The following is a 144,179-nucleotide window of genomic DNA, read 5'->3' as shown; positions in this document are numbered from 1 at the left end:
TTGGAAATGTTTGAATTGAAAATTAATTAGAAGTTTAATAGAGGTGTGAGTATTAAACCCTAAATTAATTACTAATTTTTATATTAAAAAATATATAATAAACATGTAAATTCATTATCACATTAATGCTAGGGACTTGAATCAAAATTTGAGAACTAATAAGGTCTTACTCAATGAACAGTAAGAATTAGGGACCGGATACTAATTTTTCCTTTAAACTATTACTTCTCTTTTTCTACAACTGATGTGGGATTCAACAAGGCATTGATGTCTTTATATAGAGATGCAAGATCGAAGTTTGTTACAGTATGATCCTATCACTGATTACAATGAAATTCAAATTACAAACATATAAACTGAATGAATGGAGTTTCCACGATGGAGATAGAGTATAAGAGGATATAGGACTGTGTTGTTTCTCCATCTGAGGAAGAGTTCTTAAGTCATCCAAAGTGTGGTTTTGACTTGGTGAGCGGCCGGGAAGCATGGAATTCAAGTTGCTCATGGTGGATAGCTGACTTGGAGAACTATTTGGCTTGGATTGCTGAGTTGGATGACATGTAGGATCATTATGCATGGTTATGTTTATCACTACCTACACGAAGAATGGGAGCAACGTGTGCTGCATAAAGAAATCAAATCCAGCAACGTTATGTTGGATTCAAATTCAATGCCAAACTTGGGGATTTTGGATTAGCTCGACTTGTGGACCATATTGAAAACAATCACAAATGACGATTTTGGTTAGAACCATGGGCCTCATGGCTCCAGATTATCTCATCACGGGAAATGCTAGCAAGGAATCATATGTCTATAGCTTCGGAGTTGTTGCTTTGTAGATTTCTTGAGAGAGAAAACCCATTAGCAAAGTCAATATGATGGAGTGGGTTTGAGAGCTTTATGTAGAAGAGAAAGTTATTGAAGTAGCTGACCAAAAACTCTGGAGATTTTGATGAGAAACAAATGGAGTGCCTGATGATTGTTTGTTTGTGGTGTGCTCATCCAGATTACAATATGATGCCTTCAATGCAACAAGCAATTCAAGTGCTGAACCTTGATGTTCCATTGCCGAATCTCCCATCAAACATGCCGGTGGCCACCTATTTCGCTCCTCCGAGTTCGCTCTCAAACTTGTCTTGTGATACTTCTGGTTCTCAAGGAGGTCAAACTTTAAGACATCACCTTGCTCTTTCCCTGTTCTTCACCAATTAGTACGAGTTTTCACTTAAAGGTTTTCTGTTCATATATTATGATGGATTTGTGAATAGTTTAAATTTGAAGTTCAATTGATTTTCTTGTATGTTTTCCTTTAAGAATAGATTTGTATATGTTACATATTTTTGGGACAGTCCCGTTCTCATGGACCCTATGGTCTATGATTATTGTTGTCACTTAATTATCATTCAATCTTAATCCAATGGTGGAGGAAAAAGTTAAAAAATGAATGAACATTTATTCTTCTCCACTATTCGATTAAGTTCAAACAGTAAGGGACCACACTTTCCCTTGATCATAAGGTCAGAAGAACGGGAGTGATTTTTTGGATAGTGCAAAAACATCTGTCGTGCTCTTCATGAATCATGATTCTATCTCTATCCCTCAGATATGTGCATTCTTTAAATTCCCTATACTAAATGTGATAAGTGGTAATGTGTGTGCTTAGAGTTGTAATGTACCATATTCAAGTGTTAGTGCTGAGAATAGTGATAGCGTCCTTCTTGTTGTGGTGTTGTACTAATCCGGAGATCCAATCTAAAAGAGTAATTTATATATTTTTTTAAACAAACGATATTATCTACACCAAGGAAAACGAACAATTTATTAGAGTTGAATGATGTGAAAGTGTGTTTGCACTCAATGCAGTGATGCACTGAAGAAAAATCGCACGTATGTGGACTGATTTTACAAACAAAGAAAAGTATCATGCAACATCACACGGTGACAGGTCCGTGGTCCTTCCCTCTTTTCCTTAATCTACTCCTCCATTTCAGTTTTTAACTTTCCAATACAACTTGATCTCTCCTTCTCCTTGCTGCTATCTCTATTACATGGTTGTTGGGTTCTCTGCTTCAACAGGTGACTCTATTGCTCTGTTTAAGACCTTCTCATGGAATTTTAATTGCACCTCATTAGTTGATCCCCATGAGATCGACATTTCAATGGACAACACAACATCAGTGGTTCTAGTTCCACTGCCAAGCCTAATTGCTAGTACTTGTAAGCCTAAGTCAGGAAATGATCAAAGGATAGACTAGTAATTGGCTTGAGGATTGGTGGATGTGCTGTATTGCTTGGTGGGTTGGCTTGGGTTTGGTTCGTCTTGTGGAAAAAGAGGGAAACAACTGGAAGGATGAGGATCCTATGATTCATGAGTTTATTGATGATGAATTCAAAAAAGGGGACTGGCCTGAGGAAGTTTTCATAGAGCGAATTGGGCTCCACCAACGAGTAATTTTTTCGAGAAAAAGACGCTTGGAGAGAGAGGGTTTGGCGGGGTTAACAAAGGATTTATACCAGAATTGGAGCCATACACACACACACACACACACGTTGTTGTAAGAGGATATCAAGGGGTTCCGCGCAAGGACGAAGGATTATGCAAACAATAAGGGGGCGTTTGTTACACCGGACTGTCTTGTAGTTGACTAGTTGCAGGGACTAAGCTGAACTGGCTTAGACTAGACTAAGCTGGACTAGTTTAGTGAAGCGTTTGTTGCAGTGTCGGACTAAGAATCAGGTAATTAACAAACTATACTATTATATTATTTAATACATATTATAATATATTTTTTTATTATTGATTTAACATTTTTCTTTTTTTCTTTTCTTAAAAACTCTACTCTCTCTGGAAACTTCTCACTTCTCCTCATTGGCTTTGTCCCAATCCCTCATTATCACCTCTTTCTCCCTCTCTGTCTCTATATCTCTCTTTGTCCCCAAACTTGTTTTCTCCATCAAAATTGTTTGCAGAGATGGCTGGAGCAAAGGATTGTCATTGTAAGTCTACAACAATGTTTCATAACTCTGTTACTGCACTGTCAATCATTTCACGAATTCAATAACAAGCTAGCAACGAAAGATGTTATATTTCTCTATTCAATTAGCCAGATTCGAAGTGAGAACTTTATGCCAAGCTATTAGAACTTTGTTCATCTGTGTTATATGGGTAGCAGTTATTAATTTTTTTTTTCTTTCAATTTTGGTGGTTGGAGTTTGAGATTAGGCGATGGGTGTGTCCACGCGGTTGTGAGTTGCAGTTGTCCCCCTGGCTCGGGCCACGGACGAGCAAGCGTCGCCGACTGCATGGCCACGGTGACGGTGCCGTAGAAGAAAGAATGGAAAGCCCAGGGAATGGAAGTCGGGATTTAGCAAGGGGAAGCTCGGGGTCTTGCTGTCGGCCTCGTCTTCATTTTAGTCCCACTTAATACCTTGCAAAAGCTCGGGACTCATTAACGAGGTTTAGCGAAGCGGAGACCGCCTCCTAGTTGAGGCGAGTCTCATGTACTTTAGTCCAGGCCCTTACCAAACGTAGGATTATAATTCTACTTAAGCCAATCCAAGCCAGTCCCACTTAAGGAGGTGTAACAAACGCCCCCTAAGGGTACAAGGAAGAAGGGGGCGACATGAAACCTAACCCCTTTAAAACTAAACCTAAAAGTCTAAATCTACAAAATAGATTAAGCAACATCACAAGGTTAAGAGAAAAAAATCAAGAAAGTGAGTCAAACTTGTATGTTGATATGCAAATTAATTTGAGAAACGGTAGCCAGGAAAGCCAGCATAGTCTGAAACAAGGCAGCACGAGCCGCCAACGGAGGAGAACCATGCCATAATTAAGTTAGAGAAGACGAGCCCATGTTAGCAAAATTGTCCGCAACAACATTTCCTTCGCAATATATGTGAGAGGCGTAGAAAGCCATCTTCCGAATGCGGTCCAAACAAATAGACCATTGCATACGAAGAGGTCAATGAGGACCAAAATCAATCGATTGGAGAGAAAAAAAAACACTAAAAGAGTCACTTTTCCAACCTAAGGCAAAGCCAATAATAATTGCTGATAATTCTGCAAAGAAAGAGTTGCGATAACCAATTCCTTGGCAGAAGCCACCAAGAAATTGACCATGGTAAACCCTAAAAACTCATCCACTAGCAGCAGGACCGAGATTTCCTTTGGACAAACTATCTGTATTAAGTTTAATCCAAAGAAACCAAGGAGCAGACCAAAAGGAAGAATAGTTGGTGCCTTGCAAGGGATAGGCTGGATCCCTCAAGAAGAAATGATACGAGTGTCAAAACCTTGAGAATAACTAGGAATAAACTTCCCACCATGAACGATCCCAGAATCGATGGACATGCAAAGACGACGAAAATAGATTGGACGACCCTAAAAATAAACTTATTTCGAGCTTTCCAAATAGCCAAAATAGTAGAAAGATCCGCAAAAATCCAGAGATTGTACAACTGTTGGGAAAAGTGCTTACATACTTAGGCATCCCAAAAAGCAACCAGAGAATTTGAAAAAGACAATGAGGACCAAATTGGCATGCTAACAACCTCCAAAGTTGTCTAGGTATCCGATAACCGAAAAAAAGATGAATAGTAAACTCCTCATAATTATGACATAAACAACAAATGGATGTATGTGACATTATTTCTATGACTAGTTGTCGTATTCGTGTGAAATATTGGCGTCTGTAATAGGATATAAAGTTTCAAAAGGATCTAGGCATTGGTCGGATGGCAACCAGGGGCTTAGGCTTTTTTTTTTTTTTTTAATTTATTATATAACCTATAAATAAATGTTTACTTAAGCTTAAAAATAATACACAATTGTACTAGGATACAAAAATTGTAAAATAGAACACCATGTAGATTGTATTAGGACATATGCATATGGTCTAATATAATTGGATAAGATGTTTGGTTTCTACCCATGCATCTCAGGTTCGAAACTCTCTCATTCCTAAATTATTGTAATAGTTTCGAACGCTTCCCTCTCTCCTTAATAATAATATTTTTTTTAAAAATGACATATTGAAAACATGGTGAACAAGTATTTAATGAGTGTTCATACCAGTATTAAACAAGGTTCTAAAAAACGCTAGGCGCTAGTCGGGCGGCGGGCTAGCGCCTAGCACCTAGGCGGCTAGGCGGGCGCCTAGGCGGCCTAGGTGGATTTAGATAAATTTCTTGCATATCTTGTAAATAGGTGCAGATTGACACTTATAAAAAATTAGATTTATTATATATTATATGACTAAATATTTACTTATTTTATGTATATAATATGATAGTCTAAGAAAAAAACCATATTTAAATAATTCACATAACATTTATATATAACATATATGTATAGATATATATTTATTTATATCCCAACTTTTTAAAAGATGACAAGACCATGCAATGCCAGTTGGTGGCTTCAAAAACCGGTTCCACTCCACCTCTCTCACATTCCCTAACAACAAAAGCATGCAGTGCGCCAGTGGGTGGTATCAAAATTTAAAACCGGGTTCCACTCCCCAAGGTGGAGCTCAGATTAAAACCACATTTGACCCATTGGAAAGTGAAAATACCATGCCCATTCAACCCTTTCGTTTCTTCTTCTTCATTAGCCCTTTTCAGAAGCTCAAAACTAAATCTACAAGACTGCAACTCACGCTGCCGAGGTTCTCTCTCTCTCTCTCTCTCTCTCTCTCTCTCTATTCGTACTCTCTCTTCCCTCATCTGCTCATAGACGGCAAGCTTCAGAAGCTCGCTGAGGCTCTACTTCTACGTACAACATCAATAGTTGCATATTTGTTACGAGAGTTGCAGCGATTTTGGGATTTGCAGCCGCCTTGACTGCCGCCTAACACCGCCTAGAATGCCTAACGAGCGCCTAGGCGGCCGCCTAAATCCTCCCCGCCTTGAGTGAACGTTTTGGCAGAAATCGAGTCGGGGCACCGCCGCCCAGTGCCTAGGCGGCCGCCTAGGCCGATTTTTAGAACACTGGTATTTAACAAGTCTCTTATGATTTTTTGAAAAATAAAATGCAAAATAAGTTATCTATTTTCTGTTTAAGTGAGAGTCGCCACCTAGACGGGTTTAGGCAGGCTAGGTTGGCGCCTAGATAGGTCTAGGCTCTTTCTTAATTTTCAAATGCCTAGAAATTAATCGAGACAGTGACCAACCTGCTAGCACCTAGGTAGGGTCTAGGCAGTGCTAAGCGATAATTTTTAGAACAGTGGGATATATATATCATACTAAAAGCAAAATTACAATTTATAAGAAGCTAATACGCTCAATTTCTTCATACTTCCAAATGTAGCTTGTATAGATGTTTCTAACATCATTCATATATCGGTCTAACCAAAAATGTTCTCTTGGGATCAATGGTGGAGCCACCGACAAGGCTTAGGTGGGTTGTAGTCCAGGGATGTTTTTTGTAAATTCATGCTTTAATTGCCTTTTTTTTTTTGAATGGAAGACGATATCATTAACTTAGGAAAATTACAAAGTGTCTTGGATAAGGAGGTCCAAAATAACACTAGGAGGCTCCTCAACCCAAACTACCCTTATCTCAATGGACAATGCTACCTTTGCCAAATAATGAGCAATACTATTATTATTCCTAGAAACAGAAATAAACTTAGAAGCAGTAAACAAATCTGCACTATGAAGGACATTCCCCTCTAACAAATCCATGGCCGACTCAATTTTAATACATGTTATTATTTAATGTATACTTAGTGCATGAAAGGTAATAAATAATACCTTTTATGCTAAAAATAAAATGAGTTTTCTCTCTATTCCCCATCCTTTTATCCTATTCTTAAAGAAAAAGACATTTTACCCTATGCAATCTAGTTATTGTACTACTTACTCAAGAAAATCAGCTTTTTGTAATTTACCCTTTATAATCAACCATTAAACCCCTAACTCCATCTGATCAAAAAAAAAAAAAAACACTAACTCCATAATTTTCTTACTTTCCGTTGAGATTTTTCATTGAATGTCTTTGAATTTGTTGATTAATTACTTATATGGTCCTTGAATTTGTTGATTAGATTATGATTTTGAAAAAAGCTTATATTTCATTGCTGTTGTTTTTCATTCGGGGAGAAGATCGAACTTCATAATTGACGACGAGCTTGGAGACATTCGCCATTGAATGTATTTTAATCAAGTTCTGCGGACTGATGATGATGGGCAATTTGCTGTTAGGTGTTGGTACTTCCGCGCGCATGCATGGATCTGTTCTTTAGTTTTTGACTTTGTTAATTTACAAGTTTAACAAGAAGAAAAGCCATTTACATCGATATTTCCTTCTCAGAAAATCGTTTCCTTTTGGATTGAAAATAAAACACGACAAATAATTTTTCGTATCATAAATTCTGCCAGCGAAAACATTATCCATCTATTAAACTAAAAAAATGACTCTCTATCTTGGCTTAAACCCTCTTAAATTCGGATCATCTGCTTGGTCCTCCTTCTTCAATACTATCCTAATATACTCTCTCTCTCTCTCTCTCTCTCTCTCTCCACGGCAACCTCAGGTGTTGCCTTTGCTTTGCATTAGATCGTCTCATGGGATTTTAACTCCACTTATCTACATGATTATGAAACTAATACAAACGCAACTTCTAATAGGATACTAATGTTCGTTGCACTGGGTGCTGATGGGGGTTTTGTGTTGGTTGGTGCGTTTGGTTTTTTGTTGGTTCATCTTGAGGAAGAGGTGGTGACACGCCTCGACCCCGATATTCCCCGAATACCAGGATAGACACGTGTTAGCCGACACCCGAGGGTGACGAAAGCCATTAATTGATACAAAAGCTAAGAATAAGAAATAAATAAGAGTTAGAAATTTAAAATACAATGAATTAAAATTTTAGGAACGTGCTCAGAGCATACAACTAACTAGAGTTCTAAAAGAATTAATATAAAATTGAATAAATAAAAGGATGTGGGTCCTACACCGAGAGGACTTGAATATGCCAATGCGAAAGCGTTGACGTTGGGATCGTATGCCTCGATTCTAAATCCTGAAAGGGGGCGCAAAACAAGGGTGAGTGGACCAAGTTCATATATATACATAATAATAAAACAGTTATCAATGTACTAACCCCCATGTTTATAAATAATGAAAACTAATAGCATAATAAATGATAGGTTTTCTGAAACTCTAGCATGCCATAAAATATCTCGACAGGTATAACGCGAAAAAACATCACAAAAGATACATCGCGTAAATCATCTCGTAAATCGTCTCGTAAGCGCGGTGTGCTGCTAGTAAGATCACTGAATAAATATAACTCCCGGCCTAATGCCTACTCCGTGGTCTCTACGCCCGTAGCCAGAGATTACCAACTCCCGGCCCAATGCCTGCTCTGTGTCCCTCAGCCCGTAGCTAGGGATTATTTCTCCCAGCCTATCTGCCAACACCAGATCCTCGCCCCAGGCAGCATAGTGTCCACTAGGTACGCACAAATAGTTACGCCTCTAAAAAATAACCACTTCATAGTATAAAGTCATTCATCGTCTATACTATAAAGAGGGGTTTTCTAAAACATGTTCTAGCATCCTATCGTCATCCATCAGATAGTCTACCAGTTCATGATTTTTATAGAAAATACGATATATCAAAATATAGTTCAATATAGACTAACAATTAATTTCTCACAAAAAATGAGACGATAATCAATATTTAAGTAAAACTGCTTAACATAAAAATCAATTCAAAAACTCGTAAGGCATGCTATTCATTTATGCAATTAAACAATAAAATCATGTAATTTTAGAAGGGGTCCACTCACAGTACTTAGCCGCCAAAAGCTACGCCACTAGCGAAGACGAAAACGTCACAATAATTGTCCCTAAGTACAAAAATGTACAATAAATAAAACTATATAATAGAAATTGAATTTGGGAAAACGGATATTGGAAACGGATTCAGAACGTCAAATTACCTAAGAAGGGTCCAGGACAAAAACCTGAAAAGTCAACCCTAAAGTCAACGTTGACCGGGGGTCAACGGTCAAACTAGGTCAAATGAGTTTTAGGATTGAATCCGGATTAGGGTTTAGGTTATATAGGATTAGGATCTATTGGGTTTTGGGTTTAGGGTCCTAAGGTTTTTGGTTAAAAAAGGTTAGGGTGAAAAGGGGTGGTTTGGGCTTAGGCCCAAACCCACACACAACACACACACACACACACACACCCACACACACACTCACGGCCCAAAGGCCTCACAACCAAAAGGGTTGGGCTCGGCAGGGAAGACCCAAAGGCCTTTGGTTTGGTGGGTTGCCGAACCCAAGGATGAAGAAGACCGGAATTCGGCCGGAAATCCACACCCACTTTAAACGGCCATAACTTTGTCAAAACAAAACGAAATCAAGTGATTCAAAAACTAAAGTTGTATCCCTCGAAGAGACGAAGAGAATGGTACCTCACATGACGTCTAACTAGCTGTTGTTTGACCGGAAAATACCTCGAAAGCTGTCGGACTCACAGGAAACTGGGTAAGATTCAAATGCGTATAACTTCTTCAATAATCAACGAAATTAGGTGAAACAAAAAGGAAAGTTGTATTACTCAGGGAGACGAAGAGATTGATACCTTACACGCCAGCTAACTCGCCGTGGTTTGGCCGAAATGGCCTGGAAAGGGGCGGTGCTCGCCGGAGGCTCCTGGGATTTCGTCGTCCTTTCTACAACGGGAGAGAGAAAACTGCAGAGGTTGTGATGGTAATGTCCTCAGCAGATGGCGTGGCTGAGTGTTGCTGGGGAAAAAGGAGTTGCAGCGAGGGAGAGAGATGAGGTCCGAGAGAGAGACACAGGAGAGTGAGTTGCGGGAGAGGTGAAGGAGAAAAGAGAACTGAGAGAGGAGAGTGGGAGACCGGAAAACACAAAAATAAAACAAGGTGGGCCCCAAGGCTCACCAATTAAGGACTAAAACTATTTTTAAAATATAAAAGGGGGTTGGGGGTGTTTCAGGTGGAAAAGAGGTGAAATCATTGATGAACGTCCTATGGCAAACATGGATTGGAATGACAATGATTTTGAAAGGCAAACTGGCCCAAGGAAGTTTTCCGATAACAAGTTGGCTCGTACGACGAGTAACTTTGCGGAGAGAGAAAAGCTTGGAGAGGGAGGATTTGGTGGGGTTTATAAAGGCTTCATAAAAGACTTGAACTCATATGTGGCGGTTAAGAGGATATTTAAGCGATCTAGACAAGGGCCGAATGAGTACGCATCAGAAGTAACGGTCATAAGTCGACTTAAGCATGGGAACCCTATTGCAACTCATTGGTTGGTGCCACGAAAAGAGAGCTTCTACTTGTTTACGATTTCATGCCAAACGGCAGTTTAGATTTCCATCTTTTCAGGGCTAAAGCCTTGTTGGTTTGGGAGGTAAGATACAAAATTGTGCAAGGTTTAGCGTGTGGTTTGTTCTATCTACACCAAGGATGGGAACAATGTGTGCTTTGATGAGTAGATTTTATATTATATATTTTACCCTAATCTTAGTATATTTTGGTTAATATTTTGGAAGAATTTTGATACTTTGAATTGTATTTTCAATATAGGACTTTCGACTTCCTCGGGAGCAAAACAGGACCAAATGGACGAATTTTGGAGTAATTCCAGTTGGAGGACGTTTGTGAGTCACTTAGCTTGATAGTATAAAAATTTGGGATTTTTCCACCAGGCGGTTATTTTCTGGCGATAAAATAAAGAAGCAGTGCGCAGTACTGGAAAATGACGTTTTTGGGCTTAAATTGCATTTTTGGAGCCTAAGATGACCTCAGATGGGTTCGTGGCCTTCTGGAGAAGTGTTCAGAATATTCCAAACATTAAATCCAGCTATATTGGGCCAGTTTTGGAGCAGCTTATGGGTCCAAAACGTGGCTGTTCAGATTTTAGGCGAATTTTGCCATTTAATTTAGGGTTATGTTTCCTATTTTTAGGGGGATTATTAATTTTAGTTTCCTAGGGTTTGTGTGGAGGCTTAGCAGATATATTGCTTGGCCGTCTACCATATTTTATACACACTTTATTTTATGCAATTTTGGAGATAGAGAGAAGTGCTAGGGTTTTGGAGATTTTCTACTTGAAGGTGTTTTCAATCCTTTTCTTAAGAATATTTTCTATGATTTCAATTATGAGTATGCGGAACTAATTTCTTTTGCTAGGGCGAAGCCTTGAGCCTTAGCATGAATATGTGATTTTTATTTAATTGCTTATGATTGATTGCATGCATACTTTGAATTGTTAATCACCGGGATAAAAACTATCTAATTGTCTTAATGCCTGATCACCATTAGGATCTTTAGAAAAGTGATTTGATGCAATTTTGGTCGGAAGGTTCCCTGAAATTGACGTTGGCTTCTTGTGATTAATAATTGTAATTTCACTTAGGATGAATACCACGTCTTAAGGATTGCATGGTTTTTCAAAGGATTTTCATAAAGCATAATGAGTCTTTCATGTTCAGATTTGATCCGAACGTCCGGACGGGTTGCATGTTAGATATACGTTCTATGTTGGAGGTTCCAAGTAGAATATGAATTAGGAAAATCTAACCTTCAAAGTGGCATGTGTAGATCACAAATAATTGGTAAAAGTTCATAGGATTGCTAGGTTATGGTGGAACCCTAGTGCTTTCTTAATTTGATTTCTCCCAAAACTGTTTTATTTTCCTTCTAGTTTTCAATATTGCAAATTGTTTATTTTAATTAATTAATTTCGTTTTTATTTTAAGTAGGTTATAAAATCAATCACCTCAATTTCTACTTTACAATAACTAATTGGAATTTGGTTTGTTTTGAATTATTTAATAATCCCTGTGGAGAATGACCTTGCGAGATCCGTTTATACTACAACAACCTTGTGATTCTTGCAAGTATAATAGGAGTTTTTAGCTCGTTCACATGAGTAGTAAAATTCCTATCATGCTTCATAGGGATATCAAATCCAGCAATGTTATGTTGGATGCTAATTTCACAGCAAAACTTCGAGACTTTGGTCTAGCTCAACTTGCGAACCACGGAAAGCAATCGAAAACAACTACTCTAGTTGGAACTATGGGCTACATGGCTCTGGAATATGTAACCACAGGCAAGGCTAGCAAGGAATTTGATGTTTACAGCTTTGGAGTTGTTGCTTTGGAGGTAGCTTGCGGGAGACAACCCATCGATTTTTCTAAGTTTGAAAGTACTGAAACCAGCATGGTGGAGTGGGTGTGGGAGCTTTATGGAGAAGGGAAAGTCCTTGAAGCAGCTGATCCGAAACTATGCGGAGGTTTTGATGCGAAGCAAATGGAGTGCTTGTTGGGTTGTGGTGTGCTCACCCAAATTACAATATGAGGCCATCGATACTGCAAGCGATTCAAGTGCTTAACGTTGAAGTTCCATTGCCCATTCTCCCACCAATAATGCCAATGCCAATGGCACCATATTTTGCGCCTTAGTTGAATGTCTCTCATGTTGTCCTGTGATAGTACTGCTGGTTTGGTTTAACTATTTTGCTCCTCAATTTAATGTGTCTCAATATTGCAAAAATTCGAGCTCCGGGCCTTAATTGTGAAAAGCAATTGAATGGTGGTTCATATTAGCTTCAAAACTGGCGTTCTAATTTGTCTAATTTAGGTAATCTCATGATTGCAATTCATTGTATATTTACTACCACATGCCAAAGCCAAAACTACGATGCTATTTGGGTTTCCGTCCAAATATTCAGATTATATGAGGGTTATATTTTATCAAGTTTGGTCACTGAAATTTGACCTTTCAACAAAAAAGATCCTGGAAATAGAAAACCTGTCCATTTGGTCCCTGAAATGGGTATTGCAAACCAATTTGGTTCCCGTGGTTTCCCATTCAATATTCTTGAGAAGATTGCAGAAATGACAATTTTACAAATTTCAAGAGCTAAAATGATTAAAATCAAATAATGATGACATATTAATCAAATATTGACAACACTATTGAAGTACTGATTAAATGTAGACGATATACAGACAAAATCTGGAAAAATGATCTCTTAGCAATTAGAAAATGTAGTTTCATCTTTTCAGGGTAACGGGCTGAAAGAAAAAACTCAAGAAAATCGAAAGTCCCTTTTTAAGAAGTTTCCAAGATCAAAAGTCCCCTTTTAAGAAGTTTCTAAGATGTAGTTTCATCCCTTCCGGGTAACGGGCTGAACGCGTTGAAACTTGCAACTAGCACGACATGACAAAGTTGATGACCCCAAGTGCTGGTTTCGGAACACTTTCACTCACTACAGTCGGTCAACCAGGTCTTCAAGTCCTTTCCCATCAAACTTCTCTATATATTTCCTAAAGAGATATCACATAGTTAATAGATTTTACAGCTGTATTTTTTGGTTTAACAGTCTTGTAACTAATCTCTATGTTAAGAGATTAAATTAAGTATAATTAGTTACTAAGCCTAATTAGACAAATGTATATAAACTGAGTTGTATTTCTTTCTCATTAAGAAAAGATATAATAAAAGATCTTCTTTTCTTATATGGTATCACCGCCTTTCTGCTTTACCGCTTCTCGATCCTTCGATCTCAGTTTTTTGGCCACCGCCACCGCCACCGCCAACACCTCCGCCTCTTAATCTTCTTCGTTCTTTGCGCTTCAGCCATGGCATATTCGACTTCTTCTCCTATACAACCTGATTTTGTTCCTTCTCATCCTGCAAATTCTTTCCCCAATTTTGCATCGATGAACCCTAATTCTTCTAATTCTTCTTCGATCTCGTCAATTTCTTCCATAACTGTTCAGAATATTAGCTGCATGGTCCCTACAAAGCTCAAGCGTGATAATTACCTCGTCTGGAAAGCTCTATTTGCTTCGATTTTCTGACGATACAAACTGACTGGCATCGTTGATGACTCTGAAGTTTGCCCGCCGTCTTATGTTCTTGATGCATCTGGTCACAATATTCCGAATCCGGCATTCGAGATTTGGTATGAAAAAGATAAGAATATCTTGATCTGGTTGAATTATACGCTTTCTGAAGATATAATTCCATTCACCGTTGGTGTCACATCGGCTCGAGATCTATGGCTGAATCTTGAGCATCGATTTGGTAGAGTCTCTGCCGCTCACATCCATCAACTTTGTTCTCGTCTTCACTCTGTTCACAAAGGCGATCTCTCTATCTCTGATTATTTGCAGAAGATTAAAGGCCTTGTTGATTCGTTAATGGCTGCTGGAGCTCCTGTATCTGATCATGATTTGATTGCTGTTACTCTCAATGGATTGCCTGATGAGTATGAGTCTTTCATTGACTCTATCATGCTCCGCCTTTCGACCACAACATTAGATGAACTTCATGGATTGCTGCTCAACAAGGAGGTTTTTATGCTTCGCAAGAAAAAAGGTGTAAATTCTTCTGCTTCTGAGCCTTTTCAAGCTTTTGCTGCGCAGTCTCAACCTCCACTTCCTCCTACACCACAGTTCTACAATTTTCCTCAAGCCTATGCGGCTCATCAATCATTCTCCAATCCTCCACCAAAGTTCTCTAACAATAATCGTGGTCGCGGTTCTTTCCAACGTCGTGGTAATGCTCATAAGAATTTCAACGCTTATCGTGGCCACTTTTCCAATTCTGGAGGTCCTCATGGCAATTACAGGAACAACTATGTCAATCGCAATACTTCTGGTGGTAATCGCAATAGTTTTGGTGGCCGAACTCCTTGTCAAATCTGCAACTCCTTTGATCACGAAGCTCTGGATTGTTATGAGAGAATGAACCCTGCTTTTGCTGGAAGAATTCCTCCTGCAAAGTTAGCTGCTATGTGTGCTCACACTGGTTCTAAACAGTCTCCTACTACTTGGTTGATGGACTCGAGTGCCACCTCTCATATAACTAATGACATTTCTGCTATCCAATCTCCACATCCGTACTCTGGCGAAGACAAGGTGTATATTGGTGATGGACAAGGTATGGCAATCCATCACACTGGTAATTCTACAGTTTCAACACCCCTTGCTAATTTCAGATTGAGTAACATTCTTCATGTTCCACTGATGAAATTTAATTTTCTCTCTGCTTATCAATTCTTGAAAGATAACCATTGTTCTTTGACCCTTGATTCTAATGGTTCTGAAATCAAGGATCGTTCTTCGGGGAGGACGCTTTTTCGCGGTCCAGTTAAAGAAGGTTTCTATCCCTTTCAAGGTCTCTCCAATGTTTCTGCTCCTCATTCTGCGCTCTTCAGTACCAAAGAATCGTTGCAAACATGGCATAAAAGACTTGGTCATCCATCTTCTGCTATGTTTCGGAGAATATTAAATAAGCATAGTCTTGCTCACAGTGGTGACAAACTTGTATCTTTCTTTTGCACCGATTGTGCTATAGGCAAGAATCACAAGTTGTCTTTTTCTTCTAGCACAAGTACTGTTTCTACTAGTTTAGAATTGCTCCATTGTGATGTTTGGGGTCCATCCCCCATCTCTTCTGTCAGTGGCTACAAGTTCTACTTGTTAATTGTGGATGAGTTTACAAAATATACCTGGTTGTTTCCCATGAAATATAAATCTGAGGTGTTCTCTCTTTTTGTCTCCTTCAAAGCTTATGTTGAAAATATGACTGGAAATAAAATCAAAGTCTTGAGATCCGATTCAAGGGGTGAATTTACCAGCTCGAAGTTCAATTCATTTCTATCTCGCTATGGTATTTTTCATCAGTATAGCTGCCCTCATACACCGGAACAAAATGGATGTGTAGAACGAAAGCACCGGCATCTCACAGAGACTGCAAGGACTCTCTTGGCTTCTTCTCGTGTTCCCTATCAGTTATGGGTTGAAGCTTTTTCCACTGCCCTGTATCTCATCAATCGACTACCAATCTCTCAACTGGACAGATCTCCTTGGGAACTTCTATTTCGTAAATCTCCTGATTATTCAAGATTAAAGGTCTTTGGCTGCAGCTGCTATCCTTGGCTTAAACCGTATACTTCTTCTAAATTGGATGGCAAAAGCACTCATTGTGTTTTTCTTGGTTACAGTCTTCAGTATAAGGGGTATCGGTGCTTAGATATTCAAACTCAGCGCCTTTATATTTCATGACATGTGTTGTTTAATGAAGGACATTTTCCTTTTCATGATGCATAGCATATTCAGCCTTCTTCAATGCCACAAGGTTCGGATTCTCCTTCTCCACCCTTCACTCTTCCATTTCCCATTTCTTCCCATGCTCCAGCATCATCTACAGCGTCACCAGTCCCTTCTTCATCCCCTGTTTCCTCTCTGCCGTCTTCCTCTCAACCTTTTCCTCCACCTTCATCTTTACATTTGCCATCCAGTTCTTCCTCTCCACCTCAACCCCATATTCCTACCAACTCTCATCCTATGATTACCCGATCCAAAGCAAGTATTTTTAAACCTAAAGCCCTCTCCGCAACCAAACATCCAATTGCTATGGAAAACTTTGTGCCTACTACTTTTCTGCAAGCATCCAAACATGCTCACTGGAATCAAGCTATGTTAGAAGAATTTCAAGCTCTTCAAAGCATAGGTACTTGGACTCTTGTACCCTCTTCTCCTCATCAAAACATTGTTGGTTGTAAATGGGTATTTCGCATTAAGCGCAAACCCGATGGCACAGTTGATCGATACAAGGCCCGTCTTGTTGCCAAAGGGTTTCACCAACAAGAGGGCATTGACTTCAAAGAGACCTTCAGTCCTGTTGCTAAACCCATGACTATTCGCATCTTATTGACTCTTGTTGTTCAACATGATTGGTTCCTAAATCAGCTTGATATTAGCAATGCTTTTTTGCATGGATCACTGAAAGAGGAGGTGTTTATGCAACAACCTCCTGGTTTTGTTGATATTTCTCAACCTTCCTCTGTATGCAAGCTCCACAGGTCTCTTTATGGCTTAAAACAAGCCCCTCGGGCCTGGTATGACAAACTTGGTCATGCACTGCTTTCACTTGGTTTTACAAATTCCAAATCCGATTGTTCGCTGTTTGTGAATACCTTTCCTCATCTTGTGATTGTATTAGTATATGTGGATGATATCATTGTCAGCGGCCCACATACTTCTTCTTGTCAAGCTTTCATTCACAAGCTCAGTTCCATGTTCCCTGTTAAAGATCTCGGGCCTCTCCACTATTTCCTTGGACTTGAAGTTCATCGCTCCTCTGAAGGCATTTTCTTGTCCCAAGGCAAATATGCTATGGATCTGCTTCTTAAGACTAAAATGGAGGGCTGTAAACCTTGTGCCACTCCACTTGGCACTACCAAATTAGATCATCTCGGCAATCTGTTGTCTGACCCCAAGGAGTACAGGTCCATAGTTGGTGCTCTCCAATATCTCACCTAGACCCGGCCAGATATTTCTTTTGCTGTCAACCAAGTGTGTCAATTCCTTCATTGCCCCCGAGATACTCACTTCCAAGCAGTCAAACGTATTCTACGGTTTCTCAAATGTACTATTGATCACGGTATCTGGTTTAAAAAAGGTTCTCTGCACCTTACTGCTTTCTCGGATGCTGATTGGGCCGGCTGTGTTTTTTATAGAAGATCAACATCCGGTTATTGTGTTTACTTGGGGTTCAAACCTCATCAGTTGGAGTGCTAAAAAGCAGCCAACGGTTGCCCGATCTTCAACTGAGGCTGAATACCGATCTCTTGCTCTTACTGCTGCCGAAATCACATGGATTTGTAAGATTTTCAAAGATCTTACTTTTCCCCTCTCTCACCCTCCTACCTTATGGTGTGATAATCTGTCTGCCATTTCTTTAGCTTCCAATCCTGTGTTTCATGCTCGTACGAAACATATTGAGATTGATTATCACTATATCAGGGAGCTTGTTCTTGCAGATCTTATCACAGTTTTGTATGTCAACACTGAGCATCAGATTGCTGATATTTATACAAAGTTGATAGGATTTTTACTACTCATGTGAATGGGCTTAAATCTCCTATTTTACTTGCAAGAATCACAAGGTTATTGTAGTATAAACGGATCTCGCAAGGTCGTCTCCACAGGGATTATTAAATAATTCGAACTAATCAGATTCCATTTAATTATTGTAAAGTAGAAATTGAAGTGATTGATTTTATAACCTAATTATAATAAAAACGAAATTAATGAATTAAAATAAACAATCTGCAATATTAGGACTAGAGAGAAGAAAACAGTTCTGAGAAAATCAAATTAAGAAAACACTAGGGTTCCACCATCACCTAGCAATCCTATGAATTTTTACCCATTACTTATGATCTATACATGCCACTTTGAAGGTTAGATTTTCCTAATTCATATTCTACTTGGAACCTCCAACATAGAACGTATATCTAACATGCAACCCGTCCGGACGTTCGGATCAAATATGAACAAAAAAGACTCATTATGCTTTATGAAAATCCTTTGAAAAACCATGCATGATATTCATCCTAAGCGAAATTACAATTATTAATCACAAGAAGCCAGCGTCAATTTCAGGGAACTTTCCAACCAAAATTGCATCAAGTTACTTTTCTAAAGATCCTAATCGTGATCAGGCATTAAAACAATTAGATAGTTTTTATCCCGGTGATTAACAATTCAAAGTACGCATGCAATCAATCATAAGCAATTAAATAAAAATCACATATTCATGCTAAGGCTCAAGGCTTCGCCCTAGCAAAAGAAATTAGTTCCGCATATTCATAATTAAAATCATAGAAAATATTACTAAGAAAATGATTGAAAACACCTTCAAGTAGAAAATCTCCAAAACCCTAGCAATTCTCTCTGTATCCAAAATTGCATAAAAGAAAAAGAAAAAAAAACTCCTCAAACTGTAGACGGCTAAGCAATATATTTGCCAAGCCACCACACAAGCCCTAGGAAACATAACCCTAAATTAAATGATAAAATTCGTCTAAAATCTGAACAGCCACGTTTTGGACCCATAAGCTGCTCCAAAACTGGCCCAATATAGCTGGATTTAATGTTTGGAATATTCTGAACACTTTTCCAGAAGGCCACGAACCCATCCCAGGTCATTTTGGGCTCCAAAAACGCAATGTAAGCCCAAAAACGTCACTTTCCAGCATTGCGCATTGCTTCTTTATTTCATCGCCAGAAAATAACCGCTTGGTGAAAAAATCCCAAATTTTGATACGATCCAGCTAAGTGACTCAAGAACGTCCTCCAACTAGAATTACTCCAAAATTCGTCAATTTGATCATGTTTTGCTCCAGAGGAAGTCGAAAGTCCTATATTGAAAATACAATTCAAAGTATCAAAATTCTTCCAATATATTAACCAAAATATACTAAGATTAGGGTAAAATATATAATATAAAATCTACTCATCAAACCATGTCTTCTCAACCAAACCATGTTGCTCCCAAACTCACGGATCTGCAAATGTTTAGGTAGAAACCGTAACCCTTTTTATTGATTGACTATGATCTGATACTTGAATAATAACCACTACTGTGATTGAAAAATAACACTCAAATCCAGCGTACAACTGAGAGGCAACAACCTTGAGCTTCCGGTCCAGTGGTCCCTGAAGGCAGCAAAAACGACAAATGTCTCGGCCTCTGCAAATCACGAAGGTAAAGATCTCGTTCTTCTGCAGTTGGTAGACTCAACATTTACATGTTCACGACAGTTCTTTATAATGCCATATTTAACCTGTATGTATTCCCAAAATAACTCTATACGAACAGAACACATACAAGCACTTCAAGCACTTGGATCTCTAAACGGGTAATAACTGCGGATTAAAACACATGGGCTCCCAGAAAAGAATGAAGTAAGCCCTAGATCCGACCTGAGAACATACATGTAGGCCATGTGAACTAGAACCGTTTAGAGGACATACTGAAGAACCTATCCCAGACTTGAATAATGACATACTATTCAACTTCAATGCCTGAGTAATAAAACTGCTGAAAAATAGTCTGGGTGCTAACTCATGAATCTGGTTAATTCTGTATAGATGCTCGTTCTATGTCCTGCATGTACTCATAGTGGTGCTCTTTGTGTAGGGGTATACGGATCCATAATAGAGCTGAGGGAAAAGAAGTAAACACACAAGCTCAATGGACGAAATCAGCAGAGGCCGCATGACCCAGATCGGTGCATCTGAGAGGTAAAATTCGAATCCTTGCAAGTGTAGTTGTTGTAGATCTGGTAATAATAACTGTACTCAGTTCTGTGGTGTATGGATCTGTCATTTAATTGTGCTTCTTCTCCATGCATCGCAAAACTGAGCTGCAGAAAATTAACTGCTCAAAATTATGTCTCTGCTGGATCTGCAACAATCTCCCCCAAACTTGCATCTGTGAATGACTGTTTATGTTGACTGCTTTAAATTTCCAGTATAGTGTAGATGTGGTTGATGTGAACGTTAGACTTGCTGCTGGGTGCAGGATTCCAGCATAGGACGCGCTTTATTTTCCACGTTCGCAACCTGCAATTAACCAATATGCGTTAAAAAAATTAAATAAATAAATAAAATAAAAATAAACTGGGTAAATAAAATCAGCCTGCAATTTTCCATTTTTGAATTTTCGTTGTTTTATTTATTTATTTTTATATGAATTTTTTATTTTATTTTATGTATGTTTTTTTTATATTAAAGAGAAAATCAAACGAAAATTAAAATTAGGAAAGAGTTTAGAAAAATTGGGTTGCCTCCCAATTAGCGCTTTATTTTAAGTCTGTAGCTAGACGTTGCGGAAGTCCGGTGGCTAGATCACTGGTGCTTTCAGAGTTGATGACTCGCCTACACCAAATTTCTCTATGCATGATTTTAGTTGATGTTTGGTAACCTTGAATGAGAAATTTGTGCCCTCACCCTTGATGTCCACATTACCCTTCTGAAAAACTTTAGTAACTATAAAAGGACCTTTCCATCGAGACTTTTGTTTCCCTGGAGATGATTTGAAATAAGAACTTAACAACCACACTTTTTTACCAGGCTGTATTTTTGCACAAATTGGACTGCTTCGTAATTTTTCATGTTTTTTCATAGTGTTAATTGGCTGGTCTTCATGTAGCACCCTTTGCTGGTGTGGTTTAGGACTTGTACAATCATGAGTTAAATTCGGGGGCTTTATGGACAGATGGTCAGTTGATGATCTGTTCATAAACTGGGCACTTGGTAAACCTTCCAATGCATTAAGACGCATGCATTCTTGCTTGTCACCTGAATGTATGCTTGCTTCAAACAACTTGAAAACAACAGTTTGATCTTCAACCCGAAATGTGAGTGTTCCAGCTTCAACGTCAATAAGAGTCCGGGCTGTTGCTAGAAATGGGCGGCCCAAAATAATGGGCGTTGTCAAATCCTCATCCATGTCCAACACCATAAAATCAGCTGGTAAATATAAATTGTCAACCTTCACAATAACATCTTCAATGACTCCTCTAGGGTAGGTAATTGAACGGTCAGCCAATTGAATAATACTGGAGGTTGGCTTTAGCTCACCTTCACCTAAACGTTTGAAAACAGAATAAGGCATTAAGTTTACACTAGCACCTAAATCAATTAAAGCACTACTAAAATCACAATTTCCAATGGTGTAAGAGATAGTAAAACTCCCTGGATCTTTTTTCTTTGGAGGCAATTTATGCAATAAGACCGCAGTGCACTGTTCTGTTAGAATCACTTTTTCGGATTCCACAAGCTTCTTTTTCTTTGTACAAACGTCCTTAAAAAACTTAGCATAAGATGGAATGTTCTTGATTGCATCAATTAATGGAAGATTAATTTGAACTTTAGCCAAATTTTTCATAAAATCTATCAACTGTTGATCTTTAGCTTTAAGCTTCAACCTTTCTGGATAAGGCATAGGAGGCTCATAAACACGTTCTGTAGTTTTTGTGGTAGCTTCTGCAGTATTTTCGGATCTGTCTTGGGACTGTCCAGAATCTGCAGAATTTTCAGAATCTGCAAAATTTGCAGATTTAGTTTGAGGCAGTTCTGCTGCCTGTGAATTTCCAACAGAATCTTCATGTCTGCTGTTGTAACTTTTGCCAGACCGTAAAGTCTGTATAGCATTGCATTCTTCTCGTCCTTCTGGATTAGGTACTGTTTGAATAGGAAATGTACTCGGTGCCCTTTCTGAAACCTGCAAAGCAATCTGCCCAATTTGTTTTTCCATATTTTTCATTGATGCATGCAGATTTTGGATTTCTTGACTGGTAGTATTTGCTAATTTTTCAATTGCAACCTCCCAAGCAGCCTTTGGTGCAGCAGGTTGCTGTACCTGCTGTTGAAATTGAGGCCTAGTGTGTTGTTCTTTGTCCCACCTTAGATTAGGATGATCTCTCCAACCTGGGTTGTAGAAATTAGAATACGGGTCATATCGAGGACGCTGGAAATTGTTAAATGTATTAACCTGCTCTGCTGTAAAATCTGGAGAAACATCTCTATGTGGGCAGCTCATAAAATCGTGAGTTATCATGTTGCAAATGCTGCAGGCAGCTTGTAAGGGCTGTTGTACAGCAACCTGTGAACCTGGTATTCTCTGTAATAACATGTCAAATTTTGCATCAAGCCTTTTCTCCATTTTTTCAATTTGTGCTGTAACATATGGAGAGACAGTAGACATCTCAAAAGCTGACCTATGAATATATGCATTTGATCATATTCAACCCTCTGAAAAATATATGTATTTGATCAGTAGTGTTAATACCCGAATGCGGACATTTTCTAATCAACTCTTTGAAACGCTCCCATGCCTCATGAAACTCTTCATTTGGTTTTTGGGCAAAAGATAAAATCTGAGTTCTCATGTCAAGGGTCTTAGAAGCGATAATACTTGTTTAAAAAATTTTCACTAAGTTGGGCCCAAGTACTAATGCTTCCAGATGGGAGTGTGAGGAGCCATCTCCTTGTTTGATCTTTTAGTGTGTATGGAAATAAACGCAGCTTAATATATTCGGCTGAAAATCCCCTCACCAAAATGTTTTTGCACCCTATTAAAAATTCTGTAATGTGCATGTTAGGATCATCAGATGGCAACCCATGAAACGTAGGTAGAATATTCAACATGTGCTGTTTTATTTCAAATGCAGTCCCTTCCTCTACTGCCAGATATTTAATGCAACTGGGTATATTTGTGGTATGGGCAGTCAGTGAATCACCCAGGGGTAGATCTGCCTCTGGAATTACAAATGCCATTTTTTCTTTGTTGTGCAGGTCCCCAGTAAAGACTGTTTGCAGAAACGTCTCCTGCAGAGGACGAACCCGTTGCAAATTTTGCTCTCTGTGCCTCCTTAAATTCTGCTCAAGTTCTGGATCAAATGGAATCAATTTCTGCACTGTTGAACAGGTGCTAACCATGCACAGATTTCTGAAATCTGCACTGCTGTACTGTTGTAATCTGTAAAAATAAAATAAAACGAAAATTAAATTTAAATTTTTTTTTATATTTTTATATGTATAAACAGCAATAACTAATTGAAAATCTGATTCGTAGGGGTTATTTTAAATAATCCCCGGCAACGACGCCATTTTCTTGATAGGATTTTTACTACTCATGTGAATGGGCTTAAATCTCCTATTTTACTTGCAAGAATCACAAGGTTATTGTAGTATAAACGGATCTCGCAAGGTCGTCTCCACAGGGATTATTAAATAATTCGAACTAATCAGATTCCATTTAATTATTGTAAAGTAGAAATTGAAGTGATTGATTTTATAACCTAATTATAATAAAAACGAAATTAATGAATTAAAATAAACAATCTGCAATATTAGGACTAGAGAGAAGAAAACAGTTCTGAGAAAATCAAATTAAGAAAACACTAGGGTTCCACCATCACCTAGCAATCCTATGAATTTTTACCCATTACTTATGATCTATACATGCCACTTTGAAGGTTAGATTTTCCTAATTCATATTCTACTTGGAACCTCCAACATAGAACGTATATCTAATATGCAACCCGTCCGGACGTTCGGATCAAATATGAACATAAAAGACTCATTATGCTTTATGAAAATCCTTTGAAAAACCATGCAATCCTTAAGACGTGATATTCATCTTAAGCAAAATTACAATTATTAATCACAAGAAGCCAGCGTCAATTTCAGGGAACCTTCCGACCAAAATTGCATCAAATTACTTTTCTAAAGATCCTAATCGTGATCAGGCATTAAAACAATTAGATAGTTTTTATCCCGGTGATTAACAATTCAAAGTACGCATGCAATCAATCATAAGCAATTAAATAAAAATCACATATTCATGCTAAGGCTCAAGGCTTCGCCCTAACAAAAGAAATTAGTTCCGCATATTCATAATTAAAATCATAGAAAATATTACTAAGAAAATGATTGAAAACACCTTCAAGTAGAAAATCTCCAAAACCCTAGCAATTCTCTCCGTCTCCAAAATTGCATAAAAGAAAAAAAAAACCTCCTCAAACTGTAGACGGCTAAGCAATATATTTGCCAAGCCACCACACAAACCCTAGGAAACATAATCCTAAATTAAATGATAAAATTCGTCTAAAATCTGAACAGCCACGTTTTGGACCCATAAGCTGCTCCAAAACTGGCCCAATATAGCTGGATTTAATGTTTGGAATATTCTGAACACTTTTCCAGAAGGCCACGAACCCATCCGAGGTCATTTTGGGCTCCAAAAACGCAATTTAAGCCCAAAAACGTCACTTTCCAGCATTGCGCACTGCTTCTTTATTTCATCGCCAGAAAATAACCGCTTGGTGAAAAAATCACAAATTTTGATACGATCAAGCTAAGTGACTCACGAACGTCCTCCAACTAGAATTACTCCAAAATTCGTCCATTTGATTCTGTTTTGCTCCAGAGGAAGTCGAAAGTCCTATATTGAAAATACAATTCAAAGTATCAAAATTCTTCCAATATATTAACCAAAATATACTAAGATTAGGGTAAAATATATAATATAAAATCTACTCATCAAAAGTCTCTGCCTAAGTCACGGTTTCATTTTCTCCGGTCCAAGCTTTCTCTGGGTGCTCCACCGATTAGCTTGAGGGGGTGTAAAGAGATATCACATAGTTGATAGATTTTACAGCTGTATTTTTTGGTTTTACAGTCTTGTAACTAATCTCTATGTTAAGAGATTAAATTAAGTATAATTAGTTACTAAGCCTAATTAGACAAATGTATATAAACTGAGTTGTATTTCTTTCTCATTAAGAAAAGATATAATAAAAGATCTTCTTTTCTTATATTTCCAACTGGAAATTTCAATCTGCAATCATCTGCTTCTCTATTAGACGACAGTTTTTCCAGCCCGCTCACTTGTCTCGTGATGAATTGGTGACAAGAGAGCATCTCTCGTCTCATCAGCGCCGGTGTTTTTCTTTCCCACCAAAACAAAAAATGGCTGCCCATGATTTGGCTATCATCCTCTCACCGAAGCTTGATCATCACTTCCTTGCTATTCTCCTGCTGCTGTTAATCCATTGTGCAGCTCCCTTATCTTTCGAATTTCCCACTTTCCGACAAAGTGATCACACCAACAGTACGGAAGAGTTGAAAAAATTAGTTACCGAGGGAGATGCTGTTATCCGCAACCAATCCATTTGCCTCACTGAAGGCAGCCTGGGTGGGGAAACAAATAAAGCTAATGGAAGTGTTGGCCGTGCTACCTACAGAGAACCCTTCCTGCTCTGGGACAATAATACACTTTCTGATTTCAGCACAAGTTTCACGTTCATGATTGATACGAAAAACAGTACCACCCCCTCCTATGTCGAGGGGCTGGCCTTCTTCTTAGCGCCAAATGGATCCTTACTCAACCGAGCACTTGGAGTAGTTAGCAGTATGGGCCTCCCTGTTAACAGCTCCGTGGAAAATGTTACTGAGCCAAGAAATGAGTACCCGTTTGTGGCAGTGGAGTTTGATATCCACAGGCCAACTGTGGAGGATCCAGACGGCGGTCGTGCGGGGATTGACATCAACTCTGTCGAGTCTAATATTACCAGGCCCTGGAATAGTGGATTCTGGAAGGAAAACTTAGTCGTGCTTGGATTCGTTATAATTCAAGCTTGAAAAATCTTAGTGTTTCCTTCACCACTTATGCCAATGATACCCACGAGCAAGTAGTTGGTTCTCTCATTTACATGGTTGATCTGAATAAATACTTGCCGGATTGGGTCATCGTTGGCTTTTCTGCTTGAACAGGAGCTTCTTCTGCTCTGCACATCACCTCGTGGAATTTCACTTCTACTCTGATTGATGATGAATCTCTAGCTCTTTCGGGCGAACAAAAAAAGCAAGAATCTCCAGTTCCGACGCCAGGCCGTAGTTCTAAAGCCAAGTCAAGAAAACGCAAGAAATCTCTGGCGGTGATTATCGGTAGTACTACTGGTGGTGGTGGATTCATCTTGATTTGTGTCGTAGGTTTGGGTGTGTTCAACTCGTGCAAGAAAAGAATAGTGAGAGAAAGGACTGATACAAAGCTTATGAGTCCTCATGACTCAGTTGACCAGTTACAAAAGGTGATTGGCGGCCCCAGGCAGTTTTCGTACAGCGAATTGGCTTCCGCGACAGGACATTTTAGTAAGAGAAAGAAGCTTGAAGACGGAAAGTTTGGGGTGGTTTACAAGGGCTACCTAAAAGACTTGGACTGCTACGCTGTTGTTGAGAAGATATCATTAGGACCTGAAACGGGGATCAAGGAAGTTGTATCAGAAGTGAGGATCATCAGTCGACTTAGGCATCGGAATCTGATGCAACTCATCGGTTGGTGCCACAAAGAAAGACAACTCCTACTGGCTTTCGAGTTCATGCCCAACGGTAGGTTAGATGCTCATTTATTCGAAGAAGAAAGCTCGTTAGTTTGGGGGGTACGATACAAAATTGCTTAAGGCTTCGCCTCCGGGTTGCTCTATCTACAACAAGAATTGGAACATTTTGTGCTGCATAGGGATGTCAAATCCAGGAACGTTATGTTGGATTCAAATTTCAACCCTAAACTAGGGGGGTTTGGGTCAGCAAAGCTTCTGGACCACGAAGAAGGAATAGACACTACTATCGCCGGAACCCTTGGCTACATCGCTCCTGAAGTCATTACAGGCTGTAAATATTCCAAGAAAACAGATGTCTACAGCTATGGGGTTGTTGCTTTGGAAATAGCCTGCGGGAGAAAACGCATAGACAGTGAGGCAGAAATAAGCGAAATCGATATGGTGAAATGGGTATGGGAGCTTTATGAAGAAGGGAAAGTCACAGAAGCAGCTGACCCAAAATTGTGTGGGATTTTTGATGAGCAGCAGATGGAGTGCTTGATGATTGTCGGATTGTGGTGTGCTCATCCGTGTGACAGTTCAAGACCTTCAATTCAAGAAGCAATTCGAGTGCTTAACTTCGAACTTCCATTGCCAGATCTCCCACCAAAGAAGCCAATTTTTCCATCATCTCCTTCAATGTCACCTCCTCCTTCAATGTCGCTCTCGAGGTTGACTAGTACCAATGCTTCTGAATCTCGCCTGTACGCAATCTTTCTCGCAGTCAGCTTTGGATTGAGGCTGCGCACCGCCATGATGAATAGAAAAAAGAGAGGAGATGAAGCGAGAGAGAATGGAGGATGGATTAGGGAGTCGGGTTTCTGATTCTTCATTTTTCCGATGTTTACGGCTATCTTTTTTCTAGCGTTTCAATTGCTACGCTAGGAATTCTCCGATTATATATGTGTTGACCCTAAAAACTACCAAAGCCTACGTGGCGCGCAGGCCGAGTAATTAATAAGCTAACTACGTCCTTCGGTGAATGCGGGGCGTGCCAACTCGTCGGCCGAGCTCGACCGAGGAGTAAATTTGTTGATGTTGCGTTGGGTCGCGCTACTGACTTCTGCGTCTTGCGATTGCGGCCGAGAAAGGAATACGTCTCGGCCTCCTGGGCTCTCGAACCTGAAGACAAGGTTACTATTCTTACGAAGTTCAATATCAAATTCGGCTTTCAATGTGCCGAATGTAATAACTGTAACACCCCACTTTGCCGAGAAGGCTAATGAGATGACCTCGACCAATAAGGATTTAGAAACCCTTCTCGACCGAGACTTGGATAGGTAATCAATCGTTCTCGCCGCAGTGCCGTTGATGCCAACGGAAGATACTGCGAGACCGACTGACTCTACGGTGACAAAGCTATCTATGCCGACTTAAGATATCACCGGTTGCTTCCACAGTGCTGTTGATGCCAATGGAAGATGTGTCAGCGAAAAAGAAAATGAAAAAGATCTCAAGTTGTGAGAATTTGCGCAAGGCAATTTTGTGTTGATTTGCAGGGGAAGACCCTTTCTGTCGCAGAATAGCTTGTATTTATAGTATTTTGTACTTGCTTGGCACGAACTGCAACTCTGACTCCTTCAAAATTGATCTGTGTGAAATGCCAAAGCCTATCCTCCAGCTTTTGTGACTTTTCAAACCTAATAAAAGTTAGGCTTTATCATATCTCATAAAAAGCCTAGCCCACCTAAACTTCTTATCATCAAAACCCCATCTGACACCATCCATCACCATGTAAAAAGACCTAGTCTACCTAGGTTCCTTATCCCATCATTATCCAAGACCATGACTTTAAAACCATCAAATCCCCAAGTTTTTTCAATCTGCACGTTCATTGCTAAACATCCAAATTAATTTGAACTGTATCTCTTACTTTAGGATATAATTTGCATCCTATCCATCCCGTTTAAAAATATGTCAAGATAATTCAAATTAAAAGATAATTATGATAAAAACCATAATATTATCTTTTAACAAAAATATCTTCACTTTTCCATCCGACGGCTGAGAACTATGTTTACTCTACGGTCTTGATTACACGGGCCGATGGTGTAAATTTGGGTCCAATGAGTGTAAGTTATTAGTGAAAATTTGATTTGATCAAACAAGTTTTAGCTTGGGGCTCCCTAGAGTACCAATCCCATGATCATTTTGTAAGCAAATTTACAAGCACTGTGTTTTCAGACAACTGCATTTATAGACAACAACAGCATCAAGTAGCAGTGTAGCTTTCTAACATCCACCGGTGTTTGAACGGCTTGATTGAGACCGTCAAAATCTAGACACGCAAATTCAGCCGTCCAATGTACCCATATACAGGTACATTGTAGATTTTTCGAGCAGTTATTTCACAAAAACACACAAGAATAATCCACACAAACTTGCACAATATCTTTTGCAGATAACAATACAGAAGAACCGAAATCAGAAAACCAAAAACCTGCACTCAGGATTCAAGAGGACTAATCTGATGAGCGAGTTCTCCTCTTTGTTTCTTGCGCAAGACGAACACATCGGCCTCTTCGTACGCATAATCTGGGTGCAAATCCTCATGAGGAACTTTCTCGATCGAAAAAACTCTCTCACACATTTCCCAGAACAGTTGGTGTGCTTCCGGGGACCTCACTTGGTACCCAAGCAAAACAACCCCGTCGTCCTTAACAAGCGCCTCCATGGTGGACACGAGCGGGCCCACAGTCTCCTCGATGTAGACAACGTCGGTCGCCACCACGATGTCGTACGGCGGACTCAGGGACTTGGCCTGATCGGCCGCCTTGTTCCAGTGCACGATGGCGTGCTTGATCGTTTTCCCCAGGACCGGCTTGTTGCGCTTGAGGTTGTGCTTCAGCGCGGGCATGACCGCGGGAATATCGGTGAGGACGAGGTCGGTCAGGCCGAGGAGGTACAGGCCCATGCCGGCAGCCCCGCATCCGGCGCCGAGCTCGACGGCGCGCTTGCCGTGGAAGTCGAGGAGGGCGGAGTAGGGGTTGTTGGGGTTGGGTGGGGCCCAGCGCTCGGCGAACTTGACGAGGACTAAGGAGCAGGGCCAGACGGAGGTGCCGACGTGGAAGGAGCCGTTGTCTTGTTGGAGGGAAATGAGAGCGTCGCGGACCGGCAGCTCTATCACTGGTGAGTCGGTGAACTTCATGCCTCTTTTTTTTCGTTTTTTTGTTTTTTTTTACTCCCTACTCCCTCCTAAACCGAGGCTTTTTCTTTGTTTTGTGTTTTTGTTTGTTGCCTTTTGTTTTTTTACATAGGATAGGATATTTGGATTCGACCGAAGGATCTCGGAGTGTAAAGTAAAAATTCTCACAAATAAAGCTACAAACCACTTACCACAAAATAATTTTTTTGATTATTTATTGGAAAATCTTATTTGAACTCATATAAAGAGGTTGCATGAGTAATAAAAAAAATTTCGAGTCAAATAAAATTTTCCTTCTATATTATATATTGTGGACAACTTTGCACTTATAAACATCGAACGGGGTTACTATCATATCAATATTTAACACGTTTAATAACTGTGTCATGTTTAGGTTTGGAAAAATCGCCCAACTAATAATTGTGTTGTACTTAAGTTAGCCCTAATCATGCTCGTGTGGACACTTACTCAACATGCATACATGAATTACCACCGCTAGATCCTCCACATATAAATGTGAGGTCTTTCAATAGTGTGTTAAGTAATTTAAAATGAAGGAAAAATACGGTTTGTTAGATAAAATTGAAACGAAAAGGCGAATAATCAATTGGCTAAACAATTAATGATTAAAACCTTTTTAACATGGATAATTCTTGAAAGAGAACTTCAAAATTAAAACGAGAACTGAACGTTTTCGATCATCAAATTACGCACTTTTCAGTAAGGACATTCTTACCATAGAAACATTTCTAAATGGGGTATTATCATATTTGATTAAATTACACCAACTCACTTACCAAAGTGATGGAACTGAAAAGAAGTTATTGAACAAGATATACAATGTAGTACGAAGAACTAATGCTGTAAGTGTTGGCTGAAGACTCAGTATGACCTTCAGAGCCAGCACTACTATCACTAGGTACAACATTGAGAATAATACTGGCGAAGGTAAAATATATGGCCACCGGCATCTCGGATGGGAAAATGGGCAACGGAACTTCGAAGTTAAGCACTTGAATCGCTTGTTGTAATGAAGGTCTAAAATTATAATCAGGATGCGCACACCATAACCCAACAATCATCAGGCACTCTATTTGTTTCTCATCGAAATCTCCACACAATTTCGGGTCAGCTGCTTCAATGACTTTCCCTTCTCTAAAAAGCTCCCAATTACCCACTCAACCATTTCAATTATGCTACTTTCTAAACTTGGATCAATGGGTTTTCTCCCGCGAACCATTTACCAAGCAACAACTCCGAACATGTAGACGTCTGATTGCCTGCCAGCCTTTTCTGTCATAACATACTCCACAGCCATTTAGCCCCCTGGTTCCAGCCACAATTGTTGTTTGTGGCTCTTTTTGGTGATCCACAAGTCGAGCTAATCCAGAACCCCCAAGTTTCGCATAACATTGCTAGATTTGATACCCCTGTGTAGGACACATTTATCCCACACTTGATGTAAATAGCGCAACCCGCAGGCCAAGCCTTTGAGCAATTTAGTATCTTGCCTCCCAGCTGGTTAACAATTTTCAGCTTTGGATAGATGAGAATCTTAGATGCCGTTGGGCATGAACTCGTAAACAAGTAGGAGCTCTCTATTTTGGTGGCAGCACCAACCATTGAGCTGCACTAGATTTTGGTGCCTATGTCAGTCTGATGACCCTTGCTTCTTATGTATACGCCTTTAGACCTTGTTTAGATCTCTCTGATGCCCTATTAACAGCGACACGTGACTCCATGTCTTCTATAAATCCTCGATAAGCCCCACCAAATCCTCCCTCACCAAGCCTTTCCACCTCATCAAATTAAGTTACTTGTCGCGCAAGCCAACTCTTTGTAAGAAAACTTCTTGGGGCCAGTCCCTTTCTCTAATTTCTCGTCAACCAAGTCATGAATTGTAGGATGTTCATCACTACGTTCTCCCGTTGCCCTTTTCTTCCATAAGATGAACCAAACGAAAACTATCCTTGAAGCCAAAATAATACCAGTACACACCCCAACCGCTAGTCCTATACTGTCATTTGCTGATTGGGGATCAGAACTGGGGTGTGATGTGTCAACTAATGAAGAATTAAAACTCCACGAGTTGATCTTGTGTAGAACAAACTTATCAGCATAGATCAGCGGCAGCAGAGAACCTGATAATCACCCAATCTGGAAGGTATTGATCCAGTTCAACTATTTCATGTAGATAATTCAGTAATTACTTGGATACCGTTGACATAGCTAGTGATAGCACGCTAAGATTTATTCAATGAAAAACGTGAAATATGTCGGGAAATCAGCAAGAGTTTTCCAGTTGCAGTTCCGCAAAGAAGGAAGGGTTCTCTGCAAATTGTTCGTGGTATGTGGCACGACTGACCAACGCTCCCGTCCTTAATGTTTGCTGTGATTTCGGTGAGTCGGATGAATTGGACGTTGGTATAAGCATCTCGCTCAAGAGATATAATTCTGTTGACGCCAATAGGAAAGTTGGAGAAATTATAGGTTAACAGAGTGGCAGAATGCGTTAACGCAAAGATGACAAGGAGGAATGGAAGCTACACATCACCCTTCCCCTCTCCTCGCCTTCGGCTTTGTGTCATCCCCAATCCTCTTTCCTTCCAATGCCTTCCACCTCGTCTCCACTGGCCCCCTCTTCATCACCGAAGTTGACGTCGTTTTTCCCGGCCTCTTCTACTCCCGCCACGATCGTGTACTGTCGGGTGGCCTTCAATTGGCAAATGTGATTCGGAAAACATATTTTCAAAAGCTGATATCAAAAACAATTTACCAAACCCTTCACAGCTTTACCCGAAAGATGGTTGAGAGGAGTTTTTTTTTTTTTTTTTTTTTTTTTTAACATACAATGACCTATTTACACCAATAGAGGTTTGAGGTAATCCACACAATGAGCCCCTTAACAATATGGTATCAAACTCACACCCACGGGAGTTAAACTAAAGATCTTTCATTTAGAAATGAAAATAAATATCATTGGTAGCTTCTCTATAGTATATATTGAAGAAGCAAGCAGCCACGTTTCTATTCATAGGAAGAGTGGGTTACCTTAGCTACTTAGCTTGAGTGTGGGATGTACTATTTTGGTTGGTGCGTGGCGTTTGATTAGGTTTATCTGGCGGAAGCTGAAGAAAAGAGGATGTGATGAAGATCGATCTTATAGTTAATAACGACTTCCTAACAAGTTTACACGATAATAACCTGTTAATAACGGCTCCTTAACTAGTTTACACGAAGGTGGCACGCGAGTAACCCGTTTCGACATATTAAGAAAAAAAATTATTCTGATGATTTTAATTTTTTAAACTACTAAAAAACTTACTATAATGTAACAACTCGTCCCAAAATTTACAGAACAAAAAGATATTTTTGTAATTTCACTAAGTTTAAGAATATTTTTCTTTTAAAATTGTTTTTGGATCTTAATGGGTGGGTCCACCCCTAATTTTTGTCCCCTGGGCCCAACACCTCTCTCTCCCTCACCTCCCCCAAGTTCTCTCTCTCACAGTTCACTCCCTTTCTCTTTCGCACCAACTTCCTTCAGCCATCTCTTCCCCGAGGACCAACACAGACACCAACTTTCTCCCTCTCGGATCCCCTCCACCTCCCTCGTTCCTCTTCTCCCTCTGCAACTGGGACTGTAACACCATGAAAGCCGGTGCAAAATCAAGGGAAAATCCGACGAATCTCCACCATTTCCGAGTAGGTGAGCCTCGGAGCCCCTTTCTCTTTGTCTGAAAATTATATACTCGTTTTTAGTGAAGGTTTGACTTGACTCACGTCGGGGAGACGTCCCCAACTTTCCGGCGAGATTGCCGTGAATTCTAGGTTACTCATCGACCGTTTCCTGGCCACGGCTGGCCACGAAATAGGTACAACATCCTTCCTCTCCTTCGTAGCTTCATTTTGGTCTATGGCTTGATGTGTAATTGTGGAGTTTTGGGTTGACCGGAGCTTGGAAGCTCCGATGTTCTTCTCTGTGAAAATGGCCAACCCGGCCTGAAATGGGTCTACCCGACCTGATAGCTCCGACCCATTTGAGTAACCAGCCCAATTTGTTCGGCCATGGAACCTAGCCCATTTAGGCAGCCCAACCCCATAACCATTTAACCCAAAAACCTAGATGAAAACACGGGCCTTTGGCCCACTGAACAAAACCCAAGGTATGACCTAGATCCAAAACACGGGCCCAAGCCGGTTACCTAACCTGGCCTAGAAACCTTTTAAACCTAAACCCAAGCTTTGGCCCAAACCCATATTTGAACCCAACCCCAAATGCTAACCCTAACTCAAGTCCAAAACCCAAAACCCTAAACCCTAAACGGATCAAACTCGTTTGACCCAGACCCGTTTGACCGACCCGTTGACCATTAACTTCCAGTCAACGCTAACCGTTGACTTTGACCATTGACCGTTGACCCGTCAAAGTTAACTTTTTGTTGACTTTTTTTGGGTTTCGGTCGAGACCCTTTCTAGACTAATTACCACATTCTAGATCTATTTCCAACGTCCGTTTTCCCAAATTCAATCGTTATGATAGTGTTTTATTAATTGGTACCTTTATGTGCTTAGGTGCAATTGTGTATGGTATTTTCGTCATCTCTTGTTTGCACGGCTTTTCGCCAATGGTGTAAGGTGAGTGGACCCCTTCCAATATGCATATTTTTACTATTAGAAATGCATACATGAAAACATGATTTAATGGTAATGTTTTATGAGTAAATTGGATTTACGCTTATGATATTCATGCTTTATCGATTTTATGTTCTTCGTAGTATATATGATTGATGACTATATACTATGAATATGATATGATGTTTTATCTACTTAACTCCGATTAAGAGATATATATATATATATATTAGAAATATTAAGTTAATGTCTTTATGTTCTTACTTAGTGGTTATACATTGTTTTGCCTACGGGTGATTGATACTTATGTGCCTACGGGTGGGAGATATTTATATTGGTTACGGTCGGGTGTGTGGTTGGTGCCTACAGGCGAGAGATATTTATATTGGCTACGACCAGACGTGTGGTTGGTGCCTACGGGCGGGAGATATTTATTTTGGCTTCAGCCGAGCATAGGTTGGTCGGCCGGAAGATAGTTATATTGGCTTCGGTCGGGAGATGTAGTGCCTACGGGCAAATGATACTGCTTACGGGCAAATGATTTGCCTACGGGCACGTGATGTAGAACCTTCAAATGAATGAAAAAGTGTTCTATATGCCTTCGGGCGAATGAAATATTATATATATGTATATGCCTTATATATATATCACTACTAAACACACTATATATGATATATGTTTTATGAAGATTTTATGGCATGCTAGGGTTTTCGGAAAACCTATTACATGTTATACTATTGAGTTTGCATAAAACTTTGGGGGTTAGTATGTTAAAGATTAAATTTTTTTCGTATTACTTATATATCAACTTGGTCCACTCATATTTTGTTTTGCGCCCCCTTAGGACTTAGAATCGAGTTGTACAATCCCGACGTCAAGGCACTCCCGCATCGGCAATCTTCGAGTCCTCTCAGTGTAGGACCCATCCTTTTGTTCATTCAATTTTATATTATTTTTTTTAGTGTTTCAGATTGATTGTATGCTCTGAACACGTTCCATAAATGCATATTCATCATAATTAAATTTACAAGTTTTATTTATTTCGGTTAATTGTTCTTAGTTCTCATGCATCCTAATATGGCTTTGTCAGATTCGGGTGTCGACCAGCACGTGCCTACCCTGGTGTTTGGTGAATATCATGGTCGGGCATGTCAATAAAATACAAGAGCCATAGTGTATATGTATATATTGTATATTAAATATGTATTATTGTATTATTATTCTATATAAATTTTAAAAAATATTTATTTATATATTTTTAAAGTTTACTAAAGGCAAAGAGTGTGATTAAAAAAATTATAAAACACATTAAAAATAAAATTATCAAGTAATTTAAAAATACCAAACACATTAAAAATTATAATAATTAATTTACAAGTGCAAAAAATGTGAAGAAATATGCAAACGCTCGTGATCTCATCCTTTGCACTTTGAAGATGAGTACATCGTCGTTTGAATTTTTAAAACCAATCAAACCATCATGAAACACAACTCCCTTCATTTTGCATATCTTTGAACATTTGGTATTTTGTAATAATGTACTAATGCTTTTTATGTGACAAGCGCGGTATGCATATACTGATTTAGTATTATATTTTCCATTTTTTTGGATGAAATTATGTTTTTCATTTTCATTATTTATTGGTTTAAAATATATTTCTTTAATGGGTAACGGGTTGGATCATATTACCTAATAATATTAACGGGTTGATTTCAGGTTGGGTCATATGACCCGTTTACTTTAATGGATGTTACACGACATGACTCGTTAAGATATTGGGTATGTCACGAAAATGATGCGAACACGAAAAACACGATATGAATGCCAAGTCTAACGACGACGGTGCCATACGATTATTGAAATTTACTTTTTTATTTAATTATTAAGTCGTTCAAATTTACTTCATAAAAAATAGAGTACTTTAGATTTTGGCCGTTACAATTCATGATTCATAAATAAAAACCTATTTACATATAAACGTCCAATAAAAGCAAAAATTTAAAATCTGCAGCCACATCGGAACACTATTGACCTACTAATACAATTTATTTACACCCATGCCACTTTCCCAAATCCCTAAATTTATTCCAAATTAAAAGTTGTAGAAAAAGTGAAATAAAATATATAAACTATTGTATTGCATTAATTGTATCCATATCATACCAAAAATTTACCTTTTTTGTGATATATATATTTTGCATTAATTGGGAAGTAAATTAATTTGTTCCAATTATTATAAAAAATTATACTAAATCCGTATTATATATTTTGAATGAAATAACACTTCTCTAAATTGTAGGTAAATTATTTTTCATGTATTGTTACATATATTAGGCATGTTTTATTGTTGTAGAAATATAGGTATGACATAATATTTTTCAATATAATACATCAAATTATATTTCTTCTTGTTATGGGTAAATTATTCTCCATGTATTAGTGAAAAAAAGATATTATATTACACACGGGGTATAATTTTTTGTAGGTAAATTATTGGAAATAATTTGTAGATAGGTAAATTAATTTGTCCCCATTATATTAAAATATATATACTACACCTAGATTATATATATATATATATATTTTTTTTTTTTCCTTTTTGAGAAATCCTAGATTATATATTTTGAATCAAATAACATTTTTGTATTCATGGTAGATTTTTCATGTATTATTACATATATTAGCCTATTAGGGACATTTTTTGGTAAAAATATATAAAGTAATATGTATATGATTGTTTGTAGGTAAAAGATAAAATCAAAAGCATGATCCAATTCCTAAGTTTATGCAATATTTTGTTGTTGGTATACAATATTTTGCATCATTGGAAATGAACATTTCAAATAGTAGGTAGGTAAATTAATATGGTCTAATTACACACACACACACACACACACACACACACATATATATATATATATATATATATACACATTTTGAATCAAATAACATTTTTGTACATGGTAGGTAAATTACTTTTTTTTTATGTATTGTTACATATATTAGGTTTTTTTTTTTGGTAAAAATATATATATATGAACTCATAATGCTAGATACATAGAATTAAGCCAACAATTATCATATCTGATATTAATATGCAATGAATTTTTTAACATTAATGTCTTATTTTTCTTTTTGCAAAATCATTAACTCTCTCCTTACAATTTGCATAAAATTAATTGTGGACATCAAATATGCAATAGGGGTATTTTAGACATCTAAAAAATGTAAAATGTGTAAAGTAATATGTAATTAATGAATTCACTTAGGTGGATCCTAGTCACTGGATTCTTTTTTAGTAAAAAAATTATGTCGGGTTTTATATGGAAAATTTTGAATTTGAAGGGTTAAAGTCATATTTTCAGTAAAAAATAAGACATAAGATGTTCAAATTTAACGCTTATTAGAAACTTCTGAATCTAAATTGAAAGTGTGGCTTTAATTCTACGCATCATTCGTATAGAGGTGTTTTAGACAATGTTCTAAAACGCGGTCTAGGCGGCGGTGCTCCGCCGCGATTAACTCAAAATCGTTCACAAAATCGGCAAGGACATTAAGCGGTGTAAGGCGGCCGCCTGGGCGAGTTGGGCAGGCTCGGCGGGCTCGACGGACGCTGGGTGGCCTAGAAAAGAAATTTATGTCGCGAGACTCACAGCCTTCCGAGTCTCGCCGTCTGAGAGAAGAGAAGTCGAATATGGTGTGTGTGTGTGTGTGTGTGTGTGAGAGAGAGAGAGAGAGAGAGAGAGAGAGAGAGAGGTAGATGAGATTTGTGCATTTGCAGGGATGGGTGATGGTGACGGGTTGTAGAAGGTTTGTAGAGATGGGTGCGGCGGCAAGTTGTAGAAGATGAGTCTAATTGCAGAGAGCTGCAAGTTAGGGTTTTAACTTTTAAGCAATTTGCAACTTTTTGCTTCCTTTAAACAGTTTGGGAAGGATTAAATAAAAAAAGAATGAAAGGCCAACGTTTTGTTTCATTGAGAGGCCCAATAATATGGGCTTACAAAATAATATAATTTTTGAACTTTACATGTATCCTCATATTTAACATGTATACCTATATATATTCTTTTTTTTTTAATAACATAGTATCAATGTTTATTTATATATAGTATGTCGTAAATTTGATTAATTTATAAGTGATTTGAATTGTGAACTTGTTGTACATGTGTCATCCTATAATGCTCCTCATTATTGTTATATGGCATATATACTTAATGTGTTTTAAATTTTAGACTTATTGGATACTCTTTTTGCATTTATCATTCTTTTATTATCTTATCTATGAATTTGATACAAATATAATTTTTTGTAGGTGTCAATCTGCATTTATTTACAAGATATACAAGAAATTTACCTAAATTCGCCTAGGCCGCCTAGGCGCCCGCCTAGACCCCGCCTAGCCGTCTAGGCGCTAGGCGCTAGCCCGCCGCCCGACTAGCGCCTAGCGTTTTTTAGAACCTTGGTTTTAGATGTCAAATTTGATTCCCACTGTGACTCGCCCGCTTATTCTTTATAGCAGTTGTGCTGTACTACCATCAATACCACACAAAAGAAAAACCGCAATAAATTTACAAGAAAATCAAGACCATGTCACCAAGCTCTCTCTTGAATCTATACGCATTGTTATAATTAATTTGAAGATGACAACAATTAAATGAGAGAAAGAAAGGTGAAGATGAATTTGTAGGGACAGTACGTTGAATATTCAAACACGGTATGACGGATCTTACTAATCAACATTGATGTTGTTTTCAACTTAATCAAATGTGCGATAATAAAAAATTTAACTTCATGAGGTTTCCGAAAGAACAATGATTGGCTCCTCCTCCTCAATTCAGCTAGTGGTTTAATCACATAATTTTATGTTTATGATCAGAGTCGTTCATATAATGATTGGGAGTTTTAACGAAAAGCCCACGGTACTGTTCACTTTAACGAAAAACCACATTTTTACACTAAAAAGTCAAACTTGCTACTATTCATTTTACCCTTTATTTTGTCCTTATCGTTAAAACTCAAAGTTTTCAAGCCATTTTCATTAGTTTTCCTATGATTTTGTAAAGCTCATCTCTACAAAAAAAAAATTAATTAAAACGAAGGTTGTTTAGTCAATCAGTTGTAGCAAATAGATAAACAGTTCGTAATTCTTTTACCTAATCCATCCATCTGTTTTTATACAGTTCAATAATAAACAATCTCATATATAATTAATTTTTTTATAGAAATGATCTGTAACGGTTCCAAAGTTATTGCTTCAACACAGTAGATGTACCAAGAAAACAAGTCTAACCAAAACGTCAATTCCTCATTTCCACTAGGCTCTGATCAAGTCCTCCTCCAAACAGAATTATCTTCATTTGAATCGGTAAAAGGACTGCTGATTAAAGCACTTTAAAAGATTGAACTGATCTTCACCCGAGAAACATAGTTCTGATTAAAGCACTTTCAGAATTATCTTAGTGTTCACAATTTGATCTGCAAAGCTACCCAAAAACAAAATTTGTTAGAAATGGTTGTCTCACCAAAGCAGCTCCAATTCCTTCTTCTTCTGTCGTTTCAATTATTTTCTTGTGTATCTCCATTATCTTTCAACTTCTCCACCTTTCCAAATGGCATCAAAAACTTATCTCTCTCGAGAGACGCTTACATCGATGGCAAGTATCTTCGACTTACCAAAAGCGCTGTTGACGACGTACAGAACCAAAGTGTAGGTCGAGCCACCTACAGCCAACCCTTCCTCCTCCGAGACAAGGTCTCGGGAAAGCTTGCCGATTTCACAACAAACTTCACATTTGTCATCGATTCCAGAGGCAAGACACCCTATGCAGACGGATTCGCCTTCTTTTTGGCGCCAAATGGATCCTTACTCAACAAGACAATAGGCAGAGGCGGCAGTCTAGGACTCCCCGTGGACACTTCTCCCGACGTGTCAAAAATTCAGTACCCTTTTTGGGCGGTGGAACTTGATATCTACCGGAATAATGTGACATCTGTGGAAGATCCTGCCGGAGATCATGTCGGAGTAGACATCAACTCTGTGAAGTCTAAGATGACCGAATCGTGGAATGGTAGTATTACAAACGGACGAGTCAATAGTGTTGGGATTAGTTATGATTCTGCATCAAAGCATGTTGGTATTGTTTTCACAAGTTATGTGAAAGATGTTCAAGTTATGAAGTATATGGATTGCAGGGTTGATTTGAATGAAATCTGTTGACTTATATTAGGATTCCTATAATTGTGGGATTCCTACTGTAATTGGTTTCCTAGTTTAGGATGTAATTATTCTTCCCTTATTCTTTCCCATATCTGTATAGGGTTGTATATATACCTTGTTTTGATATGAAAATAAAATATCATTGAAAAGCATTCTTTCTTCTTGGCACCAGAGCCGAGTTAGAAAAAAAGGAAAACACCAAACCCTAACTGGGTTTGGATTTGCCCGTGACTGTTCAATTGCAGCGAGCAAGAAATTGTTGCTGCCCGTGTCTCTATTCAATTGCAGCGAGCAAGAAATTGTTGCTGCCCGTGTCTTTATTCAATTACAGCGAGCAAGGAATTGTTGCTGTCCCTGTTCTGTCACTTTGTCCCGCTGCCCAGTTTCTGTTGTCAGTCAATTACTGGGTCCAGATTCCAATCAACACTGCTGCAGATTTTAGGTGATATCGACAGGAAGACTGATGACTGAAGAAAAGGGGACCGGTTCTCAACTTATTCCCGCTGCTGCCCCAATTATGGTGCAGTCAGAGAATTCAAGCTTTAATATTGGTATGGTTTTGGATGAAAAGAACTATGATTTATGGGCTCCTCTCATTCAAATCCATATTGCTGGAAGGAAGAAGATGGGATATCTTCGTGGGTCTATCAAGGCACCTAACGAAGACGATCCTAAATATGATGATTGGTTCTCTGAAGATCAAAAGATTAAGAGTTGGCTTTTATCTTCAATGAAGCCAGAGATTATGAAACGGTACATTCGGTTGTCTACTTCGAAGGAAATTTGGGACTCTCTTAAAGCAGCCTACTTTGATGAGAATGATGAAGCTAGAATTTATTCGTTGAATCAGAAGGCATCACGGCTTCGTCAGAATGGCCGGCCTTTGGCTACCTATTTCGGGGAGCTAACTGAGATTTTCCAAGAATTGGATCACTTTAATAAAGTATCCATGGAGTGTGAAAACGATGTCAAAGCGTTTCAAAAATCCACTGAGAGACAACGAGTCTATGGGTTTCTTGGTGGTCTTGATGATGGGTTTGATCAGGTTCGTGGAGAAGTGCTGAGGAAGGATCCCCCGCTTGGCCTTCAAGCTTCTTATGCATATGTTCGTCGAGAAGCTGATCGAAAGGAAGCAATGAAGACGGAGGCTGACAAGAGTGAACCTGCTGCCATGGCAGCAAAGGCCCGTGGACCATCTTCTTGGTCGAACCGAGACGGATCAGAAAACAAGTCAGGACAAAATCGTCATAGCCAGACAAGCCGGGATCGTCCCCAAGGTAAGTGCCCACACTGTGGCATGACAGGACACTCAAAGAGTCGTTGTTTTGAGTTGATTGGATATCCCGAGAATTGGGATAAGACACGTGATCCTCGGTGCAACAAATCTCGAGCCTCCATTGTCGAAACCAAGAATGATTTGGATCAGATAGCGGACAAGGCATCTGCCATGATAGCTGCGGCAGGAAGTGATGGTAAGGCACTCAGTACTTCTACCTCTGTTATGAATAATACATGGATAATTGATTCCGGAGCTACTGAACATATGACTTGTGATTCTAGACAGGTTCCATCACTAAAAACATCCACACAAACCGAGGTCAATGTTGCTAATGGTAATGCCGTCCCTGTTATTGGGGAAGGCGTTGTTTCCCTTTCTGATACCATGAAACTTGACACTGTTCTTGTGGTTCCCTCTCTAAATTATAATTTGTTGTCTGTTGCTCAAATAACCCTTGCCTTACATTGTTTGGTTATTTTTTGGCCATATTTTTGTGTTTTTAAGGACATCCGGACGCGGAAGACGATTGGTTATGGTATTAGAAGAGGGAAACTTTATTACTTGGAGTTGACCACCAGTAGTTCTAGCTTGCTGACTCAAGCTCTTTCCGTTGATGATTCTCAAGGGGTTACTAATAAAGTGTCAGACATCTGGATGTGGCACCGGCGACTTGGGCATGCTTCCTTTGGTTATCTGCATAAGTTATTTCCTAGTTTGTTTGTCAAGACTGATGTTTCTCAGTTTAAGTGTGATGTTTGTGAAATGGCTAAGAGCCATCGAACCTCTTTTCCTCCCAGTTTAAATAAAAGTACTGTTCCTTTTATGATTGTGCATTCTGATGTATGGGGACCGTCAAAAGTAGCCACTCTTGGTGGTGCTCATTGGTTTGTTACTTTTATTGATGATTGTACCCGCATGACTTGGGTTATTTTGTTAAAGTCAAAGAGTGAAGTTAGTTCGGCCTTTCAACGGTTTCATAAAATGATTGCTGTACAATACAACAAGAATATCCAGGTTCTTCGCAGTGACAATGGGGGAGAATATGTTAATATGGAACTTCGTTCATTCTTAGAGTTGCACGGTATTGTTCATCAGACCACGTGTCCGTATACTCCTCAATAGAATGGGGTTGCAGAAAGGAAAAATCGACACTTGTTAGAAATGGTTCGTGCTTCCCTCCTTGCGGCACATCTGCCGCTCCATTATTGGGGAGAGGCACTTACGGCTGCAACCTATCTTATTAATCGCCTTCCATCTCGGACTCTTGACTTCCATACGCCATTTCAGGCTCTCACATCTCAGACTAGCAGCCCCCCGACTCCCAATCTTCCCCCACGGGTCATCGGATGTGTTGCGTTTGTTCACCTCCATCCACCTCAACGGAAGACTAAACTTGAACCTAGAGCTTTTCGTTGTGTTTTTTGGGGTATGCTACTACTCAGAAAGGGTATCGTTGTTATCATCCTTCGAGTAAAAAGATGTTTATTACTCAGGATGTGAGTTTTCACGAGAATGAAATGTTCTTTGGTTCCTCCCCGTCCTCACTTCAGGGGGAGTACTGCAATGATGAAGTTCTGACTTGCGATGATAGGGACGTGTTGAGCTTGGAGTACACGGCTTCTGGGGAAGGGCAGCAGCCCACGGCACCTAGGGAAGGGCAGCAGCCCGTGTTTTCTGGGTTTAGTCCTACCGAGCAGCCTACTGAGGAGCAGCCAACACGTCAGGAAGAGGAGCAGCCCACGGGTCTCACGGGTATTGAGTTGGAAGATGAGATGCAGCCGCCCAATTGCAGTGAAACAGAGCAGCAATTACAGCATGTGTCACGAGATACTACTTCTCATAACCAATCGTCTTCTACACCGGATGCACCTCCACTTCGTCGCCTTCCAGAGCGTATTAATAGAGGTATTCCCAAACCCACTTATGAGGCAGATCCTGAGTGTAAACACAAGTATTCCATGAGTGAGCCAAACTCTGATTCCAGAGTGAGATACCCATTAAACCATTATGTGTCTACCTGTCACCTGTCAGAATCAAATAAGTCATTTGTATATCAATTATCTACTGTATCTATTCCTAACAGTGTGCAGGAGGCTTTAGCAGATTCCCGCTGGAAAGATGCAATGAACGAAGAATTGAGATCGTTGAAGAAGAATGCTACCTGGGACATAATAGACTTGCCAGCCGGAAAGAAAACAGTGGGATGCAAATGGGTTTATACAGTAAAATATAAAGCCGACGGAACGGTAGATCGCTTTAAAGCAAGATTGGTGGCAAAGGGGTATACACAGAAATATGGCATTGATTACACTGATACATTCGCACCAGTGGCAAAGATCAATACAGTTCGTGTTCTACTGTCTTTAGCAGCAAATCTGGATTGGCCTTTGCAACAGTTCGACGTAAAAAATGCTTTCCTCCATGGAGATCTGACTGAGGAGATTTACATGGATCTTCCACCAGGGTGCAGTGATTCGGACAGACGGAAACAAAAGGTATGTAGGCTCAAGAAATCACTGTATGGATTAAAGCAGTCTCCTCGAGCCTGGTTTGGTAGATTTACCAAGTCCATGAGGGCATTTGGGTATATACAGAGTAATTGGGATCACACGTTGTTCCTGAAACACCAGAACGGAAAGGTTACGGCTCTAATCGTGTATGTGGATGATATGGTGGTTACTGGTGATGATCCTATTGAGCAAGCAGCCTTGAAAAGTTATTTGTCCACAGAGTTTGAAATGAAAGATCTTGGTCCTTTGAAATATTTTCTTGGGATTGAAGTATCAAGATGCAAGTCCGGGATATTTCTATCACAAAGGAAGTATGTTCTTGACCTGTTGGAAGAAACCGGTATGACAGCATGTAAGCCGGTGTCTACTCCTTTGGCCGAAGGAATGAAGTTGGGTATAGATCAGAACCAAGTACCGGTTGATAAAGGGAGGTATCAAAGGTTAGTAGGAAGATTAATGTACTTGGCTCACACTAGGCCTGATCTTGCTCATGCCTTAAGTATGATTAGTCAATATATGCACAATCCAGGAGAACAACATATGAGTGCAGTTATGAGAATATTGAGTTACTTAAAGGGAAGCCCTGGTAAAGGAATTTTATTTCGGAAAAATGAGCATTTCAGAATTGAGTGCTATACGGATGCTGATTGGGCAGGGTCGACGGATGATAGATGCTCGACATCTGGGTATTTCACCTTTGTTGGGGGAAATCTAGTAACGTGGAGAAGCAAGAAGCAGAATGTCGTATCAAGGTCAAGCGCATAAGCCGAATTTAGAGGCATGGCACTCGGTATTTGTGAACTCTTGTGGCTTAAGTTTCTGTTGCAAGATGTGGGGGTTAAACAAGATCTACCTATGAAGTTATTCTGTGACAATAAAGCGGCACGGGATATTGCTCATAATCCTGTGCAACATGATCGGACCAAGCATGTAGAGGTTGATCGGTTCTTTATTAAAGAGAAGCTAGATAGTAAAGTAATTGAGGTTCCTCCCATAGGAACGGACGACCAAGTAGCAGATATTCTCACGAAGGCGGTTTCTAGTAACAAGTTCTCCAGATTTCTAGACAAGTTGGGCATGTGCAACATCTATGCACCAACTTGAGGGGGAGTGTTGACTTATATTAGGATTCCTATAATTGTGGGATTCCTACTGTAATTGGTTTCCTAGTTTAGGATGTAATTATTCTTCCCTTATTCTTTCCCATATCTGTATAGGGTTGTATATATACCTTGTTTTGATATGAAAATAAAATATCATTGAAAAGCATTCTTTCTTCTAAATCCTCCAGGGTTGGGTCGTTGTTGGGTTCTCCGCCGCAACAGGTTCTCTGACTGCTGTGGACAAGATCCAATCATGGAGTTTTAATTCGTTTCAACTGCGTGAAGAGAATGAAACGAAGAACACGCCAGTGGTTCCTGAGCCGAGCCCCATTGTTGATCCCAAGTCAGGAAATGGGGTCAACGTAGGACTAATTGTTGGTTTGGGTGCTGGTGGGATTGCTTTCTTGGTTGGTGGGTTGGGTTTGGTTTGGTTTTTGATTTGGAAGAAGAGGGCAGGTAGTTCAAAAGATGGAATGGTTAATGACTGGATCGATGAGGAGTTCCAAAAGGGAACAGGCCCCAAGAAGTTTTCATACACAACATTGGCTAGATCAACAAGTAATTTTGATGAAAGAGAGAAGCTTGGAGAGGGAGGATTTGGTGGAGTTTATCGAGGCTTCATAAAAGACTTGAACGCGCATGTTGCTGTTAAGAGGGTATCAAGCAGGTCTAGACAGGGGATGAAGGAGTATGCAGCAGAAGTAAGGATCATCAGCCGGCTAAGGCATCGGAATCTGGTGCAACTCATTGGTTGGTGCCATGAAAAAAGAGAACTCTTACTTGTGTATGAGTTCATGTCCAACGGCAGCTTGGATTCCCATTTGTTCAAAGGGAAAACCTTGTTAGATTGGGAGGCAAGAAACAAAATTGTTCAAGGCTTGGCATCTGGGTTGTTGTATCTACACGAAGAATGGGAACAATGTGTGCTGCACAGGGATATCAAATCCAGCAATATCATGTTGGACTCAAATTTAAACGCAAAACTTGGGGATTTCGGGTTAGCTCGGCTTGTTGACCATGGAAAACAATCACAAACAACAGTTCTGGCCGGAACTATGGGCTACATGGCTCCTGAATGTCTTACCACAGGAAAGGCTAGCAAGGAAACAGATGTCTACAGCTTTGGAGTTGTTGCCTTGGAGATAGCTTGTGGGCGAAAACCCATTGATCCCAATTCGGAAAGTAGTGAAAGGAATATGGCGGAGTGGGTTTGGGAGCTTTATGGACAAGGGAAAGTCATTGAAGCAGCTGACCCTAAATTGTGTGGAGAGTTTGATGAGAAACGAATGGAGTGTTTGTTGGTTGTTGGGTTGTGGTGTGTTCATCCGGATTACACGATCAGGCCTTCGATACAACAAGCGATTCAAGTGCTTAATTTTGAAGTTCCATTACCTAGTCTCCCGTCGAAGATGCCGGTGGCTAGCTACTCTTCACCTCCGGTAACATTGTCAATTTTGTCTGCTGATACTACAGATTTGGAAAGAGGTGAAACTGATTCTTCAGGCTATCGTTACAACACCAACTCCTCACAGTTCACCCAATCTTCTGCATCAAATTCTTCTTCATTAGCACACTTTAGTACACACAATAAATTTTAATTAATAATCCTGTTCTACGTATATACAAATATTTTTTAGTTTTTTGTATTTGATTATATTGTATATGCACTGGAACTAGATAAACTAGAAGTAGAGAGCGGACTAGCTCGAGTCTATTGTCCAAGCTGACTATTTTTGAAATAAATAAAAAAAATAGAACAAAAAGATTAGCAGAAAATCCAGCTTTCAATTCTGAATTCTGAATGCTAATTGCTAACCATTTCCATGTTTCAAGCACTTCAATGAGTTTATTCATCTTCCATATTGTACAAATTTTCTATCCAAAATGTATTTGCCCGGACTATTCATTAACTTTGGCCCTATCAACAGTGGTGTAGCTAGAATTTTCAAATAATGAGGTCATAATATCAATCAAAAAGCTTCATTGGGTCATTTCATAAAGCACCTAGTAGGCACCTGCGAATTCCTACTAACATATACCGAAATTTTATGTCAACATATGTCGACGACTACTATTACTTGTACAGGCTTGTCGAGGGTGGATGTAGGATACTTTGGAGCAATGTTGAAGACTTTCAAGGCTTTTCAACTAAAACATTTCATACAAGAAGAGATAAAAGGAAAACAAATATGATAGAAGAAAATAGAAGTAGGATGAGGACGTAGTAATTTAGTTTGTTTTAGTTGTTTGTTGCAGTCAAATACAATATACAAGCAAATATAAATAGAGTTTTTGAAGTTATTGGGGTCAAGGACAATCAATGACCCCATACTGGCTCTGTCATTGCCGGTCAACCAATGGCAGATCCAGAAATATTCTTCATAGGATATGATGTAGAAGCTCTCAAATATATTTTTTTGTGCAAACAATACTGGAGGAGGGTAGGTCCAAACTTCGAAACTCGTGTGCAAAATTGAATCCAATTAAACCCTAAACTTCTTGTAACTAAAAGAGGTTTTGGAGTATTAGTTAAGTAAACTTAATTAAAGGGAACGACTGCAGTCTTTTTCATTAGCATCATTATTTTTGTTTAAGATGAAAGAAGCACTCAAATAAGGATTAAGCTTTCAAATTAATGTTTGAGTTTAATGCCTTCAAACTAATAGTTGTCCTTGAATCAACCTCCTCTTTGAGGCATTGAATCGAACCAGTTGCAGACTTTCTCCAAGTTGAAAGAAAAGATCAATTCAACTGAGCAATTAAATGGGAGAAGAAGAGGGTGATGAAGTAGGCGCGACAGCCTGCCCTGGCCCATGTATGCGTCCGGCACTGCCGTCAACCACACAAACAAAACAAAGCAATAAATATCAAATGTGAAATGTACGAGATACATAATACAGTCACCATATCACCTTCAAGATATTGCGGTAGGGATGATAATTTAAACTGTTAAACTCGATAACTGTCCGAATGGAACGGATTTGGATACAAAAACTTGGGTATATTTTGAATGGAACAGATTTGATTATTTGGTTATGGTTTTTGATATGGTTATAATAATCCCTGATTCCTAATTGAATAATATATAATTTATATATAATATAATAGTATTATAATATATATATATATGTGTGTGTATATATATGTGTGTGTGTGTGTGTCCATTATTCATATGTGTATACATCCATTATTTATCGAATCCATTACCTTGAGAATACAAAAGTTGCATTGTGAGAGTTGCATTATATGAGGAAATTCAAAAGTTTTGAATCAAAATCAATGAGAATTCAATGGTGCTAAAGATATTACAAATCAGCCAACATCATCAATGTTTTAAATTCAATACTTTAATTTTTATACTCTACAAAATCAGTTCATTGAATCATTTTACACATCAAATGTGTAACGACGAAATTAATATGTCCTAACTTATAATGCATCAACTGAACGAATATATTTTTTGTTTGATGAAGATGGATATAACTGTTAGCCAGCGAGAAATCTGTTACCCAGCGGGTATGGTTATGAATAATCTCCGATGGTTAATTTGTGGTTATAGATATGATTGATTTTCGTGGTTATGGAGATGTATATAGCATTTTCGTCTCCAAACCAAACTGTTGCTATCTCTAAATTGCGGTCTCCACTCTTATTCATGTTTTTGTTTTAAAGTGGTTTGGATATGTGAAACGAAAACCTACAGTTGCTTTGGTTAGAAAATATGATTATGAAATAAAGACCCAGGGCAAAATGGGTAAAGAAAAACCTACAAATATTAATGGGAGAGAGATTCTATGAAAAGACATGAACTACTTGAAACTAACAAAACTTGGGGCAAAACTTAGTGCAGTAGTGAGCATTTTAAGATTCATACAACATGTTACACTTAGTGAGATAAGGCTTTATTGTTGTTGTTGTAACAAAGGATAGGAAAATTTACATTAAATTTATCTAAATTATGGGGGAGGGGAAGGTTTGAACTTAGGATATAATAGGTTAAAGAGGAATGCTCAATCCATCACGACAACCCACCTTAACAATATGAGAAAATCTTATTAATATGAAACAAGAGAAGTGGCACCTAGTCAAGCTGACATAAACTTTACCCTTCAAAACAATCTCCTCTCCCAGCCCATCTGATAAGTAGCGTTTTCTCGAACCTTGATTCACCCCTTTTTTTTATTGATATATCGTGTTTTATTCTTCGAGGTCGTACACACATACACATACACATACACATACACACACAAAGATTGCTAGCTTGCAATTGTCATACAAACTTTTAATTTGGTTCAAACACCTCTGAACTTTCAATTGGTGCAGATGTCCCCCCGACTGTTAGTTTTGTCCATTTTTTCCGTCAAATTGAAGGTTATTTTTGTCAGAATATGCTGCAGATGATATTTTTGCAATTGTCATATGAACTTTTAAATTTTTAATGTGGCTTTATGTGCTTACTGTATTTATATATGCCAATGGCACGGATGAGTCGAACAAAAACCAGAACTACTGTTATTATCAAATATATACAGAGAATATGGATGAGCAGCCATTCTGCACAACAAAAATGAATCCTCGATCAGTTAAAGATCAGCTCGAAAACGGTTGAACAAATATACCAACAACAACAACAACAACAAAGCCTTTTCCCACTAAGTGGGGTCGGCTATATGAATCCTAGAACGCCATTGCGCTCGGTTTTGTGTCATGTCCTCCGTTAGATCCAAGTACTCTAAGTCTTTTCTTAGAGTCTCTTCCAAAGTTTTCCTAGGTCTTCCTCTACCCCTTCGGCCCTGAACCTCTGTCCCGTAGTCACATCTTCGAACCGGAGCGTCAGTCGGCCTTCTTTGCACATGTCCAAATCACCGAAGCCGATTTTCTCTCATCTTTCCTACAATTTCGGCTACTCCTACTTTACCTCGGATATCCTCATTCCCAATCTTATCCTTTCTCGTATGCCCACACATCCCACGAAGCATCCTCATCTCCGCTACACCCATTTTGTGTACGTGTTGATGCTTCACCGCCCAACATTCTGTGCCATACAACATCGCTGGCCTTATTGTCGTCCTATAAAATTTTCCCTTGAGCTTCAGTGACCTACGACGGTCACACAACACGCCGGATGCATTCTTACACTTCATCCATCCAGCTCGTATTCTATGGTTGAGATCTCCATCTAATTCTCCGTTCTCTTGCAAGATAGATCCTAGGTAGCGAAAACGGTCGCTTTTTGTGATCTTCGCTAGATTGCTCCGGTCATTGGTGTGGATAAGTATATAAATGGATAGAGATAGGAAAGCAAACACAAGATGTACGTGGTTCACCCAGATTGGCTACGTCCACGGAATATAAGAGTTCTCATTAATTGTGAAGGGTTTACACAAGTACATAGGTTCAAGCTCTCCTTTAGTGAGTACAAGTGAATGATTTAGTACAAATGACATTAGGAAATATTGTGGGAGAATGATCTCGTAATCACGAAACTTCTAAGTATCGGAGTGTGGTGTCGTCTTGACTTGCCTTATCTGTCTCATAGGTAGATGTGGCATCTTCTCTGGAAGTAATCTTCCTCCATCCATGGGTGGTATCTTTAACTGGTGGAGATGCACAAGGTAATGTATCAATTTCACTTGAAGCTTACTTGTAGTTTCAGGCTTGGTCAAGCGCGATACAAACCATGTAGTAGGAGTCCCCCAAGTCGCCGAGCTAGGGGGTCTGCTGAAAGAGGTGACAGACAAGGTAAGCAATCAGAGCTCCGATTGATTGTTCACCTTCTCCCCATCTTGCAGCAGCATGAAGGATAAAGAGAAGAAAAATGAGAAGATATGATATGAGATACTTTTGCTTTTGAAGAAGTAACTTTCCACAGGCTTATTCTTGAACTGAGCTGGAGGGTTTTCTGGTTTCCTCCAGAGTATAAGGCCGACTGAAGAATTTGAGGGTCAAAACAAGTCCATCAAATCTAGAGTACGTTCCACCCTGCTGATATGGGATACTTTTGCTTTTGACAGAGTAATGGATGTATCGGCACGTGTGCTGTTACGCTTGTCTCCACATGCTTCCTTGTATCCTTCGCACTTGCCCTATCTGTTCCTCAAGCAGATGCGGAATCTTCCCTGGAAACATAAGATGTTGAAGATGAGTACTCGAGAGCAATGGCAGGTAAGTAATCAGGTAAGGGGTTCCAGGCAGTCAGTTCCTGGCTGGAAGCTTGATTCCAAGTGCTGACTGATTGCTCTCTTTCTCCTTGTCTTGCAGGTAAAAACAAGGCCAAAGGAAAAGACAGGGGAAAAGCATGATATGGGATACTCTTGCTTTTAACCCTGATGATATGAGATATTCTTGCTCTAGTATAGCTTGTTTGCAGAGGTATTATCGGGGGGAAAGAAAGCTGAATATTTCGAAAGGCTTCGTTGGGAGTGCCCTCTCAGATATGATGAAGGGTTGAGCATTTTTGCAGGTCTGCCTGTCCGTTGGGGATGGAGGTCGACATATATAGGAGTCTCCCTAACAACAAGTAGTAATGCTATTCCTTTACCCTGCTTGGTCATAGCACGGTAGTGGGAGCTGTCAGTTTCACATGTTTTAACTCTGTCAGAGCACTTTCAAAAAGTGGTCTGTGGTATCTGGCTCTCGAGATTCGGAGAACGATGCTTCTTCGATTTTTGAGAAAGCAATCATGCTGGGGGTCTGGCTCTCGAGATTCGGAGAGCAGTGTCTCTTCGATTTTTGAGGAAGTAATCATGTTGGGAGTCTGGCTCTCGAGATTCGGAGGGCGGTGCCTCTTCGATTTTGGAGCAAGCAATCTTGTTGGGAGTGTTGTCTCGAATGTGAGTAAAGGTTGGGCATGTTTGCTAGTCTACCTTGCCACGAAGCACAAAGGTTGACACACATGGACTTTCCAATTATCCAGCAATGGTACTGTTCCTTTACCCTCTCTTCGATTTTGAGAAAGTAGTCATGTTGGGAGTCTGGCTCTCGAGATTCGGAGGGCGGTGCCTCTTCGATTTTGGAGCAAGCAATCTTGTTGGGAGTGTTTTCTCGAATGTGAGTAAAGGTTGGGCATGTTTGCTAGCCTACCTTGCCACGAAGCACAGAGGTTGACACACAGGGACTTTCCAATTATCCAGCAGTGGTACTGTTCCTTTACCCTTGTGGGTAATAATATGGTAGCTAGACCTTCAAAATTTATGTGTCTAAACTTTGTTAGTGCTATTTCTTTGCTATTCTTTTACCTTTCTTGGTCAGAGCGATGTAGTGGGAGCTGCAAGCTTCACGTGCTCAACTTTGGCAGAGAACTTTGGCAAAGTTATCTGTGGTACCCATGAGCTATTGTTGCGTGTGGGAAGTGGGTGATTGAACAGTAAGATTCATGTGCTTTCTACTTCACCAGAAGTCTTCGATAGAATGCCCATAATTTCTGCAAAGCTGAGTGTGCGTGTGACAGGTGCTGACAAGGCTAGAAAAGTAGGTGCCTCTTCGATTTCTGAGATCGGTCCTCGTGGTCTCTGAGCAGCCCAGCTTTTGAGAAAGCGAGCGCCTCTTCGATTGATTCGGAGAACGATGCCTCATCGATTTTTGAGAAAGCAATCATGCTGGGGGTCTGGCTCTCGAGATTCGGAGAGCAGTGTCTCTTCGATTTTTGAGGAAGTAATCATGTTGGGAGTCTAGCTCTCGAGATTCGGAGGGCGGTGCCTCTTCGATTTTGGAGCAAGCAATCTTGTTGGGAGTGTTGTCTCGAATGTGAGTAAAGGTTGGGCATGTTTGCTAGTCTACCTTGCCACGAAGCACAAAGGTTGACACACAGGGACTTTCCAATTATCCAGCAATGGTACTGTTCCTTTACCCTCTCTTCGATTTTGAGAAAGTAGTCATGTTGGGAGTCTGGCTCTCGAGATTCGGAGGACGGTGCCTCTTCGATTTTGGAGCAAGCAATCTTGTTGGGAGTGTTTTCTCGAATGTGAGTAAAGGTTGGGCATGTTTGCTAGCCTACCTTGCCACGAAGCACAGAGGTTGACACACAGGGACTTTCCAATTATCCAGCAGTGGTACTGTTCCTTTACCCTTGTGGGTAATAATATGGTAGTTAGACCTTCAAAATTTATGGGTCTAAACTTTGTTAGTGCTGTTTCTTTGCTATTCTTTTACCCTTCTTGGTCAAAGCGATGTAGTGGGAGCTGCAAGCTTCACGTGCTCAACTTTGGCAGAGAACTTTGGCAAAGTTTTCTGTGGTACCCATGAGCTATTGTTGCGTGTGGGAAGTGGGTGATTGAACAGTAAGATTCATGTGTTTTCTACTTCCCCAGGAGTCTTCGACAAAATGCCCATAATTTCCGCAAAGCTGAGTGTGCGTGTGACAGGTGCTGACAAGGCTGGAAAAGTAGGTGCCTCTTCGATTTCTGAGATCGGCCCTCGTGGTCTCTGGGGAGCCCAGCTTTTGAGAAAGCGAGCGCCTCTTCGATTTCTGAGATCGGCCTTCGTGGTCTTTGAGCAGCCCAACTTTTGAGAAAGCAAACGCCTCTTCGATTTCTGAGATCAACCATCGTGATCTCTAAGCAGCCCAGCTTTTGAGAAAGCAAACGCCTCTTCGATTTCTGAGCAGGCGCCTCTTCGATTTCTGAAGCTCCGTCGAGTGCAGATTTTTATAGGGGCTGGCATTAAGTTCCAAAGCACACTTGAATCTCCACCAGTAGAAGCTTCATTCTTGCACTTCTAAGATCTTGATTTGTCCGACCTCTTCTCTCTTCAACACCTTTGAAAATGTCTGGCCCCTCCGACCGTCGTTTTGACTTGAACCTTGTTGAAGAGGCAGCCCCGCCTTTTCCAGACAACATATGGCGCCCATCCTTCGTCTCCCCTACTGGTCCTCTTACCGTTGGGGATTCCGTGATGAAGAATGATATGACCGCTGCGGTGGTGGCCAGGAACCTTCTCACTCCCAAAGATAACAGACTACTTTCCAAACGGTCTGATGAGTTAGCTGTTAAGGATTCGCTAGCTCTCAGTGTTCAGTGTGCAGGTTCTGTGTCTAATATGGCCCAACGCCTATTTGCTCGAACCCGCCAAGTTGAATCATTGGCGGCTGAAGTGATGAGTCTCAAACAAGAGATTAGAGGGCTCAAGCATGAGAATAAACAGTTGCACCGGCTCGCACATGACTATGCTACAAACATGAAGAGGAAGCTTGACCAGATGAAGGAAACTGATGGTCAGGTTTTACTTGATCATCAGAGATTTGTGGGTTTGTTCCAAAGACATTTATTGCCTTCGTCTTCTGGGGCTGTACCGCGTAATGAAGCTCCAAATGATCAACCTCTGATGCCTCCTCCTTCTAGGGTTCTGTCCAGTACTGAGGCTCCAAATGATCCCCCTCCGGTGCCTTCTCTTTCTGGGGCTCTACCGACTGCTGAGACTTCTCCTAAGCAACCTTTGTGAAGGCTCCCTCTTGTGTGTTTATTTTGACTCATGTATATGTACATATTTGTAGCTTATCGGGGATATCAATAAATAAGCTTTCCTTCATTTCAACGTATTGTGTTAAATACACCAAAGCCTTCTTCGCTAAGTTCTTTGAATTTTCTTTTGTTGAAGCTTGTATGTTGAAGCTTTCTGAGTGGAGCATGTAGGTTGGGGTAGTGTTCCCTTAATTTTCCGAGTGAGGAAAACTTCTCGGTTGGAGACTTGGAAAATCCAAGTCACTGAGTGGGAAAAGGTGGGGGGGATGCAACACGAGGACTTCCCAGGAGGTCACCCATCCTAGTACTACTCTCGCCCAAACTCGCTTAACTTCGGAGTTCTGATGGGATCCGGTGCATGTGAGTTGGTATGATCGCATCCAAAACATAAAGCTAAAGAATTATAGCTGTTGCAATGCCAAGCCCCAATCTTGTATCAGTTTTGGGTACGGAGATTTATGCATTGAAGGTGGGTCTTGAAGTCACTTTTGATGTGAGTTGGCTGCCTCTTGTTGTCAAATCTAACTCGTAGAATGCTACTCGTCTAATTACCGAGGATGATTTGCGCCTAGCACCGGAAGGAAACTATGTAGACGAGGTTAGACAACTATCTCAGGATTGGCAATTGGCTCTGCATGCAATCTCCAAGAAGGCAAATGGAGTTGCGCATCTAGTTGCGAGATTTGGTCTTCATGAACAAGGCTTCGGATTCTGGACAGACGTAGGCCCCCATGGTTTATGGAGTTACTAAATTCAAAGTTTGTAATTTCCTAATGTCTGTATTGCGTCTTTTGTTGGCTTGCTCGTCCTCTTTTTCCTCCCCTGGATTTTTTTCCACATGGTTTCTTCCAGGTTAGGTTTTTTCAGAGGCCATTCTTTGAGCTTGTCCGTCATTCTATTGTTCTGAGCTTTCTAGGTGGTGTTTTCACTCGAGTTTTATAATATGATCCTCTTTGAAAAAAAAAAAAAGTGGCTGATTGAAAACTTTTCGAATTTCAAAGATAACTTGAAATCCTAATTGTATACTCTAAATTTATTAAAATAATTAAAAATTTTCAAAATTCCAATTGAATACATCTTAAACTTTGCGGGTTATTGTTATTTGGAAAATAAAAAAACCTTTTTCACTCAAACCCAATCGTCAGCCCATCCTAGCTGCAAAAAAATGTTTTGGGCTGAAATATTAAAATATAGGTTTATTAATAGAGGCCCATCCCTGAAAAATAAAGAGTTTCTTCGTATGGTCTCTTTCGCGTACGCCTCCTTCAGTTCGCAGCGACTTCAAGTCAACCTTTCTTCTTGTACGTTTCACCGCTACTCGCTTCTCGCTTCTCGCTTCTCTCACCCTGACAGCCCCCGGCGCACCGCTCAACAGCCAGAAAGACACCGCCGACTGCACCCAGCCAGCAGGCAGCTGCACGGAGCCACTTCCGCGTGTGCGACAGACAACACGCTGCAGATTGACCCAGGTATCTATCTTTTCTTAATTGTTTATTGTTCTTCTTTCTAAGGTCAGAATCAGGCTTTAATGCCTTAATCTGAAGATTTTGGTATTGTAATTAGGTTCAATTTGGAAAATTAAATTAGAAATTGGGGGTTTTAGTGTTAAATCAAATTTTAGGATTGGGAATTAGGAGCATATATTTCCTAATGTTACAGTACTTAATGTTTAAAACAATGTTTCATCGCATACTTTATGTTTTCACCGCGTTTTTTTGTTTAAAACAATGTTCCCAAAAAGGGATTGTTTGCTAGGATGAGTGCGAGAAGAAATGGTGGAAATTTCAAGGGAAAAGATGTCTTGGAAGTCAGCAGCCCCAAGATTGAACAGTTGACTCATTGTGTTGCAGACGTTAGCCTGGGCTCGGCCCAGGATGATGGAGAGTGGGAGGTAATTGCCAGGAAGTCGAAGAACAGAGCTGGAAGCAGTGCTGCAAAACAATGGGGTCCTCAGAATTCTAATTCTAAAGCTTGGGCACAGGTTGATGCTCAGAAGCCAGTTATGCGGAATAGTGGTGGGTCAGGAAGGGGTGCCGGAAACTTCTGGCCTTCACAAACTTCTGATATGAGAAAACCAGCGGGAAGAGGAAATGTAAGGCTGCAGTCTTCTGCCAGGGTTTCTGAAAACAGCTATGTGGCCCCACAACATGTGATTCCCCCTCCACTGGACCATGGATGGAACTGGCAATCTAGAGCTGGTGTTACTCAACCCAAGGGTTCAGAAGATGTCCACGGAAAAGATGACAAGGACAGCAATGCGGCTGCTGCTGCCGCAGCGGTTGATGATGATGATGATAACTCTGATGCTGTGGGTGATACCGACGATGAGCTATTCAGCGATGAGTTTGACTCGGATTCAAGTGAAAAGAGCCATGAAACTCGAAAAAATAGCAGATGGTTCAAGAAATTCTTTGAGATCTTGGATAGTTTAACTGTTGATGAGATTAATGATCCTGTTAGGCAGTGGCACTGTCCTGCATGTCAAGGGGGTCCTGGTTCCATTGACTGGTACCGAGGCCTGCAGCCCCTGATGACACATGCCAAAACAAAGGGATCAAAAAGGGTAATGCTCCATAGAGAGCTTGCAGAGCTTTTGGATGAAGAGTTGAGGAGGAAGGGAACTACAGTTATACCAGCTGGTGAAGCTTTTGGTAAATGGAAAGGTTTAAAAGATGAGGAAAAGGATCATGAAATCGTCTGGCCTCCTATGATTGTCATCATGAACACTAAACTTGAGCAGGATGACAATGACAAGGTATTAATTATGTTTTTCAAATTTGTATAGGTCTGTCTACATTGTCATGATTGTTTCTAAAGCCAAGGTTTCCTTGCCTTGGTATCATTCCAGTCCTCATTTTATGTTGCTTTGAATTTCAGTGGATTGGCATGGGAAATCAGGAGCTTCTTGAGTATTTCAGCCCTTATTCTGCTGCGAGAGCTCGACACTCATATGGTCCACAAGGACACCGTGGGATGAGCATTTTGATCTTTGAGGCCTCTGCAAGGGGTTATTTAGAGGCTGAGCGTCTGCACAAGCATTTTATAGAGCAAGGAACTGACAGAGATGCATGGGACCGTCGTCGTGTCTTATTTCAGTCTGGTGGGAAGCGACAGCTCTATGGGTACATGGCAGTGAAAGAAGACTTGGACATTTTTAACCAGCATTCTCAAGGTGTGTCCCTCTCTCTTCCCCTTACCTTGTGTGTTTGTGATGGTCATTTTGGGTACAAAGTAATGAGTTTTCACTTAAATCTCTTAAGTTCACATTCTATCTTTGATTCATTGAACTTTATTTTGCAAATTAAGATCCCTGGAAATGTTATATATGGACGTCTTACATGCTCCCATTACTAATTAGGTAAATCTAGGCTGAAATTTGAGATGAGATCGTACCAGGAGATGGTCGTGAACCAAATCAGGCAAATGAGTGAGGACAACCAACAGCTTATGTGGTTTAAGAACAGGGTTGCTAAGGAACAGAGGCATGCAAAAGCTCTTGAGGAATCTCTTGGTATAGTGAGTGAAAAACTCAGGAAGACGACGGAGGAAAATCGCATCGTAAGACAGAGGACCAAATTGCAGCACAAAGAGAACCAGGAAGAGGTAAGTTTCACTGTCAGATAATTATGCCTCAATATTAGAGTAGAAACTTGTTTACACTTGCGTCAAGGTATGGCTTGATCTGAAGTTGGTATTTTCACTATGTTGCATGGTTTACCATCGTTTGTATTTTGTTTTTGTATTTGTTTTTCCTTGTGGCTTCCGAATATTTTGTCTCTCTTTGTTGTTTGTTTTTAGCAGATTTGCTTGCTCTTTTGTTTCGTTTTATTGGCTTGTTCATTTATTTGGTTGTTTCTTTTATTGGTGTGAAAAGATGTATCTGCAAGAACAATTTTTCAAAGACCAGATCAAGATAATTCATGAATCAAGGGATGCAAAGGAAGAAAATTTTGAGAGGCTGCAGCAGGAGGAACGTGACAAGGTGAAGCACTCATATCTCAACCCTTCAAATGCCGAGGAACAAAAATACAGGTAATTTGTGATAAAGAATATGCGTAGACCAAAGAAAGTTAGGCCCCTAGTAGGGGTTCAATACTTTTACCCATGTGGTGCTTCTGGTTTAGTTTGATTTATATATCTTCCATACTCCCTTATGGCCATAGGTCGGAGGAAATTGAAAACTTCATCAAGTCTCAACAGAAAGAGATGGAAGAATTTGTGGCAGAGCGGGACATGCTGATGAAAGCTCATGATGACGATAAAGCTGCAATGAAGCGGAGGCATTGGGAGGAAGAAGTGGAACTGGAGAAGGATTTTGATGCCAAATTAACCCAGCTCATGGAGAAGTATTCCCCGCATCTCCCTGAAGAAATTTCGAATTGACTTTGAAGGTTAGATGTTTGCAGTGCATTTAGTTGGAGGAGAGAGAGTGGCACATCAGCTATAAGTCACTGAAAGTTAGGGTATTTTAATCTCTTTTTTGGTCTGTTTAATCATAGATTCCACGAGTTATACCTAGAAGGAAAAGGCATAGAACTAAACGTTTTGAATGGTGCTATTTTAGAGATCTGAAGTTACTTAGCATCAGTAACCTATGCCAGAAAATTGTGGTCGATGAATATTATCCTTGTTCAGTTATGGCGTGAAATTGCTGTTCACTTACAGAAGTTCTTTTGTCGGTTGTGTGGTGTTGTGCTGTGCAGAATCTATTTTGTATCCCACTTCGGTTTAAAATGCTGTTTTCAGCTACTAAGATTATGATTTCGTGGTATTCCTCTTCATTTGTGGACGGGAGATCTTAGTTTGGCTCCCATGAATGGTGAGCTCGATATTAAATAATAAAGTTTTTCAAAGATAATAAAGTTTACTTCCCACCCTCGAGTTTCCCAAATAAGTAAAAATATGCAGTGAAGATATTAATTATGCAAAAGGGCATATCTAGAAACTTTTGAATTGGATCGTTGGACATGACCAATGACATTTCAGCAAAAGAAAAACCCAACTCAATAAATGGGGATGCTGACTAAATTAGAGCAAGTCGGTCAATCCCTTGGTGAATTTCTAGGGCCTGTGAAAGCGTCTGAAATGGGAAGTGTTCAATTAGGGCAATTCCACCGTTAAAAAATACGCTGGCATAAAATTCATTTAATACACACAAATGAATAGTAATTGACAATAGTAATTGGTTAAATGCATTTTCATTCATAAAAAATGCGCTGGTCCAAAATTTAGTAAATTAGTATTAAAATATTATTAATTTTTTTTATAAAATAATAAAAAAAAAATTTATTTTTAATTTCGGATATAATTTTTAACCAATCTTGTCATGCCAATAAGGGACAAGTAAGCTCTCCCATGAGAGAAACACAAGCATTATCCCTAAATAAATACTTATGTTTTATCAAATAGAGAGACCCGAACTTCAAACATCACTAAATATTACGAAGAGATGTAGCACCTAACTAAGATGTAAGTTGATAGGATAGTACTAATAAATAGTTAAAATGAACAAACATGACATGATTTTCAAGATGCTTCTCTTACCTCTTTGGTGCAATCTCCACACGTTTTTTAGATGACACAAATTACGTACAATTATGGATATACTCTTTCACTATGTCTTTTGTAATCAGTCTATTAGCCAATAGAGTTGCTAATTGGTTTGCTTAGTGTGTTAATCTAACGATGGTAGGTAATATCGTTTGATAAAAAAAACAAGTAAATCGTTTGTTAAAAAAACAAAGGACAAAAATGATGGTAGGTTTGTTTGGTTGGATGACCCTGGTTTTACTCGGAGCGTCCTATAGAAGATTTCTTAAGTGAGGGTTAGGTTTTATGCCTGAGTACTTGAATCTTCCAAATAATAAAGTTTACTTCCTACCGTAGAGTTCTTAAAAAAATAAAAATATGAAATAAAATATTATTGGTGTTATCAGTACACTTTTTTTTTATCTCACACACGTCACTGTTAATTTTATTTGTTGATATTTTCCAATTCGTTCAATCTGGCCGTCAAAAATTAAAAATAATATGTGAAAAATAAAAAATATGTATAGATAGCGTCACTCTAACGTATATTGTATTTAATCCTATTAATTATGCATAAAGGCACTAGAGACTTTTGAAAATGACCAACGACATTTCCGCAAAAGAAAACTTCCGCTACCGCTAAATTGGAGCCAGTCTAAGTCTTCTGCTCATTTTGAAATGACCAATGACATTTCCGCAGTCAATTGCTCAGTTCCATGTTAAATTATTTTGACTTGAATTGGTAAACAAAGGGAGCTGCTGAAAAAAATCCCTGAAAAAAAATTAAACTATACAATTTCTGCTTATTTTAAGATGATCACAGTTTTTATCTGTAAAAGCATTACAAACATACTATTCAAAATGGTGGTTGTCCTTCTCAAACTTATCTTGTTTCAGCTACTCCCTTGTGCATCACCATTATCCTTCAACTTCCCCCCCTTCCGAAACAACCCGCCCACTTTATTTGTCGAGGAAGATGCTTTCGTCTACGACACGTCCCTCCGCCTGACCAAAAGCATTGTCGGCGAGCAACAGAACCAAAGCGTCGGCCGAGCAACCTACTCTCAACCTTTCCTCCTCCGCGAAAATGCCACTGGAAAACTCGCTGATTTCACCACAAACTTCACATTCGTCATCGATTCCCAAGGCAATAAAGACTACGCCGACGGACTCGCCTTCTTTTTGGCGCCAAAGGGGTCCTTACTCAACATCACAGTAGGCCGAGGCGGCGCTCTAGGCCTCCCCGTCATAAACCCGCCAAATAATGAGTCGACCAATCTGTACCCCTTTGTGGCAGTGGAGTTTGATATCTACAAGAATGACGTAACTTCCGTCAAAGATCCTTTCTTCGATCATGTTGGTATTGACATCAACTCTCTCAAGTCTAATGTGACAAAGCCTTGGAATGGATCCATTACAACCGGAGAGGAAAATACTGCTCGGATTCGCTACGATTCTGGATCAAAAAATCTTAGCGTTGTTTACACTAGTTTTGTGAATGGTTTCCAAGTGTGGAGGAATATTAGTTACATTGTAGACCTGAATGAGTACTTGCAGGGTTATGTTGTTGTTGGGTTCTCTGCCGCTACAGGGGATTCCATATCTATACCTCAAATCAACACATGGAGTTTTAATTCTACAGAACTGCACGATGCGCCGCCGCCAGTGGTTCCTGTGCCAGAGCCGAACCCCATTGTTGAGCCCGATCCTGGAAATGGGGTCAACGTCGGACTTGTTGTTGGGTTGGTTGTTGGTGGGTGTGTGGTTTTGGCTGATGGGTTGTTTTGGTTTGGCGCATTTGTTGGAGGAAGGGCAAAACAGGGGGAAGTAGTGATGATGAGGATCCTATGGTGAACGACTCGATCGATGAGGAATTCGAGAAGGGGACGGGTCCGAAGAAGTTTTCATACAAGACATTGGCTCAATCCACGGGTAATTTCGATGAGGGAGAAATGTTGGAATTAACCCTAAAACTAACAGTAAACTCTAGAACACAACGCAGCAAGATTAGTGTAATCTTACCTGCAGAATACAAAAGATCACCAATTCGTTCCTGCAGAGGCCATGAACACGATGCATAAGGCTCTTCTACTCACTTGGAGACCTGTATGTTCTTATGGTGATAGTCCAAAAAACGAAGAAGTTTTTCTTTGTGAGCAGGGAATCCTTTTTAAATAAAGCAAGGTTACCCAACTTCCATCTATCATGGAGGTTGGTTATAGAGCCGTTGCTTTCAGTTCCAGTAGTGGAGGAAGTAGTTCTAGTACGTGCTTCAAAATGCAAAGCATGATGGATGTAACTCCTCAATTATAGGACATGGTTTTACACATATACAAAACCCTAACTGATTTATAATTTCAAACATGTTGACACACCTATATCACTACTAGTTGAGTCCAATTAGGATTCTTACATTCTCCCACTTGGACGTTAACTAGTTGTGGTTTGAAACAACATGTTCATTATAAATCATTCCTTAGTGATCACCGTGAGTTTCACGCAATCCATATCCTATACACATCTACCAGTAACCATTTGAAAATCGAACTCCAAAAAACAATGCATGTATCAATACTGCATGCACCCTGAAATCATGATATTCAAAATCGCACTGTATGATGTCAATGACATATGCATATATGTACAATCCATACCTTAGTAATCACTACAATTCTCACACCTTTTCCTTCCACACTCATATGTCCAATGCACTTTAATCAGACTTATCTTTAGAGCTTTTCATCCTTAAACACTGGACTTCGAGTTGATTTCTAGCTTCCTACACAAAACAAACTTATCCAATATGTTCTTTGGAACAATCATTGGCCACATTAATTGCTTTAAATAAGTCTGAATCAATAACCATAGTGTCAATTGAATATAAGCTTGAATGAAACAACAAAACACAAACTCGGAGCAACACTAATAAATAGTTATAATTCATGCAGTAGCATGTTTTACTCCCACATTCCTATAGAATCAAAACTATCATGCACACTCATGTTTGCTACATGTTCTTTGAACATTCCCACTAATCTCGCATATTGAAACTAATAATAAAGCTTCACGATAGTGGTACGTTTCTAGCAAACTGTATGCAACAACCTTATGTGAAAATGCAATAGCCGTATATATAGATCCTTATTTGAATAGTCATAATCTCCATCCTTATATTCACAAGTTGATCTCCTGTATCACCGTATAACAGTCTTCCTTATTACTTCAAAAATTGAAGTCACAAGTCCAAAACACTTTCACGAAGTAGTAAAATTAGCCATTATTCTAACTAGTTGGCCACCAAGTGTATTTATTGCACATATTCTTTTAATCAAACCAGAAAGAACCCTTACGGCGAAAGAGTACAATACATAATAATTTGCAAGATGTAAGGCAAAACAAATATAAAGTTATCACTCCCACTAATTTAATTAATCATAACGTAATTACGGAACAACACTTTTGATAAAGTTCTGAAATATGCATGCTTTGGGAGCAACCTTACTACGACAATTAGTTAACACAAAAGCATCTTACCACATAATTTTATTTATTTACTTCTTTTATGTTTCTTTAACATGCAAGAAATCACATTATCAATGAAAAAGTCACAAAAGTATCACAATCTTTCATGCACAAGATATTCCAATCTTTCCTTGATATTAATTTAAGCAAGTATGATGGATACACAAAACCATACCACAAACAATCAAACGGTATGAAACAACTGGACCACAATTGTATCGATATCAAACATTAGTTCGTATTAGCTTCACACTCCTTATAAAGACCAACATGTAACTATCCAATGCAACCATATGCAATAGACAAAGACGATCGACAATGCACATAAACATCATATATACATTATATAGTCACGCAATTTAACCATGTTGTCATCTTTAAGATTATAATTCAACTTGAGTCATGCTAGTTTGAATCAGGGTGAGGTTCCTTACACCATTTTAGCAAATTCTAGTGCAAAATTATGAAACCCTTGTTGTACAACATGAAACTAATGAAACTTGCTGTACAGCCTGAAACTGATTGCATTGGAAATAATGACTTTCCATTTGATTCATGCCATGGTGGTATATGCCATATGCCGTATGCATGCGTACATTAGTTTCCAAGACTTGGATGGTAGATCATGCTAATTGTACGTTGGCGTTACTGATTTGTTGTCTCACATATGGATGTTGAATATTAAACATGCATTCATCATAGAAGGAAACTTAATACATGTGTTTTCAAAAACTTTAGTTTACTTTCAATTTGATTTGGACAACACAAAGAACAACTCTCATAATCTTTTAGAACTCAATAACTTTTGAATGAGTTAATGAGTGTGAAGCTCAAGATTTCGTCACTTATTCTCTTACTTGGGCAAAACACTCATTAATTTATTGCTTCACCAAAATTCGGCATACTAGTTGCTTAAAATTTTAAACACAAAAGAATAGAAATCCAAAACAAGATTCCACGAGTGAGTTCCAATTACTCTAGGATTTACTATAATTAATTTATATATATATATATAATGACTAATCCTCAAGTTATGTAAAATAAACCAGAGACGCTTATTATTCATATAACAAGTTAAGAAGTCATGTTTGTCCTATTAATAACCAAGAGACAAGCAAAGTGGACTAACCAGAAACTGCCAGCATAGATTTCTTTATGAGCATAGATTACTTATAAATTTATAACAAATAAAATATATAACCAATGACCACGAAAATGTGAATTGTAGGAGAAGACACATATACGTACACATATCAAAATGTCAAGCATTTTCATGGTCCATATATGTGCCATTGATTAAGCTTTATTCAAGACATAATTTGCCAAGCAATTTTTGTGCATCGACATCTCTCATGAAGATATATATATATATATATATATATATATATAAACATTTTCTATCTCATGCTTTCATTAAAATTGGTCCCTTACATACCTATAATGAGGCTCATAGCAAAAGCATTCGTAAATAAAAATAAAGAACTTTATCTCTTGATCACGCATTACATGGGTTACCTCATGAAAACTTTCAACACCTTGGGGCAAGGCTTTCACAATTTTTTTTTTTTTTTTGAAATAAATTCATACCATGCCATCCTAATTGAACAAAAAATAATGATCTACACCTTTGGGCAAGAAGATCATCGATCCCTTTGTTATAATTAAGATGCTAGTTTGATCAAACCTTCAAATCACTGGTCCTAAAGTCAACTAAGCCACTGTGTTTTGTTTAGTTGATGCAAGTATGTGATAACTTTGTCGTTTTTATATATAGTTGATATGTTTCATTACTTTTCTTTCTAAGTTCATCAATAATTGTTTAAGAAAAACCTATTATTAATTGGATCCCGACTCAAAGCAAAAAGAGTGTTACAATTAAACAAATGGGAAAGCAAAGACCCACTTTGAAATTGATCGAATAAAATATCATGTGGGCAACGATTCAATTATTAAGCTACAATTGCATTACACCAATGTCTATGTGCCAATATATATATATATATATATATCAACATGTATTATAGTGTAATCAAGAAGACATTACCTATATGCAAAGAGTACAACAGCAAACAACATATTGGAAGTGTAAAAAGATGAATGATTACCTACTTGAAGAAGTCATGGATGAAACCAAAGAAAAGCTTCTACTCCGCAACCTCAGATGAGAAACAACTTTAAATATTAAACACAGATTTATGTTACACCTTTGGGCAAGAAACATAAACTGCCAAATATGCATTACACATCCTTATTTGTATAGCTATTTCACAAAATTCACATTTCAACTTGAATCACATCTTTGGACAAGAGACTAAAGTTGCCTTACGGAATCATGAAATACTATACACTGAGTCACAGTTTGAACCAATCATTATTTCTTTCTTTGGAAGATTAGTATCATGTTATTAACTGTTAGTCACAATTTCATGTAAAAATTACATTGAACAGAACTTCCTAATAATTCTCACTTTGGTGAAAAATTATATAAACAGTTGTTCTAGAATACTTTATCATGGTTGTTGCTCCTGCAAAAGCCGTTAGTCTCGATAACCTTTGCGATGAGTTATCTTTATCATCATCATGCCTTCCAACATGTGTCTCAAAAACTTTATACACATGAACTATTAATAATGACAACCATAAACCACAATTAAGTTTTTGTCAAATAAAATTCCTGATAATCCCACTTTTTCGTGAAGATTATTTTAATTGGAGTCTTTAACAAGATGAATCATTAGATGGCCAAAAAACTGTTAGCGACGTAACACTATAGACATAGCCCTGCAATTGTCGAAATCATTAGCAAGCCATTAATTACCGATATATATACATATATGTCGTTCTGGAGTGAGACTTTAATAACAAGATTACTTGTATATGAAACCTGTCAGCAACGCCACAAGATAAAAGTATGAAAATACTACCTGTAGAAGCTAAGGATGACTGCACAAGAGAGAACTTCTACTCCCACTGATGAACCCAGTTTACTTTTATTGACCAAGATTGAATGATCTATTTACAATCACGGGACTCCAATATTTCAAGCTACCTACATGTCAGACTTAACCAATATATTCTTGTAAGACAAGAATTAATCAGCCATTTAAATCAATCAAATTCATATAACAAGTCCGAACAAGTTTTAATGCTACCAGTTAACATCTTCAAATGGCAAGAAACGCAGGCTTGAAATAGCGTACATGTATTTAAATATACACACCAATTTCGTTAAGTTAGGAAAATAAAGAATTATATATATCATTTTCCCAGCAAATATGAATCTAATCATTCTCAGAGTGATTGGAAATAATGCATTGGATCTAGGGCCTGTTAGATGGCTCTGATACCAAATGTTGGAATTAACCCTAAAACTAACAGTAAACTCTAGAACACAACGCAGCAAGATTAGTGTAATCTTACCTGCAGAATACAAAAGATCACCAATTCGTTCCTGCAGAGGCCATGAACACGATGCAAAAGGCTCTTCTACTCACTTGGAGACCTGTATGTCCTTATGGTGATAGTCCCAAAAACGAAGAAGCTTTTCTCTGTGAGTAGGGAATCCTTTTTAAATAAAGCAAGGTTACCCAACTTCCATCTATCATGGAGGTTGGTTATAGAGCCGTTGCTTTCAGTTCCAGTAGTGGAGGAAATAGTTCTAGTACGTGCTTCAAAATGCAAAGCATGATGGATGTAACTCCTCAATTATAGGACATGGTTTTACACATATACAAAACCCTAACTGATTTATAATTTCAAACATGTTGACACACCTATATCACTACTAGTTGAGTCCAATTAGGATTCTTACAAGAAAAGCTTGGAGAAGGAGGATTTGGTGGGGTTTATAGAGGGTTCATAAAAGGCTTGGACTCGTATGTTGCTGTTAAGAGGGTGTCGAGTCGGTCTAGACAGGGGATGAAGGAGTACACGGCAGAAGTAAGGATCATCAGTCGACTTAGGCATCGGAATCTAGTGCAACTAATCGGTTGGTGCCATGAAAAATGAGAGCTCCTGCTTGTTTACGAGTTCATGTCCGATGGAAGCCTAGATTCCCATTTGTTCAAATCGAAAACCTTATTACCTTGGGAGGCAAGGTACAAAATCGCTCAAGGCTTGGCATCCGGGTTGTTCTATCTACACGAAGAATGGGAGCAATGCGTGCTGCATAGGGATATCAAATCCAGCAATGTCATGTTGAACTCAAATTTCAACACGAAACTTGGGGATTTCGGGTTAGCTCGGCTTGTAGACCATGGAAAACAATCACAAACAACAATATTGGTCGGAACTATGGGCTACATGGCTCCTGAATATCTTACCACAGGAAAGGCTAGCAAGGAAACAGATGTCTATAGCTTTGGAATTGTTGCTTTAGAGATAGCTTGTGGGAGAAAACCCATTGATCCCAAGTCAGAAGGGAGTAAAATCAATATGGTGGAGTGGGTTTGGGAGCTTTATGGAGAAGGAAAAGTCATTGAAGCAGTTGACCCTAAATTGTGTGGAGAGTTTGATGATAAACAAATGGAGTGTTTGTTGATTGCTGGGTTGTGGTGTGCTCACCCGGATTACACGATCAGGCCTTCAATACAACAAACGATTCAAGTGCTTAATTTTGAAGTTCCATTGTCTATTCTTCCATCAAAGATGCTAGTGGCTAGCTACGTATCTCTTCCGATTCCATTTTCAATCTCATCGAGTTACAATATTGATTTGGAAGGAGGTCAGACAGAGTCTTCGGGTCATGGTTACAACACCATCTCTTCACAGTTCACCTCATCTTCTGCATCCAATTCTTCTCCATCTGCCTCACTTTTGTACCCAAAATAAATTTAATCTAACTCTATTATACGAGTATACAAATTTTTGTAATTTATTTTTTGTAGTGAATATCTTGAAGTAAATATGCCGACGACATTGTTGTTACCTTAGTGATAATAACGTACCATCTTCTGCTGATTATATGTTTTACTCATAAATTTTTTTTTAGTATGAGCGATGTTATTACTCTAAAGCTACAGTAAGGAAATAAGGGGGGGTTTGAAGCCGAATAGGAATGGATTGAAGAGAAGTATCATTTCCACAAAGGTATTCAGGAACACAGCTCAAAAATGCACAACGAAAGAGCACCTAAAGTTTTACCTTCAAATGATAAACTGAATTGTACATTTCGAATTGTGAAGTCCTTTCAATACTCGAACTATTTCAAAGTTTAATTTACACCCAGAGCAGAAGCTTCATACAAAATTGTTCAAGATCCACAGTTAAACAAAACCCAAAACTAAAAGAGGATGGAAGGGAACATGAGTTTCAAGCAAAAATACCACGAATTTTGGATATTTGCTTCTTATCGTAAACATTAGATACTACTTTTGATAATCTGGTGTTTGGTTATGAAATCCAAAATCTCCTCGTTATTTGTTTCTAATTTGATTTGTTGCCTGCGGGTGTTGACTCGATCAATTTTCAGGCTGAAAAGTTCTTCTCTGGGGACACAGATCATTCCGTTAGAGGGATGGTCATCGTCAAAGGCTGTCCGAGTCACGCTCACATTCATCGTCCTGCATTCAGAACTTCTGACCAAACAAAAAAATACGAAAGAGAAACAAAGGTGATGACTAGATCAGCAGAATAGAAACCCAAGTCTCAATTATGACTTTGAAGTTCCAACGACAACTTCCAAGCCTTCTCAATGCCATTCGGACAACAAAAATAAATAAATTAGCTGTCATCTATTCAGAAATTTAGTTTACGAGCGAAATAAAGCAGAATCCAAATATATAGACAAGAAAAATAGACCTTCAACGTAGTCTCCCATGGGTCTCCAATCTCCATCACCATCGCGCTACTCTTCGATCTTGATAGTACTATTGTCACTTAATCGTACCATCATTTTTATTATCTCTTTAACAAAGGTAAGATTCGTCAACGCATGTGTGTCTCATTTCTACAAATGATAGTACAACAAGGTTGTAAGAATAACATTTTTGTATTTTGAATTTCAAGTTGCCATTAAATATTTTGAAAAGTAGAAACAAAAAGGTAATGATTATCAATGCAGCCCCTATGTAACATAACAAAAACAAGCCACCGACACTAAGTAAAAGGATAATGATTGTGTTCTCCCATGGGGAACCTACTTGTTTCCTCTTTACGATTAACGTATATTTATCGTCTGAATATCATAATCATAACCGTTCATTCTCTTTATCATAATCTAAAAACTTCATCTAAGCTCACCCCCTCCCCCTCCCTACACTTGTCAATTTCTTACACAACCCGTTAACAAAACACGTAATTGACAAGAAAATAACGGGTTTCGAGTCAACACGATAACTAATTGGGTCGTTATCTGGTCACACGATAATAACTTATTAATAACGGATCCTTAACAGATTTACACGAATGTGACATATGGGTAACCCGATTCCACACGTTAAGAAAAGGTTATTTGATGATTTTAATCTTCTAAACTACTAAAAAAAACTTGCTATAAAATACAATAGTCATAGTGTATATGTATATATTGTGTATTAAATATGTATTATTTTATTATTATTCTATATAAAATTAAAAAAAAAAGATTTATTTATTTTAATAGTATATTGTAGGCAGAGAGTGAAATTAAAAAAAATTATAAAACACATTAAAAATAAAAGTAGCAAGTAATTAAATAATACCAAACATATTACAAAATTACAATAATTAATTTATATGTGCAAAAAATGTGAAAATATGCGCAAATGCTTGTGATCGCATCTTCTAGCTTTGAGTCTGGGTACATCGTCGTTTGAATTTTTAAAACCCCCATGAATAGTATTTCTAAGGGAGTTTAAAATAAATAAAATTCATAATTATTAATGTACATGTCTGAAAAAAATGTGAAAACATATATAAACGTGTAAGCTTCATCAACCTTGAAATGCAACTGTCTTTATTTTGCTTGTCCTTGAACATTGGTATTTTGTAGTAATGGACTAATGTTTTTTCATTAGACTCTTATTTTGGAGTATGTAATACTTGAAAGACAAACTTTATTTTTTATTTTTTAATGTTTTGAAGTAATATATATGTGACAATATTTTTTTTAGATTAGATATATATATGTGACAATATAGTATGTCTTTGTACCATACTTGACCAATCCCGAAACTACTGAGCACCGGTCAACGTTATACCGTCAAGGATCCACAAGAGTTTCCCTCCAACCAGGAGGCCAATCACAACGCGACACGTGTCGACATCTGAGGCCAATCATAGCGACACGTGTCAACATCAAAGGCCAATCACAGCATGACACGTGTCAAAGTCAGAACATCAAAGGCCAATCACAACATGACACGTGTCAAAGTCAGAACAAAGCTAGAGATTCTCTTCTATAAAAGGAGATCATTCTCTTACAGTATGGCCTAATGTCATTTGTACTAAATCATTCATTAGTACTCACTAAAGGAGAGTTTCAACCTATGTACTTGTGTAAACCCTTCATAATTAATGAGAACTCATCTACTCCGTGGATGTAGCCAATCTAGGTGAACCACATACATCTTATGTTTGCTTCCCTGTCTATATCCATTTACATACTTATCCACACTAGTGACTAGAGCAATCTAGCTAAGGTCACAAACTTGACACTTTATGTTGTACCAAAGTCCTCACTGATTTTGTGCATCAACATTTGGCGCTGTATGTGGGAATCGAACTTATTCCTACTCTTGTTAGCTTTGCCAAGCTGGTTTCCACCATTCGTACACTTTCTTTTGACCAGGCATCCCTCTCCAACATGGGGAGTGAAGGAAGCCACAACACGCAGAACGACACCCTCCTCGCACCTAGTGCAAAACAACGAAAGATGGAACAAAAGAAGCTCGTTCTTCAACCTAAAGTCGAGGAGCTAGAGGCTAAGAACAACAAGATAACAATAAAGAATGAGATCTTTCAGGAACAGTATGAGAAGCTCTTCGAGACGCTCCACGAAACTCAACGCACTCAAACATACGAGCTTGTTGCCCCTGTGGACATCAACCATCATTTGGGTACCCCCCAACACAGAGGGTCACCTTCATTCGACATAAGTATCCCTGAAGAGGAACAAGCTAATCATTAAAATATTGATCAACATGAGACTTCTCTCAACCCAGCTACTTCGACCCGAAGTAGGAGAAGTAAAGAAAGACACCTTATTGCAGAAGGGTTAGAAGGATCGAAAGCCGTTTATCGTGACTGCCGAGACTTCCTAAAGCAACGTCGAGAGAATCCCCTCCACATAAGCTCGAAGATCAATGGCCCAAGGTTTATGAAAGACACGGTCCCCTCTCACGACCCAGGCCAGCTGCCAATCTAGGGAAGGAACGACAGATTCCAGAGGAACATGAAGGTACAGGGGACACGGGTTTTACTCTCTATCTCTATCTTTATTGTAATCAGTCTATTAGCCAATAGAGTTGCTGATTGGTTTGCTTAGTGTGGTTAATCTAATGATGGTAAGTTTGTTTGGTTGAAGAACCCGGGTTTTACTCAGAGCGTCCTATGGAAGATTTTTTAAGTGTGGGTTATTAAGGACCATAGTGTAAAAGATAGGACATAGAAGTATTAGTTTGTAAATGTTTCTATAGTCTGTTAGAGTCTGTTGTTAATATTGTTCGAACAGTTAGGATTTGTTACAAGTGAGTTGTCAATCATGTGTGTGGTGATGTAAATGTATAAATACTAAAGGTTGTAATCTTATTAACTCAAGATATGAAAATATAACTTTTCTATCATGGTATCTCTCGCCTCTATCTAACAACCGATCATCTTCTCTCGCTTCCCCTCTTTTTCCTTTCTTCAAACCCTAAATCATGGTGACTGATGCATCTCTCTCCTCTGGCTCCGCTCTTCACTCTCCAAATTTGTGCCCTAATTCTTCTGGCACTTCTCCAATTGCATTGATTACGATCCAAAATATTGGTTCAATGGTGCCAATCAAGCTTACAACCACAAATTACCTCACATGGAACATGTTATTTGCTCTGATCTTCCGTTGTTACAATCTCACTGGAATCATCGACGGATCTGTGGCTGCTCCGCCCAAACTTCTTCGTGACTCTTCTGGAAATGCAATCTTGAATCCTGATTATGTTGCTTGGTATGAGAATGATCAAAATATTCTCATTTGGATAAATTCAACTCTCTCTGATTCTTTGATTCCGTATACGGTTAGTGTTAATTCTTCTCGAGAGCTCTGGTCTAAGCTTGAATCGCGACTTGCTGCAACTTCACAATCTCATGTTCATGAACTTCGTTCATGACTTCGCATAATCACCAAGGGTGATTCTACTGCCACTACATATCTTCAACAAATTAAGGAGATCTCTGATGTTCTTGCCAGTGTTGGCGCTCCAATTGACGAACATGAGCTTCTTTCTGTCATTCTTCATGAACTTCCTTCTGATTATGACTCCTTTGTTGATGCGATCCAGTTTCGTCTTGGATCTACAACCATTGATGAACTGCATGGTTTACTACTGAGCAAAGAAATTAAACTTGCAAATCGCAAGAAACCAACCGCCTCAGGATCTTTTGAAGCTTTTAATTCGTCTCTTGGATCTTCTGCTGGAATTCTTCCTCTACCTCCTCAGAACCCTAATTCTCAGGCGTTTCTTGCTCAGAATTTTCCCAATTTCAATCAGTATCATGGTCGCGGCCAAGATTGTAATTTCAATCGGAATTTCTCAAATCCTAGGTCCAACAACCAGCGTCCAAATTACTCAAACAATTATCAGAGAAACAATTATTCGAGGAACAATCATGGTGGTCGATTTGGTTCAACCTTTGCTAGACGCAGACTTACTTGTCAAATTTGTCGCCAAAATGATCATGAGGCTGTTGAGTGTCCTCATCGCATGAATCCTCAATTTGGTTCAAAGACTTCTTAATCTACAATGTGTGCCAATGCTGCATCTTCCTCTGCTCCTCCAACTTGGCTTCTCGACTCTGGTGCAAGCTCTCATATGACTAATTCCGTTACAAACTTGTAAAGTTCAGAACCTTACACTGGCCCTGAGTAAGTCTACATCGATGATGGCAAAGGTTTGCCTATTTTTCATTTTGGTTTTTCTACACTTTCTACTACTCAACATGACTTTGCTCTTTGCAATGTTTTACATGTTCCTGGTTTAAAACAAGATTTGTTATCTGCAAATCAATTTACAATTGATAATTGGTGCTCAATTACTCTCTATCCTTTTCACTTTATTGTGAAGGATCTTTCTTCGGGGAGGATGCTTTTTAAAGGCCATGTGAGGAATGGTTTTTACCCTTTCACTACCTCTAGTCCAACTGCTAGTATTCATCATTTCTCTGCTGCAACAATCAAAGCTTCTTCTTAAATATGGTACCAAATGTTGGGCCATCCATCTTTTCAGCTTTTCAATAAAATAGTCTCTAAGTCTAGTCTTCCAGTTTCTATTAGCATGACTAAGTATTTTTGTTCAAATTGTATCTAGTTCTCCTACTACCACTCGATCTCTGCAACTTTTACATACAGATGTATGGGGGCCTTCATCTGTTATGTCTGTCTCAGGTTATAGATATTATCTCATTGTTATTGATGACTACACAAAGTACTGCTGGTTTTTTCCTCTCAAGTGTAAATCTGAGGTTTTTCAGACCTTTATTGAATTCAAAGCATTGGTTGAGAATATGTTGCATACTTCTATTGCTGTTTTGAGATCAGATTCTGGTGGAGAGTTTTTAAGCTATGATTTTACTCAGTTTTTTAAGACTCATGGTATTCATTACCAACTAAGTTGCCCTCACACACCAAAGAAAAATGGTTGTGCTGAGCGAAAATATCGTCATTTGGTTTAGATTGCTCGCACTCTTTTGACTGCATCTCATGTCCCTCACTTTCATTGGGTTGAAGCCTTTTTAACAGCAGTGTATCTTATTAACCGACTGCCAACTATGATTAGATCTTCTCCTTGGGAACAATTATTTCACAAACCTCCATCATATGCCACTCTCAAGGTTTTTGGTTGCCGATGTTTTCCTTGGCTTAAACCCTATACCACATCCAAATTAGAACCTAGAAGTAAACCTTGTGTCTTTCATGGTTATAGTTTGAACCATAAAGGATATAGGTATCTTGATCTTGTAACCAGGCGAGTTTATATGTCGCCATGTTATCTTTGATGAATCTCAATTCCCATTTCAACACATTACTGCCATCTCTTCTCCATCTATTTCCCCAGCCTCCTCACTCTTTTCCATCTCATCTACCTTAGTATTTCCTATTCTAGGTTCTTCCCCAACATCTCCATTTTCTTCCACATCATCTCTTACTGCACCTACATTACACCCTACCACTTCTTCTAATTCTGCAGATGTATTGTCTTCTGCATCTCTATTACACCCTGCCAGTTCATCTAGTCCTGCACCCTCAGTTCCTCCCACAAACACTCATGCTTTGCAAACTCGATCTAAGTCAGGTATATTCAAACCCAAAGCCTATGCAGCCACTAAACATCCCATTCTTTCTCATCTCTCTGCGGATTTCCTACCTACTACCTACTTACAAGCTTCAAAACACTTTCATTGGAGACATGATATGCAAGAGGAATGTAATACTCTTCTCACTATTGGTACTTGGTCTCTTGTTCCTTCACATCCTTCACAAAATCTTGTGGGCTACAAATGGGTCTTTCAGATCAAAAGGAAAACTGATGGCATTATAGATCGGTATAAAGCTCGGTTGGTTGCTAAGGGTTTTCATTAGCAAGCAGGCTTAGATTATACTGATACATTCAGTTCTGTTGCCAAGCCTGTTACAATTCGGCTTCTTCTTACCTTAGTCGTCCAATATAATTGGTTTCTTAACCAATTAGATGTAAGTAATGCTTTTCTTCATGGCTCTCTGTCTGAAAATGTTTTCATGCAACAACCAACTGGTTTTCAGGATCCTACTTGGCCTACACATGTTTGTCATCTTCATAAGTCCCTTTATGGTTTAAAACAAGCTCCCCGAGCTTGGTATGAAAAGTCGCAAGGTGCACTTTCTTCTATGGGCCTCGTTGGTTCTCAGAATGATCATTCTTTGTTTGTTAAGAAAACTCATACCTTGGTGTTTGTTTTGGTCTATGTAGATGACATCCTGGTTACAGGACCATCTTCTCAAGCATGTAAGGACACTATTGCTCAACTCAGTGCCTTATTCCCTATCAAAGACTTTGGTCCATTACACTTCTTTCTTGGCATCGAAGTAAAAAGGTCATCCTCTGGCATTCTGCTTTCTTAGACAAAGTATATACTAGAATTACTCAAGAAAGCTAAACTGGATGGAGCCAAGCCTTGTCCCACACCTTTGAGCACTTCCACATTAGATCACACTTCTCTCTGTTATCTAATCCCGAAGAATATAGGTCTCTTGTGGGTGGTTTGCAAAACTTAACTTGGACACGTCCTGATATGTCTTTTGCAGTTAATCTTGTTTGTCAATATATGCATAGTCCTAGATAATCTCATCTTCAAGCTGTCAAACGAATTCTGAGATACCTTAAGGGCTCTATTGATTTGGGGTTATTGTTCTCCAAATGTGCCACACCTCTCAGTCTTAATGCATTCTCTGATGCCGATTGAGCTGGCTGTGCTTTAAAAAGAAGATCAACTAGTGGATATTGCATCTTTCTGGGCAATTCTCTCCTTAGCTGGAGTGCAAAGAAACAACCCACAGTGGCTCGGTCATCCACTGAAGCTGAGTACAGATCTTTAGCCAATACGGCAGCTGAAATTACCTGGTTGTGCAAACTTTTGGTTGATGTTCACTTGGTTCTTCCCTGTTCTCCCAAACTGTGGTGTGATAATATTTTTGCTTTGTCTTTAGCTAAAAATCCTATATTCCATGCTAAGACTAAGCATGTTGAAATAGATTATCACTATATTCGGGAGAAAGTGCTTTGCCGTGCTATTTCCGTTCATTTCATCTGTTCTCAAGACCAAGTTGCAGATATATGTACAAAGTCCTTGCCCAAGCCCATATTTCTACTTCTCAGAACCAAACTCTCTTTTCGGTTCCCTCAGATCGGTTTGAAGGGGGATATTAAGGACCATAGTGTAAAAGATAGGACAGAGAAGTATTAGTTTGTAAATGTTTTTATAGTCTGTTAGAGTCTGTTGTTAATATTGTTCGGACAGTTAGGATTTGTTATAAGTGAGCTGTCAATCATCTCTGTGGTGATGTAAATGTATAAATACTAAAGGTTGTAATCTTATTAACTCAAGATATGAAAATATAACTTTTCTATCACGGGTTAGGTTTTTTGACGGAGCACTTGAATTTTCAAAGGGTAATGTTAGAGAGACTAAATTTGAAAACAAAATTTTGAAATGTAAAGAACATGGAAGTTGATTATTGGTTTATTACTTAAGCATTGATAAATGTGCTCATTCTTATTTGTGAGACATCAGTTTAGTTTGCAAATTTTATTTCAAAATTTAGTTTCTCTAGCATTACCTTTTTCCAAATAACACCGTTTACTTACTGTCGAGTTCTTAAAAAAATAAGAATATATAATAAAATCAAGGTTCTAAAAGACGCTAGTCGGGTGGCGGGCTGGGGCCTAACGCCTAGCGGCTAGGGGGATTTGAGTAAATTTATTATTTATTGTATAAATAAGTGCATATTTATACTTAAAAATGATACATAATTGTATTGAGATATGATAAATTGCAAAATAAAATGGCCTATAAATTATAAAGTATTAAAACATGTTGAGAACGTAAGGAATAATGAGTGTTCATTCAAGTATTCAACAAATTTTTGACATTTTATTGAAAAAATAAAATGTAAAATAAAAATTATCAATTTTCTGTATAACTGAGAGTCATGTCACGACATTGGTAGGTGCATAGGCGGACTAGACGGGCACCTGGGTGGGTTAGGCAGATGCCCTTTCTTAATTTTCAAACGCCTATAGATTAATCGAGGCGGTGGCTAACTACCTAGCGCCTAGACATGGCCTAGGCGGTGCTAGGTAGGAATTTTTAGAACAGTGAATAAAATATGGGTGCTGCTATATTATCATCCACACACCTTGTTAATTTTGTCGTCTAATCTTGTCCACTTCATTCGATCTAACTGATAATTAAAAAAATATATATGTAAAAGATAATAAAAAAAAAAGAAAACTAATGAAAAGGGCTTGAAAACTTTGAGTTTTAATGATAAGGACAAAATAAAGGGTAAAGTGAATAGTATCAGGATTGATTTTTTAGTGTAAAAATGTGGTTTTTCGTTAAAGTGAACAGTACCGGATGCTTTTCGTTAAAGTTCCCTAAAAAAAAAGTTGCTTAGATAAGCACCACCTAAAATATATTTAATATAATGGCAGTTCTAGAAACTTTTGAATTTGGTCATTAGTCATGACACTGACAGCAAAAAAAAAAAAAAAAACAAAAAAAAAAAAAGCCCAACTCAGAATCAAACATGAAAATTTGGAGCATGTCAACCACTACCATTATAATAGTAAATCAATTGCTCAGTTCCAAGTTAAATTATTTTGATTTGAATTGGTAAACAAAGGGGGCTGGTGATAAAATCCCTAAAAAAATTAAATTCTACGATCTCTGCTATATTTTTAGATGATCACAGCTTGATCTGTAAAAGCATTACAAACATGGTGGTTGTCCTTCTTCTCAGACTTCTCTTGTTTCAGCTTCTCCCTTGTGCAACTCCATTATCCTTCAACTTCTCCTCCTTCCCAAACGGCCTCACCAATTTATTTATCGAGGGAGATGCTTTCGTCGACGGCACGTTCCTCCGCCTGACTAAAAGCGCTGCCGACATCCGACAGGACCAAAGCGTCGGCCGAGCCACCTACTCTCAACCCTTCCTCCGCGAGAACGCCACCGGAAAACTCGCTGATTTCACCACAAGCTTCACATTCGTCATCGACTCCGTAGGCAAAACGCCCTACGCCGACGGATTCGCCTTCTTTTTGGCGCCAAACGGGTCCTTACTCAACACCACAATAGGCCTAGGCGGCTCTCTGGGCCTCCCCGTCATAAACCGGCCAAATAATGAGTCGACGAATCTGTACCCCTTTGTGGCAGTTGAGTTTGATATCAACACTAATAGCATCACTTCCATCGAAGATCCTGTCGGCGATCATGTTGGTATTGACATCAACTCTCTCAAGTCTGAAGTTACAACGCCTTGGAATGGATCCATTACAACCGGACGGGTCAATACTGCTCAGATTCGCTACGATTCTGGATCGAAAAATCTTAGTGTTGTTTACACTAGTGTTGTGAATGGTTCCCGAGTGTGGAGGAATATTAGTTACATCGTTGACCTGAATGAGTACTTGCAGGGTTATGTTATTGTTGGGTTCTCTGCCGCAACAGGGGCTTTTACAGCTCTACATAGAATCAACTCATGGAATTTTAATTCTACAGAACTGCGTGATGGGAACGAGTTTAAAAACTCGACGCCAGTGGTTCCCGTGCCAGAGCCGAACCCCATTGTTGTGCCCGGGACAGGAAATGTGGTCAACGTCGGACTGGTTGTTGGGTTGGTTGTTGGTGGGTGTGTGGTTTTGGCTGGTGGGTTGGTTTTGGTTTGGTGCATTTATTGGAGGAAGGGCAAAACAGGGGAAAGTAGTGATGGTGAGGATCCTATGGCGAACGACTTGATCGATGAGGAATTCGAGAAGGGGACGGGCCCGAAGAAGTTTTCGTACAAGACATTGGCTCAATCCACGGGTAATTTCGATGAGGGAGAAAAGCTTGGAGAGGGAGGATTTGGTGGAGTTTATAGAGGGTTCATAAAAGACTTGGACTCGTATGTTGCTGTTAAGAGGGTATCAAGTGGGTCTAAACAGGGTATGAAGGAGTATGCGGCAGAAGTAAGGATCATCAGTCGACTTAGGCATCGGAATCTGGTGCAACTCATCGGTTGGTGCCATGAAAAAGGAGAGCTCCTGCTTGTTTACGAGTTCATGTCCAACGGAAGCTTAGATTCCCATTTGTTCAAACCTAGAACCATGTTACATTGGGAGGCAAGATACAGAATTGCCCAAGGCTTGGCATCCGGTTTGTTCTATCTACACGAAGAATGGGAACAATGTGTGCTGCACAGGGATATCAAATCCAGTAATATTATGCTGGATTCAAATTTCAACGCCAAACTTGGGGATTTCGGATTAGCTCGACTTGTGGATCATGGCAAACAATCGCAAACCACAGTTCTGGCTGGAACCATGGGATACATGGCCCCAGAATGCCTTACCACAGGAAAGGCAAGCAAGGAAACAGATGTCTACAGCTTCGGAGTTGTTGCCTTGGAGATAGCTTGCGGGAGAAAACCCATTGATCCAAAGTTTGGAAGGACTCAAATTAACATGGTGGAGTGGGTTTGGGAGCTTTATGGAGAAGGGAAAATCATTGAAGCAGCTGACCCTAAATTGTGTGGAGAGTTCGATGCCAAACAGATGGAGTGTTTGTTGATTGTTGGGCTGTGGTGTGCTCATCCGGATTACACGATGAGGCCTTCGATACAACAAACAATTCAAGTACTTAACTTCGAAGTTCCGTTGCCCATTCTCCCATCAAAGATGCCCGTGGCCAGCTACTTATCTCTTCCGGTATCATTTTCAATCTCGTCGAGTTATAATACTGATTTGGAAAGACGTCAGACAGAGTCTTCGGGTCATGGTTACAACACCAACTCGTCACAATTCACCTCATCTTCTGCATCCAATTCTTCTCCATCAGCCTCACTTTTGTATACAAGATAAATTTAATCTTACTCTGTTATTCGAATATATAAATTTGCGTGTAATACATTTTTTATAGTGAATATCTTTATGTAAATATGTTAGGCAAAACATATAGTTGTTACCTTGATGATAATGAACTTGCCATCATGTCGTAATTATATGTTATACTCATAAATTTATAACAAGAGATTGCAAGAGGGTTCGAACTCATAAAGCAGTAAGTGAAAGAGAGGCTCTTTCTACCAGGGCATTCAGAAATGTACATGTCAAAATGCAAACAGCATCAAAAGAAAAACCCAATACTGAAATATGACCACCAAGTTCAAACGACGACATCCATGTCTTCTCAATGTCAATGCATTCGGACAACAAAGCATAACAAAAAATCACCTGCCGTCCGTTCGTTCCTGAGGCCCCGTTTGGCAGTTCGGACTGTACTGACTATTTCAGTTAGATAGGATAAATGGTCGTCGGATAGGACTGACTAAATTAATTGGACGTTTGGTGTTGCATCAGATTAATTGATATCGGATAATAGATCGGACTATAATAATTTTTTAAAATAATTTCACAGGATAAGTGTTGTTAAAATGAAAAAAAAAGGAAGAAAAACAGGTGAGAAAAAAAAAATTACACATCATTACACAGACAAAAATTAAAAAATAAAAATAAAAAAGGAAGAGAAAAAAACCCAGATCTCTTCACAGTTCCCCATCGTGTCTTCCTATCTTCACCATCTTCCCCACGCATCAATTCCCACCCTCCCATACCCACTTCCTCATTTCTTCAAATCTCCCAAAACCTGCATCGATTCACCAACCAAAAAAAAAAAAATCCCAGAAATTAAATATTTTCAATGCTAATAAACCAAATTTTATCATCGGAGCCTAGCTCCCTTCCTTGTTGAAGCCCAACTCCCTTCCTCCTCCTCGTCCTTCTTGTTGGAGCCTAGATCGGAAGAATTTGAATCATCATCTTCCTCCTTCAACCCATGGAAGTATTGTTGTCCTGTCAGAGATCGAAGGCGAACGGAGGAGGTGGGAGGTGTGTGTGTGTGTGTACGTGTGTGAAGGAGGAGGGAGGAGGGAGGAGGGAGGAGGGAGAAGGGAGGAGGGAGGAGGGAGGAACAAAAAGAAAAAAAAAGAAAGACGACAAAGATGAACTTGAGATCCAGACGAGAGAGAGCAGGCGGGTGAGATAGTTGAAGGAAAGTCATGCGAGAGAGGAACAGAGTGAACAAGAGAAATCTCACTATACTAAATAATACAGAGGTTTTGGACGGGATTCATAAGCGGGTAGGAGGGGTATAAAATAAGTGGGGCTGGATTAAATAATCTGGTGCTTCTTTAATACGAAGCTCACCAAACACTCGTTTCGTATTATTAATACTATTCGATGGACTTATACGGTGTGCCAAACGAGGCCTCAGTGTTCAGCAGTCATCCATTCATTCCTTCAGTTTTCACATCAAACAAACCAAAACACATGTAGGTAAATATATTACGCACTCTTGAATCTAGATACTATTGTAGTGTTTGGACCTAAAATTACACCATCAGTCCGAACGATCGAGATTGTTGAATGAGTAGAGTTCTAGACCTTTGTCGAGTTGTTAAGCTGGTTGTTTATTCCATCAAGGAGACATAATTACACTTCAAGCGGGTTTGGGATGTTTGGTACGACTCACGCGGCAAACAATTTGTGATAATGGCGGATAAGGATTTGCAATTGATTTGCAAATGGTGCATGGATAAGACGGCATGGAAAATGGAGCCTTGTTAATGGTCTCCACGTGGGAGATTATTTGAAATGGTGCCGTGCAATGATGAAATGTCAGAGGAAGGGGTTTGCAATTGATTGTTTCTGATGCGGAGCAACTTCAAGAATTAGAGTTGCAATTACACTCTGAACATTATCTAACCGTGCTAGTCAAATACTTCAACCCTATAAATACAAGACATCGTGCAACGTTTACAGACCTCCAATTCAACACACAACTGCCCTGCGCAAACTCTCTCAACAACTTAGATTTTTATTTTCTCTTTTCGCTGACACATCTTCCGTTGGCATCAACAGCACCGTGAAAGCAACCGGTGATATCTTAAGTCGGCATAGATAGCTCTGTCACCGTAGAATCAGTCGATCTCGCAGCATCTTCCGTTGGCATCAACAGCACTGCGGCGAGGACGGTTGATTACCTATCCAAGTCTCGGTCGAGAAGGATTTCTGAATCCTTATTGGTTGAGGTCATCTCATCAGCCTTCTCGGCGAAGTGAGGTGTTACGAGTTACTACATTCGACACATTGGAAGCCGAATTGGATATTGAACTTCGCTAAGTTAGCAGCCTTGTCTTCAGGCTTTAGAACTCGAAGGCCGAGACGTGTTCCTTCCTCGGCCACAATTGCAAGATCAAGAAGTCAGCAACGCACCCAATGCAACATCAATGAATTTACTCCTTGGCCGAGCTCGGTCGACGAGTTGGCACGCCTTGCATTCATCGAAGGACGTAGTTAGCTTATAAATTACTCAGCATACGCGCCACGTAGGCTTGGTAGTTTGTAGGGTCAACATTTTGGCACGCCCAGTGGGACACAATGCTAAAACTACGAAGTTCACATGATCTATCTCGATCAGGCTTCATGGGATGAGTGTCATCGCCTCTTAAAGAAGCAAAAAAAAATTCTCGAGAGATTGGGAAGAATTTCTGAAAGGCAAGAGGCCGGGGGAAAATTTCCGCTCCGGCCACAACCAATATTCGGCCTAAGAAAATTGTTAATTTGGCCAAAGAACAAAGGCCACCTATTTTTTCGGTCGAGACTGAAAGTGTGGTAGGCCTAGAAGAAAAGGTTCAAATTTCTAAGCAATAAATTGACTCAGAAAATGATTCGTCAGATGAGTGCTCCAATGACGAATAAGGCCAATACACGACTTCTGACCATAAAATCACATCAATCGATATGGTTATTGGTGATACAGCCGATGTAGAGAGATCTCATTCGGCCAAGTTATTTGAATTAAAAGCCGAAATTATGCCTGGGGGGCATAATAATTGTTCAACACATTCGGCAGCCGAAAATGAAAAATATTTCACCAAGTCAGAAATATTTGGGGATGATCTTTTATTTGGTTTTGGAAAATATCAAAGTGAAAATATTGATGTAAAAAGATCTCGGCTTGGAATAAAACATCGTTGGCCTCCTCCTCTTGATAGCTCGGCCACTTTTGTTTTCTTTTATTAAGAAAAGGAATAAATTATTTTCTTAATCATCTGGCTAATTAAGCCGATGCATAAGAAAATAGGGGGCAATGCCTCGTGCAAGAAAAAATTTCAACTGTCTATACCGAGGCCAAGCTGTTAGGAATGGTCTGTTTTACCTTGGCCCAAATTTTTATCCTTGGCCCACATTTTTCTCGACTCGCCAAATTTTTTCTTGACCTCGGCAGTGAATGGTGATAGGCCGATGCTTAAAAAAATAAAGGGGGCCGAGGAACATCCCACGCAGCATGGCATTCGGTGGAGGTTTGAATTTTTTAAACTGCAGCATGGCAGTCGGTGGAGTTTTCAACCTTTTGAAAATTTGAAAAAATTGGGTCATTTTTTGGTGGTTTGAACAGTTTATATATATATATAGCTCGACCGAAGCTTGGTTGTCATGCCGAGCTAATATAAAACATATCATTTGCTCGACCCCAATTCTTTTTGGCTTCGACCCCACTTTACGACATTGGCAGAACAGAAGTGATTTTAAGGCCTACGAACATTCCCAAGCGTGATCGAATCATTTGTTGATATTCAAGACAAGCCCCTCTTGATATGGTTTGGCCTTTTATTAGTTACCAATTTATATATATACGCACATGCCGAGCTCAGTGAGGTATTGTTGCCAAGTGCTGGTGCTCGACCAAGGGATCGTTCGGCTTGCCATGTATAGATATATATAATATAAATTTATATGGTCATTTGGCCTGGAGTACTGATGCTCGACTATGGGGTCATTCGGCCTGCTAACTATATATATATGTATGTTTACATACATACAGAGACGTTGTTGCCAAAGAATAAAGTTTTGGCGATATGGGATTTTGCTAGCTACAAACAATTAATTTCCTTAACCATTCGGCTTTCGGGCCGAAGCTCAAGGAAACTGGGGAGCAATGTTTGGACCTAAAATTACACCATCAGTCCGAACGATCAAGACTATTGAATTAGTAGAGTCCTAGACCTTCGTGGAGTTGTTAAGCTGGTTGTTTATTCGATCAAGGAGACAGAATTACACTTCAAGCGGGTTTGGGATGTTTCGTACGACTCACGCGTCAAACAATTTGTGTTAATGGCGGATAAGGATTTGCAATTGACTTGCAAATGGTGCATGGATAAGACGGCATGGAAAATGGAGCCTTGTTAATGGTCTCCACATGGGAGATTATTTGAAATGGTGCCGTGCAATAATGAAATGTCAGAGGAAGGGGTTTTGCAATTGATTGTTTCTGATGCGGAGCAACTTCAAGAATTAGAGTTGCAATTAAACTCTGAACATTATCTAACCGTGCAAGTCAAATACTTCAACCCTATAAATACAAGACATCGTGCAACGTTTACAGACCTCCAATTCAACACACAACTGCCATGCGCAATATACATTTAGACCTTCGATTCAACAAGCGATTCAAGTGCTTAACTTCGAAGTTCCATTGCCCATTCTCCCATCAAGGATGCCGGCGGCGACCTATATTGCTCCTCCAACATTATTCTCAACATTGGTCAGTGACAGTGACACTATTACTTCTGAAAGAGGTCAAACTGAGTCCTCAGGAACGCCCCATAGCCTCACAATCACCCCATCTTCTACAACAAAATTTGTGACACCATCAACAACATTTCAAAGTGCACAATAACCCTAGGATAAACATATATTTCAATGTAAAACCGCATTCATTATCCAATATACCAAAGTAATGCAGATGGTGCACTTCAAATCAATTCCCATTTCTGATTTCTGTAAAGACCGCAAGGTCGAATCTAACATTAGTAGTAGCAACTGTGTTTTCAATTGTAAGTTTTCACACAAAAAAAATGTCAACATGCACAATAAAAGAGTAGCAAAATTTGTACCTGGTGATGAATGAACTGAACTGTATCTTTTGCATTCCAAGAGGTTGGTCGGCTCATGTAAGTTCAATTGTTGATCTTTCATCTTTTTAATTAAAGCTTAGTCCATACCGAAATTAATCAAACAAAATTGATCAAGATTCAAGACCCGCATTGAAAAAAATGATCAAACAACCAAATTAAAAACAAAATTGAAAAAAAAAAAAGATACTGAGTTTTTCTTAAAGTACCAGAAATCGTGATTAGGCACCAGTTTTAGAATCTGGAAGTTCCCCGAATAGAGAGTGATGAGAATGACGCAACCTATAACAACTGAAAGAAGGAAAGATGAAGTTTTTGTTATTTACCTTGTTTTTCCGTTGATTATTTACATATTTCACTACAAGAAAGAGACCGCACTACTCTCGTCTTAAACACAAATCTCTTCATCAACTATCACAAATAAGCCATTGTAAAGCCTATTTCCACATCACAGTAAAAATAAAGTACAGGAAGTAAAACTCATATTTTTAGCAGAGATATTTGAACAATCCTGCAGGTGATTGATTGCCCCGGTGGGGAGGGTATTTCTCTTAGCCCCACTGCATCCCGGGTTCAAAGTTCTAACCATCCCCGTCCCCTTGGTGTAGTTTACAGGATAAATACCACGTTTTAATAACTAACAACATCAATTCTGATCATCCCTACCAGTTTAAGCACGCTAAACACCAAATTTAATAAGTTATGTCTTCGGCCACCCAACCCCAGCAGATATTTATATAAAACCCAAGATTAAGGTCCTAACGGAAACATTACCTGTTTTAGATTTTCCCATAGCTGGCTGTACAACAACACGCATCATGACAATTCCCCAACCAATATCAACCAAAGGTAATTTACACTGACCCACTGTCACGTTGTTCTCCAAAATCTTGCTAAAACTCATCAGCTCCACGTCATTCGGCAACTTCGGCATCAGTCTTGCCTACCAAACAATTGAAAGGGCAATCCAAGAAAATCAAAACAAAGCTGGAAACACAGTGGAAATCATATGAAAAAAGGAGCCAAAAATTACAAATTTGTAACCGAATCCACAACAATTCTAATTTTCCAAATTAAAATTATGTTGGGATTTCATCTAATTATTAATAAATCTAGCTTAAGATTCAATTGAACAGACTATCAAAATTTGCTAAAATTCTGATTGCCAAGAACTCAAATTTCAAACCCAGATTGACATAAACACGTTTTGCAAACCCAATTAAATCAACACAGAAATTCCAAATTTTGCAAATCCAATTAAATCGAAAAAACAAAAATACATGGAAATTGAGTTGTAACTTGTAAGAACGGAACTTACCAATGGAACGTACGTCCATTATAGACTTAAAGAAAATCATAATTCGATACCTAATTCAAAAGTCGTGATCCCTAATTCGTTTTATTAAAAATGAAATTGCTTACCTTAAATGGCTGCAACGCTGGAGATAAAACAGAGAGGATTGCCTACCTTAAATAGCCAACATTATCAATATATATACACTATTTAATATTTTAATATTACATAATTATATTATATTATTCGGTTCGGATTCGGAGACGGATACGGAGTAAGGACCTCTATAACCATATACAAAATCATAACCGAATAATATTCACGGTTTTTCCCCATACCCAAAATATACCCAAATTTTCATACCCAATCCAATACATTCGGACAGTTATCCTAAGTTATCAAGTATAACGGTTAAAATTGTCATCCCTACTGCAAATCCCTAAATCTCGTAGCCATCGAAATCCTGCCATATCTCTCTCTGCAATGAACACCCCCATCTCTCTCTAAGAGCAGTTCCAGGGTGGTGGAGGCCCTCTAGGGCTATCCACTATGCTATCCACCCAGTGAACAGTAACTGTCCTTAATGAACAGTAACCGTCTTTTGCATCTCCACCCCTACATTGAATAGCACTGGCAATTGGCAATAAAATATTACTATTTTTTATTTATAAAATAATACAAAATAATTTTATTTGTAATTTCGGATAAGATTTTTAATCGTTCTCGTTTCGTCATGTGTCATTTTTCAAAAAGACAATTATTGGTGATGGATTTCTAATAAGATTTTTAATCGTTTTCGTTGCACCACTTGTCATTATCCGAAAATACAATTATTGGTGATGGATTTCCGATAAGATTATTAACCAATCACGTTGTGCCACGTGTCACAATCTGTTTACAATCTTTGAAGATAGATTTCGGTCAGATTTTTAACGGATGACGGCATGCCACGTGGCATTATCTACAACCTAATCCTTTCTGAATCCTCCATATAATCCACCATCCATCCTCACAAATCTCACACCAATTTTCTCAAGATCTCTATCATTATTCATAGTTTCTGCTTCCTTCTTCACCAAAATCAAAATATGTATCATTATTCATAGTTTTTGCTTCATTCTTACAATGTTTTCTTCTTCTTACAATGTCGATCAACAAGAGGATGAATTTTTTAACCAATCAGAAATAATGTTCAATCTCCAAATGGCCCAAAATGAGATGGAAGATGATAAGGAGCGTAGAAAGAGAGATGACGAAGCAAGAATGGGCCAAAACCTCACATTCCCGTCCGGTCATCCAAGCCATGGGTCAGATTTGTAGGCCTAGTCGTTTTACAAACCTTGATAGAAGCAGGCAACGACGAGGTACAGAACTCTTAGACGATTATTTTGTCCGTAACAGTGCATTCCCTGATACGTACTTTAGACGTCGTTATAGAATGAAATGAAATTTGTTCAACAAAATCATGACTGTTGTTTGTAACCATGATTCTTACTTTGTGCAAAAGAATGATGCTTTTGGTGCTATGGGTCACCTTCCTGAACAAAAAATTACTGCTGCCTTGCGGATGCTTGCATATAGAGTATCTGCAGACCAAGTGGACGAGATAGCGAGGATGGGGAAATCTACCATTCTTGAATCCCTGATGAGGTTTTACGGAGCAATCGAATCTACCTACACTCTACCTACACCGCATAATACCTCCAGAAACCTACTGACATGGACTTGCAAAGTTTTTTTAAAAATGGCGAGATACGAGGTTTTCCTGGGATGATTAGAAGCATCGACTGTATGCATTGGACCTGGAAAAATTGTCCAAGTGCATGGCAAGGCGCTTATAGGGACAGAAAATGAGCAAAAAGTATCATTTTGGAGGCGGTGACATCTTTTGATACATGGATTTGGCACGTCTTTTTCGGGGTTCCGGGTGCTCAAAATGACCTCAATGTCCTTGCCCAATCCCCAGTGTTCAACGATGTCCTGCAAGGGAAGGCACCAAAAGTCACGTGCTGAGTCAACGGACATATGTACGACAACCCATACTACCTAGTAAACGGCATTTACCCAAGGTGGTCATCGTTTGTCAAAACAGTGCTACATCCGCAAAGTGCAAAGGAAAAACACTTTGCAAGCTATCAAGAGAGGTGCAGGAAGGATGTGGAACGTTGTTTTGGTATCCTCCAAGCTCGATGCGCGATTGTTAGGGGTGCTGCCATAATGTTTGATGTAGAGTCTCTTCGATCCATCATGATGACATGCATCATTCTTCATAACATGATTGTGGAAGATGAGTACGATTATGATGCCGTTGATGAATGTGAGCTAGACACGATGAACAATTCCAGAACACAAATATATTGTGCTCATGACACCACCGAAGAACCCGTGCAACATGAGCCATTAGAAAGGGACGAACGTTACAATGAAATGGTCATTCAACGATATACTGCACTTCAAAGGCCATATATGCACAATGCTCGGCAAATTGACTTGATAGAGCACCAATGGGAATTGAAACAAGCTCAAGATATTTAAGTTCATTTAGTGTGTTTGTTTTTATTTGGTGCGTTCAATTTATGCATGATAATTTAAGAAATATTAATTTCGTCACTATATAATTGATGATAAAATGATTTAGTCAATAGATCTTGTGGAGTATAAAAATTAAAGTTAAACATTGATAATGTTGGCTAATCTTTGATATCTCCTATAAGTACCCTTGAATTATCATATATTTTGATTCATATAAAAACTTTTGAACTTTCCCACAAAATGCAACTCACACAATGCAATTTTTGTATTTTCAAGGTAATGAATTCGATGAATAATGAATATATATACACACATATATATATATATATATATATACACATATATATATATAGACACACACACACATACTATTTAATATTTTAATATTACATAATTATATTATATTATTTGGTTCAGATTCGAAGACGGATATGGATTGAGGACCCCTATAACCATATATAAAATCATAACCAAATAATATTCACGGTTTTTCCCATACCTAAATTTCATACCCAAATCCAATCCGTTCGGATGGTTATCGGGTCTAACGGTTAAAATTGTCATCCCTACTACAAATCCCAGAATCTCGTAGCCATCGAAATCTTGCCATATCTCTTTATGCAACGAACACCCTTATCTCTCTCTATTCAAAATCCTGATATATCTCCGTCTTCGGGTTTCAGGAGGAAATAAGGGTTTGAGAAGGAAATGGAAAAGACCGCCTTTTCCATCCCTTTTTCCCTTTCCACAATTATCAACACGTGTGGATCAAGAGCAGCGGTAGAGAGTCCAAAACGTTGTCCATTCGCACAGTGCAATTTCATCGCCTAGTTTCCCTCTCTGCAAGCATGGCTGTTGTCCATTCGCAGCTCTCGTCTGTCCCCAATCTGTCAATCCTTCCATCCCCCTCCTCTAACAGGCCTATTGAAGCAAAAGTAAAAGCCAAAGCCAAAGCCCAGATGTAGCTGAAATGCTAAAAAAAACCGGTTTTCAAGCCAATGGCAAACTCGTAAATGTAACGAAAAAATGATTCCACAAAATTTTCGATATGGTTGTCAATGACTCTGGGAATGGGCTTTTGTACCTCTTTACCTTCTTTCTTTTCTACCCTTTTGCAACTACTTTAACCTTCAACTTCCCAAGCTTTTCCAATGGCACGGCTAACATATCCCTTGAGGGAGAAGCATATATTGGTACCCAACTAGTCAGACGCACCATAAGCCTCAGAGAAACTTAGAATGTCGGTCGAGCAACCCACTGCAAACCCTTCATCCTAAAGGAAAATGCCCCGGAAAACTCGAAGACTTTACCACAAATTTCACTTGCATAATCGATTCAAGGAGTGTCGATGGGATGGTGTTCTTTGTTGCCAAAAAGATCTTACTCAACAGTACAACAAGAAGTGGTGACAAGCTTGGCCATCCTGTCGAATACCTCCCAAGAGACATCTCGATGGCTCAATACCCGTTTGTGGCTGTTGCGATCATATAGGTATCTACATTAACTCTCTCAAGTCTAATATGATCACCATGTAGAATTATCAGAGAGATGGATAGAAGGCCCACTTTAACAACATCAATATTGTCCCCATAATTACCACATACACAATCCATCAGGTGTGGAGTTTTATCACAAAAATGCCTTGATATTAGTTGGAATGGGATAGGGTATTTAAACTCTTATTTTCTCATTGATACGGCCGATGTGAGACATTTCAACACACTCCTCACATGGGAGCCAATTAGTGGGTCACATATGAGAAATCCACATATCGACAACCACATGAAGCCAAGGGGACTCACCCTACATTCGGGGCCAAGGACCCACCATCATCGTGCGGGGCCAAGGAGACCCACCCATCACGTGGCAAAACATTACCGTCCGTTCCCTGGCTCTGATACCATGCTAATAAGGACTTATCTTGGGGTTTAATTATATGATATTATTCTTCTCACCAAGGAGGTAAATATATATTGTACAAGATTGATTTACATGGAAAGAAACATAAACTAATATCTATCATAATCATACCCTAATTATAAGGACCCAAATGGGTAACTAAACTAATTACAAAGGTCAACTCTCCAACACTCCCCCTCAAGTTCATACATAAATGTCGTTCATGCCCAACTTAACGAGAGAGTTGTAGAATGCTTGACTCACAACAACTTTAGTTAAGATGTCTGCTAATTGATCCTCTGACTTTACAAACGGGAATTGAATAATATTCTCATCCAACTTCTTCTTAATGAAGTGTTTGTCAACTTCCACATGTTTCGTACGATCATGGTGGATTGGGTTATGTGAGATATCAACCGCTGCTTTATTATCACAAAACAAATTCAAAGCCAACATTGAAGGACACCCGAGTTCTCCGAGTAACATCCGAAGCCATAATAATTCACATACTCTTTTTGTCATACCCCTGTATTCTTCCTATGCATTTGATAAAGCAACCATTTTTTGTTTCTTACTCCGCCAAGTCTCTAAATTTCCCCTCACAAATGTAAAGTATCCAGATGTGGACCGTCAATTAGTAATATTCTCTGCTCAATCTGCATCGGTATAACCTTCAATCCACAATGACTATTCTTAGATAACATGATGCCTCTACCCGGGAAGAACTTTAGGTACCGGAGAATGCATTCAACTGCACCCATATGAGTATCACTCGAAGAATGCATAAACTGACTAACAACACTTACTGCATACGCAATATCAAGCCTGGTGTGAGATAAATAAATTAACCTCCTAACTAACCCTTGATAACATTCTCTGTTAGTAGGGACTTGATCAATGTGCATTGTTACACCCACCCCCACAGTATAATCATATTTCCATATTCCTCCCTGAATATGTCTTAATATACCAATTTAGTCCCTTATCTTAGTTAAATCCTAACCGTTGATCTAGATACTTTATCCCTCCTAAACTGCCAAGTGGCAGTCCCTTCTCATATCTCTCTTCCCGAGCTATTCCATTTCCATTTTCTTAAATCCTTCCCTCTCTCCCTAACTCCCTTACCTTTTTCTTTACCCGAGCCCCCCTCTCAGATATCTCTCTTTCTCTCTCTCTCTCTCTCTCTCTCTCTCTCACTCAACACCCTCTCATCTCTCTTTTTCTGCTGCACCGTGAGAAGCCCAAACAACCTGCGTTGCAGGTTGTGCACGAGACCAGTAGCCCAATCACCATCATTGCCTTGATTTTCCTCTCCTCGTTGCATTAAAGTCGACCCAAACGGTGAAACAAATCTCCGGTGACTTCCTTTTATTTTTGGGAGTTTTAACGAAAAGCCCACGGTACTGTTCACTTTAACGAAAAACCACATTTTTACACTAAAAAGTCAAACATGATACTATTCACTTTACCCTTTATTTTGTCCTTATCATTAAAACTCAAAGTTTTTAAGCCACTTTCATTAGTTTTCCTTTTATTTTTCCGATTAGGTGAGACCTCGATCTATTTTCCTCAAAGAACTTCTTGTTGTTGGTGGTTGTGTGTGGTGATTTACGTTTTTTTTTTCTCAATGTTAAGGCGGAGCCACCACGGAAGAAAGAACCCCCAAACTTTCCAGTTAACAGTGGCCTTCGTGGGCTTTTTCCGATCACACACGTCCATTTCACAACGAAGCAAGGGTATATAATTACTCCTCTATCTCTCCTCTTCATTTTAATGCTTAACTTGAACCCTTGTTTGTTAGGAAACAGCCGACCGGAGCTGTAGCAGCTCCGGCTTTCCCCTCTGTGAAACACCCAGGCCTTTAGGCCACCCAAATTTCCCCACGGGCCTAACCCGTTTTGAAGCCAGCCCAGTACCTTGGCCCGTTCAGTTTTAATTTTGGTTATGTTCTTTTTAAAACCCAACACCTAAGGGCCTTGGGCCTGTGTTCTAAACCCAGCCCTTTTTGGGTTATTAGGCCTGCAGGTCGTGTGTGTGTGTGTTGGTGTGGGCGTGCGCCGTGTGTGTATGTGTGTGTGTGTGTGTGTGTGCATGTCGTGCATGTGGGTGTGTGTGTTGTGCTATGGGTGTATGTATATGGGTTTGGGCTTAAGCCCAAACCTCCCATTTTCACCCAAAACCCTAGAACCCAAAACCCAATGCCCAAACCTCCCATTTTCACCCAAAACCCTAGAACCCAAAACCCAATAAGTTCTAACCCTAAACCCTAATCCGAATCCAAACCCAAGACCCATTTCTATTCTTGAAATTCTTTAGTTGGGTAGTTGTTAATTTCTAATTCTTGTGCTTAGGTGAAGTTGCTAGTGGGGATTTCTTTAATTCTTATCCGCACAACTCTGCTGCTACGGATTATCTGTGAGTGGACCCCTTCTAAAATTACATATTTTGATAGTTTATTTGCATAAATGAATAACATGCCTTACGAGTTTTGAATTGATTTTATGACTAGCATGTTTATTGGATTAGTTGATTATCGTCTCGTACTTTTTGTGAGGAATAAATTGTGGCCTATATTGAGCTATATTTTGCTATATCGTATTTTCTATAAAAACCATGAACTGGTAGACTATCTGATGGATGATGATAGGATGCTAGAACATGTTTTCGAAACCCCTTTTTATAGTATAGATGATGGATGACTTTGTACTACGAAGTGGTTATTTTTTAGTGGCGTAACTATTTGTGCGTACCTAGTGGACATTATGCCTCCTGGGGCAAGGATCTGGTGTTGGAATTTAGGCCGGGAGAAATAATCCCTAGCTACGGGCTGAGGGACATGGAGCAGGCATTGGGTCGGGAGTTGGTAATCTATGGCTATGGGCGCAGAGACCACGGTGCTAGCATAGGGCCGGGAGTTATATTTATTCAGTGATCTTACTAGTAGCACACCGCGCTTACGAGACGTTTAATATTTCGATTTCCGTGATATTTTTTCGCGATATGTCTTTTAGATGTTTTTGGCATGCTAGTGTTTTCAGTAAACCTATCACTTATTATGCTAGTAGTTTTCATTATTAAAACTTTGGGGGTTAGTATGTTTATAACTATTTTTGTATTATGTATGTATATAAACTTGGTCCACTCACCTTTGTTTTGCGCCCCCATTTAGGACTTAGGATCAAGGCACCTAATCCCGGCGTCAAGACACTTCTGCAGCTGCATCTTACAATCCTCTTGGGGTAGGACCCACTCATTTATTCATTCAATTTTATCTTAATTCTTTTAGTGCTCTAGTTAGTTGTATGCTCTGAACACGTTCCTAAATTGTTAATTCTTTGTATTTTTGAACTCATGACCCTTATTTATTTCTTATTCTTAGTTTTTGTATCAATTAATGGCTTTCGTCACCCTCGGGTGTCGGCCAGCACATGCCTATCCTAGTGTTCGGGGAACATCAGGATCGAGGCGTGTCATGCATGGCAAGATGGTGATTTAGGACTAAGGGAGTCTCAGTCAGTTTGCAATCAAGTATTCCAGTTTTAGCTAACAAGTCTAGAACATATTTTCTTTGAGATTGAAATATACCTTGTTTAGATTGAGCTACTTCTATACCCAAGAAATATTTCAATCCACCAAGACCTTTCATCTCGAACTTCGGACGTTAGATGTTTATTTATGGAAAATATTGTGATGTATTGAATTTTTGAGAAATTGTAGGCTACGATAAGTATTTTCATACTATACGTAGTATGTATATTTGAAAACTATACTTGTTTTACGGCGATGGATTATTATATTTTGAAAAGGTTTTTACAAAGCTTTATTTTTAGGCCCACTCATCTTTATTTTTTTTTCGCCCCTCCAGGTTTTAGTGGCAATGTTCGTGTCGACGAGAATTCTTGGCAAACATTAGTATAAGTGATTACCTTCGACGGTATAAATCTTATCCTACATTTATTGTACTTCACTTATGCTCTAACATCACGTATGAATTGGGTTCATTCCCGCTCACAAGTCCACTCGTACTTTTAGGCACTTTTAGGTTTAAATTCACTCACATTTTCCACATCACTACATTTTATGGCTTCGTCACCCTCCGGTGTCGGCCAACACAGCTCAATTCGGAGTCTAGGTGGACATTTCGGGTAGGGGTATGCCATATATCCTTAATATTAAAAAGCCAAAAAAACACTTTGGTGTCTTAAGGCTTCAGAAAAAATAATTGGACCGAAAAGCCCCTAAAACAAAAAAAATTCGAACTGACCAAATTTGATACATTAAAAGATGCAAGGACAATTTTGTAAAAAAATGTCAAATTTAAAATTCGTTTTATTAAAAGAAAAAAAGGGAGGAAAAAAAAGAAGGAAAGGCGTGCTGGACTGAGGAGATATTCATTCACCATTGTGCTTTTGGCAGTTAACACATAACACTCCAACACCCAACGCCCTGCGACCATAATGAGATCGTGCTTCACCATGATCGTCCTTCTCCTTCATCCACGTTTTGTTTTGGCAGTTCATAAAACTCACCTCCAACACCATTTATATTTGTAAACAAAACATTAAAAAAAAAATAGGAATAGATAGGAAAAAAACCGAGGACCTTTTTCTCCATCAACTGCCCACACGCCAGTTTCTCACAGTCATTAACTGCACACCAGCAGTTTGTTTGTTTGTAGTTGTGCAGAAATCAATGAGAAGGAGAATGATGGCGAGGCGGAGGGATAAACAAATTGCTAAAGAGTCTTCCATGGTACAACTTCTCAACTTTCAATCATAATCTTTTATTCTCAATTCTCAATCTAAACCTTTTTCCTCGGTCTAATCTTTCTGCAATCTAGACGGAAACGAAAAGGTCAAGAGGGACAAATCAAGGGAAGAAAATGATGTACGTCTATCAAAATGCCTTCCATTAATCAAAAGCTTTTACTGATCATTTTCTTTAATTTAGTACAAATTTTCTTTTTTAGGTTTTTGGGTAATTAAAAGTTTGAAGCTTTGTTATTTGTATAGTTTTGAAGTTGCCTTCACAGGGAAAATACGAAAGAAGAAGGAGAATAAATAGCGGAAGAGGAGGGAAGACAAATATGAGTCATCCTTTTCTGTTTTGGGTTACTAGCTTCGTCCCCTTTCGATTTTCCTACTGTCCATTTTTTTCAGCATATAGGGAGAATCAAATGTGTACACTTTAATGCATAATGTGCATAATGTTGAAATGAGTGAAAATGAGTCACTAGCTGTGTGTCAAGTCGAGTTGCTCTCTGAATTGTTACGTTTACTCGATGATGCAGAAATTGTTGAGTGTATGAAGCAAGTTGAGAAACTTGACCTTAAGCTGACTGTAGAGGAGAGGAATCTTCTTTCTGTGGGATACAAAAATGTCATAGGTGCTCGACGACCTTCTTGGCGCATCATGTCTTTCATTCAGAGAAAGGAAGAGTCTAACGGAAATGAGCAAATATCAAATTGATCAAGGGTTACCGGTGAAGGTGGAGTAAATCTCCAAGATTTGCGAGGCCGCTGGTTTTCACTTCAAGATGTGAGTCACATTTTTCCCTAATGGTTTACTCCATTGAATTTGATCTATTGTGCTTATTTAATTGTATGCATGGAATATATTCCAACAACAACAACAACAAAGCCTTTTCCCACTAAGTGGGGTCGGCTATATGAATCCTAGAACGTCATTGCGCTTGGTTTTGTGTCATGTCCTCCGTTAGATCCAAGTACTCTAAGTCTTTTCTTAGGGTCTCTTCCAAAGTTTTCCTAGGTCTTCCTCTTCATGTTAGTTTTCTTTTGCAGGAAAACCCATTTCATGTTAGTTTCCTTTTGCCTTATCTTACTTCTTTCAACAAATGCAAAATCCTATAAGATTAGGTGTTCTGTGTAATAGCCAAGTTATTAATCCAGCCATTACTTTTAATCTCCAATAGTCACAATTAAATTTTAACCTACATGAGCTCTCTCTAAGGTTCCTCTCAACAAAACTTCCTAGGATTGTATTCAAAATCAATAATGAACGCAATTTATCCAGTGAAACTTAAAAAGTAATGGCAACTTGGCTATTATATCCAAAATCATATCTTATACAAGATTGCATTTGATTCTGCAGTGGTTGTACATTTTTCTTCAGGATTTTGGCCAAAAGGTTGTTTGCTAAAAACCTATCACGGTACAAAAAATAAATAAACAAAATACCAAATTGCCTGCCTTTAGTTTGATGAACTACCAAGACTCTTATCTACGTACATTTGCAATTGCATCTTTGCTGCGAATCTAATCTGATTTTTATTCTTCTCTTTTGCAGTTTATTGATATAGGCCGACAATGACCAATCTCCATTGGGATAAACAAACATTTTGCATTTAAAAAAAAAAAAAACAGTGTTGTACAAGCAATCAGTAGAGACAAAAGCGACAATTAATAAACGAATTGTAGTGATTACAAGGTTCAACCCATGACCTTGCCTATTATCAAACCCAGCTGAACACGAAAAATGTAACTTATACTCGAAGTTCCGTTTTCGAGAACCTCCCTCTGTAAATTAATGCAACTTATCCTACCTGTTGCAAAAAATAATATAAAAATAAAACTAATTATAACTCACTCAGGAGAAGATGACGGGAAAGCCTAAAGCCTAATGAGCAGCAACATTCCAATTATGCAGGATTGTCATGTTAATGGTTGAGGGCTTAAGATGCAAAGTACACAGCTGCCACCGGATCATATTAGTGATTGACGGAAGAAAAGCAGCAGGGGTTTTCCTACAATTGTTGAACATGAGGTTATTTCGTTCACACCAAATGCAATAGATTGTGATTGCAAGAGAAAGCTTTTTAACCACCACGTGAAGGGATTTCCCCCTCCAATGGGTTGCCACATAGTCCACAAAAGAAGGCCATGGAGGATGAAGCCAAGGAACCCCACACCTCATCAACACATGCTGCCATAGACCTTTAGTAAAGGGACAATCAAAGAAGAGGTGGGAATGAGATTTCAAGTCAGAGTCGCAAAGCAGATAGTTGAGATTGGCTCGAGAGGAAAACTGACCAATGCGATCAAGCGTAGTTAGCTTATTCTTGACAGCTAACCAATGACATTTTAGCGAAAGAAAAACCCAAACTCAATAAATGAGGCTGTTGACTAAATTAGAGCAAGTCAGTCAATCCTTTAGTGAATTTCTAGGGCCTGTGAAAGCATCTGTAATGGAGAACGTTCCATTAATGTTGCTTAATTAGCCTTAGTATGGAATCAATTGTGATAAGAGAATAAAAATAAATGAATGAATAATTAATCTGTATTTATCTTGAATTTGTGATATTCAATGAATTGATTGTGAGTAAGAATTCTATGTCAATTGAAATCAGTTGTTATGAAAATAATGATGCAATATAATTACTGAAAATAGAATTTACTAGCAGGAATGTCCACACTTTGCTGCGGGTTTTCAAACCATAATCGACAACATACATGAATAATATCCACAGAAAAAATTAATTGAAATTGCTGTAGCAATACAATCGCATTCTTAAATGTGAGCACAAACAATCCCAGAAAAGAAACTGACATAGAATCAATTCAAGTATATTAGGAGCACATTTGCACTCGACAGAGGGGAACCAGTCGAAAGGAAATCCGTAGCTCTTCTAACTTTATTGTTTGGCCTAAAGAGAATTTGTGGGCAATAACCCTAAACGCTGTCGAACAAAAAATAAAACAAAATTCACAAATTATCAAAATAAAATTCAGCAACAAATTGCAAATAAAAAGCACAATTCACAAACAATCAAAATTAAAAGTAGGAAAGAGTGAGAGTTGTGTACCAGGCCGATGTCTGACTCGTCATGGAAAGATTCAATTACCGATTATGGCAACTTGGCTGAAAGAGCTTTGAGAGATAAATAGGCATTATCGCAACTATCTTTGGGAAGTGAATTTCACGTCCACAATTGAAATTTCAAAACCCACCACAGAAGCAGCATATGAAAGCAACAAAAAAGAATTTTAGTCAAAGTTATTTTCTGATCATTAGTAATTTAGTATCCTAAGCAAAGCAATTTTCAACTTCAACATTCAAAATGAAAACGTACAAAGTTTATATTAATCACTCAAAGTGATGTTTACATTTTGTACCACTAAAGCACTACTAATTAACCTTTTCAAGGTCCTTTATTAACACTTGAAAACTCTTTGACACATAAAAATGAAAAGTGCAAATAAGTAAATTGCTTCAAAAAAATATATTAGGATGATGTTACCTTCCCAATCACAACCCATTTGCATCTTGCCAAAACTATCGGACTCGTACTTAAAATTTTCGGCATTGTGTTGCCAAGAGGACCCAATTGGCTTGATTAAAATGCACTTCTTTCCCAAAACCTTTCAACTGTTCAGAGTCCAAATTCTAGAAAACAAATGCTAATCAATAGCCAATTAATACTGGGTAATCATTGAAATTAAAGTCCAGAATTTACTAATGTCAAATTTACAGCCAAAGGAGCAATCAATTTACTGAACTCCAAAGGGAAATCTAAATATAAAAGTATCTAATTCCACAAAATAAATGAAACCATATCAAACATCTTGATATAAACTAAGAACTCAAAAGCTTAAGCAAAACCCACTCTCAACAATGATGTAAGTAAAAAACTTAGTCATTCATAATTTGAAATAATTCAAAATTGCAAGCAAGAAAACGCTCCAATTCAAAAAAAGCTCTGCAAGGTCATGAAATTGCCCATGAATATCGCCACAAATTGTCACTAACCTTTTTACAGGCATGCAAATAAATAATAATAAGTGTCTACCCATATAATTTGAATGATCTACACCATTGTTACCAGTTCAAAATGAAGGACAATAATAATGGTTTTTTTCCCATACAAAATGCAATAACAGTGAAATATGTAATGTAATACAAATATAATAAGAGACTAAAGAAACCAAAATTTCCACCTGAGCATTGCTTTCTCCCATTAGAATTTCCCTTGCTTTCTCGCATAATATTCTCACCTACAATGAAGCAATGAAGAAATGATTATGTACATATAAACGATTTTGATACTAAAAGACAGAAGATAACCTTTTTTTTTAATAGAAAACATAATATAACTTAAAAGGTGCTTAAACATCATCACGTAGCAACAACATTCTATTGAGCAGTGCCTGGGTTTTAAGAAATGGAAAACGGAATCGGATAAAGTAATGACAACGAACTTGGATTATGGGTTTCTACCGTGCCTTTGTGAGCTGTCCTTAGTTGAGCAACATATTCAAATATTTTCTTGATGGCTTCCACTTACAAAGGTAAAAGCAGAAGATCAAAAATCATACCGCAAGTGTCCCTGTAGAACCTTTCCAAATGAGGAAAAATAAAGGAAAATATCAAGGCTGACCTACTCAACCAAAAACTCAGTTTCAACAAAATTTGTTAATTGCACATCTTTGTTCTTCTCAGCAACCTGTTAGTCGTAAATTCGAGGATGAACATAGTATAGTAAGATTGTTAATTCATAACACGAACCAATCGATGTTACTGTTACAAAATATAATCAACTAAACCTAATCATCTTATGTTAAGAAGACATCATACGATAACAATGAATGTCTTACACTATGCAAGTGGAGCAGCTTTCATTTGCCAATTTCTCAAGTGATAATGCAACCTCCATTGCTGAATAAAAAAATTCAGACTGAGAAGAAATCAAATCCAATGCAGACAGCAGATAAAATTGAACCCAAAAGGCAGAAGCCTTCTCTAACAATAGATACATATAAACAGTCGCTTGGGATATAGATACGGGTGTACCTAGAAGAATAGAGACCCACTAAGAATGTCTTAAGACTGTGCAAGTGGAGCAGCTTTCATTTGCCAATTTCTCAAGTGATAATACAACCTCCATTGCTGAATAAAAAAATTCAGATTGAGAAGACATCAAATCCAATGCAGAGAGCAGATAAAATTGAACCCAAAAGGCATAAGCCTTCTCTAACAATAGATACATATAAACAGTTGTTTGGGATATAGATATGGGTGTACCTGCATTACATCACTACAAACACAAATAAAAAGAAAATGAAATATTTCCAACTTGGTGGCTAAGAAACCAAAAAAAGTATTGAAGTTTTTTCCCTTAAGAAAATACACACAAAAATTCCACCAGAAATTGCAATTCCCACAAATCCAACAGCAAATCAAGAAACCCCATGGCCCCATTTTCCTTCCCAAATTTTCCAGGTAACCAAACAGACCCCAACTCAACCCTAACTCCAAATCACTTAACAATGGGCGGAGAACACATTTATATAACATGAAATTAGAATTTGGGTTGGAGAGAGTTACCAGCTGTGTCACATAGGCCCAAGTTCATAGTGGTGCCTTCAACAACAACATTTGCACTGAATATATCAAACACAGTTGGTATATAGTCCTGATGACCTCGATTAAGAATGGCAAAAACGTTCCCCTTAAACCTACCCCCAAATGGCACAGCCTACCCCCATACTCCTCCCTTACTTTTTCTCCCTAAATCCATACCTCCCTCCCGGAGAATCCTCTCCCCTACCCCATGCTCTCCCTCATCTCTCTCTACAATAGACAGAAAACTCATAAATTATCAAGAATTAATAAAGAGAGAACCCATTAATGTACAATCACATTAGAACTGGAGCAATTTCCTCCGATTTTAGCCAAAACATGCCGCTTAACCAAATCTACACTGAGCTCACAATAATTTATCCTTATAAATTGACAGTCTTCAGAGTACGTTATAAATAGTTTTCTTGAATTTAAGCGAACACAACCAACTTAATCAAATTTACAGTGAGCAAACACAACCAAATCTAAAAATTCAAACTTGCACAAAACCCATTTCCAAATCCAAACTTACAGTTCTAAACAAAAATTAAATTTGACAGAAAACTCATAAATCATCAAGAACTCAATAAGAAAAGAGAGACCCAGTTAGTCTAATCACCTTAGAATTGAAGGTATTCCCCCTAAGTTTAACCAACAACCAACCAAATCCAAATATCGAAATTTGCACAGAAACCCCATTTTCCAAATCCGAATTTACAGTTCTAAACACAGAATTTTTTTACAGAAAAACCATAGATCGGCAAGAATTCAACAAAGAAAAGAGAGAAAAATTATGTGGGTTTAAATAAAATTTCTCCTGAAATATTCATTAATTCCTCTACAATCTCTGCTATATTTTCAGATGATCACCGTTTAATCAGTAAAAGCATTACAAACATACTATTAAAAATGGTGGTTGTCCTTCTTCTTCTCAAACTTCTCTTGTTTGAGCTACTCCCTTGTGCAACTCCATTATCCTTCAACTTCTCCTCCTTCCCAAACGGCCTCACCAATTTATTTATCCAGGGAGATGCTTTCGTCGACGGCATGTTCCTCCGCCTGACTAAAAGCGCTGCCGACATCTCACAGAACCAAAGCGTCGGCCGAGCCACCTACTCTCAACCCTTCCTCCTCCGCGAGAACGCCACCGGAAAACTCGCCGATTTCACCACAAACTTCACATTCGTCATCGACTCTGTAGGCAAAACGCCCTACGGCGACGGACTCGCCTTCTTTTTGGCGCCAAACGGATCCTTACTCAACACCACAATAAGCCAAGGCGGCGGTCTAGGCCTCCCCGTCATAAACCCGCCAAATAATGAGTCGACGAATCTGTAACCCTTTGTGGCAGTTGAGTTTGATATCTTCACGAATCTCGTCACTTCCGTCGAAGATCCTGTCGGCGAACATGTTGGTATTGACATCAACTCTCTCAAGTCTAAGGTTACAAAGCCTTGGAATGGATCCATTACAACCGGAAGGGTCAATACTGCTCAGATTCGCTTCGATTCTGGATCAAAAATTCTTAGTGTTGTTTACACTAGTTTTGTAAATGGTGTCCCAGTATGGAGGAATATTAGTTACATTGTAGACCTGAATGAGTACTTGCAGGGTTATGTTATTGTTGGGTTCTCTGCCGCAACAGGGGCTTTAACAGCTCTACATAAAATCAACTCATGGAATTTTAGCTCTGCAGAACTGCGCGGTGAGAATGAGTTTAACAACTCAGCGCCGGTGGTTCCCGTGCCAGAGCCGAACCCCATTGTTGTGCCCGAGCCAGGAAATGGGGTCAACGTCGGACTGGTTGCTGGGTTGGTTGTTGGGTTGGTTTTGGTTCGGTGCATTTGTTGGAGGAAGGGCAAAACAGGGGGAAGTAGTGTTGATGAGGATTCTATGGTGAACGACTCGATCGATGAGGAATTCGAGAAGGGGATGGGCCTGAAGAAGTTTTCGTACAAAACATTGGCTCAATCCACGGGTAATTTCGATGAGGGAGAAAAGCTTGGAGAAGGAGGATTTGGTGGGGTTTATAGAGGGTTCATAAAAGACTTGGACTCGTATGTTGCTGTTAAGAGGGTGTCAAGTCGGTCTAGACAGGGGATGAAGGAGTACGCGGCAGAAGTAAGGATCATCAGTCGACTCAGGCATCGGAATCTGGTGCAACTCATCGGTTGGTGCCATGAAAAAGGAGAGCTCCTGCTTGTTTACGAGTTCATGTCCAACGGAAGCTTAGATTCTCATTTGTTCAAACCGAAAACCTTGTTACATTGGGAGGCAAGATACAGAATTGCTCAAGGCTTGGCATCCGGGTTGTTCTATCTACACGAAGAATGGGAACAATGTGTGCTGCACAGGGATATTAAATCGAGCAATATTATGCTGGATTCAAATTTCAACGCCAAACTTGGGGATTTAGGATTAGCTCGACTTGTGGATCATGGCAAACAATCGCAAACAACAGTTCTAGCTGGAACCATGGGATACATGGCTCCAGAATGCGTTACCACAGGAAAGGCAAGCAAACAAACAGATGTCTACAGCTTCGGAGTTGTTGCTTTGGAGATAGCTTGCGGGAGAAAACCCATTGATCCAAAGTTTGGAAGGACTCAAATTAACATGGTGGAGTGGGTTTGGGAGCTTTATGGAGAAGGGAAAATCATTGATGCAGCTGACCCTAAATTGTGTGGAGAGTTCGATGTGAAACAGATGGAGTGTTTGTTGATTGTTGGGCTATGGTGTGCTCATCCGGATTACATGATGAGGCCTTCGATACAACAAACAATTCAAGTACTTAACTTCAAAGTTCCGTTCCCCATTCTCCCATCAAAGATGCCGGTGGCCAGCTACTTATCTCTTCCGGTATCATTTTCAACCTCGTCGAGTTACAATACTGATTTGGAAAGACGTTAGATAGAGTCTTCGGGTCATGGTTAAAACACCAACTCCTCACAATTCACCTCATCTTCTGCATCCAATTCTTCTCCATCAGCCTCACTTTTGTATACAAGGTAAATTCAATCTCACTCTGTTATATGAATATATAAATTTGCGTGTAATACATTTTTTTATAGTGAATATCTTTAAGTAAACATGTTCGACGACATATATAGTTATTACTTTGATGATGATGAACTTACCATCATGTCGTAATTATATGTTATACTCATAAATTTATAACAAGAGATTGCAAGAGGGTTTGAACTGGGAAAGCAGTAAGTGAAAGAGAGGTTCTTTGTACCAGGGCATTCAGAAACTTACATGCCAAAATGCACAGAGAAAGAGCGTCAAAAGAAAAACCCAATACTCAAATATGACCACCAAGTTCAAACGACGACATCCATGTCTTCTCAATGTCTATGCATTCGGACAACAAAACGTAAACAAAAAATCAGCTGCCAAACATTCGTTCCTTCAGTGTTCAGCTGCCGTCCATTCATTCCTTCAGTTTTCACATCAAACAAACCCGAACACATATAGATAAATATATTATGCACTCTTGAATCTAGATACTATTGTAGTTTCAACAAGACAGTGAATCGAAAAAAGGATACTTGTAAAGTGTAAACAATGCAAAATAAAATACAACAAAGTTCATTATTTGTGTAGTTTTGGAATGAAACAGAACTATTGATCAGATAGTCCAAGGATATTTTCGACTTGTGTTCGATGAAAACAATGACTGTGTGCTGTAAAAACACTCGTTTCTTGGTTTACAAGAAAAGATGATCGCTCTACTTTTTAGTTGACAAGTAACTTGCGAAATGTCTCTAAGTTCGATACTATGGTTATCCCTTCCGCAAAGCTTCTACCCCTCCTCCTCTTCCTTCTGTTTATCCCTTCTGCATCTCTATTGACGTTTTGATTCATCATTTTTCTTCTGAGTAAGTTTGTCTGATTATTTTCCTACGTTTTTGTCTCCTCCTGCAGAAAATTGAAACCATATTTTACGTACGCCGTTTTCAAGAAATTCACAGAAGAGAGATAGAAAGGGATAAAGTAGTACAAACGTACCTCAGGTCAACTGGCCTCGATCCTATGGATTCCCTCATGATCTTCGCCGAAATCAACATCGGAGCCATTTTTTATGCGCGCCGTTTACATTTTTGGTTTATTCAGTATTCTCTCTTTCCTTTAATATCCACACAATTATGATTGATTTTTCAGATATTCAAAATGCAGGAATAAAGAAAAAAGGAGGAGGACAGGAAAGTCCTCTTCATGTTAGTTTTCTTTTGCAGGAAAACCCATTTCATGTTAGTTTCCTTTTGCTTTATCTTACTTCTTTCAACAAATGCAAAATCCTATAAGATTAGGTGTTCTGTGTAATAGCCAAGTTATTAATCCAGCCATTACTTTTAATCTCCAATAGTCACAATTAATTTTAACCTAAACGAGCTCTCTCCAAGGTTCCTCTCAACAAAACTTCCTAGGATTGTATTCAAAATCAATAATGAATGCAATTCATCCACTGAAACTTAAAAAGTAATGGCAACTTGGTTATTATATCCAAAATCATATCTAATACGAGATTGCATTTGGTTCTGCAGTGGTTGTACATTTTTCTTCATGATTTTGGCCAAAAGGTTGTTTGCTAAAAACCTATCACGGTACAAAAAATAAATAAAAAAAAAACCAAACTGCCTGCCTTTAGTTTGATGGACTACCAAGATTCTTATCTACCTTTGCAATTGCATCTTTGTTGCGAATCTAATTTATCCTTCTCTTTTGCAGTTTATTGATATAGGCCGACAATGACCAATCTCCATTGAGATAAACAAACATTTTGCATTCTTTAAAAAAAAAAAAAAAAAAAAGTGTTGTACAAGCAATCAGTAGAGACAAAAGCGACAATTAATAAACTAATTGCAGCGATTACAAGCTTCAACCCATGACCTTGCCTATTGTCAAACCCAGCTGAACAATAAAAATGTTACTTATACTCGAAGTCCCGTTTTTGAGTCCCTCCCTCTGTAAATTAATGTAACTTATCCTACCTGTTGCAAAAAATAATATAAAATAAAACTAGTTATAACTCATTTCTCGTATCATTCATATAGTTTCTTTTCATAAATGGGGGTAAGGCAAGTGCCTTCGCCCATGAGCGGTAGGTCTCGGGTTCGAGACTTGGGAGCAGTCTCTCCATAAATGGGGGTAAGGCTAGCCGACATTCACCTCTCCCAGACCCTGCGTAAAGCGGGAGCCTTGTGCACTGGGTACGACCTTTTTTATTCATATAGTTTCTTTTCACCTCTTTAGAAAACAAAAGATCAAAAAAATAAAAATAAATATGTACATCTAACAATTGAAAATTCCCTTCGACAAGAAAAAAAAACAATTGAAAAGTCCCAACTCTCACATCAAGAACAATTCCCAACAATTTCAAGCACCATCGTCAATCCTTTCCCGACGAAGATTTTGAAAGACGAAAAATCCATCATAGATTCAATTTATTTTTTTGTGACTGACATACGGAGTGATACATCACGTGTTACTATACAAATGGTGGGATATGTTTATTAAAAAGTTAATAACTTAAAAAATAAAATTTCCTACAACTTATATAAAAACACGTGATGTACCACAGTGTTCCCGTCACAATAAAAAAATTGATTTTTCAGTGTGACCGTATTGGAAGATGAGTGTAAGTAGGTTTAAGTAGGTTAGTTGTTTTCATCAGCTAAGAAGTGTAAGTAGGTTGGCTGTGTAAATCATATGTCTTGTGTCCTTAATTCAAGGGATATCTAACTTGTGTCCTTAATTCAAGGGATCTCTCTTAACTGTAAAGCAATTTTAGGTGTGTGTTATGGGAGGTCAGAAGGTTATGTCTTCTACCTTGCCTATATAGTGTAACCAAGTCTCTTGTGTAAGATATAATTCATTAATATACAAAAACCTTCAAATTACAACATGGTATCAGAGCAGTAACCCTAACAGACCTGTCTCTGTATATCCTTGTGTGTTAAACTCCTTCTCAACCTTCTAGAATGGCTGAAGAGAGCTCAGTTAATCTAGAGGTAGAAACCTCTCATGCTTCTCCGTCTTCCATCTTGTCCGACGTTGATGTAAACCCAAACCAACGTCTAAGTTCAGTATTATTAAATGAATTTAATTATCTTCCATGGGAAAGAGCTGTGACACTTGCTTTGGGAGGACGATCGAAACTCGGCTATGTCAATAGAGCCTTTCCTATTCCTGAAATCGAGTCACCAAAGTATGACGCATGGCTCTGCAAAGATCAGCTTGTTATGTCATGGTTGCTTAACTCTATGGAACGAAAGATTGCTGAGATCTTCAGCTATGCCAAATCTTTCATGCATCTTTGGAAAAATCTTAAAGAGATGTATGGAAACCAGAATAATGTTGCTCAAGTTTTTCAACTTAAGAAAGACATTGCTGGGTTGCAACAGAAAGGGAAATCATTTGTACAGCACCTTGGAATATTGACAACGATGTGGAATGAACTCAATGTTTATCGCCCTCACACCACCGACACTAAAGTGCTGCTGAAACGTGCCGAGGAAGACAAAATATTCCAACTATTGGCAAGCTTAAGTTCATACTTTAAGGATCTTCGAAGCCACATTCTCATGAACGTTAACCTTCCTTCTTTTTCAAGCATCTGTGCTACTATTCAAAGGGAGGAAGTTCGTAGAAAGATGATGAACATGGAGGTGAAAACTAACCTACCTGAAAATAGGGCTTATGCTTCAAATTATAAACCTATTGAGGAAAGAAGTTACAAAGGAAAGAAAGGGGATTTGAAGTGCAGCTATTGTAATAATGGTCATCACTCATGGGATAGGTGCTAGATTCTTCATCCAGAATTAAAGCCTAAATTCTTGAGAGATCACAAGGCTCCCTTGAAGGCTACGTATGGCTTGCCTCACAAAGCTAATCTCGCAGCTTTTGATCTCTTAGCTTCGGCCCCCTCTGATGAGATGTCCAAATTCACTACTAATCTTGTAACTCTAATCAATGAGTTTATAGCTTTCCTTCACAAGAAACAAGGGGTCAGAGAATGTGAAGAAGGTTCCTCAAATCAGACAGCTCTACTTGGGCATTTTGCAGGGTTTCTAGCTGAAAATAAGAGCATTGCTTCCAAAGATATCCCAGGTATTCTGAAATCTTTTTCAACTGCTCTCTCAGTTAGTAGTGCACATGATTATTGGATTATAGATTCAGGTGCTTCTGATCACATGACAAATGAGGTTACAACCTACATAATTTTGAAACAATCTCCGCACCCTCTCATGTGTCAGTTACCAATGGCAAAGGGGCTTAAGTTCTAGGAAAAGGGAAAATAAACTTGATATCCAACAATGTTGAGTCAAATGTTCTTTATGTTCCGTCATTTCCTTTCCAGCTTTTATCTGTTGGCTAACTCATAAACTCACTCAAATGTCTTGCCATTTTTTCTCCATGCAATGTCTTGTCTCAGGATTTAGTCACCAAGAAGAAGATTGGTGAAGGTTTTTATTTAAATGGTCTCTATTATGTGTCCAGGGAAATCCACGTACCCAAAGCTTTTCAAGTCAGTACAAACCAAGCTCAAGAACAAATTTTGTGGCACCAACGATTAGCACACCCCTCTGAGAAGGTCTTGCCCTCATTGTTTCCAAACCTATGCAAAAATGTAAACCAATGTGATGTTTGTCACTTGTCTAAGTTTGCTAGGTTACCATTTTCTTCTTCAATGTCTAGAGCTAGTAATCCTTTTAAAATCGTGCATTCTAATATTTGGGGGCTAGTTTTAGAGTCCTTTGATGGATACAAATATTTTGTAACCTTTGTGGATGATTTCACAAGGATCACTTGATTATACCTTTTGAAATTTAAGAGTGAAGTTATGGATGTTTTCCAAGATTTTCACAAACTTGTCACTACTCAATTTTCGTCAAAAATTCATATCTTAAGATCAGATAACGACACTGAATATATGTTCAATAAGATGTCACACTATATGAGCACACAAGGTATACTACATCAAACAAGTTGTGTTGGAACACCCCAACAAAATGGGATTGCCAAAAGAAAAAATAGGGACCTTCTTGAGAAAACTAGGGCTCTAATGTTTCACATGAATGTGCCAAAGAAGTTTTGGTCCCAATGAGTGTTTACTGCAACCTATCTCATTAATAGGTTACCAAGTAGAGTTTTGAATTTCAAATCACCTCATGAAGTTTTGAAAGGAAAATCTCTAAATCTACCACACTTGAGAGTATTTGGATGCACATGTTTTGTTCATGTTCAAACACCCCATCAAGATAAGTTGGATCCAAAGGCTACAAAGTATGTGTTTTTGGGTTATCCATCCACTTAAAAGGGTTATAGATGTTACAATCCAACAACAACAAAAATGATGATCTCAAGCAATGTAAAGTTTGAGGAAAACATGCCCTACTTTGCTCGTCCAACTAAGTATTCTAGTCAAAGGGAGCACTTGATGGATCTTTTTCCCATGCCTCACTTGGGCATTATTGAGCATGATGTCTTAGAGCCTCTTCCAAGCCAACTCCCATTGTTTGGGAGGAACTTGATGAGCAGAAAATATCTTTGGCACTTGAACAGTCGTCCAGTCCAAATGACATCATCCCCTCAATGATGGCACCAACTCCACAACCTATCAATCAAGCTCATCGTAATCCTTCACGACAAATAAACCCTCCACCTAGATTGCATGATTATGTGACCTATAATGCCAAATACATGTTGACAAGTGTTCTTGATTATAAGAAGTTTTCATCTAACCATGATGTCTTTTTAACGGCAATCACAAATGCACATGAGCCCCAGACCTTTGATGAGGCAAACATTCATGATGAATGGAAAAGAGCAATGGAAGAAGAACTTCAGGCTCTCCATAAAAATCACACATGGACTGTTGTCAAACTTCCTAAGGGAAAGAAGGTTGTGGGGAGTCGATGGATATACAAAATTAAGTTCACGTCTCATAGAACCATTGAGAGGCATAAAGCTCACCTGGTTGCTCGTGGATTCACACAAACTTATGGGGTTAATTATAAGAAGACTTTTTCCCCTGTAGCAAAAATGAACACTATCCGAGTTCTCTTATCAATTGCCATCAATTGTGCATGGCCTTTTTTTCAAATGGACGTCAAGAATGCCTTCCTATATCGTGATCTCCAAGAAGAAATTTATATGAAACTTCCACCAGGCCATTCACAAGTAGGTGACAAAGATATGGTGTGCAAATTACATAAGTCCATCTATGGTCTTAAGCAATCTTCTCGAGCATGGTATGCCAAACTCAGTTTGATGCTGGAAAATGTTAGTTTTCGATGGAGCAATGCTGATTCATCTCTCTTCATTCGAATTGGTTCCACTGGAAAACTTGTTGTACTCATCTACGTCGATGATCTTATTGTGACCGGTGACAACATATCTGAGATTCACTCCCTCAAGTAGTATCTTCGCAACAAATTTGCTTTCAAAGATCTTGGTATTCTCAAGTATTTTTTTTGGATTGAAATGGCTCGTTCTAGCAAAGGTTTATTCTTAAACCATCGAAAGTATATTCTTGATCTCCTGCAAAAAGCTGAAATGTCAGCATACAAACTAGCTCGTGCCCTACTGGACACCAATCTTAAACTAGACATTCAAGGAGAGCCACTCACAAATTTGAACTACTATCAACGAATGGTTGACAAGCTCATTTATCTTACCATTACAAGACTTGACATCTCATATGATGTGAGCCTTGTTAGTCAATTCATGCATTCCTCAACTATAACTCACTTGAAGATTATACATCACATTCTTCGTTATCTTAAAGGTTCAGTTGGTAGGGGCATGTTGATGAAGAACAACAACCATACAACAATCGTAGGCTACACGGATGCGAATTGGGCAGGCAACTCTATGGATCATAAATCAACTACAGGTTTTTGCACGTTTGTTGGTGGAAATCTTATCACTTGGAAAAGTAAGAAACAAAGTTTTGTGGCCCGATCAAGCGCAGAGGCTGAGTATTGTGCAATGGCATCCACTTGCCTGTGAACTAATTTGGCTTAAAGGTCTTCTTGGTGATTTGGGTTTCTTTCATACTCAACACATGTCTATGTTTTGTGACAATCAAGTCGTAATGCACATGCATCCAACCCTATGTTTCACGAACGCATAAAGCATATCGAAGTTGATTGTCACTATGTTTGCACCCAGGTTCAATCCAATATCATTGATACTCACTACACGTAAAGCCATGATCAGTTAGCCGATATTTTCACCAAAAGTCTTGCTTCTACTGGTTTTCAGCATATTTTGGTCAAGCTTGGATCAATCAACCCCTTTGATCCAACTTGAAAGGGAGTATTGGAAGATGAGTGTAAGTAGGTTTAAGTAGGTTGGCTGTTTTCATCAGCTAAGAAGTGTAAGTAGGTTGGATGTGTACATCATTTGTCTTGTGTTCTTAATTCAAGGGATATCTTACTTGTGTCCTTAATTCAAGCAATCTCTCTTAGCTGTAAAGCAGTTTTAGGCGTGTGTTATGGGAGGTCAGAAGGTTATGTCTTCTACCTTGCCTATATAGTGTAACCAAGTCTCTTGTGTAAGATACAATTCATTAATATACAAAATTCTTCAAATTACAACATACCAGCCCACAGAGTGATACACCACGTGTCACTATACAAATGGTGGGATATGTGTGTTAAAAAGTTAATAACTTAAAAAATAAAATTTAAAATTTCCCCTTATTTAGAGCAAGTCTGTGAATTTGTAGGGCTTGTGAAAGCGTCTGAAGGAGTGTTGCATTCACAAGTTTTCAAAATGGTACAAATGGTACTGAAGTGGAGATGATCAAATATCTTTCTTACATAATTGATTTGAAACAATACTTGTCAGATTGGGTAATTGTTGGGTTCTCTGCTGCTATCGGTCAAGATATTGCTGTTCATAAGATCATTCCATGGAATTTCACTTCAACTGCTCTAGTTGAGAATCAAGATGAATTGCGAGCTTTTTCACCACAAAGTCTTTTGCCATTCGGAGGCCTGCTAGTAGGGCCTCGTACTCTGCTTCATTGTTGGATGCTTTGAAGCCTAAAGTGATCGCCTGCTCGAGCATTGAGCCGTCTGGGGTGACAAAGACCACGCCTGCTTCTAAGCCTTTATAGTTGGACGCGTCGTGTATAAACCTGGTACTGCACACCTTACAGCGTATTTTGATGCTGATTATGCTGGGAATCCTGATACATGGCATTCCACAGGTGGTTTTTGCATTTACTTAGGCTCTAATCTCGTGTCTTGGAGTTCTAAAAAGCATAAAACTGTCAGTAGGTCGAGTTCAGAAGCTGAATATAGGCAGTTTGCTTATACTGCTGCAGAATTATCATGGTTCCGATCTTTATTTCGTGACCTACACTTGCATCTTGATCGACCAACAATCTGGTGTGACAATGTTTCCTCCATTGCCCTCGCTTCCAATCCAGTTTTTCACTCCCGTACAAAGCACTTGGAGGTGGATTATCATTATGTTCGTGAGAAAGTGGTTCGTCAAGAGTTATTTGTGAATTTCATATGTTCTCAAGACCATATTACTGATCTTTTTACAAAAGGATTGTCCTCTTCACGGTTCAAGGATCTTGTTTCCAAGCTTTCAGTTGTTTCTCCTCCTGTCAGCTTGCGGGGGGCTGTTAGACCAAGTTCGAGTCTGGTGGTGGTTTCCTAAAATTCAGGAGGTTGTGATCAACCTAAACTCTTATCCAAGAAGAGTTAGATTAGTTCAAACTTCTTTTTGAATGTTAGTTGTTTTCCATAATACATTTTGTAGCTTATGTTGTAATTTTGAATTTGAAACAGCCTTGTAAATAGGGATTTCAATCCCTGATGTAATCTGAACGTGAATATAAATACATGCAGCCTCTCTTTGAAAGGGCATGCAATTAAAGTGAAACCTTGAGAGTTCTTAAGTTTTACAAATAGGGTATCAAGTCAGTCTAAACAGGGGATGAAGGAGTACGCGGCGAAGTAAGGATCATCAGTCGACTTAGGCATCGGAATCTAGTGCAACTCATTGGTTGGTGCCACAAAAAAAAAAGAGCTCATACTTGTTTACGAGTTCATGTCCACTGGAAGTCTAGATTCCCATTTGTTCAAACCGAAAACCTTGTTACCTTGGGAGGCAAGGTACAGAATCGCTCAAGGCTTGGCATCCGGGTAGTTCTATCTACACGAAGAATGGGAGCAATGCGTGCTACATAGGGATATCAAATCTAGCAACATCATGTTAGACTAAAATTTCAACGCGAAACTTAGGGATTTCAGGTTAGCTCAGCTTGTGGACCATGGAAAACAATCACAAACAACAATATTGGCCGGAACTATGGGCTACATGGCTCCTGAATGTCTTACCACAGGAAAGGCTATCAAGGAAACATATTTCTACAACTTTGGAGTTGTTGCTTTGGAGATAGCTTATGGGCGAAAACCCATTGATCCCAAGTTGGAAAAGAGTAAAATCAATATGGTGGAGTGGGTTTGGGAGCTTTATGGGGAAGGAAAAGTCATTGAAGCAGCTGATCTCTTCTGACACCGTTTTCAATCTCATCGACTTACAATACTGATTCGGAAAGAGGTCAGGCAGAGTCTTCAGGTCATGGTTACAACACTAAATCTTCGTAGTTTTCCTCATCTTCTGCATCCAATTCTTCATCTGCCTCACTTTTGTAAGCAAAATAAATTTAATCTAGAGTAAATGACAAAAAACTACCTCAATTATTAGTGTCACGACACTTTCATACCTCATCTTTTAAAGTTGACAATATCATACCTCATCTTACGAATTTGTGTCAATGTTATTCCTTCCGTTAATTGACCGTGAATTTTTCAGTTAAATGCTGACGTGGCTTGATTCAGACCCATTTTTATTAAAAAATTAATAAATTATTATTAAAAAGTTATTTAATATTTTTTTAAATATTAAAATAATAAAGGAAAAAAAACCTCAGGTCAGTTCGTTCCTCCCCCTATCTCTCCCCATCTTCCTGCAACCCAGAAAGAAGAAGAAAAAGGAAGAAAAAGGAGCGAGGAAGAAGAAGAAGAAGAAGAAGAAGAAGAAGAAAAAAGAAAGAAAAGAAAAAAGGAAGCACCCAGTTCGTTCGCCCCGCCCCACCCCACCCCCACCCCCAGTCCCACCCACCAAACCTACAGAATAAGGAACACCCAGTCCGCCTGCCCCACCCCACCCCCACCCCACTCCCACACACCCAACCTTAAAAAGAAGAAGAAGAAGAAGAAGAAGAAGAAGAAGAAGAAGAAAAAAAAAAAAAGAAGAAAAAGAAAAAAAAAAAAAAAAAGGAAACCCAGTTCGTCTGTCCCCCCCTCCCACCTTCCCACCCTCTTCCATCCACACTCATTCCTCCCATTTTCTCTGCACCCAGGTTCTTAACCTTCAAAATCGGCCTGCCGAAGGTTTCCCAATTCCACCTCAACGGGATCTGGGTTTTTTTTTTTTTTTTTTTTTGGTTTTCAGGTAGTGGGTGCGAAGGTGGGGAGGTTGGGTGCGGAGAGTGGGTGCGGAGAGAAGAGGGGGTGGGGATGGGGGAAGACAAATTGGTGTTTTGTTTTTCTCTTTTTTTTTCTGGGTTGCAGTTGCAGGAAGGGGAAAGAAAGATGGAGATAGGGAGAAGAGAGAGATGGGGGGGAAGGGGACGAGTGTTGATTTATTTATTTATTTATTTTTGTAATATTTAAAAATATATTAAATGATTTTTTTTAATTTTTAATAATTTTTTAATAGAAAATTGGCCTCGGATCAAGCCACGTCAGCATTTAATTGAAAAATTCACGGCCAATTAACGGAAAGTATAACATTGGCACAAATTCATAAAATGAGGTATGACATTGTCAACTTTAAAAGATGAGGTATGAAAGTGTCGTGATACCAATAGTTGAGGTAGTTTTTTGTAATTTACCTTTTAATGTAACTCTGTTATAAAGTATACAAATTTTTGTGTAATTTATTTTTTGTAGTGAATATCTTGAAGTAAATATGCCGACGACATTGTTGTTACTTCAATGATAATAAAGTAACAACATCATCTCCCACGAGTCTCCATCACCATCGCGCTACTCTTCAGTTTTGATCCAAATATTTTAATTTCAAGTTGACAATGAAAATTCTGACAAGTAGAAACTAAAATGAAATGGATATCAATGCAGCCCATTTGTAACATGACAAAAAATGCACCGACACTAAATAAAAGGATAATACTTGTTCTCTTATGAGCAACCTACTTGTTTTCCCATTTATGATTAATGTATCTTTATCGTTTGACCATCATAATCGGAACAACTTATTCTCTTTATGATCATCTAAAGATTATATCTAAGATCTTTCAATTTGGTGATAGTTTAGTCATTATGTGTCAACCCAGTCAACTATTTTCGTAACAAGTAGCATCCTCCATCTATTTATTTTATGCATATGAAAGGCTAAACGATCTCCAAATTGAATAAGTTTTTGTATATATGATCTTTAGATTATAACAAGACAATGAACAGTTCGGTTATGATGTTCGTACAGTAACATTCTTTAATCATAAGTGGATAGGCAAGTAGGTTCGCCCATGAGGGGAACACTAACATTATCCTTAAATAAATTAATACTTCTCTTTTATCATTAAAAAGGGAGTTGAACTTCAAACATCATTAAACATGGAGAACTCAAGTTTTTCAATAAGATGTCAAGATTTCATTTTTTTTAATGCATACATTGAAGAAGAAGTTTATGTGGAGCAGTTGCAACGATATAGTGAAAAAGGAAGGAAGACAAAGTTTGTTGATTTCAGAAAGCATTGTATGACTTAAAGTAAGGGCCATGAGCCTGACATAGCAAAATTGATCAATACTTTCGTCAAAGTGGATTTGTAAGAAGTCCAAGTGAGCCATCACTTTATCTCAAGAAAGAAGGTACATGTGAATTTCTTGTTGCATGTCTTTATGTTGATGACTTAATTTATACAAGTACCAAACCAAGGATGGCAGAAGCATTCAAGAAGGGCATGATGAAAGAATCTGAGATGACAAATTTGGGCACTATAAAGTATTTTCTAGGAATTGATGTCCAACAATTGGATGAAGGGACTTTTATGTATCAAGAAAAGTATGTAGAAAACCTCTTGAAAAGATTAAATACGTTGAATTGCAAGCCAATTGATGCTTCGATGGCAATTAATTCAAAGCTTCAAGTGATAACCAATTGTCAATATGGGGAGTAGTTCAATTACTTATAAGTACATATAAAGCCCATTTTCTCATCAATGTGATATTTATTCTCAACACACCCCTTTACTTGTAGCGAATTTTTCAAGCCTAACACGTGGATACCATAACTTGAGTGATGTAGAGCACGTGTGGCCGTTGGGCTTCACACATGGACAACATGCTCTGGTACCAAGTAGAAAATTGAGGTTCCACCTAATCCGATGAGGGATTTCTACTCTCAACACCCCCCAAGTTTAGCGAATTTTTAAGCGCATAATCAGGGTAATATGGATCACAAGTGGCTGGTGTGCTTCACACGTGGGATAACCATACCATCTAGAAAGTTGAGGTTCCACCATAAAACAAATTGGTTTTATGGTGGAACCCCATCTTGCTTACCAAGAGTTGATGCTTCTATGCATAGACGTGTTGTTGGCTCACTAATTTATTTATCTAATACAAGACATATATAGTTTACACAATCAGTGTAGTATCTCGATTCATGAATGATCCAAGTGATCATCATTTGTTGTTGTGAAATGAATACTAAGATAAGGAACCAATGACCACAAGTCCCCCTTGGCCTCTTTGTATGCAATGGTTTATTTGTTTGGACTGCATTCGAAAAATGACTTTCTATGCATCTCACATATATAGCGAAGGAAATGTTGTTGCGGACAATTTTTCTAACATGAGCTTGTCTTCTCCAACTTTAATATGACATGATTACCAGAATCCGTACTATACTTGGAGAATCCCAAAAGATATCTAGGAGTAGATATTGCATCCTCTTTTAAGTGTGAGTACTTACTTCGCACGCAAAATCCTTAAATTGTAAGAATCTCCAAAAATATAAGAAACCTGGCTGATTTCATACCGGATCAGGTTTTCGTATCTTGGGGAGAAAGACTGGTCAGTCTCAGCGAAGTCGACGGACTTCACTCACTTATCCGATCAGGATGATGGTGGCATCGCTGGTCTGTTTGTGTAGATGTGCGATAAAAGTTGTTGAGTTCATGACCAAACTTTTGAGATATTCGTATTCCAATCTGCCTTGCTTGTCGTCTATAGTTAATTAATTCTCAGTTGGTTAAGAGCATTCTTCTTTATACTCAAAGTCCCATTTTTTAGTCCATCTCTCTATAAATTAATGTAACTTATCCTACTTGTTACAAAACATAATATAAAATAAAAGTAGTTATAACTCATTTGTCGTATCATTCATGTAGTTTCTCTTCACCTCATTAGTAAACAAAAGACCAAAAAAATCAAAATAAATATGTACATCTAACAATGGGGATCTGACCTATCTCTCGCAAGGCGCCTACTATTATTCATGTCCTTTGGTCTCCTCCTTGGTTTCCTTGGATTAAACTTAATACAGATGGTTTATCTAAAGGAAATCCCGATCCTACTGCTTGTGGAGGAGTTTTCAGGAATTGCCATGGTCATTTTCTTGGTGGTTTCTGCTAGTGGATTGGTTATCGCAACTCTTTTTTTTTTTTGCAGAATTATCTGCAATTATTATTGGTATGGAGTTTGCATATGAAAAGTGACAGCTCTAGTGTTATTTCTGCTCTTCAATCGTCTGATTTTGATCCCCCATGGCCTCTTCGTACACAATGGTCTATTTGTTTGGACCGCATTCAAAAAATGACTTTCTACTCATCTCACATATATCGGGAGGGAAATTTTGTTGCGGACAATTTTGCTAACATGGGCTTGTCTTCTCCAACTTTAACTTGGCATGGTTCTCTTTCGCCAGCGGTTCGTGTTGCATTGTTTTCGGACTATGTTGGCTTGCCTGGTTACCGCTTCTCAAATTAATGTGCATCTTCACATCCATGTTTGTCTTACTTTTTTTTTCCCCTAACTTTGTGGTGTTGCTCAACTTGTTTTGTAGGTTTAGACCTTTAGGTTTGGTTTCAGAGGGGTTAGGTTTCATATCTCCCCCTCTTTTCTTTGTATCTCTTTTGTTTTCGTTTCTAGAAGGGTATGGTTTATGTCCCCTTCTTTTTCATGTATTGTTTCCAAGCACCATCGTGCCGACAAAGATTTTAAAAGACGAAAAATCCACCATAGACTCAGTTTTTTGTTCCCACAATGAACGCGTAGTGGAATCAGAGTCGGCGTTGGGAGAGTGCGACCGATTCGATGGCATAGGGTCCTCAAAACCCCAAAAAAAAATATTTTTGAATATAATAATATATATATAAAATAATATTATATAAAAATAATATATAAAGATATTAATCAAATCAAAATATATACATATAAAAATCAGATGGGTCAAAATCAAATCAAAATATATGCATAAAAAAATTTGATGGGCCAAAAGCCATCAGACTACTACCCATCAAAGTCAGATACTAGTACCTAAAAGCCATCACCCATCAGACTATCTACAACTTGTACGAAAATATATAAAAAAATAATTAACAAAGGGCAAAGTTAATCAGAGAAGCCCACTGACCAATTACCTAAAAGCCATCACCCATCAGACTACCTACAACTTGTACGAAAATATATAAAAAATAATTAACAAAGGGCAAAGTTAATCAGAGAAGCCCACTGACCAATTACCTAAAAGCCATCACCCATCAGACTACCTACAACTTGTACGAAAATATATAAAAAATAATTAACAAAGGGCAAAGTTAATCAGAGAAGCCCACTGATCGAGGCAAACAATTCAAAGACAGTATTCCTCTCACGCCAAAATCCCATCACTATGTTCCACTTTCTTCTTTTCACAGCAGACTACCAGTACAAAAGCACCGGAATCATAGACATTGTGTGACATCCCAAATCACCCGGGGAATGATCTTCAAATGTATATTCTCATCCCTACCTAGCACGAGGCATTTCAGGAGCTAACTGACTTCGGGTTGAATAGGAACTCTGAAGTTAAGCGAGAAGGAGGCCAGAGCACTCCCAGGATGGATGACCCACTGAGAAGTTGCTCGTGAATTCCCAGAAACAATAACCATGAGGGCTTGGTTGGGGCCCAAAGCAGACAATATCGTGCTACGGTGGTGGAGCGGGCCGGGGAAGTGATATGCCCCGGTCTGGGATGTAACACGTTGTGCCAATGTCCTAGATTCCCAGTGTAATTCCCTTCTCTCTTCGTCCCATTGTTAGATTTCCCACAAATTATTAAACCTTAATTTATAAATTTATGAAATTAAAGAGAAACTTCCAAATTATCATAATGAAGGAGACTTCGATCAAAGCATGATATTTACTAATTTAAGTATATTGACTCGAAATTTGAAGATTTGGCTATTTTTCATCTATAATGTTTTTTTTTGGGTACTTTTCAGGGCAAAATGAAGAGAAGAGCAGTCACAAAAAATCGTTAGACGCACACGTATTACGGGTTATCATGTTTCATCGTTCATACTTACTATAGTTTTATTGTGATCTTGTTTGAGATATAAAAGATAGCACTTACTAGAAAATATACATCTAGCTACTTGAAGCGTCAAAGAAAAAGAAAAGTTAAACAATTGATTCAGCCTAAAAAATGAGCTATTTCGATATTGTTTTTTAACATCAATACGTTGTTCAATTTTTTTTAAGATATCGTATAAGAAGGGCCCTTTTATGAATTTCACAGAACCTCCAAAACCTCAGAAACAGCCCTGAGTGGAATGAGCGCAAATTTTCCACCATCGTCTATTCTTCAACCACGCAACAAAAATCTTGGGCAATTTTAATCCATGACAGTTCAATTTTTCGTAAACTGTTTTCGGCTCTACTTTATTGATAATTTATTTAATAGTTTTCAATTAAAAAACCAACGAAACTACAAGTTAAAAACAAAATAATTATTAAACTGCCCCTAAGCGCCAGTCTACTAGCCAATGTTGCTTGTTGGATTGCAGAGTGCGGTTTATCTAATGATGATCCCTTGGTTAGAGACTTACAACATCTTTGTACAAGATTTTTTAACCCCAACCGCATGGTACTTAATTTTTTTCAAAAATAATAAAGTTTACCTCCAACCATCGGGTTTCCCAAATAAATAAAAATAGGGAACTTTAACGAAAAGCATCTGGTACTGTTCACTTTAACGAAAAACCACATTTTTATACTAAAAAGTCAATCCTGGTACTATTCACTTTACCCTTTATTTTGTCCTTATCATTAAAACTCAAAGTTTTCAAACCATTTTCATTAGTTTTCCTATAAAAATATGCCGTAGATGTATTAATTAAACTTTTGAATTGGATCGATGGACATGACCAATGACATTTCAGCAAAAGAAAAACCCAACTCGATAAATGGGGCTGCTGATTAGATTAGAGCAAGTCAGTCAAGCTGCGTTATTTCGAAAAACAAAGTTTCAGTGTGATCGGGAGATTATAATAACCAATGATATTTTAGCAAAAGAAAACTTCAGCTACAGAGCAAGTCAACTGCTCATTTTCAGGTAAACAAAGGCGGCTGCAGATAAAATCCCTAAAAAAAATTAAAATAATAATAATTAAACTCTACAATCTCTGCTATATTTTAAGATGATAACAGTTTAATCTGTAAAGGCATTACAAACATGGTGGTTGTCCTTCTTCTCAAACTTCTCTTGTTTCAGCTACTTCCTTGTGCAGCTCCATTATCCTTCAACTTCTCCTTCTTCCCAAAAGTCCCCCGCAATTTATCTCTCGAGGGAGATGCTTCCGTCGACGGCACGTTCCTCCGTCTGACTATTAGCGCTGCCGACATCCAACGGAACAAAAGTGTCGGCCGAGCCACCTGTTCTCAACCCTTCCTCCTCCGCGAGAACGCCACCGGAAAACTCGCTGATTTCACCACAAACTTCACATTCGCCATCGACTCCTTAGACAATACGCGCTACGGCGACGGACTCGCCTTCTTTTTGGCGCCAAACGGGTCCTCACTCAACACCACAGTAGGCCTAGGCGGCTATCTAGGCCTCCCCGTCATAGAGCTGCCAAATAATGAATCAACGAATCTGTACCCCTTTGTGGCAGTGGAGTTTGATATCTACAAGAATAACCGAATTTCAATCAAAGATCCTGACGGCGGTCATGTTGGTATTGACATGAACTCTCTCAAGTCTAAAGTTACAAAGCCTTGGAATGGATCCATTACAACCGGAGGGGAAAATACTGCTCGGATTCGCTACGATTCTGGATCCAAAAATCTTAGTGTTGTTTACACTAGTTTTGAGAATGCTTCCCTAGTGTGGAGGAATATTAGTTACATTGTAGACCTGAATGAGTACTTGCAGGGTTATGTTGTTGTTGGGTTCACTGCCGCGACAGGGACTCTTACAGCTCTACATAAAATCAACTCATGGAATTTTAGTTCTACAGAACTGCGCGATGAGAACGAGTTTAACAACTCGGCGCCAGTAAACGGGGTCAATGTCGGACTGCTAGTTGGGCTGGTTGTTGGTGGGTGTGTGGTTTTGGCTGGTGGGTTGGTTTTGGTTTGGTGCATTTGTTGGAGGAAGGGAAAAACAGGGGGAAGTAGTGATGATGAGGATCCTACGGTGAACGACGCAATCGATGAGGAATTCGAGAAGGGGACGGGCCCGAAGAAGTTTTCGTACAAGAAATTGGCTCGATCCACGGGTAATTTCGATGAGGGAGAAAAGCTTGGAGAAGGAGGATTTGGTGGGGTTTATAGAGGGTTCATAAAAGACTTGGACTCGTATGTTGCTGTTAAGAGGGTGTCAAGTCGGTCTAGACAGGGGATGAAGGAGTACGCGGCGGAAGTAAGGATCATCAGTCGACTTAGGCATCGGAATCTGGTGCAACTAATCGGTTGGTGCCATGAAAAAGGAGAGCTCCTGCTTGTTTACGAGTTCATGTCCAACGGAAGCTTAGATTCCCATTTGTTCAAACCGAAAACCTTGTTACATTGGGAGGCAAGATACAGAATTGCTCAAGGCTTGGCATCCGGGTTGTTCTATCTACACGAAGAATGGGAACAATGTGTGCTGCACAGGGATATTAAATCGAGCAATATTATGCTCGATTCAAATTTCAACGCCAAACTTGGGGATTTCGGATTAGCTCGACTTGTGGATCATGGAAAACAATCGCAAACCACGGTTCTGGCTGGAACCATGGGATACATGGCTCCGGAATGCGTTACCACAGGAAAGGCAAGCAAGGAAACAGATGTCTACAGCTTTGGAGTTGTTGCTTTGGAGATAGCTTGCGGGAGAAAACCCATTGATCCAAAGTTTGGAAGGACTCAAATTAACATGGTGGAGTGGGTTTGGGAGCTTTATGGAGAAGGGAAAATCATTGAAGCAGCTGACCCTAAATTGTGTGGAGAGTTCGATGCGAAACAGATGGAGTGTTTGTTGATTGTTGGGCTGTGGTGTGCTCATCCGGATTACATGATGAGGCCTTCGATACAACAAACAATTCAAGTACTTAACTTCGAAGTTCCGTTGCCCATTCTCCCATCAAAGATGCCGGTGGCCAGCTACGTATCTCTTCCGGTATCATTTTCAATCTCGGCGAGTTACAATACTGATTTGGAAAGACATCAGACAGAATCTTCGGGTCATGGTTACAACACCAACTCCTCACAATTCACCTTATCTTCTGCATCCAATTCTTTTCCATCAGCCTCACTTTTGTATACAAGATAAATTTAATCTCACTCTGTTACACAAATATATAAATTTGTGTGAAATGCATTTTTTTATAGTGAGTATCTTTAAGTAAATATGTTCGACTACCATCATGTCGTAATTATATGTTATACTCATAAATTTATAACAAGAGATAGCAAGAGGGTTTTTACTCGAAAAGCAGTAAGTGAAAGAGAGGTTCTTTCTACCAGGGCATTCAGAAATGTACATGTCAAAATGCACAGAGAAACAGCATCAAAAGAAAAACCCAATACTCAAGTATGACCACCAAGTTCAAACGACGATATCCATGTCTTCCCAATGTCAACATATACAAAAAAATCAGCTGCCATCCATTCGTTCCTTCAGTGTTCAGCTGCCGTCCATTCATTCCTTCAGTTTTCACATCAAACCAAAACACATGTAGATAAATATATTATGTACTCTTGAATCTAGATACTATTTTAGTTTCAACAAGACAGTGAATCCAAAAAACACTGACTCTGTGCTGTAAAAACACTCGTTTCTTGGTTTACAAGAAAAGATGATCGCTCTACTTAATAGTTGACAACCAATGTGCAAAATGTCTCTACATAAAGTAGGATACTATGGTTATCCCTTCCGCAAAGCTTCTACCCCTCCTCCTCCTCTTCCTTCTGTTTATCCCTTCCGCATCTCCCTTGGCCTTCAATTACGACAGCTTCACCATTGGCAACACTGGTATATTTCTCTAGGGAGCAGCTTACATAGATGAGCAAGTCATCAAACTCACCAGAAGCGCCAGACAAAATAAAAATGTCGGCCAAGCCACCTACTATCAACCCTTCCTCCTCTGGGAAACCTTTACAGGAAAAATCGCTGATTTTACCACACACTTCACATTCATGATCGATTCAGGTCATGCCGACGGGATGGTGTTTTTCATAGCTCCAAGTGGTTCCTTACTCAACATTTCAGCAGGAGGTGGTGGCCATCTTGGCCTGCCCGTCGAGGAACTACCAGGAGACACCACAAGGACGCTGTATCCTTTTGTGGCTGTGGAGTTTGATATCTACAGGAATGAGCAGCCTGTAATCAGGGCTCCGGTCGGTGATCATGTGGGCATTGACATCAACTCTCTCAAGTCTAACATTACCACTCCCTGGAATGGTGATATTAATGAAGAAAAACGAAACGATGCTTGGATTAGTTATAACTCCAGCTCAAAAAATCTGAGTGTTGCATTCACGAGTTTTCAAAATGGTACAAATGGTACTGAAGTGGAGGTGATCAAATATCTTTCTTACATAATTGATTTGAAACAATACTTGCCAGATTGGGTAATTGTTGGGTTTTCTGCTGCTACCGGTCAAGATATTGCTGTTCATAAGATCATTTCATGGAATTTCACTTCAACTGCTCTGGTTGATGACGATCCTACGCACAACAAACCAGAATCTATTGCACCATCCGGTGTTAATCCCGGGCCCGGAAAATCCAAAATGGGACTCCTGCTCGGGTTGGGTATTGCTGGGTCTCTAATCTTGTTTGCTGGGTTGGGTTTGGTTTGGTTCATATATCGGAAGAAAAGCAAAGCAGTAGACGGACTTGATGAGAATCCCTTTTGTAATAAACTGATTGATAAAGAACTGGAAAATGTAACCGGCCCAAGGAAGTTTTCTTACCACGAGTTGGCTCAAGCGACCAGTAATTTTGAGGAGGGAGAGAAGCTGGGAGAGGGAGGATTTGGAGGGGTTTACAGAGGCTTCATAAAAGATTTAAACTTACAAGTTGCTGTTAAGAGGATATCCAGCGGATCTAAACAAGGGATGAAGGAGTACGCATCAGAAGTGCGGATCATTAGCAGACTTAGGCATCGGAATTTGGTGCAACTCATTGGTTGGTGCCATGAAAAAAGAGAACTACTACTCGTTTATGAGTTCCTGCCAAACAGAAGTTTAGATTCCCATCTTTTTAAAGAAAATAGCTTGTTGAGTTGGCAGGTGAGATACAACATTGCCAAAGGGTTGGCCTCTGCGTTATTGTATCTACATGAAGAATGGGAACAATGTGTGCTTCACAGGGATATCAAGTCGAGCAACGTTATGCTGGATACAAACTTCAACGTGAAACTTGGGGATTTTGGGTTAGCTAGACTTGTAGACCATGGAGAACAGTCACTAACAACAATTGTGGCAGGAACCCGAGGCTACATGGCTCTAGAATATGTTACCACAGGAAAGTCTACCAAGGAATCAGACATCTACAGCTTCGGAGTTGTTTCTTTGGAAATAGCTTGTGGGAGAAAACCCATCGATTTCAAATTAGAAACTAGCCAAATCGAACTGGTGAAGTGGGTTTGGGGGCTTTATGAAGAAGGGAATGTTATTCAAGCAGCCGATCCGAAACTCTATGGTCATTTTGATGAGAAACAAATGGAGTGCTTGATGATTGTTGGGCTATGGTGTGCTCACCCGCAATATATATTCAGACCTTCAATTCGACAAGTGATTCAAGTGCTTAACTTCGAAGTTCCATTGCCCATTCTCCCATCAAAGATGCCGGTGGCGACCTATATTGCTCCTCCAACATCATTCTCAACATTGGTCAGTGACAGTGACACCATTACTTCTGAAAGGGGTCAAACTGAGTCTTCAGGAACGCCCCATAGCCTCACAATCACCCCATCTTCTACAACAAAATTTGTGACACCATCAACAACATTTCAAAGTGCTAAATAACCCTAGGATAAACATATATTTCAATGTAAAACCGCATGCATTATCCACTATACCAAAGTAATGCAGACAGTGCACTTCAAATCAATTCCCATTTCTGATTTCTGTAAAGACCGCAAGGTCGAATCTAACATTAGTAGTAGCAACTGTGTTTTCAATTTTAAGTTTTCACACAAAAGAAATGTCAACATGCACAATAAGAGAGTGGCAAAATTTGTACCTGGTGATGAATGAAGAACTGAACTGTATCTTTTGCATTCAAATAGGTTGGTCGGCTCATGAACGTTCAATTGTTTATCTTTCATCTTTTTAATTAAAGCTTAGTCCATACCGAAATTAATCAAACAAAATTGATCAAGATTCAAGACCCGCATTGAAAAAAATGATCAAACAACCAAATTAAAAACAAAATTGAAAAAAAAAAAAGATACTGAGTTTTTCTTAAAGTACCAGAAATCGTGATTAGGCACCAGTTTTAGAATCTGGAAGTTCCCCGAATAGAGAGTGATGAGAATGACGCAACCTATAACAACTGAAAGAAGGAAAGATGAAGTTTTTGTTATTTACCTTGTTTTTCTGTTGATTATTTACATATTTCACTACAAGAAAGAGACCGCACTACTCTCGTCTTAAACACAAATCTCTTCATCAACTATCACAAATAAGCCATTGTAAAGCCTATTTCCACATCACAGTAAAAATAAAGTACAGGAAGTAAAACTCATATTTTTAGCAGAGATATTTTAACAATCCTGCAGGTGATTGATTGCCCCGGTGGGGAGGGTATTTCTCTTAGCCCCACTGCATCCCGGGTTCAAAGTTCTAACCATCCCCGTCCCCTTGGTGTAGTTTACAGGATAAATACCACGTTTTAATAACTAACAACATCAATTCTGATCATCCCTACCAGTTTAAGCACGCTAAACACCAAATTTAATATGTTATGTCTTCGGCCACCCAACCCCAGCAGATATTTATATAAAACCCAAGATTAAGGTCCTAACGGAAACATTACCTGTTTTAGATTTTCCCATAGCTGGCTGTACAACAACACGCATCATGACAATTCCCCAACCAATATCAACCAAAGGTAATTTACACTGACCCACTGTCACGTTGTTCTCCAAAATCTTGCCAAAACTCATCAGCTCCACTTCATTCGGCAACTTCGGCATCGGTCTTGCCTACCAAACAATTGAAAGGGCAATCCAAGAAAATCAAAACAAAGCTGGAAACACAGTGGAAATCATATGAAAAAAGGAGCCAAAAATTACAAATTTGTAACCGAATCCACAACAATTCTAATTTTCCAAATTAAAATTATGTTGGGATTTCATCTAATTATTAATAAATCTAGCTTAAGATTCAATTGAACAGACTATCAAAATTTGCTAAAATTCTGATTGCCAAGAACTCAAATTTCAAACCCAGATTGACATAAACACGTTTTGCAAACCCAATTAAATCAACACAGAAATTCCAAATTTTGCAAATCCAATTAAATCGAAAAAACAAAAATACATGGAAATTGAGTTGTAAATTGTAAGAACGGAACTTACCAATGGAACGTACGTCCATTATAGACTTAAAGAAAATCATAATTCGATACCTAATTCAAAAGTCGTGATCCCTAATTCGTTTTATTAAAAATGAAATTGCTTACCTTAAATGGCTGCAACGCTGGAGATAAAACAGAGAGGATTGCCTACCTTAAATAGCCAACATTATCAATATATATACACTATTTAATATTTTAATATTACATAATTATATTATATTATTCGGTTCGGATTCGGAGACGGATACGGAGTAAGGACCTCTATAACCATATATAAAATCATAACCGAATAATATTCACGGTTTTTCCCCATACCCAAAATATACCCAAATTTTCATACCCAATCCAATACATTCGGACAGTTATCCACAGTTATCATGTATAACGGTTAAAATTGTCATCCCTACTGCAAATCCCTAAATCTTGTAGCCATCGAAATCCTGCCATATCTCTCTCTGCAATGAACACCCCCATCTCTCTCTAAGAGCAGTTCCAGGGTGGTGGAGGCCCTCTAGGGCTATCCACTATGCTATCCACCCAGTGAACAGTAACTGTCCTTAATGAACAGTAACCGTCTTTTGCATCTCCACCCCTACATTGAATAGCACTGGCAATTGGCAATAAAATATTACTATTTTTTATTTATAAAATAATACAAAATAATTTTATTTGTAATTTCGGATAAGATTTTTAATCGTTCTCGTTTCGCCATGTGTCATTTTTCAAAAAGACAATTATTGGTGATGGATTTCTAATAAGATTTTTAATCGTTCTCGTTGCACCACTTGTCATTATTCGAAAATACAATTATTGGTGATGGATTTCCGATAAGATTATTAACCAATCACGTTGTGCCACGTGTCACAATCTGTTTACAATCTTTGAAGATAGATTTCGGTCAGATTTTTAACGGATGACGGCATGCCACGTGGCATTATCTACAACCTAATCCTTTCTGAATCCTCCATATAATCCACCATCCATCCTCACAAATCTCACACCAATTTTCTCAAGATCTCTATCATTATTCATAGTTTCTGCTTCCTTCTTCACCAAAATCAAAATATGTATCATTATTCATAGTTTCTGCTTCCTTCTTACAATGTTTTCTTCTTCTTACAATGTCGATCAACAAGAGGATGAATTTTTTAACCAATCAGAAATAATGTTCAATCTCCAAAGGGCCCAAAATGAGATGAAAGATGATAAGGAGCGTAGAAAGAGAGATAACAAAGCAAGAATGGGCCAAAACCTCACATTCCCGTCCAGTCATCCAAGCTATGGGTCAGATCTGTAGGCCTAGTCATTTTACAAACCTTGATAGAAGCAGGCAACGACGAGGTACAGAACTCTTAGACGATTATTTTGTCCGTAACAGTGCATTCCCTGATACGTACTTTAGACGTCGTTATAGAATGAAATGAAATTTGTTCAACAAAATCATGACTGTTGTTTGTAACCATGATTCTTACTTTGTGCAAAAGAATGATGCTTTTGGTGCTATGGGTCACCTTCCTGAACAAAAAATTACTGCTGCCTTGCGGATGCTTGCATATGGAGTATCTGCAGACCAAGTGGACGAGATAGCGAGGATGGGGAAATCAACCATTCTTGAATCCCTGATGAGGTTTTGCGGAGCAATCAAATCTATCTACACCGCATAATACCTCCAGAAACCTACTGACATGGACTTGCAAAGTTTTTTTAAAAATGGCGAGATACGAGGTTTTCCTGGGATGATTAGAAGCATCGACTGTATGCATTGGACCTGGAAAAATTGTCCAAGTGCATGGCAAGGCGCTTATAGGGACAGAAAAGGAGCAAAAAGTATCATTTTGGAGGCGGTGGCATCTTTTGATACATGGATTTGGCACGTCTTTTTCGGGGTTCCGGGTGCTCAAAATGACCTCAATGTCCTTGCCCAATCCCCAGTGTTCAACGATGTCCTGCAAGGGAAGGCACCAAAAGTCACGTGCTGAGTCAACGGACATATGTACGACAACCCATACTACCTAGTAAACGGCATTTACCCAAGGTGGTCATCGTTTGTCAAAACAGTGCTACATCCGCAAAGTGCAAAGGAAAAACACTTTGCAAGCTATCAAGAGAGGTGCAGGAAGGATGTGGAACGTTGTTTTGGTATCCTCCAAGCTCGATGTGCGATTGTTAGGGGTGCTGCCATAATGTTTGATGTAGAGTCTCTTCGATCCATCATGATGACGTGCATCATTCTTCACAACATGATTGTGGAAGATGAGTACGATTATGATGCCGTTGATGAATGTGAGCTAGACACGATGAACAATTCCAGAACACAAATATATTGTGCTCATGACGCCACCGAAGAACCCGTGCAACATGAGCCATTAGAAAGGGACGAACGTTACAATGAAAGGGTCATTCAACGATATACTGCACTTCAAAGGCCATATATGCACAATGCTTGGCAAATTGACTTGATAGAGCACCAATGGGAATTGAAACAAGCTCAAGATATTTAAGTTCATTTAGTGTGTTTTTTTTTATTTGGTGCGTTCAATTTATGCATGATAATTTAAGAAATATTAATTTCGTCACTATATAATTGATGATAAAATGATTTAGTCAATAGATCTTGTGGAGTATAAAAATTAAAGTTAAACATTGATAATGTTGGCTAATCTTTGATATCTCCTATAAGTACCATTGAATTATCATATATTTTGATTCATATAAAAACTTTTGAACTTTCCCACAAAATGCAACTCACACAATGCAATTTTTGTATTTTCAAGGTAATGAATTCGATGAATAATGAATATATATATATATATATATATATATAGACACACACACATACTATTTAATATTTTAATATTACATAATTATATTATATTATTTGGTTCAGATTCGAAGACGGATATGGATTGAGGACCCCTATAACCATATATAAAATCATAACCAAATAATATTCACGGTTTTTCCCATACCTAAATTTCATACCCAAATCCAATCCATTCGGATGGTTATTGGGTCTAACGGTTAAAATTGTCATCCCTACTGCAAATCCCAGAATCTCGTAGCCATCGAAATCTTGCCATATCTCTTTCTGCAACGAACACCCTTATCTCTCCCTATTCAAAATCCCGATATATCTCCGTCTTCGGGTTTCAGGAGGAAATAAGGGTTTGAGAAGGAAATGGAAAAGACCGCCTTTTCCATCCCTTCTTCCCTTTCCACAATTATCAACACGTGCGGATCAAGAGCAGCGGTAGAGAGTCCAAAACGTTGTCCATTCGCACAGTGCAATTTCATCGCCTAGTTTCCCTCTCTGCAAGCATGGCTGTTGTCCATTCGCAGCTCTCGTCTGTCCCCAATCTGTCAATCCTTCCATCCCCCTCCTCTAACAAGCCTATTGAAGCAGAAGTAAAAGCCAAAGCCAAAGCCCAGATGTAGCTGAAATGCTAAAAAAACCTGTTTTCAAGCCAATGGCAAACTCGTAAATGTAACGAAAAAATGATTCCACAAAATTTTCGATATGGCTGTCAATGACTCTGGGAATGGGCTTTTGTACCTCCTTACCTTCTTTCTTTTCTACCCTTTTGCAACTACTTTAACCTTCAACTTCCCAAGCTTTCCCAATGGCACGGCCAACATATCCCTTGAAGGAGAAGTATATATTGGTACCCAACTAGTCAGACGCACCATAAGCCTCAGAGAAACTTAGAATGTCGGTCGAGCAACCCACTGCAAGCCCTTCATCCTAAAGGAAAATGCCCCGGAAAACTCGAAGACTTTACCACAAATTTCACTTGCATAATCGATTCAAGGAGTGCCGATGGGATGGTGTTCTTTGTTGCCAAAAAGATCTTACTCAACAGTACAACAAGAAGTGGTGACAAGCTTGGCCATCCTGTCGAATACCTCCCAAGAGACATCTCGATGGCTCAATACCCGTTTGTGGCTGTTGCGATCATATAGGTATCTACATTAACTCTCTCAAGTCTAATATGATCACCATGTAGAATTATCAGAGAGATGGATAGAAGGCCCACTTTTAACAACATCAATATTGTCCCCATAATTACCACCTACACAATCCATCAGGTGTGGAGTTTTATCACAAAAATGCCTCGATATTAGTTGGAATGGGATAGGGTATTTAAACTCTTATTTTCTCATTGATACGGCCGATGTGAGACATTTCAACACACTCCTCACATGGGAGCCAATTAGTGGGTCACACATGAGAAATCCACATATCGACAACCACATGAAGCCAAGGGGACTCACCCTACATTCGGGGCCAAAGACCCACCATCATCGTGCGGGGCCAAGGAGACCCACCCATCACGTGGCAAAACATTACCGTCCGTTCCCTGGCTCTGATACCATGCTAATAAGGACTTATCTTGGGGTTTAATTCTATGATATTATTCTTCTCACAAAGGAGGTAAATATATATTGTACAAGATTGATTTACATGGAAAGAAACATAAACTAATATCTATCATAATCATACCCTAATTATAAGGACCCAAATGGGTAACTAAACTAATTACAAAGGTCAACTCTCCAACACTCCCCCTCAAGTTCATACATAAATGTCGTTCATGCCCAACTTAACGAGAGAGTTGTAGAATGCTTGACTCACAACAACTTTAGTTAAGATGTCCGCTAATTGATCCTCTGACTTTACAAACGGGAATTGAATAATATTCTCATCCAACTTCTTCTTAATGAAGTGTTTGTCAACTTCCACATGTTTCGTACGATCATGGTGGATTGGGTTATGTGAGATATCAACCGCTGCTTTATTATCACAAAACAAATTCAAAGCCAACATTGAAGGACACCCGAGTTCTCCGAGTAACATCCGAAGCCATAATAATTCACATACTCTTTTTGTCATACCCCTGTATTCTACCTATGCATTTGATAAAGCAACCATTTTTTGTTTCTTACTCCGCCAAGTCTCTAAATTTCCCCTCACAAATGTAAAGTATCCAGATGTGGACCGTCAATTAGTAATATTCTCTGCTCAATCTGCATCGGTATAACCTTCAATCCACAATGACCATTCTTAGATAACATGATGCCTCTACCCGGGAAGAACTTTAGGTACCGGAGAATGCATTCAACTGCACCCATATGAGTATCACTCGAAGAATGCATAAACTGACTAACAACACTTACTGCATACGCAATATCAAGCCTAGTGTGAGATAAATAAATTAACCTCCTAACTAACCCTTGATAACATTCTCTGTTAGTAGGGACTTGATCAATGTGCATTGTTACGCCCACCCCCACAGTATAATCATATTTCCATATTCCTCCCTGAATATGTCTTAATATACCAATTTAGTCCCTTATCTTAGTTAAATCCTAACCGTTGATCTAGATACTTTATCCCTCCTAAACTGCCAAGTGGCAGTCCCTTCTCCTTTCTCTCTTCCCGAGCTATTCCATTTCCATTTTCTTAAATCCTTCCCTCTCTCCCTAACTCCCTTACCTTTTTCTTTACCCGAGCCCCCCTCTCAGATATCTCTCTTTCTCTCTCTCTCTCTCTCTCTTTCACTCAACACCCTCTCATCTCTCTTTTTCTGCTGCACCGTGAGCAGCCCAAACAACCTGCGTTGCAGGTTGTGCACGAGACCAGTAGCCCAATCACCATCATTGCCTTGATTTTCCTCTCCTCGTTGCATTAAAGTCGGCCCAAACGGTGAAACGAATCTCCGGCGACTTCCTTTTATTTTTGGGAGTTTTAACGAAAAGCCCACGGTACTATTCACTTTAACGAAAAACCACATTTTTACACTAAAAAGTCAAACATGGTACTATTCACTTTACCCTTTATTTTGTCCTTATCATTAAAACTCAAAGTTTTTAAGCCACTTTCATTAGTTTTCCTTTTATTTTTCCGATTAGGTGAGACCTCGATCTATTTTCCTCAAAGAACTTCTTGTTGTTGGTGGTTGTGTGTGGTGATTTACGTTTTTTTTTTCTCAATGTTAAGGCGGAGCCACCACGGAAGAAAGAACCCCCAAACTTTCCAGCAAACAGTGGCCTTTGTGGGCTTTTTCTGATCACACACGTCCATTTCACAACGAAGCAAGGGTATATAATTACTCCTCTCTCTCTCCTCTTCATTTTAATGCTTAACTTGAACCCTTGTTTGTTAGGAAACCGCCGGCCGGAGCTGTAGCAGCTCCGGCTTTCCCCTCTGTGAAACACCCAGGCCTTTAGGCCACCCAAATTTCCCCACGGGCCTAACCCGTTTTGAAGCCAGCCCAGTACCTTGGCCCGTTCAGTTTTAATTTTGGTTATGTTCTTTTTAAAACCCAACACCTAAGGGCCTTGGGCCTGTGTTCTAAACCCAGCCCTTTTTGGGTTATTAGGCCTGCAGGTCGTGTGTGTGTGTGTTGGTGTGGGCGTGCACCGTGTGTGTATGTGTGTGTGTGTGTGCAAGTCGTGCATGTGGGTGTGTGTGTTGTGCTATGGGTGTATGTATATGGGTTTGGGCTTAAGCCCAAACCTCCCATTTTCACCCAAAACCCTAGAACCCAAAACCCAATAAGTTCTAACCCTAAACCCTAATCCGAATCCAAACCCAAGACCCATTTCCATTCTTGAAATTCTTTAGTTGGGTAGTTGTTAATTTCTAATTCTTGTGCTTAGGTGAAGTTGCTAGTGGGGATTTCTTTAATTCTTATCCGCACAACTCTGCTGCTACGGATTATCTGTGAGTGGACCCCTTCTAAAATTACATATTTTGATAGTTTATTTGCATAAATGAATAACATGCCTTACGAGTTTTGAATTGATTTTATGACTAGCATGTTTATTGGATTAGTTGATTATCGTCTCGTACTTTTTGTGAGGAATAAATTGTGGCCTATATTGAGCTATATTTTGCTATATCGTATTTTCTATAAAAACCATGAACTGGTAGACTATCTGATGGATGATGATAGGATGCTAGAACATGTTTTCGAAACCCCTTTTTATAGTATAGATGATGGATGACTTTATACTACGAAGTGGTTATTTTTTAGTGGCGTAACTATTTGTGCGTACCTAGTGGACATTATGCCTCCTGGGGCAAGGATCTGGTGTTGGAATTTAGGTCGGGAGAAATAATCCATAGCTACGGGCTGAGGAACATGGAGCAGGCATTGGGTCGGGAGTTGGTAATCTCTGGCTACGGGCGCAGAGACCACGGTGCTGGCATAGGGCCGGGAGTTATATTTATTCAGTGATCTTACTAGTAGCACACCGCGCTTACGAGACGTTTAATATTTCGATTTCCGCGATATTTTTTCGCGATATGTCTTTTAGATGTTTTTGGCATGCTAGTGTTTTCAGTAAACCTATCACTTATTATGCTAGTAGTTTTCATTATTAAAACTTTGGGGGTTAGTATGTTTATAACTATTTTTGTATTATGTATGTATATAAACTTGGTCCACTCACCTTTGTTTTGCGCCCCCATTTAGGACTTAGGATCAAGGCACCTAATCCCGGCGTCAAGACACTTCTGCAGCTGCATCTTACAATCCTCTTGGGGTAGGACCCACTCATTTATTCATTCAATTTTATCTTAATTCTTTTAGTGCTCTAGTTAGTTGTATGCTCTGAACACGTTCCTAAATTGTTAATTCTTTGTATTTTTGAACTCATGACCCTTATTTATTTCTTATTCTTAGTTTTTGTATCAATTAATGGCTTTCGTCACTCTCGGGTGTCGGCCAGCACGTGCCTATCCTAGTGTTCGGGGAACATCAGGATCGAGGCGTGTCATGCATGGCAAGATGGTGATTTAGGACTAAGGGAGTCTCAGTCAGTTTGCAATCAAGTATTCCAGTTTTAGCTAACAAGTCTAGAACATATTTTCTTTGAGATTGAAATATACCTTGTTTAGATTGAGCTACTTCTATACCCAAGAAATATTTCAATCCACCAAGACCTTTCATCTCGAACTTCGGACGTTAGATGTTTATTTATGGAAAATATTGTGATGTATTGAATTTTTGAGAAATTGTAGGCTACGATAAGTATTTTCATATTATACGTAGTATGTATATTTGAAAACTATACTTGTTTTACGGCGATGGGTTATTATATTTTGAAAAGGTTTTTACAAAGCTTTATTTTTAGGCCCACTCATCTTTATTTTTTTTTTCGCCCCTCCAGGTTTTAGTGGCAATGTTCGTGTCGACGAGAATTCTTGGCAAACATTAGTATAAGTGATTACCTTCGACGGTATAAATCTTATCCTACATTTATTGTACTTCACTTATGCTCTAACATCACGTATGAATTGGGTTCATTCCCGCTCACAAGTCCACTCGTACTTTTAGGCACTTTTAGGTTTAAATTCACTCACATTTTCCACATCACTACATTTTATGGCTTCGTCACCCTCCGGTGTCGGCCAGCACAGCTCGATTCGGAGTCTAGGTGGACATTTCGGGTAGGGGTATGCCATATATCCTTAATATTAAAAAGCCAAAAAAACACTTTGGTGTCTTAAGGCTTCAGCAAAAATAATTGGACTGAAAAGCCCCTAAAACAAAAAAATTTCGAACTGACCAAATTTGATACATTAAAAGATGCAAGGACAATTTTGTAAAAAAATGTCAAATTTAAAATTCGTTTTATTAAAAGAAAAAAAGGGAGGAAAAAAAAGAAGGAAAGGCGTGCTGGACTGAGGAGATATTCATTCACCATTGTGCTTTTGGCAGTTAACACATAACACTCCAACACCCAACGCCCTGCGACCATAATGAGATCGTGCTTCACCATGATCGTCCTTCTCCTTCATCCACGTTTTGTTTTGGCAGTTCATAAAACTCACCTCCAACACCATTTATATTTGTAAACAAAACATTAAAAAAAAAATAGGAATAGATAGGAAAAAAACCGAGGACCTTTTTCTCCATCAACTGCCCACACGCCAGTTTCTCACAGTCATTAACTGCACACCAGCAGTTTGTTTGTTTGTAGTTGTGCAGAAATCAATGAGAAGGAGAATGATGGCGAGGCGGAGGGATAAACAAATTGCTAAAGAGTCTTCCATGGTACAACTTCTCAACTTTCAATCATAATCTTTTATTCTCAATTCTCAATCTAAACCTTTTTCCTCGGTCTAATCTTTCTGCAATCTAGACGGAAACGAAAAGGTCAAGAGGGACAAATCAAGGGAAGAAAATGATGTACGTCTATCAAAATGCCTTCCATTAATCAAAAGCTTTTACTGATCATTTTCTTTAATTTAGTACAAATTTTCTTTTTTAGGTTTTTGGGTAATTAAAAGTTTGAAGCTTTGTTATTTGTATAGTTTTGAAGTTGCCTTCACAGGGAAAATACGAAAGAAGAAGGAGAATAAATAGCGGAAGAGGAGGGAAGACAAATATGAGTCATCCTTTTCTGTTTTGGGTTACTAGCTTCGTCCCCTTTCGATTTTCCTACTGTCCATTTTTTTCAGCATATAGGGAGAATCAAATGTGTATACTTTAATGCATAATGTGCATAATGTTGAAATGAGTGAAAATGAGTCACTAGCTGTGTGTCAAGTCGAGTTGCTCTCTGAATTGTTACGTTTACTCGATGATGCAGAAATTGTTGAGTGTATGAAGCAAGTTGAGAAACTTGACCTTAAGCTGACTGTAGAGGAGAGGAATCTTCTTTCTGTGGGATACAAAAATGTCATAGGTGCTCGACGACCTTCTTGGCGCATCATGTCTTCCATTCAGAGAAAGGAAGAGTCTAACGGAAATGAGCAAATATCAAATTGATCAAGGGTTACCGGTGAAGGTGGAGTAAATCTCCAAGATTTGCGAGGCCGCTGGTTTTCACTACAAGATGTGAGTCACATTTTTCCCTAATGGTTTACTCCATTGAATTTGATCTATTGTGCTTATTTAATTGTATGCATGGAATATATTCCAACAACAACAACAACAAAGCCTTTTCCCACTAAGTGGGGTCGGCTATATGAATCCTAAAACGCCATTGCGCTTGGTTTTGTGTCATGTCCTCCGTTAGATCCAAGTACTCTAAGTCTTTTCTTAGGGTATCTTCCAAAGTTTTCCTAAGTCTTCCTCTTCATGTTAGTTTTCTTTTGCAGGAAAACCCATTTCATGTTAGTTTCCTTTTGCCTTATCTTACTTCTTTCAACAAATGCAAAATCCTATAAGATTAGGTGTTCTGTGTAATAGCCAAGTTATTAATCCAGCCATTACTTTTAATCTCCAATAGTCACAATTAAATTTTAACCTACATGAGCTCTCTCTAAGGTTCCTCTCAACAAAACTTCCTAGGATTGTATTCAAAATCAATAATGAACGCAATTTATCCAGTGAAACTTAAAAAGTAATGGCAACTTGGCTATTATATCCAAAATCATATCTTATACAAGATTGCATTTGATTCTGCAGTGGTTGTACATTTTTCTTCAGGATTTTGGCCAAAAGGTTGTTTGCTAAAAACCTATCACGGTACAAAAAATAAATAAACAAAATACCAAATTGCCTGCCTTTAGTTTGATGAACTACCAAGACTCTTATCTACGTACATTTGCAATTGCATCTTTGCTGCGAATCTAATCTGATTTTTATTCTTCTCTTTTGCAGTTTATTGATATAGGCCGACAATGACCAATCTCCATTGGGATAAACAAACATTTTGCATTTAAAAAAAAAAAAAACAGTGTTGTACAAGCAATCAGTAGAGACAAAAGCGACAATTAATAAACGAATTGTAGTGATTACAAGGTTCAACCCATGACCTTGCCTATTATCAAACCCAGCTGAACACGAAAAATGTAACTTATACTCGAAGTTCCGTTTTCGAGTCCCTCCCTCTGTAAATTAATGCAACTTATCCTACCTGTTGCAAAAAATAATATAAAAATAAAACTAATTATAACTCACTCAGGAGAAGATGACGGGAAAGCCTAAAGCCTAATGAGCAGCAACATTCCAATTATGCAGGATCGTCATGTTAATGGTTGAGGGCTTAAGATGCAAAGTACACAGCTGCCACCGGATCATATTAGTGATTGACTGAAGAAAAGCAGCAGGGGTTTTCCTACAATTGTTGAACATGAGGTTATTTCGTTCACACCAAATGCAATAGATTGTGATTGCAAGAGAAAGCTTTTTAACCACCACGTGAAGGGATTTCCCCCTCCAATGGGTTGCCACATAGTCCACAAAAGAAGGCCATGGAGGATGAAGCCAAGGAACCCCACACCTCATCAACACATGCTGCCATAGACCTTTAGTAAAGGGACAATCAAAGAAGAGGTGGGAATGAGATTTCAAGTCAGAGTCGCAAAGCAGATAGTTGAGATTGGCTCGAGAGGAAAACTGACCAATGCGATCAAGCGTAGTTAGCTTATTCTTGACAGCTAACCAATGACATTTTAGCGAAAGAAAAACCCAAACTCAATAAATGAGGCTGTTGACTAAATTAGAGCAAGTCAGTCAATCCTTTAGTGAATTTCTAGGGCCTGTGAAAGCATCTGTAATGGAGAGCGTTCCATTAATGTTGCTTAATTAGCCTTAGTATGGAATCAATTGTGATAAGAGAATAAAAATAAATGAATGAATAATTAATCTGTATTTATCTTGAATTTGTGATATTCAATGAATTGATTGTGAGTAAGAATTCTATGTCAATTGAAATCAGTTGTTATGAAAATAATGATGCAATATAATTACTGAAAATAGAATTTACTAGCAGGAATGTCCACACTTTGCTGCGGGTTTTCAAACCATAATCGACAACATACATGAATAATATCCACAGAAAAAATTAATTGAAATTGCTGTAGCAATACAATCGCATTCTTAAATGTGAGCACAAACAATCCCAGAAAAGAAACTGACATAGAATCAATTCAAGTATATTAGGAGCACATTTGCACTCGACAGAGGGGAACCAGTCGAAAGGAAATCCGTAGCTCTTCTAACTTTATTGTTTGGCCTAAAGAGAATTTGTGGGCAATAACCCTAAACGCTATCGAACAAAAAATAAAACAAAATTCACAAATTATCAAAATAAAATTCAGCAACAAATTGCAAATAAAAAGCACAATTCACAAACAATCAAAATTAAAAGCAGGAAAGAGTGAGAGTTGTGTACCAGGCCGATGTCTGACTCGTCATGGAAAGATTCAATTACCGATTATGGCAACTTGGCTGAAAGAGCTTTGAGAGATAAATAGGCATTATCGCAACTATCTTTGGGAAGTGAATTTCACGTCCACAATTGAAATTTCAAAACCCACCACAGAAGCAGCATATGAAAGCAACAAAAAAGAATTTTAGTCAAAGTTATTTTCTGATCATTAGTAATTTAGTATCCTAAGCAAAGCAATTTTCAACTTCAACATTCAAAATGAAAACGTACAAAGTTTATATTAATCACTAAAAGTGATGTTTACATTTTGTACCACTAAAGCACTACTAATTAACCTTTTCAAGGTCCTTTATTAACACTTGAAAACTCTTTGACACATAAAAATGAAAAGTGCAAATAAGTAAATTGCTTCAAAAAAATATATTAGGATGATGTTACCTTCCCAATCACAAACCATTTGCATCTTGCCAAAACTATCGGACTCGTACTTAAAATTTTCGACATTGTATTGCCAGGAGGACCCAATTGGCCTGATTAAAAAACGCTTCTTTCCCAAAACCTTTCAGCTGTTCAGAGTCCAAATTCTAGAAAACAAATGCTAATCAATAGCAATTAATACTGGGTAATCATTGAAATTAAAGTCCAGAATTTACTAATGTCAAATTTACAGCCAAAGGAGCAATCAATTTACTGAACTCCAAAGGGAAATCTAAATATAAAAGTATCTAATTCCACAAAATAAATGAAACCATATCAAACGTCTTGATATAAACTAAGAACTCAAAAGCTTAAGCAAAACCCACTCTCAACAATGATGTAAGTAAAAAACTTAGTCATTCATAATTTGAAATAATTCAAAATTGCAAGCAAGAAAACGCTCCAATTCAAAAAAGCTCTGCAAGGTCATGAAATTTCCCATGAATATCGCCACAAATTGTCACTAACCTTTTTACAGGCATGCAAATAAATAATAATAAGTGTCTACCCATATAATTTGAATGATCTACACCAGTGTTACCAGTTCAAAATGAAGGACAATAATAATGGTTTTTTTCCCATACAAAATGCAATAACAGTGAAATATGTAATGTAATACAAATATAATAAGAGACTAAAGAAACCAAAATTTCCACCTGAGCATTGCTTTCTCCCATTAGAATATCCCTTGCTTTCTCGCATAATATTCTCACCTACAATGAAGCAATGAAGAAATGATTATGTACATATAGACGATTTTGATACTAAAAGACAGAAGATAACCTTTTTTTTAATAGAAAACATAATATAACTTAAAAGGTGCTTAAACATCATCACGTAGCAACAACATTCTATTGACAGCGCCTGGGTTTTAAGAAATGGAAAACGGAATCGGATAAAGTAATGACAACGAACTTGGATTATGGGTTTCTACCGTGCCTTTGTGAGCTGTCCTTAGTTGAGCAACATATTCAAATATTTTCTTGATGGCTTCCACTTACAAAGGTAAAAGCAGAAGATCAAAAATCATACCGCAAGTGTCCCTGTAGAACCTTTCCAAATGAGGAAAAATAAAGGAAAATATCAAGGCTGACCTACTCAACCAAAAACTCAGTTTCAACAAAATTTGTTAACTGCACATCTTTGTTCTTCTCAGCAACCTGTTAGTCGTAAATTTGAGGATGAACATAGTATAGTAAGATTGTTAATTCATAACACGAACCAATCGATGTTACTGTTACAAAATATAATCAACTAAACCTAATCATCTTATGTTAAGAAGACATCATACGATAACAATGAATGTCTTACACTATGCAAGTGGAGCAGCTTTCATTTGCCAATTTCTCAAGCGATAATGCAACCTCCATTGCTGAATAAAAAAATTCAGACTGAGAAGAAATCAAATCCAATGCAGACAGCAGATAAAATTGAACCCAAAAGGCAGAAGCCTTCTCTAACAATAGATACATATAAACAGTCGCTTGGGATATAGATACGGGTGTACCTAGAAGAATAGAGACCCACTAAGAATGTCTTAAGACTGTGCAAGTGGAGCAGCTTTCATTTGCCAATTTCTCAAGTGATAATACAACCTCCATTGCTAAATAAAAAAATTCAGACTGAGAAGACATCAAATCCAATGCAGAGAGCAGATAAAATTGAACCCAAAAGGCATAAGCCTTCTCTAACAATAGATACATATAAACAGTTGTTTGGGATATAGATATGGGTGTACCTGCATTACATCACTACAAACACAAATAAAAAGAAAATGAAATATTTCCAACTTGGTGGCTAAGAAACCAAAAAAAGTATTGAAGTTTTTTCCCTTAAGAAAATACACACAAAAATTCCACCAGAAATTGCAATTCCCACAAATCCAACAGCAAATCAAGAAACCCCATGGCCCCATTTTCCTTCCCAAATTTTCCAGGTAACCAAACAGACCCCAATTCAACCCTAACTCCAAATCACTTAACAATGGACGGAGAACACATTTATATAACATGAAATTAGAATTTGGGTTGGAGAGAGTTACCAGCTGTGTCACATAGGCCCAAGTTCATAGTGGTGCCTTCAACCACAACATTTGCACTGAATATATCAAACACAGTTGGTATATAGTCCTGATGACCTCGATTAAGAATGGCAAAAACGTTCCCCTTAAACCTACCCCCAAATGGCACAGCCTACCCCCATACTCCTCCCTTACTTTTTCTCCCTAAATCCATACCTCCCTCCCGGAGAATCCTCTCCCCTACCCCATGCTCTCCCTCATCTCTCTCTGCAATAGACAGAAAACTCATAAATGATCAAGAATTAATAAAGAGAGAACCCATTAATGTACAATCACATTAGAACTGGAGCAATTTCCTCCGATTTTAGCCAACACATGCCGCTTAACCAAATCTACACTGAGCTCACAATAATTTATCCTTATAAATTGACAGTCTTCAGAGTACGTTATAAATAGTTTTCTTGAATTTAAGCGAACACAACCAACTTAATCAAATTTACAGTGAGCAAACACAACCAAATCTAAAAATTCAAACTTGCACAAAACCCATTTCCAAATCCAAACTTACAGTTCTAAACAAAAATTAAATTTGACAGAAAACTCATAAATCATCAAGAACTCAATAAGAAAAGAGAGACCCAGTTAGTCTAATCACATTAGAATTGAAGGTATTCCCCCTAAGTTTAACCAACAACCAACCAAATCCAAATATCGAAATTTGCACAGAAACCCCATTTTCCAAATCCGAATTTACATTTCTAAACACAGAATTTTTTTACAGAAAAACCATAGATCGGCAAGAATTCAACAAAGAAAAGAGAGAAAAGTTATGTGGGTTTAAATAAAATTTCCCCTGAAATATTCATTAATTCCTCTACAATCTCTGCTATATTTTCAGATGATCACCGTTTAATCAGTAAAAGCATTACAAACATACTATTAAAAATGGTGGTTGTCCTTCTTCTTCTCAAACTTCTCTTGTTTGAGCTACTCCCTTGTGCAACTCCATTATCCTTCAACTTCTCCTCCTTCCCAAACGGCCTCACCAATTTATTTATCGAGGGAGATGCTTTCGTCGACGGCATGTTCCTCCGCCTGACTAAAAGCGCTGCCGACATCTCACAGAACCAAAGCGTCGGCCGAGCCACCTACTCTCAACCCTTCCTCCTCCACGAGAACGCCACCGGAAAACTCGCCGATTTCACCACAAACTTCACATTCGTCATCGACTCTGTAGGCAAAACGCCCTACGGCGACGGACTCGCCTTCTTTTTGGCGCCAAACGGATCCTTACTCAACACCACAATAAGCCAAGGCGGCGGTCTAGG

General features: G+C 38.8%; 5 protein-coding genes, 3 long non-coding RNA genes, 2 other non-coding genes and 3 pseudogenes across 16 annotated transcripts; 8 read left to right on the top strand and 5 right to left on the bottom strand.

Annotated features, from left to right (window-relative positions):
* The first annotated feature begins 9,747 nt into the window (after positions 1–9,747).
* LOC126617155 (L-type lectin-domain containing receptor kinase IX.1-like) lies at positions 9,748–12,682 on the top strand (annotated as a pseudogene).
* Positions 12,683–22,649: 9,967 nt separating this feature from the next.
* LOC126617518 (small nucleolar RNA R71) lies at positions 22,650–22,754 on the top strand. The gene has a single exon (XR_007621395.1). It is a non-coding gene; the product is annotated as a small nucleolar RNA R71 (small nucleolar RNA).
* Positions 22,755–25,199: 2,445 nt separating this feature from the next.
* LOC126615835 (L-type lectin-domain containing receptor kinase IX.1-like) lies at positions 25,200–27,645 on the top strand (annotated as a pseudogene).
* Positions 27,646–28,921: 1,276 nt separating this feature from the next.
* On the bottom strand, positions 28,922–29,984 carry LOC126614287 (uncharacterized). Its single transcript, XM_050281869.1, has one exon. It carries the CDS (start codon positions 29,890–29,892, stop codon positions 29,191–29,193), a length of 702 nt encoding a protein of 233 aa, XP_050137826.1. The 5' UTR covers positions 29,893–29,984; the 3' UTR covers positions 28,922–29,190.
* Positions 29,985–39,876: 9,892 nt separating this feature from the next.
* Positions 39,877–47,410, top strand: LOC126614283 (L-type lectin-domain containing receptor kinase IX.1-like). Its single transcript, XM_050281865.1, has 2 exons — positions 39,877–40,731; positions 45,812–47,410. The coding sequence occupies exons 1-2, from the start codon at positions 40,035–40,037 to the stop codon at positions 47,230–47,232; spliced, it is 2,118 nt and encodes a 705-aa protein (XP_050137822.1). The 5' UTR covers positions 39,877–40,034; the 3' UTR covers positions 47,233–47,410.
* Positions 47,411–55,355: 7,945 nt separating this feature from the next.
* On the bottom strand, positions 55,356–55,474 carry LOC126617502 (5S ribosomal RNA). The gene has a single exon (XR_007621381.1). It is a non-coding gene; the product is annotated as a 5S ribosomal RNA (ribosomal RNA).
* An 867-nt stretch (positions 55,475–56,341) lies between these two features.
* On the top strand, positions 56,342–59,759 carry LOC126617448 (protein SUPPRESSOR OF GENE SILENCING 3-like). 2 transcript variants are annotated; one of them, XM_050285510.1, is made up of 6 exons: positions 56,342–56,561; positions 56,848–57,847; positions 57,970–58,264; positions 58,451–58,695; positions 58,967–59,124; positions 59,256–59,759. In XM_050285510.1, the coding sequence occupies exons 2-6, from the start codon at positions 56,849–56,851 to the stop codon at positions 59,473–59,475; spliced, it is 1,917 nt and encodes a 638-aa protein (XP_050141467.1). In that variant the 5' UTR covers positions 56,342–56,561; position 56,848; the 3' UTR covers positions 59,476–59,759. The 2 variants fall into 2 exon arrangements, with proteins under 2 accessions (XP_050141467.1, XP_050141466.1); XM_050285509.1 differs by having other exon boundaries at positions 56,343–56,561; positions 56,834–57,847.
* On the bottom strand, positions 59,419–103,116 carry LOC126617454 (uncharacterized). The gene is made up of 3 exons (XR_007621368.1): positions 103,098–103,116; positions 61,225–61,690; positions 59,419–59,567 (listed from the first exon to the last, which is right to left on the bottom strand). It is a non-coding gene; the product is annotated as an uncharacterized LOC126617454 (long non-coding RNA).
* Positions 61,435–124,045, top strand: LOC126617443 (L-type lectin-domain containing receptor kinase IX.1-like). Of its 2 annotated transcripts, XM_050285506.1 has the most exons (4): positions 61,435–61,760; positions 79,076–80,830; positions 105,050–105,121; positions 123,965–124,045. In XM_050285506.1, exons 1-4 carry the CDS (start codon positions 61,435–61,437, stop codon positions 123,966–123,968), a joined length of 2,157 nt encoding a protein of 718 aa, XP_050141463.1. In that variant the 3' UTR covers positions 123,969–124,045. The 2 variants fall into 2 exon arrangements, with proteins under 2 accessions (XP_050141463.1, XP_050141461.1); XM_050285504.1 differs by lacking the exons at positions 105,050–105,121; positions 123,965–124,045 and having other exon boundaries at positions 79,076–81,085.
* LOC126617452 (uncharacterized) lies at positions 85,357–87,499 on the bottom strand. 5 transcript variants are annotated; one of them, XR_007621364.1, is made up of 6 exons: positions 87,455–87,499; positions 86,807–86,975; positions 86,242–86,323; positions 86,015–86,110; positions 85,851–85,898; positions 85,357–85,744 (listed from the first exon to the last, which is right to left on the bottom strand). It is a non-coding gene; the product is annotated as an uncharacterized LOC126617452 (long non-coding RNA). The 5 variants fall into 5 exon arrangements; XR_007621363.1 differs by lacking the exon at positions 87,455–87,499 and adding an exon at positions 87,351–87,445 and having other exon boundaries at positions 85,357–85,747; XR_007621362.1 differs by lacking the exon at positions 87,455–87,499 and adding an exon at positions 87,351–87,445.
* On the top strand, positions 121,885–124,045 carry LOC126617444 (L-type lectin-domain containing receptor kinase IX.1-like). Its single transcript, XM_050285507.1, has one exon. It carries the CDS (start codon positions 121,890–121,892, stop codon positions 123,966–123,968), a length of 2,079 nt encoding a protein of 692 aa, XP_050141464.1. The 5' UTR covers positions 121,885–121,889; the 3' UTR covers positions 123,969–124,045.
* Positions 124,046–124,558: 513 nt separating this feature from the next.
* Positions 124,559–126,670, top strand: LOC126617153 (L-type lectin-domain containing receptor kinase IX.1-like; annotated as a pseudogene).
* Positions 126,671–126,993: 323 nt separating this feature from the next.
* Positions 126,994–128,321, bottom strand: LOC126617453 (uncharacterized). The gene is made up of 3 exons (XR_007621367.1): positions 128,227–128,321; positions 127,683–127,851; positions 126,994–127,199 (listed from the first exon to the last, which is right to left on the bottom strand). It is a non-coding gene; the product is annotated as an uncharacterized LOC126617453 (long non-coding RNA).
* Between the last annotated feature and the right edge of the window lie 15,858 nt (positions 128,322–144,179).

The sequence above is a fragment of the Malus sylvestris genome, chromosome 3 (assembly GCF_916048215.2).
Source record: "Malus sylvestris chromosome 3, drMalSylv7.2, whole genome shotgun sequence".
NCBI classification, from domain to species: Eukaryota; Viridiplantae; Streptophyta; class Magnoliopsida; order Rosales; family Rosaceae; genus Malus; species Malus sylvestris.
This window is presented reverse-complemented; position numbering and strand designations above follow the sequence as displayed.

What these genes read in the sequence shown, in the direction of transcription:
- LOC126614287 (XM_050281869.1), bottom strand. Translation starts at nt 29,892, where the DNA reads ATGAAGTTCACCGACTCACCAGTGATAGAGCTGCCGGTCCGCGACGCT.
- LOC126617443 (XM_050285504.1), top strand. Translation starts at nt 61,435, where the DNA reads ATGATCACAGTTTTTATCTGTAAAAGCATTACAAACATACTATTCAAA. An exon ending in AACTTCACATTCGTCATCGA is followed by an intron (nt 61,761 to 79,075) that starts TTCCCAAGGCAA and finishes ATTCGTCATCGA; the next exon opens with CTCCGTAGGCAAAACGCCCT.
- LOC126614283 (XM_050281865.1), top strand. Translation starts at nt 40,035, where the DNA reads ATGGTTGTCTCACCAAAGCAGCTCCAATTCCTTCTTCTTCTGTCGTTT. An exon ending in TTGCAGGGTTGATTTGAATG is followed by an intron (nt 40,732 to 45,811) that starts AAATCTGTTGAC and finishes ATTCTTTCTTCT; the next exon opens with AAATCCTCCAGGGTTGGGTC.
- LOC126617444 (XM_050285507.1), top strand. Translation starts at nt 121,890, where the DNA reads ATGGTGGTTGTCCTTCTTCTCAAACTTCTCTTGTTTCAGCTACTTCCT.
- LOC126617448 (XM_050285510.1), top strand. Translation starts at nt 56,849, where the DNA reads ATGAGTGCGAGAAGAAATGGTGGAAATTTCAAGGGAAAAGATGTCTTG. An exon ending in AGCAGGATGACAATGACAAG is followed by an intron (nt 57,848 to 57,969) that starts GTATTAATTATG and finishes TTTGAATTTCAG; the next exon opens with TGGATTGGCATGGGAAATCA. An exon ending in TTTTAACCAGCATTCTCAAG is followed by an intron (nt 58,265 to 58,450) that starts GTGTGTCCCTCT and finishes ATTACTAATTAG; the next exon opens with GTAAATCTAGGCTGAAATTT.